A 144,179-nucleotide genomic window follows, 5' to 3' on the forward strand; every position below is an offset into this window, starting at 1 on the left:
GGTGAGATATTTAGTACTGACAGATTGGTGTTTAAACCTTAACCCCAAAGTGAGGAGTTAAAATGTATTGATTAAACTGCAGTACACTAAAAATGTGACCTTATATCTGTTTTGATTTTAGACTTGAGTGAATTGTGACATTTCTGGAGTCTTGGAAACATTTGTGTTTAAGTAATTTTAGCCAACCACAGTATCAAGCCTTGATAAATCAATTAATGTAATATGGATGAATATAGGAAATACGAAAATTCACAATAAAAGTAATCAAAACAATTTTAAAGCAGCCCGACAGGTACAACAGTCCCCAACCCAGCTCTCCTCACATTCATACATGATAGAATTTATATATAATTGATAAATATCTTTGTGGTTTTGTGCTGTCTCTGCTGACTTGTAATGTAACAAAAATGGAAACTGAAGCGCCATACACTGCTGAGGTCCAGATACAACTATATTCCAATAAAGGTCAGGGGGCAGTCCAAAAAGGATCCAACGCATTTCAGCAGTCCAAGAGAGCCCCTTTCATCAGGGCTTTATTGACAACAATGTTAATGGACTAGAAGTGAACTGGACCTTTGTATTTTTTCCCAGTGTGATTGCTTGTCAGTAACTGTTTTGGTAGCATGGTTGTTGCCAAAGCAGCTGCTGACATGAACTGTGCTTGTATTCACACTGGAAAAAATAACATTAAAGATTCAGTTCACTTATAGTTTATTCACATTGTTGTCAATCATGCCCTGATGAAGGGGACACTCTTGGATCCTCAGAATGCATTGGATACTTTTTGGATCATCCCTCCTTTTATTGGAATAAAGTTGTATCTGGACCTCTTAGCAGTGGTGTGGTGCTTCAATTTCCATATTTGTTACATTACACTACAAGCCAAGGAGACCAAGCAGATCCTCTAGGGCAGGGGTGGGCAAACTTTTTGACTTGAGGGCCGCAATGGGTTCATATATTGGACCCGGGGGCCGGACCAAGAGTAGATGAATGATGTGTATGTGTCATCCATAGTAAGTATAGTAATATTCCCCCATAGTAAGCATAGTAATTAATCCCCCATATAGTAATTCATCCCCCATATAGTAATTCATCCCCCATATAGTAATTCATCCTCAATATAGTAATTCATCCCCCATAGTAATTCATCCCCCATATAGTAATTCATCCCCCATAGTAATTCATCCCCCATATAGTAATTCATCCCCCATAGTAATTCATCCCCCATATAGTAATTCGTCCCCCATAGTAATTCATCCCCCATATAGTAATTCATCCCCCATAGTAATTCATCCCTCATAGTAATTCATCCCCCATATAATAATTCATCCCCCATATAGTAATTCATCCCCCATAGTAATTCATCCCCCATAGTAATTCATCCCCCATATAGTAATTCATCCCCCCTATAGTAATTCATCCCCCATATTAATTCATCCCCCATATTAAGTCCCCAAGTCCCCCCTGTCAATTCACTTACCTTTGCTCCGCGCGTTCCTCTCGCCGTGTTCCCGCGCCGTTCCGGTGTAGCATGAAAATCTGTCTCCTATGAGGATCTGTCCCCCTCGACGTATCTGCGCATGTGCCAGTTTCAGGCATTAGCAGCCGATCGGCGATCTCCGGCACATGCGCAGATACGTCGAGGGGGACAGATCCTCATAGGAGACAGATTTTCATGCTACACCGGTCTTCAGGGCGGACTGTGAGAGGAGCCTAGCGGGAGCCTAGCTCCGCGGGCCGGATTAAAAGGTCCGCCGGGCCGTATACGGCCCGCGGGCCGTAGTTTGCCCATTGCTGCTCTAGGGTGTAAAAGTTGCCTGTCCGAAAACCAGATCAATTACATCAGTATTAACACTTTAAGATAGATGTACCAGTGAGATAATTTTAAGGGTCCAGCGTTATTTTTTTACTCTCCTTGGCAGGTCATGAGTCTCAGACGGGCGGTCTTATTGTCACAGAGTATATATTTTGGAGACATGCACTGTGACTTCCTGTTTCTGAAGACGGCACGCTTGGCTGACAAAACATGTCAAGCAGGACTTCAGGTGCATCACTTCCGGTCTAGCGTGCTGAGCGATCTGCGGCTCTTGTGTGATCAGAAGGCTGGTTATGTATGTGCCTATAAATAAATAAAAGTTAGGCAATCCTATACAGTGGGGAAAATAATAATTTGATCCCTTGCAGATTTTGTACGTTTGCCCACTTACAAAGAAATGAAAGGTCTATAATTTTTATCATAAGTGTATGATAAAACACAGAAAAAACACATGATACAAATTTTATAAATTGAGTTGCAGTTCAGTGAGTAAAATAAATATTTGATCCCCTACGAACTGACAATAATTCTGGCTCATGTGCTCATGTTGTACGTAGATTAGTCCTGTCAATTTAAGAAGGTGCTCATAACAACAACTCTTTATGAGTATAAAAGATACCTGTCTGCAGAATCTTTTTCTTCCATTCAAACCTTACCATCATGGGCAAAGAGCTGCCAAAGGACATCAGGAACAAGACTGTAGACCTGCACAAGGCTGGAATGGGCTACAAGACTATCAGCAAGAACTTTGGTGAGAAAGATACAACTGTTGGATTGATTATTCACAAATGGAAGAAATACAAAGTAACCATCAATTGCCCTCAGTCTAGAGCTCCATGCAAGATTTTGCCTCATGGGGTAAGGATGATCCCGAGAAAAGTGAGGATTCAGCCCAGAACTACACAGTAGGAGCTTGTGAATGATCTCAAGGCAGTTGGGACCACAGTCACCAAACCATTGGTCACACCTCCTCAAGAAGGCAGATGTATAAGCCCATCTGAATGAACATCTAAATGATTCATAGAAAGATTGGGAGAAAGTGCTGTGGTCAGATGAGACCAAAACTGAGCTCTTGGGCATTAACTCGACTCACCGTGTTTGGAGGAAGAAAAATGCTGACTATAACACTAAGAACACCATCCTTACAGTCAAGCACGGAGGTGGAAACAGATGACCGTAGATCACCAGGTAGGAACCAGGAACTGCAACACAGTGACACTTGCTTGGCAGACAGGAGTGTAGCCAAGACACAACCCAAAAGGTCATCAACCAGAATCAGTACACAGCTGGGCAACGAGATACAGGAATGCAAAACAGGAGCAGAGTCAGAATACAAGCCAAAGTCACAGAAGGCAGGCAGAAATCAAGGGACAGGTCAAGGGCAAGTCATGCACAGGTAAGCAAGTATAGCAGGTCAAGGCTCAGGTAAAGCAGGAACTAGCTGAAGACCACTCAGCAATCCACCCATGTCAGAGTGCAGCTTAAATAGATTGTTTGGCACCAGTGCTCATACGTGTGTGCGTGCACGTGCACATGTGCAATTGTTTTCTGCACACGCTAATACTTTTGCATGAGTGTGACAATGCCTGTTTTGTATTGAGATTTTGTTCAAAATTATGAGCATGCACATACTGTAAGTATGCGCATGTGCCAGTCTTCTCCTTCCAACATGTACTGAGGTCTTCTTAGACCTAGCCAGCCTCCAGACTTTAATGCTATAGAAAATGAATGGAGGGAGCTGAAACTTCAAGTTGCCAAGCAACAGCCACGAAAGCTTAAGGATTTAGAGAAGATCCGTTAAGAAAAGTGGACCAAAATCCCTCCTGAGGTGTGTGCAAACTTGGTACCCAACTACAAGAAACGTCTTACCGCTGTGCTTCCCAACAAGTGTTTCTCCACCAAATACTACAGTAAGTCAAGTTTTGCTTGGGGATCAAATACCTATTTTACTCACTGAACTACAACTCAATTTATCAAATTAAAATTTGTATCATGAGTTTTCTTCTGGGTTTTTGGTTGATATTCTGTCTCTGTCATTTAAAATACACCTATGATAAAAATTACAGACCCTTAATTTCTTTGCAAATTGGCAAACTTACAAAATCTGCAAGTGATCAAATAATAATTTAACCCACTGTATAGGATTGCCTAACGTTTATTTATGGATACAAACATTTTACGTAAAACCACTATACGGTTTTACACTATGAGAGGATCTCTCTTCTTTTTTTGAATCACACGCCATTTAAATGCCAATGGAATACTGTCTGACCATTTGATGAGAAGGTGACTACAGAGAGAGGTGTCGAGCAAGCAGCTCCTGGGGTGACCACAAAGCACTATATGACTTTTCTTGTACAACAAGGAGGTAAGTGGCATCTGGTGAGTGAGAAGTGTTTCTGATCATTGATGATGGATCACTCAGCAGTGGGAACAGTGGATAAGAGCACTTTATTCACTTTATAAGGACTTCTTGTTTACCTACATTGTGTTGGAGTTTATGGAACAGCAATGATTTGCGACTCTGCACTCATATATTATATGTGGATTTGTATTATAACTATTTGTACTTATTTATTTGAGGCATAATGTTTTTATGAGCACATTTGGGTATAGAGCTCATTTAAATATTACTGATGGTAGGACGCCAGTGCCATCAGTAGCACATATTCATTCACATCCTTTGGGATAAGAGGTGGCAGCTGCAAACAAGAAGTATTTGTTATTTATTTATTGGCACCGGTGGTTATTGCATTTTATTTACATCAGGCAGAAGCATGCCTGATGTAGGGGTCCTACGTGGCTCCGAAACATTGCCTCTATAATTTTAGTGTGATCGCAGAATAAAGATTTGGACCCGTTCTGAAAATCCTTGGCGTGCTGGTGACATACTTCTCGCTTTGAGTATCTTCAGTTACCAGCTAGTGGTCACTATAGCGCCCACGTAGACCTACAGACATTTTTCAGGAACATGTGCCTTGGGAATAAGTGTATTTGAACTCAGGAAGTAGCATTTAATGTGTGGTTTGTGCAAAAGGAGAGGATCCATATTTATTCATAGCTTTAAACTTGCTATCCCTGCCATAAGGACAACCCCCACCCCTATTCAGTGGAGACCACATGGACAGTGCCCAGTTATTTATCACATGACCAGCAGATGTAGGCCATAACTACAATTTCTTCTGCTATTTCAACAATGAGACCTTGCCTACCTCATGCCTTCATGAATTCTAGGGAAACAGGATAAGCCCTTCCAGGATAACCATCATGTTCATCTATAAAGAGGTCCTCCCTGCTCTATATATGCCAGTAAGCACTGGTCATTGGCCCAAAAAAAAAAATTGAACGCCATCAAAAACAGCTTTTTGGTTACAGTGCAAAAGCAGATAGGACCTTAATTGTATTTTTACCCTTATTGGGACGATTTGACTTCCGGTCCTGATGACCGCACAGAAAGCGTGGAGATCTCCCCAATGGGACAAAGACGGCAGTAAAAACATAATGGACATTCTCACTATTCTTCACTCTGCTTCATAAAATGTGTTTTATCACTGACTGTACCTTTTTTTTAAAGAAATTTTGTTCACTTCCTGTCTTGGTGACCAAACAGGAAGGGAAAGAATATCTTCCCAATTGCTACGGAAGCTGCTATAAATCAACTGGAAGGTTTAGCCATTTCCCATATGCGGGTACATGAACCTGCCAGTTGGTTTTGAGTTAAAAGTATAAGTTTGTATTTAGACTTTTTCTTGCATTAAAATGTGGCAGATGCTAGCTGTGTATGTCCCTTGCATAGTGTGTGCTGTTTAACTAGTTCAAATGACTAATTTACTGCTGAGCCACCTGACATTTCACAGCTAAGTGGTTTTCAAACCCCAGATCGTTACAGATTGCTTGGTATGCTAGTTCTTGGTCAATTAACGCTGTTTCAGTCATTTTTGTCACAGAGAATATGTGCTGGGACAGAATCAGCTGTCTAGGAACGGTTTAAATAAGCCCATATTTTCTACGTTGTTGAAGTGATTACTAATCTTACATCTAGTGCAGCAAATTGGACAGGGGCCACTGGAGACCTAAGGCTATGATGTAGCCATTGCTTCACATCTCTGCTTTGCTTGTATACATTGTTAAATGTTATCTGTGTGTGTTATTGATACAGCTTACGCTTTTTTTTTTTTTTTAGAAAGTGGCCTAATTCATTTCTACTCATTGGTATAGCTCTACTATATTCTTAAATGCTTGATCATTAGTATACCAGTCACTGTGCCTGTAGACCTTACAGTCCCACGTTCCCAGCATGAAACCCCCACAGTCACTTTGCTCTACATTTTTGGGCCCCACAGCCAAATAACCACTTGCCCCTTTTAGCTCTACATCCTAATTCACAAGGCTTGCATCATTGGGTATCTGTAACTGTTACTGCCATATGGTGGTCATTAAAACTAGAAGAGGACTGGGTTGGGGGACATTTGACCCCTAGCATAGTACCAAAAAGATATGCTGGGATAGTGGGAATCAGTGGAGATACATCACCATTCTTATTGCTTTAAAAAAAAGTCCTGGATTCTTTCTTAGACACACAGAATATAACTGGATACTAACATTTATAGGTAACGTTGATCCAGGGAATATCCGATTGCCTTTCTGGGGATCAGGAAGGAATTTTTTCCCTGCAGGAGCACATTGGATCATGCTTTGCAGGGGTTTTTTTTGCCTTCCTCTGGATCAACTGTGGGTATAGAATTATACGGTTTTTTTTTAATGGTTGAACTGGATAGACTTTTGTCTTTTTTCAGCCAGACTAACTATGTAATACTATGTAATACCATTCAGACATCAATTGGAGAAGGATTTCTATTCAGTGACACATGCTGGGCATTATATAGCTACCTGCCCCCTGTTTAGACCAGTGATAGCTGCACCTGACAGAAGCAAGTCTTCCAGCACATAATTTCCTTCTGTCGTTGAGATATCATGTGACCAAATAATGAGAGCTACAAAGGAAGTTGATACTGGAACATGTGTCCCAGTAAATTGGCTGGTGGGCATGATAATGAGGCAATATGGCACAATACACTCTTTAGCCCCTGTAATCTGGCCATACCATGAAAGGGTTGGCTGTTCTGCCCACCCGCCGTGGCATAACAACAGCTGTACTCTATGGAATAAAGAAAAAAAGTGTTACTAAACCCAGGACCCTGCATCCACTGGTCTCCCACAGTACACAGAACATGGAAATGCAATCATTTTAGTAAATATAAACTGCTAAATACCTTTTCTCACCAACAGTTAGAGCAGACTTCTATAAGTGTCCAGCAGAGCACAGGTTAAAGCTTGTAGGAGGAGTTTTCATTCTCCTCTGACTATCCTATGAGGCTTCATGACCCCTGACCCTCTGTTTAGACAGTGCTGATTGGCCCTGTCACGATCACATGCACTCTCCCAAAAAAAAAAAAACACTTTAGCAATACACAATAAACTGAGCATGCACAGAGTGTCTCCTAGAGCTCTGTGGTATGAGCAGATGGACTGTGGAAGAAGGGAAGGCTCAGATAAGACAGGATCAAACAGCCTTTTTACACAATGTGGAGGATTAAACCCTTCCACAGTGAGTATACCGAGCATGATTTACTGCATATACAGACTGATTTTACTGATGTGGGTTTAGTAACACTTTAAAGGAAACCTTAGGACAGCTGTTATCTGGTCCAGACAAGAGTCCCATAAAGAAATGAAGTCAGCTATTGCCAGATTCATGGAAGTAGTGTTGGGACAGACAAGTCGCTTTGCGTAATGCTGGACTTATCTACAACAGTTTGTAGCCTTCCTGACAAGTTTCCTTTAATCTAACAAATGAAGATTCAATTTTTGCTAAGAATAAACCTACATAACTGCCAAACAAGATGATGCTGCTTCATACACATGGGCAAAAAAAAATTCCCAGCTCACTTACCTGCAACAAAACCGAACTGACCATGTTTGAACTGCAGTACACTGTGGTGTAAAATATATAGACACAGCGCCAATAAATTATATATAAAGCTGCAAACCTAACCAAAGAAAAAGTAAGTGACAAAAAATATATGAAGGAATGCGCTAAATACCAAATCACATGAAAATGCAGATAAATACATAAATAAAATAAAAAATTTATTTATAAATGTCTGTAATTCATATATAAGTCCAAACACCAATATAAGTGATTAAAAAATCTCTTAAACAAGAAAAAACACTGTGTAGCAAAATCCACCACCGAATGAAATGGGTAAACTCACCAGAGCTATTTGCTGATCAAATTATAAATCAGCAAAAATAGCAATTGCTCTGGAAGCGATGATCTGTTGGAGTATCCAGGAGCAATAGACTGCAATCAGCCAAATCAGCACACATAGAACAGCCTTAACTGCAAGTGGTCATCATGCCTTCATAACTTTGGAAATGCTCAGGGAATCAAAGAAGAGTATCATGGTGCAGTATATTAAAACAAAGATCATTTTTATTGTAGCCTTAAATATGCACTCACAAGAAAGGTGTCCAACCGACACCTGCAATATCAGTCTCAAAAAGCTAAAGCAGGGATGAGCCTCGCTCACCGCGATCACAGCCGACACTCTCAAGGAGCGTCCTGACGTCCCATCCACTAAGCCCGGCCCTACGCGTTTCGTCATCCGACGTCTTTAATGGGCCGGCAATCACTTATATTGGTGTTTGGACTTATATACGAATTATGAACATTTATAAATATATTTTTTATTTTATTTATGTATTTATCTGCATTTTCATGTGATTTAGTACACTGTGGTGCCTTGATGCAGCCATTGCAGCTTACACATATATTTGCAAATGTATGCAGACTAACCCCCCTTTTTTTTAACGTGAATTGTTAGACAGGGTCAATTCTATTTTGTTGCAGGCTGGCTGGTAAGTGATCTGGGGATTTTTGTTTTTTATGTGTGTTACCCTTCCATGTGCTCCTTGCTGCAAAGGCTAGTTATGGGTTGGGGAGGTTGCCATCTGTTTGTATTGTTCATAGGTGCCTTTGCCCTTGCAGTGTAAATAGACTGACTTTTTCTGGTGCCCAGGGTGTCTTTGAGCTGCTTACAGCCACCAATAGATATAAATGGGTGAAGGTGTGTGAATGCAGCTATGTGCTGCTTTTAGCAAAAAGTAGCTCATATGAACACTACCTGTCTTTAACTCACACTCCATGTGTTCTGGACATTGGGGTTGATTTATTAAAGGCCAATAGACTGTGCACGTTTCACAGTGCAGCTGCACTCTGCAACTACAGTTGTTCTAGAGCTTAGTAAATGAGGTAAAACTTCACTTTCCAAAGAATACCCAATCACATGCAAGTAAAATTTAAAAAAAGTGCATTTGTGCTGGCACATGATTGGATGATGGAAGTCAGTAGAGCTTTTGCTAATTTGCTAAGCTCTGGAGCGACTGCTCTTGCAGACTGCAACTGCACTTTGCAAAGTACACAGTCTATTTGCCTTTACTAAATCAACCCTATTACGTCTGTGCACATGCACTACTTTACACTATGAGCTACTCACAGCTGCATAAAACTGCCTTCAGCCATTTATATCTATGAGCGGCTGTTTGCAGCAAAAGACATCTGGGGCACCAAAAATACGCAAAGTGCACAGGCAAATGTTCCCATATGCATGTAAACTCAAACTTCCTTTCTCGTTGGTGTGACTGACTCATCCCCTTTCTTCAATATTTGCACAGAACCTGAAGTCAGATTACTAGTCAGAGTTTAATATTTGGTAAGATGCTTTCTTAGACTCTCCGTTGTCAATGGATGCCAAGATCTCTTCTCATATTACAACCCTGATCATCAGGTGGTGATGATAATAATTGCAGATCCCATCACTGTCAGTAGGAAACAGGGGTGGACTGACCATTTGGAAACTCGGGCACTGCCCGAGGGTCCAGGGTCAGTAGGGGGCCCCATGAGATGCCCCTGGTACCTTTTTCATATGCTTTTTGAGTTTGGGCAAGGACTCAAGGGCCCCATGATCCCCTATTGCCCGGGGGCCCCATGAGTTGTCAGTCTGCCCCTGGTAGGAAAATAACATGGTAAGGCTTGTTTTTTAAAAAAAATTTTCAAAATGGATCAGGATGCAATGTATATAGTTTACCTGGAGGAGAATGTTTTATTCCCTCAACTAGACTGAAGTTACACAGTAAAGGTCATACCACCCAAAAATAATATTTTTTTAGTGTTTGGTTGATGCAGGAAGAGTTATATCTTTCATGTACTTTGTTGATGAGATCTCAGCATTTCAGTCCCCTACTATGGCGAGCATGATGGAGGTCTCGCTCTCTTTCTGTTGGGTAATTTATTTATCCAATTTATGGAGAATGTAACAATCGAAACTGCAACACACAAAGGTGGTCAAGAACACCCAAGATTCCCAGGCGGACAGGAACAGAACTAAGAACTATGACAGGGAGCTCTTCCTTTTGAAGTATCCAAGACATAAAAGAAGAGCTTAGTCCACCAAGCTCCATTCATAAATAAAATACAACTTTTGGATAGTTCTCTGGCCAAATGAAATTTTTGGTATGTGGTATGGTAATGCCTATCACTGATCACGGTGCTCACTGATCAGGGTGCCATCCCTGATATATCACTGTAGCATGAAGAAAGAAAAATGGTTGACCACCAATAGGAGTGCACCATATTCCTACATTTCACATGAACACATAGGGAACACACATATGATGCATTTTACTTTATCTAAATAGCGAACTGCTACATGTTCAATCACTCCTTTCTTGGGGACAGTTTGCCTCCCAAGCTTTCAGAAAATGTGCCTGTTTAGGTGTCCGGCAGAGGCGGTTATTGGTTTGCTGCCTCTTCACCACCTGCCTTTATGAAAGAAAAAGGCATTTGGATTCCAAGAGGCGTTGCAGCATGTACCAAGTATCATACCTCTCCCCCTCCCTTCTGTTGGATTGGTATAGACCTAGCACTGTGCAGTTGCTTCTGTCTCTATGCAAGCATCTCCTTCTCTGTGCTGCATGCTAGAGGAGCTGAGCTTTGTCTGGGTCTTTGATGAGAGAAGAAGCCCCTTCTTTTCCCCTCCATGCAGCAAACAGAAGAGGTGACCCTCTCCATCCCTGTGTATCTGCAGAATACAGAACCCAGGAGCCTGGCAGGATCTCCGCAGAGCCCTGAGATCTGATTTTTTGGGGGGGGATCTTGTTCCTTGAATGCTGGGATCCTTATGAGCAGCTCCACAGAACATACACAAAGGATGCTCTGAGCAGTCGTGAATTGCCCTCTGTTCCCAGAGCAGGAAGGATTAAAGAATGAATGAAAGACACAGCTCAGTGCAGAGAATGAGGCAGACCCTATTTCGACAATGAGGTATGGTGATCCATTCACTCCATCCTCCTGTTTCTGTATATTATGCATTGTCTCTTATTCCTGGTCACTTGTGCTTCCTTACCCGTGTACACCTGCAGCACACACATAATTGTATTGCTGTATGCAGTCATTGGGGGGAGCCTTACCAACCCTCCCCCCATAACTTTATATAGTTTTCTATCACTTGACTATTTTCCTGGAACAGTAGGAAGGCGCCCCGGGCTTCTAGCAACTGCAATCATCTGTCACCCTTGTTTTAAATGCTTTCTGCAGCAATCTGGCATCCTTAACTCTTTCTTTACTCCTCACAGGATGAATAACCTTCTTGTTTTCTTTCCACATTGTGCCTAAAACTGTCTGGGGGTCAGCGAAGGGGTCTTCATCAGCTAGGCATGAGATAGCCTGCTTATTTTATATGGCAACTAACAATGTGCTAAGTGCAGCAGCCCTTGGCAACCAATCAGGTAACTGTCTTTGATTCTCTTGATCTCAGTCAACAGACAAAAGGTGGAATCTGGTTGGCCGCCATGGGTTGCTAAGCTTTTGCACATTATTGCTGCCTAATTAAAAGGCTGAATCTGTCTCGGTGAATGAGGGGGTTGTAAGGTCAGGTCTGGGGGCAGCTTAGCATCATTAGATGAAATTGGTACCTCCACAAGGTGTAGGCATTGGAAGAAGCCTAATATGATGTTAATAGCCAATTGTTTTTTTTGCTATTTCACAATATTGTTATGTGGCTGCCTGTCTATTTATCTATCTATCTATCTACAGTATCTACTATCTATAATATCTTTCTATCTATCTATCTACAGTATCTATCTATCTATTATATATATCATATATATCACATCTATCTATCTATCTGCAGTCTATCTATCCATCTATCTATCTATCTATCTATGAATCTATCACTGACTATCAATGACATGGCTTTCTCATATGTTCTCAGTCTTCTTTTTACTTTCATTTTTCTCTTTATTTGAATTAACTCTAGAATTTAACGCAACAAGTATTATATATAACCTCAACAAAAGATAAACAGAAAGCAGCATACATCATGCACAGCTAATATTGAAACCCAGTGTGCCTATCCTGAGAAAATCTGGATGCCTGTGGTGCATTTATCATGGGATATTGTTCCACTAAGCATATAGGCCAGTTCTTTTTACCAAGGTGGATCTAAAACTCTTTAGAAAAGGAAAAGCAGAGTTTTGAATCTAGAATCACTTTCCTCGCAGAAACAAGATTCTGGTGACTGTTGATCAACTTTCTTCAGCACCAAACTGTCCTTAAAGACCTGAGACCACTAGTCCTTGCATGCCGCAGCCCCAGAGGGGGCAAAGATCACCCATGGAAGTTACTGGTCCCCAGCCTTGTATAATATACCTATGGCTTATCTTACAAAAGGAAGACCCATAATCAAGCACTGCCAATCAATTTCTTTTAAGCGAGGTGGGCTGGGTGCAGGATTCATATTGAAGGAGTTTTTTGGTTAGGTATCTTTCAGAAGTTACTTTTTTCCACCGGTACACCACTGATGTTTTAAAAAAATGAAATATTTCAGACATCAGTTGCATAATAATGAGTCTAATGGTTTATGGTCTTCTACAGAAATCTCAATTTATTTTCAACAAAGACATTTAATTATCATCAGTATAGCTTCTGGTCATATGTAAAAGTAAAGCATTTCTACATCACTTGATACCCTTTGCACAAGCTAATTAAACGACTCAAAACAAAGAAAAAAGTTAAATGTGAAAGATCTATTGTGACATTCACAACTTTATATTCAGAAGCTCCCACACCTGAATACAAAGAACAAATTGTGGCATTGGTGTCACTTCTCTATGCAACCTTTATCAAAATCACTTAGCTGCTGATGTTGGAGGAAGAGCTGTTTTTTTTTTCTTCTATTAGACTTCTAAATGTGAAATCAGCTGTGTATTGGAAAAGATTAGTTCCCACTCTGCCGCTTTCATTTTAAAGATGAAGTGTACTGAAACGTCAATGTAATTATGCACAAATGCTATTATATATTTTTCTAAAAGCAGTTAAATGTATGCCTTGTGGCATTGTGCATTGAGTTGCAGGTATGACATGTATTCTGAAAGAAAAAGAATCTGCGAGTCTGAACTCTAACTGGGCCCCACGATGTGCCTCTAGGGGTAACCTTGTCACTGGTGTAATAGATTCCACACTCGGGGTTCCAGAACAATGGCCCATTGATTTTTGAGTCCCAGAAGAATGACACACTCACACTTGCAGTCAATGATCGAAGACACATTGACCCTTGGGCTTCCAGAAAAATGATATTGTGACACCCAAGATTCTAGAGCAATGCCCGTTTATCTCTAATTCCCAGAACACTGACACATTGACACTTTAGGTCCTAGAACTATGGTAAACTGACACTTGTGGTTCTAGAACAATGTGTACCCACTATTATTACCTGAAATAGCATATTCACTCTTAAGGTTCTGAAACATGGTCAATTGGGGCCCTAAAACTCTAGCACTTGAAGTACCAGAGTAGCATTTGAAGTACCAGAATAATGTGAGAGCAATAACTGTAGTTTCAGAGTAATGGCACGTTTGCATTTGATGTTTTAAAAGAAGAGTATGTTCCCTCCCACGGCCTTGAAACCAAAGCCTCGTGACCTGAGCAGTTTCAGAACAATGACATTATGACAATCTGGGTTCCAAAAAATGGTCCATCAATCTCTGGGTCCCAGAAGAATGGCACTTGCAGTCAACAAACAATAGTACATTGACCCTTGGGCTTTGAAAAAATTATATTTTGACACCTAGGGTTCTAGAATAATGTCCCATTTATCTCCTGGTCCCAAAACAATGAAACATTGACACTTTAGGTCCCAGAACTATGCAACACTGACACTTGGGCTTCTAGAACAATGGCATTTGGACACATTCATTCCTAGAACAATGACACATTGACACTTGATGATCAACAAAGTATAGTGCAATAACCCTTTTAGTTCTAGAACAATGAGATTCAGAGACCTGATTGTGAAGCAATTAAATATTGACACTTGGGGATCACAGATGTATGGCGCAATAACCCCTTAAGTTCTAGATCAATGACATTCAGACACTGATTTTGAAACAATGGCATATTGACACTTGGGGATCACAGAACTATGAAGCAACAACCCTTTGAGTTCTAGAATAATGAGATTCAGGTACATGTGATCTTTGAACAATGACACATAGACACGTGGGGGTCCTGGAACAAATACATTGTAACAGTTAGGATCCTTGGAAAATGGCACAATATATATTTTTCAAGAATAATAGTATATTGACTCTTGGGGTTCCAGGACAATGAAACACCGACACTTTGGGTCTTACAACATTGAAATTATAACATTTGGGTGTTAGGGAACTTTGACAGACTAATACTGATGCTATCAGAGAAATGCCACAATGACCTTTGGCAAGGTATGATAATGGAACATACATTCTCAGTGCCTAGTTTTTTTGTAAAATACCATAATATAAGGTATACTATATCTATGACTTTGAGACCCAGACCAATAAGATTTTAAATTTAGTATTCAACTTCACAAAAAAAGTTTTTCTCAACCACATTCTCTAGAATAGGGTGCACCTACAAAATTTTATAGCAGCCTTTTTACCCCAAGGGAACCCTTGACATTATTTTTGGGTCTAATAGAACCAGTCCATTTAGGATCAGTGGTAAAAATATCCCTTAAATTGGTGGTCAATGGGAAGAATACCTCCTTTACAGTGGTGGTGAGAATGCCACAAAAAAAGATCATTGGTGTCATGCCACTGACTTCTTCAAGTGCCATTGGCCCCAGAACTATGCAGACACAATCAATTAGAAGGTCAATCAGTACACAGCTCAAGGAACCCCTAGCAACCTCCAGAGGAATCCTAGGGTTCCACAGAATCCTGATTGAGAATGGCTGCTTTATAGTATCCCCCATAATACTACGTTGTAATGCTTCAGCTTTCTGACCTCTGCCAACTCTGCAGTACAATATACAGAACATCGTTATGTTCTTCAAATTTAGAGGGGAAAGCAATATATTTGTGGACAATACATTTTGCAAGTTTCTATGTAATTTAGCTGAAACTTCCTTTGCTTCAGCAGGAGTAGGATATAAAAATATGTAATATGCACATTGATTTATTGCAGATTATATTACTACAATTTCATGTGTAATGTAATATTCACCTTGTTTCAGATACAATGTCCAGGCACAATTATTCTTCTAGCTGTGTTTAGAGGGACTCTGTAATCTGGCATGTGAGTGATTTTTTTTTTACCATTTCCTTGGATGTGTATGGACAGTGGGGTGCAATGCAGGCCGTGTCGCCGTGTTGCTTCGGCTTATAGAGTGCGTTTTTCTTCATCCACCTTATCATATCTCTTTCCAGCCAGCTATCGCCCGGTAATGTGTTAAACGCGCACCTTTTATCCTGGGTGTTAAACTGGGGCCGGTGTGAGACGGACTGCTGCTGTTTGCGGTAATGATTTGGAGATGAGGAAGGAGAGAGAGTGCAGTGTCGACTTATATAACACACACAGGAGGTACATGGTACTGTAATCACATCTATAGTGTCGGGTGAACAGACTATAAGATGTAATACACCCATAACCCTCTGCAAGATGGCTCTACAATACAAGCCTGGAATGCAAATCGTGGCACAAGCATAGAGAATCTTACACACATGGCTGGTGAACAATGACAATATGCTGTAGATCTTTTGAACAATGCAAGTATATGTCGGGCATGTCTATATCATCTTGCATATAGCATCCACAAAACATATGTGAAATGGAAACTTAAAGTGATTCTAAAGGTTTATTTTTTTTTTATGAAAAAATAACAAACATGTCTATACTTACCTGCTGTGTGTAGTGGTTTTGCACAGAGCAGCCTGGATCCTCCTCTTCTCATGTCCCCCATGCTCTCCTGGCTCCTCCCTCCTTTTGGGTGCCCCCACAGCAAGCAGCTTGCTATGGGGGCACCCACTGCTCCGTGTGTCCATCCATTGTGACCACACACAAAGCCATGGCTCCGCCCCACCCCACCACCTCTCTTCTCATTGGCTCACTGGCTCTGATTGACAGCAGTGGGAGCCAATGGCTCTCACTTCTGTCTCAGCCAATAAAGAGAAGGAGTCCTGGGATAGCCGAGACTCCAGTGCACATCGCTGGATTGAGAGGAGGCTTAGGTGAGTATTGTGGGGGGGATGCTGCACAGAGAAGGTTTTTTACCTTCCTGCATAGAATGCAGGAAGGTAAAAAAAAACCTTGTGACTTTACAAACACTTTAACACAAAAAAGTAAAGTATTTCCATACATTGAGTAGTATGTGCTTATAGAGCAACTGCAATAGGGCCCCTGAAGTCAGTGGGCCCATATGTGATTACTGATCACCATTGTTTACTGGCCCTGTGCTCACATTATATATAAACTTAAAGGTGAACTCCAGCTTTCCATACAGTCTTGCACAGTTGTACCGGCTCCTCTCCTGTCCTGAAATTGCGTACTCTGGTTTCACTGCATACTGTGAGCTTCTCCAGCTGTAGCAAGTCAGAGAGAGCCCACCTCATTTCCTGGCTGGAGGAGGACCAACATCATCTCACCCTTTCCTCTCCAGTCTGACTGTTCCTGGTACGCCCCTTTCATTCACTGAATTTAATTTCTTTCAACCATGTATACTCACCATTACCAAGGGTGGTCTACATGCAGATACATTTGGCCTAGGTACACCCACTCCTCCAGACTGGCATCCACTCATCAAGGCATTTTAATATTTGCATAACTCTTCCAAAGACCCAGCCTGCTGCTGGCATTAGGGCTAAGGGCTCTTGAGGGGCACTAAGGCAGGGTGTTTTCATGTTTTCAGGAGGCTATGTACACCACCCTGCCGGCCCTCCCACCAGCATTGCAGAGAGAAACACATAGACCCAGTGATTATGTCACTGGGACTAAAATAAGGTGCGTAATCAGGGCCGTGGATAAGGGGGTACCACCAGTCCTCCTGTACGGGGCCCAGGTCAGCAGGGGGACTCAGGCAGCTGGGTGATTTGGATGTGGGCAGGGAGGGTGATCAGCACAGTGGGGAGGGGGGCAATTACTGGAACCGATCCCCTATATGGCTCTCTGCTGAAAGCCGGTTTCCTCTCCTCTCCCTCCCGATGCTGCAAAGAGAGCCATACAGGGAATGAATTCCAGTAATTGCCCCCCCACTGCACCCATCATCCTCCCTGTGCACCATACATTTCCCCCTGCTGCCCAAACCCCCAAGTGTGCCCCCACCCCTACAATGCTGCTGGCTTCCTTCCCCTCTTTCCCACAGGCAGCTGCCAGCACACAATAGGATCTTCAGAATGGAGAGTGGGGGAAGGGTCCAGTAAATATATCACATTTACCAGCCCCTTCTTTTCCTGAATGAACAGAATGAGTGATCGGTACTGATCACTCAAAGTGTTCATTCACAAGTCAAGCATAGTACACTGTGGGGGGTTTTTTTTTGGGGGGGGCTGTCAGGTTGTCTGTATGGGGCATCGTGGTTTCTAACAGCAGCCCTGTGTGTAATGAAAATAAAGAATGTAATGAAAACGGATGTGTTTTAAATATAGGGGAAAGGATATACCATAGAGGGCAAATTATAAGCAGAATACACTTCAGCTTTAAGCAGTACCGTTTCCTAACCATGCCAGTTTCCCGTCAGATATCTTTTTCCAAGTCTCCAGTAGTATAATAGTAGTAGATTCAGAAGATCACATAGAAATAGCAAAAGAAACATGCTGGAAGAACTAGAGCATGTATAAACTTTCATGTGCTCTTCTGAGGGTGCAGAATTTCTGAACTCTTTTGAAATGCCTTTTTAAATTCTGACTAGACAGGGACAGATATTTCCTATGGCCTATTTGAAAAACTGTTGTAATACATTTTTTAATTTTGAGCGAGATTAATCAACCTTAAAAATAGAAATAATTTGCATCTAAATGCATGTCGGGGATGTGGTACATACACGACTTTCATTTATTTAATTTTCATTCATCTTGACATTGCTCGAGTATATCAGGTTAGCCCTTCATATGGTAGCTGGTAATCCAGTGTTATAGGAACACTAATTACCAAGCCTGCATGCTGGGCATTCCCAGCTCCACCCATACAGTTAGAGATGAGACTGAGGCGACCCAAATATGTACACATATGATTAAGCTAAATGCATTTGTTGTCCTCAAACTGCAGTAAGGCTGATCATACACTATACAATCTGATTGGACCATTTCCTTTAAATCTTCCATCAATTATGTAGTACAAGAGCCTATCTTAACCACTTGCCTACCGGCACTTTCTCCCCCTTCCTGCCCAGGCCAATTGTCAGCTTTCAGCTCTCTCACACTTTGACTGACAATTGTGCGGTCATGCAACACTGTACCCAAATTAAATTTGTATCATTTTTTTCACACAAATAGAGTTTTCTTTTGGTGGTATTTAATCACCACTGGGTGTTTTTTTTTTTGTTAAACAAACAAAACAGGGCAAAAATTTTGAAAAAAATATTGTTTCTTAGTTTGTTAAAACGTTTTGTAAATAAGTGATTTTTCACCTTCACTGATATGCGCTGATGAGGCTGCACTGATGGACACTGATAGGCTGCACTGATAGTGATAGGCGCACTGATGAGCATTGATAGGCAGTACTGATGGGTACTGATAGGTGGCACTGATGGGCACTGATAGGTGACACTGATGGGCACTGATAGGCTGCACTCATGGGCACTGATGAGGAGGCACTGATGAGGCTGCACTAATGGGCACTGATAGACAGCACTGATGGGCATTGATAGGTAGCACTGATGGGCATTGATAGGTGGCACTGATGGGCACTGACAGGCATCACTTATGGGCACTGACAGGCATCACTGAGGAGGCACTGATAGCCAGCTCTGAATGCCAGCACAGAAGGGCACTGATAGCCAGCACAGATGAGCACTGATGGGCACTAAAAACCAGCACAGATGGGCACTAAAAGCCAGCACAGATGGGCACTGTTTGCAGCACTGATGGGGCTACACTGATTATCAGTGCCCTGATGATCAGTGTAGATGTCCCCCTTACTGGCTATCCTTTCCTCATGCGCTGTCAGCGTGAGGAGAGGACTGCCAATAACTGGCATTTCCTGTTTACATTTGTTCAGCTGGACACAGAAATCTCAGATCGCACACAACAGTTGGTGTGCTACTTGGAGGACGTCCATGGACGCCCTCCCAGAACTAGCCGACTGCACTGTAGCTGTCTTTTGGCTATAGCACGGTTGGGAAGAAGTTAATATTAATAGAATTAATTATATAGGTTTGTCCGCATATTACATAATTTTGGTAAATATATACAAGATTGTACATACATTGTACAATGAGATTGTATAATGTATGGCCAGCTGAATTTCCCAATGCTGTTTGAAAGTAATGTTCAATGGAAAGCAGTGGGGAAAGTAAATATAACTTGCCTTCCGGTGAACCTACTTCCACCAACCAAAATCTAACAGTGACATACCGAAGAGTAGGCTCCTCTGGATGCCTATATTCCACCAATGTTGTCCTGTAGAATGCATGGGAACCCCAGAGACCCATAATACCGCTAAAGAAGCAACAACCAGCTTCTTACTCACTGGAGCCCTGCCTCTCCAATTTCTTGTGCAATGGTATTGGTGGATCACTGGACCCTAAACTAGATATAATCTGGTGTAATTTCAAGTCTTATGAGGCAGATTTCTAACATCTATGGGTCCCTGGAGCAACCCAAAGAAAATGTAAATGATGAGACTACCACAAGTCCATGATAAGTCTAGTAAAAATGTATTAATCTTGATAAAAGATCAGTAAGTAAATCCAATGCATTTTGGGGTGTCGCTACTTCCTCTTCATCAGAGATGTTAGACTGGCACTCACAATGATATACTATTCTTTGATCCTTTGCTCACATTGTCAAGGTATATTCTTTCTATCAGTGCCAACATTCATCCCTGATGAAGTGGGCCACCTATTACAGTGTAGAAGTGGATCAGAATTCTGGTTCCTGACCTCCATAACAGAGGAACCCTTTTTTATGGTTTCCCAAGCACTCTTATCCTCCATCGTCTTAGGAATTTCTATTGGTTAAAGAGGCCACCTAACAAAGTGAAGAAGTGGACAAGAATTCTGATCAATGACCTCCATAACAGAAAAACCCAGTTTTTTTATGATTTCCTGGGCACTCCCATCTTCCATCTTCTTGGGAATTTCTATTGGTTAAAGAGTCCTTCTATCACAGTGAAGAAGTGGATCAGAATTCTGATCACTGACATCCATAACAGACGAACCCAGTCTTTTATGGTTTCCCAGATGTTCCCATCCTCCATCTTCTTGGGAATTTATGTTGGTTATAGAGGCCACCTATCACAGTGAAGAAGTGGACTAGAAAACTGGTATGGTGTCTCCAAAACAGAGGAACCCATTTTTTTATAGTTTTCTAGGAACTCTCATCCTCCATTTTCCTGAGAATTTCTATTGGTTTAGGAGGCCGCCTATCACAGTGAAGAAGTGGACCAGAAATCTGGTATGGTGTCTCCATATCAGAGAAACCCAATTTTTCTTATGGTTTCTTGGGCAGTCCTCAGGACAGCAAACACTGAAGCCCATTATCTGAACATCCCTGGTCTTTGATGTGATAGCCAGTTCTAGATTTTGGGTTCCTTGAATCTATATTTGTTTTTTTACTTAGTTGCCAAGTTTCCTATGTGGAATTACCATTTTACTTTAAAGCATGCTGTATGTTTTTTTTGTTTTGTTTTTGTTAAATGAATTGCCCTAGCCTGTTTCTTACTTTTGGAAACCAAACCATCAGTTTGCATGAATTATACAACATACCCAATTTTTTATTAAAACAAATGCTGTTTATGGGTGACACTTAAAAGTTATTGTATGAAATATGAAGGACTCATGTTAAGATGTGGCAGAATCCCATGTTTTCTTTTTTTGTTGTTGTTATAATCTCTGCTTTACAATGACCTTCCCCATGGTGATAGACTGACAGCCATCATAACACTTTATATCATCAATCAGTTGGCTCAACTATCATTGAAGAGATGTCACCAGTCACATCCATTCTCTTGATAGTGTCTTTTGATGCTTCATCTTGTGTAATAAGCTTGTTAATCAACTTTTATTACCTTCTCTGAAGCCTGCTAGGGAGTTAAAGAAAACATTTGGCAGAGCGTTGGGGAAATGATGGATTGGCAAGTGGCAGATGACATGTTTTGTCCTTGTACAAAGCCCGCTGGGTAGCAGACATTTAACCAGGGTAAATATATCTTCAAGCCATTACAAGTCCTCGCACATCCACCGTACGTTTGCATATAGGCTTGTTGATGTTTGCCCAGTGCTTGCTGTCTTGGCTTGTAAAGATTGTGAGGCAGAGCTGTCAGTAACCGCCTCTTTACTAAAGCATAGTGCCCACAGTCTGAAAACCATTTATTTCAGGCATTTATATAGAGCCAACAATTTACATTTTTACATTCATTTCAGTCCCTACTCTCACAGAGCTTACAATCTAAGGTTCCTAGCTCATATGCACATACTAGAGCCAATTTGGACAGGAGCGTATTAACCTACCAGCATGACTTTGGAGTATGGGAGGTAATCAAAGAACCCGGAAGAAACCCATGCACATACAGGAAGAACCTTCAAACTCCATACAGATAATGTCCTGACTGGGATTTGAGCTGGGTATCCCCAGTGCTGCAGGGAAGAAGTGCTAACAACTAAGCCACCTAACTGTTTAGACATGGTAATGCACCAGGAATACAAATAGGAGTAAATCATAAAGGCTGAACTCAAAGTGGAACTTTACTGTGTTGTTCCTTAAGGCAGGTTTCACACCTTTGTGTTGTAGCAACATGTACAGCATATATAAATGTGATCAGCATAAGGCAAATAATCTTATTAGGTCATTTAAAAATTTCTCTACATTCACACCTATGCATGCACGTGTTGACACACTTCTTTATGTGTTGAATTGTGCTGTGTTAAGGCAATCCATTCACTTTGGCAGGCTTACCAAGCTTCAATTCCAAAAACATCAACCTATTTTTGACCAAGACATTGCATATCAAGGCACAGTGCACTCACATCTATGCGTTTCATTGTGGAGTGCTAAGAGCAGGGGCGTTCTTTACACATATGTGCATTAGAGTGTTCACTCAGAATGATAGACCCTCTGTTGGTGGGTCTCATTGACAAATGGGAGGCCTCCCCAAAATGCTTTGCCTAAACTACTGCCCAAACTTTGACCTGGAAGTGGAAGGAACACCACTTTCTCCTACAGTTAGCTGCTGGATACAGCATCCTGTGTTGGCAGATTCCATTGAACCAGGCCCCTGGAACCCCTTACAGCTCCAACACATGCCACTGGCCATAGCTGGATGGTTTTCCTGAACTGGTCACAGGATATATTCTGGGCCACAGATAAGTGTTTTCATATCACACTACAATGCACAGTCTATTCATATCTATGTGTTTCATTGTGGAGTGCTAAGGAGAGGTGATTATCTGTACACTGCATATATGCATTAGACAAAGGGGTTGTCCCCTTGAAACACCTTGCCAGGCTACTGCCTAAGCTTTGATCTGAAAGTGAAAGAAACTGCTAGATGCTGCATATAGCATCCTGTGTTGGTAGGTTTCATTGAGCCAATCAAGGATTCCCAAGTCTTACAGCTTCAACCCACACTGCTGGCCACAGCTGGAAGTTTTTCTTGGGAAGTGTTCCTGGGCCACAGATAAGCACTTTATATTTTACTGTTTACTCTCTCATTATCACTAGAATATTGATGCGCTCTCTGCCTGATCTGTTTGCCTTTAGGTAACTGGTGGGATATTCCAGATGTTTTTGCAAGATGGTTATAGTGCCTTGGATGGATTCATTATTGGAGCCATATCCTACCCTTGTTTGACTATTTATTCAAACATTTGAATGTACTATCGTTCACTGCATATCTTTAGTGGATTTATGTGCTGAAACTACACTACAGCATACTATATTACTGCCCAGGAACCCTTGGGCTACATTCACACGTGTGCCCAGCAGCGATCACTGCAGGTAATCTTTATGTGTGCAGACGAATACCTGCGGCTACCAGCAACCTATTATTAGTTTGAACTGGGCCAGTGGCCGCATGTAGCCGCTTATATCAACAGCAGGAATGATAAGATTCCTGCCTCTGCAGTTCACACTGGCCAAAGTTGCCGGTATGAATCTAGCCTTAAAGTGGTTGTAAAAATTGAAGGTTTTTTACCGGGCACTTTTACCCTCTTCCTGCCGAGGCCAGTTGGCACTTGGAATGACAATTGCGCTGTCATTCAACACCTTACCCATATGAAATTTATCTTTTTTTTTTACACAAATAGAGATTTCTTTCTGTGGTATTTATCCACCACTGGGTTTTTTATTTTTTGTACTATAAAGGAACAATGATCAAATATTTTGAAAAACAAATTTGTTTTTTTCATTTCTGTTATAACATTTTTCAAATAAATAATCTTTCTGCACAAATTTATTTAAGTGTATTCTGCTACATATATATCTAAAAAATTGATAAATCCTAATGTACTGATGGCCGATCTAATTTCTTGAGGCCCAAAAATGCCAGGACAGTACAAATTCCCTCCAAATGACCGCTTTTCAGAAGTAGACAGTCTGAGGTATTTAGTAAGAGGCACGGCTAGTTTTTTATAATAATTTTATGGAAAATGAAGAAATGAAAATAATGTTCACAATTTTTATTTTACATACAGTCACCAATGCAGTACAGCGTCATCATATAACTGGTGCGGCGATGATCAGGGACACTAACTGGCAACAGTGTGTACAAAAAAAAGAATAATTATAATTTTAAATTTTTTTTATTATTATTGCTTTTTTCATTTTTCTATGATTTTTCTCTCTACTGCTGTAACCAGAACAATACAATGTTACCATAGCAAGTGATCAGAATTTTTTCTTTGTACACATTATGTTCACTTATACCAATTAATTTCATTGCTATAAGCAAGCATTTTTACTGAATGAAACTGATTCTTTTAGTAGTTTTTGTTGTGCACAGCTGTGATTGGCCATAGCTGATCACATGCTACAGATGGGCTGTAATTGGCCCAGTCTCTACATGTGATCTCTGTGCCCAATCACAGCTCGCAACACAGTTGTAAACAATGAATGGCATGAAAGGAAGCCATTCATTGTTTACACCTGTCATGTGATCTGCTGTGATTGGTCACAGGGATCACATGACACTGGCAGCAGACGGTGTACTGATCAGTCATCTACTGGACACGGTCGGTGACAGATCGCGCAGGAGCGCGGCCATTGTCAAATGACATCCTCCCAGGGTAATGGGGTTCCTACTCGGCCATCATATTATTATATTATTATTATTATACAGGATTTATATAGCGCCGACGGTTTGCTCAGCACTTTACATTAAGGTGGGAGACAATACACGAGACAGTACAGTAACAATACGATTTGATACACGAGGGGTTCGAAGGGCCCTGCTCCTTGGAGCTTACAATCTAGGAGGGAAGGGATAGTGGTACAGGAGGAAATAGCTGTGGGGGATGGAGTGGTAGGAAGAGTGGAGGAGTTCAGTAATTAGCTGAGGGCAGGATAGGCTTCCCTGAAGAGATGGGTTTTCAGAGTGCGCCTAAAGGTGAGCAGAGTAGGTGATAGTCTGATGGATTGGGGTAGGGAGTTCCAGAGGATGGGGGAAGCCCTGGAGAAGTCCTGGAGGCGGGCATGGGAGGAGGAGACCAGGGAGCTTAAGAGTAGGAGGTCTTGTGAGGAGCGGAGAGTATGTTTTGGGTGGTATTTGGAGACAAGATCGGTGATGTAGTTTGGGGCAGTATTACAATAGGTCAGGAAGGAAGGAGTTAAAGTGTCACTAAACCCAGACCCTTGTACTAAAATGAGCATGTGCAGCTTGCCCCAAGGCTCTGTTCTGTCAGCAGATGGATTGGGGACTGTGGAAGAAGGGGAGGATCAGAGAAGACAGGATCAAACAGCCTTTTTACACAATGCAGAGGATTAACCCCTTAGGTTCCACTGTGAGTATAACAAGCATACTTTACTGCATATACGGACCGATTTTACTGTTGTGGGTTTAGTAACACTTTACGCATGCAGCCAATGAAAGTAATATCACTTTACTTTGACCCTGATGATAGCACTCAATGTCAACCCATGCTCAAGGCAGATACAATTTTCCATGACCTATCCTTCAGACATAATTGCCCCTTGAGTAGTTCGTTACCTGTCGGATTATAAACCATTGTGTTGACCTTCAGACTTTATCATCTGAGCTGCCGAGTTCATCTTCAGGTAACGGCTGATGGCTGCTGTTATCTGTTATTGTGTGCTGAAATGTCTCCATTGATAGAAGGCCTTGTTGCGATGATTGACACTTACATGCTATGCACCAATGCCAGAAATAGAAGTACTGTCAGATCTCTGGCACTTTGCATGGTGCAGAGGGATAGTCATGGTTTTATGTTTTTCAATGATCAGGGAATAACAGAAAGAACATTTATAAGAGTGCTGAGCACGTCTCTTTCAGTAAACCTGGTATTAGATTTGATGATGGCTCACCGGCGAGGGATGCATCGAGAATAGGCAGAAGGAGAAGCGTGGAAAAATAAGGTGAGGACAATTCATGGTTACGGAAGAGTGGAGCTACCGGCCTAGAGTGGAGCTACCGGCCTAGAGTGGAGCTACCGGCCTAGAGTGGAGCTACCGGCCTAGAGTGGAGCTACTGGCCTAGAGTGGAGCTACTGGCCTAGAGACCAAAACACAAAGAGCCCTGCGCCAAATCACTAGTTCTGAGATTGTAGACAGAGGTGGATGTTTTGGAGTGCCAGCAGTTATGCCTTTCATTATTCATGGCCGGGCATGGCCATCGCACTTTGGAGCCAGGCTGCACTCTAACGGCAATAACATTTTGTATAGTGACATCTACTGCCGAAAACCAAGGTGCTTTCCAAATATTCAGGGTAGCTGCAGCAGATACCTCCCCCAAACCCCCAACCCAAAGCAGCAGAGGACAGTTTTTGCTCTCTATTAACCGCTTCCCCGCCACCCTATAGTAGAACTACTGCTACAGGGCGGCGCAAAATCACGTATACAGCCCTACCCGCGCTGCCCTACCCTGATGCCGTTGACGGCTACAGATGTCAATCACCAGTTCCAGGCTGGAGATTTCCCGCCGACACCCGGCAATCACCGAGTGACAATGAAAGGGTAGAGACCTGTGTGTAAACAACACAGTTCTCTCTGCTGCCAGCAATAACATGTTGCTGTGTATTTCTCTGCACAGCAGAGAAATACACAGCAGCATGTTTCCCCAAGTAAATGACACACAGCACATGTTGTAAAACACACAAAGCACACAGTTAACCCTTTGATTGCCCAGATGTTAACCCCTTCCTGCCCAGTGTCATTAATACAGTGTCAGTGCTTTTTATTAGCACTGACCACTGTACTAGTGTCATTGGGATGTCAGTGGCAGTTAGTCAGTTCCCCCCAGTGTCAGAATGCACGCCGCAGTCCAGCTATAAGTCACTGATCGCCGCCGTTACTAGTATAAAAAATTTGTAGACACTATAACTTTCACATAAACCAATTAATTTACACGTATTGGGATTTTTTTAAGCAAAGACATGTATCAGAATACATTTTGGCATACATTTATGACGAAATTTGATTTTTACAATTTTTTTACTGGACATGTTTAATAGCAAAAGTAAAAAATATTGGGTTTTTTTTTCAAAATTGTCGGTCTTTTTTGTTTATAGCGCAAAAAATTAAAAACGAACAGGTGATCAAATACCGCTGAAAGAAAGCTTTATTTGTGGGAAACAAAAGGACGTACATTTCATTTGGGTGCAGGGTTGCATGATCGCGCAATTGTCGGTTAAATTAACGCAGTGCCTTACTGCAAAAAAATGGCCTGGTCAGGAAGGAGGGTAAATCCTCTGGAGGTCAAGTGGTTAAATGAGCAGTCTACCCAAAACTGATATACCAGACTTTAGTAGATGCTGAAGAGATAAACCATCTAACTTCTTCTGTCTCTTGTGTACTCTATACTGTAGGTGAGAGCTGAGAGTTCCTGGGTCTACATGCTTGCTGTAGATATTATAAGAGGCTCCCACCATCACTTTTGAATTTTCCATACAGTTTAGTGTGTAGTATGTAATAGGAGGAGCTGCAATGAACACAAGTGGGAGGGAATACCCAAAACAGGAAGGATTTCAATCAGATGGGTGGCACTGTCTACCACCCTCTGAAAAGTGATCTGCAGAGGAGCATGAGCATGAAGCTGCTTCCAGAATGACTGTTTGTTTTTGAATTCCAAGGGCAATATTGTATTAATACACTGCAAACATATGCCAAGCGTTTTACTGGTGGTTGACTTTGATGTGGGCACTTGACAGGTGGTGCGGCCTATCAAACTCTGTAAGTAAAGTTCAAATTGCCAATAAGGAAAGTGTAACAACCGCATAATATGTACAGGCCCTACCTGGCTGCAATGGTAGCATTTATATGGGTGGTCAGGAAGTCTAACCCCCCCCCCCCCCGGCTGCTCATCTGTAAGATGCTCAACAGAGCTGGGAATTAGTTTAAGATGCCAAGATATATACGATGCCACGTGCTGCCAAAACCCATTAGGTGCCATCTGTAACTAAAATATCACTTTTCAGCAGACTGGTCCTTTTAAGGTGGACGGAACTCCTAGAAACATGACTTGCGAATATCTACCTGTTTGTTGGGGTGGTAAAAGTTTAAAGCAAAACTTGCAACACATTCAAAATATTTTCCTATACTTTAAAAAATTCAGTAATACACCTCACCCTGTTTTGCATTTACTCCATTGCTCCCTATTTATTGACACTGTACTAAAAATGTAGAGGCCAGCTGACAGCCTAAAGATTTACTGCTGCTCAGAGGCTCTGGGCTTCAGCAAAATGGCAACCTTCAGTAAAATGGAAGCCTCTGGCAAGAAGAAACAGGAACAATGTCACAGGCAATTTAAAGCACACACTGATTTTGGTAGCATAGTTATTAATGTGGAATGTATGTTCCTTGCTAAACGGGAGAGATAAACTCTTCTCTCCAGCTCAGCTTGTCAGGAGCTGACAGGGAACTGACAGAAAGCAGAGCTACTGCAGCCCTGCTCTCTGTCAGTGATTGCCGCTAATTGGCACGACACAGCCGGTAACGACCGGCTGTGACCCAGCGACTGACATCCGTGGCCGTGATCGGCGGGACAGGTAGGGTGGTGGCACGCCTCGCCTGCGTGCTTTGTGTGTTTTACCTGTTTTTCAAACACAGAAACGTGGTTTTGCCCAGCTGTGCCGCCCTGCCAACGTATTTCTACAGTGGCTGGGCGGCATGTGGTTAACTTAGAACTATAGTCTTCCAGTAATAAAATATATAACTTACAACACTTAATTATAAGTGATCTGCTTTAACACTCTTCTCTTATTCCCCCCTCCCCCCCCGCAAAGTCCCAAAACTACCTGTTGATCCTGCAAGTGAAGTCCACCTAATGCTGCTTCCTGTGGTGAGGTGGCAAAGATGCTGCACTGCTCCAGAAGTCAGAGCAGAGTTGTCACTCTCATGTAGGATGTGCCTGTTCGCATTACACAGGGATGAAAAAATGTTGCATGGGGTGTGGCTATTGGCATTACCACCATTGATTCACAGGCCTGAAACTTAATTCATTTGGCTCTTGGCAACATCTAGTTCTGCCCACTGCTTTCTGCATTGACTGCGCTGCCTCTGTTGCTGAAGGTTACCCTTTAGTGTTACTATACAATGTTTTACCTTTTTTGTGGTTTGCACATAGTTTAGTGTCATGCATCTTTCCATTATCAATTAAATGAATAAAAACCTTTATTAATATGTCTTTTAAGGATGCATGCATATTGTGTTTACATTATAATTCATGCTATGATGTTATTGAATAAGTCCTCCTAAGTTATTCATTCTTTCTTTGCTGGAACCTGCAGCTTCCTCATGAACTGCCACAGCTCCAACACTTTAGCAGGTTACTACTGGTATTATCTGTATTGTCCTAAACAGCCAGTCTCATGATTTACACACTTCTGTCGCACTGTACAGCCAGAAACATTACACTGTTACAGCTTTTCTGTGTTCTTGAAGGGTAACTCCACTTTCGTGGAGGAAAAAAATTAGTAAATAAAAAAAATAATAATATAGCGCTCACAATTGCATTTCAAGTCATATTGTACTTGAATGTTATTTAAAAATTACCTTTGCTTTTCAATCTGCAGTGCCGTCATTTTCTGTAAAATACAATGCAATATGGCTACCTGGAGGTGTTCTGTACATAGAGTGTGTACAGAATACTCCCACAAAATGTAATTTCCTGCTTGTGTGATTGGCTCACTGATTTTCCCAGACATCTGCACTAAGATACAAGAATCATTTTTGACATCCCCTGCAACTAAAATGTCATTTTTAGTAAACTACTCCCTATGGGAAAATCGGGATGTAGACCTTGCAATTTTCCTCATTAGTGCCCTGCAGGTGGAGCAGCTGATTGATAATTAATCAGTCACTCCCATACAGATTCACTGTGCACATGGACACAGACAAACTTCCACATTCCAAATCATAGCCTGTCCAAGCATTATGCAACACACCATAATACAAATCTGGGTGGCACTTTGTTCCTTGATATTGATAGGTTTATACCAAATTAGAGGGGTTACCATGTGAGACGAGAGATTTCTAGACTAGAAACTTTATGGATTTATTCCCTTAAGACCTATGTGCCTTTTGGCCTTAATATTGAGTGGGAAATGCTTTTATAAATAATATTATTTGATTGATTTATTTGTGTTTGTTTATTTACTGTTTTATTATTGTTTTGAATTCATATGTGTTGTAATTTATGTTTGTACCGCAAGAAAATGGTGCTGTCCTCGCTTTATTGTTGATCTTTTATTTTTTTAATTTTTAAGATGCCACATGATTTTTTTTTTTTCATATTTTGATAACATTGTTGGATCTTTTTGATTAAAGCCTTTTCAGAGTTTATAATGTACTAAATATTTTATTTGGCCCTTAAAAACTTGGGTTAATTTTACTCCCAATTGGAGGTAGTGTTTCCTGTTCATGGAGCGCATTCCAGTGAGGGGGATTGTCTTTCTGAGGTTTATCTATTTCCACTTCCTGCTGGAGCTAGCGTTTTCTATCAATGGAGTGCATCCCAATGAGGGGGAGTGTCCTTTTTGAGCTCTATTTAAATCGAGCAATGCATCAAGCTGGCCACGCCCCTGATGTCTTTTGATGACAAAACACATAGGGTGGAGTTATGCCGTGTGACGTCATCATGCTTCGGAGGGACAGTGGCCATCTTGTTAGTTTGAAACAAATCATTCTGGTATGCTATTTTTTTATGATACTTATGTAAGTGCAGTTTGAATAAATCACCTGGTTGAATTTATTTACTGCACTATGAGCTGGCATTTTTTTCTCTATGTTGTGTTTTGTTACCCGATGGGAAGTTGGCTACTGAGAATTTTCTGTAACTTGGAGAAGTAACTTTGATTGCACCAGAAGTGATCTTTACTGAAGACCTATTGCTGTATCAGTTGGATATATTATACTGCTCATGCTTGCCAACCCTTCTGTTAAGAGGCCAATTCATTTGGGTGGAAGGTGATGGTCTTATCTCTGGATTGGAATTCTCTCTTTATGCCCCAACTTTTATCTATACTTGTGAAGCCTATATGGACTTTGTTACCACCTGCGTATATTTTCCATTTACCTTTTTGCTTTTTCAATTACTGTAGATGCATAACTGTATAACTAGCACTGCAATTGTTTTGTTTTTATTATTCTTGGCCTATTTTAAAGTACAAGCTGCTTTATTTTGTCATCTAAATTCCAAGTGCAAGTTGCACTTATTTAACAGACAAACACCTACTTCTTCAGAATAACAAAAGGTAGGAATCTACAACAAAGTTTATTAAAATCCTTGCAATGTACATACATCACCCAGAGGGGAATTTTTTTTTTTCTCAACAAATGTGGAATTACTCTTTTAATTAACTTCCTTAGAAGTCATTGTGACAATCCAAAAAGTAGCCAATACATTTCAGAAGTCCAAGAGCCCCCCTTCATCATGGCTTGATTGATAACAATGTAGATAGACTAGAAACCAACTGGACTTTTTAATATTTTTTAAAATGTGTCTTGTAAGCAGAAGCCTTGTCAGCAGCTGGTTCACTTCTAGTTTCTGCACATTGTTAGCAGTCAAGCCCTGATGAATAGGGCCTCTTGGACCCCCTGAAACATGTTGGCTAATTTTTGGATTGTCCCCTTGACTTTTATTGGAATAAAGTTGTCCCTGGACGTCTTAGGATTAGCGTGGTGCTTCATTTTCCATTTTTGTTACATTACCTTGAAACAGAAAGCCTGGGGCTGAGGTCATGTCACCAACTTAAAAAGAAACATAGATAAGAATTTAAAGACAAAGAAGCTACATACTTCGTAACTGGTTAAATCAGCTGCTGAAAGTGCTTAAAAACTGAGCATTTAAAGGATAACTTCACCTTTCACAACATTTTACATGTTACACCCATGTAACATGTTATGAAATGACCGGTCCCTGCACCCCCTGATCTCCTTCCCCCACTAGCTGTCAAAATTTTTTCTGTGAATGGAAAACTACAAGTACAACTACAGCCTTATTGGCCACTGTCAGCGCCGTGGTACATCATTGAATCTTCCAGTCCAGGGGCGGACTGACCATTTGGAAACGCGGGCACTGCCCGAGGGCCCGGGGTCAATAGGGGGCCCCATGAGATGCCCCTGGTACCTTTTTCATAAGCTTTTTTGAGTTTGGGCAAGGATACAGGGGCCCCATGATCCCCTATTACCCAGGGGCCTCATGAGTTGTCAGTCCGCCCCTGTTCCAGTCATTAAGTATCAGCTTGCCCATACAAGGTACAAGCAAACAGAACCACCGACAGGTCTGCAGGAGTCCTGCATGGCATCAGAGATCTGCTAATTGCTTGTGCAATGCCTTCCAAGCTCCTACAACAAAAAATAATCAATGCACATTTTTTTACCTGCAAAAAAATGCACATTTATTATTTTTTATTGAAAGGTGAACTTATTTTATAATATCACTTTAATTGCAGCAGAGAAAAATCAGGTCTCTTGCCCTACTGGGCGTGGCTGTGCTGTGTGAATATCAGAGCTGGCTGGACAGAAATGCAAATTATTTGGCAGGTAAAACAGCTTCCATAAATATGTTTCATCGGTGTGTTTAGCTTCCTGGAGTTTAGCTCTTAGAAGATGCATTGCTGAATCAGGAAATACATGTGTAGCCTGCTTGTCTATGCAGTGAATGAGTCAGGGCTGTATAAATAACAAAACTGGCCATGAAGAACCACAAATTCTTCAACAGGTAAAACAGAAAACATACACTATATTGCCAAAAGTATTGGGCCAGCCTCCAAATCATTGGATTCAGGTGTTCCAATCACCTCCATGGCCACAGGTGTATAAAATCAAGCACCTAGGGATGCAGACTGCTTCTACAAACATTGGTGAAAGAATGGGTCGCTCTCAGGAGCTCAGTGACTCCAAGCGTGGTCCCGTGATAGGTGGCCACCTGTGCAATAAGTCCATCCGTGACATTTCCTGGCTGCTAAATATTCAACTGTTAGTGGTATTATAACAAAGTGGAAGCCACTGGGAAAAACAGCAACTCAGCCACCAAGTGATAGGCCACGTAAAATGACAGAGCGGGGTCAGCGCATGCTGAAGAGCACAGCGCACAGATGTCACCAACTGTCTGCAGAGTCAATAGCTAAAGACCTCCAAATTTCAGATTAGCACAACAATAGTGCGTAGAGAGTTTCATGGAATGGGTTTCCATGGCCTTGCAGCTGCATCCAAGTCTTACATCACCGAGTGCAATGCAAAGAGTCAGATGCCGTGGTGTAAAGCACACCGCCACTGGACTCTAGAGCAGTGGAGACGTGTTCTCTGGAGTGACCAATCACGCTTCTCTGTCTAGAAAATCCAATGGTCGTTTCTGGGTTTGAGGGTTGCCAGGAGAAGGGTACTTGCCTGACTGCATTGTGCCAAGTGTAAAGTTTGGTGGAGGGGGATTATGGTGTGGGGCTGTTTTTCAGGGGTTGGTCTTGGCCCCCTAGTTCCAGTGAAGGGAACTCTTAAGGTGTCAGCATACCAAGACATTTTAGACAATTTCATGCTCCCAACTTTGTGGAAAGAGTTTGGGGATGGCTCCTTCTTGTTCCAACATGACTGAGCACCAGTGTACAAAGCAAGGTCCATAAAGACATGGATGAGTGAGCTTGGGGTGGAGGAACTTGACTGGCCTGCACAGAGTCCTGACCTCAACCCGATAGAACACCTTTGGAATGAATTAGAGCGGAGACTGCGAGCCAGGCCTTCTCATCCGAAATCAGTGCCTTACCTCACAAATGCGTTTCTGGAAGAATGGTCCAACCTTCCCATAGACATCCTCCTAAACCTTGTGGACGGCCTTCCCAGAAGAGTTGAAGCTGTTATAGCTGCAAAGGGCGGGGCCAACTCAATATTGAACCCTACGGACTAAGACTGGGAGGCCATTAAAGTTCATGTGCGTGTAAAGGTAGACGGCCCAATACGTTTGGCAATATAGTGTATATGTATTTGGGGCTTGTTTACACAACAATCCATGTTCAGTATGCAGTTCTGCACATTGACATGAATTTGCAATGCATTAGTAGCATGTTTGCTCTGCATTTTCATTGCATTTTAAGCGTTATTTATACTTTTTTGTTTTGTTAGTTGAATTTACATGCATTAGCGCTGTGTTCATCTGCATTCACATGCATTCTGGTACATTAACATGTGAAAAAATGCAGCATGATTTTTAAACACACATGAAAGCACTGCAGTGATGTAAACTAGACTCATTGACATGCATTCATATTTCTGGCCTATGCGTTCATACTGCGTTTAAAAACACCTTTGACTGCATCTGGTGTAAAGGAGCCCAATAGTGTATGTAGCGGTGTGCCAGCTTTAAAGCAGGAATGTGTTCCTCATAAACAATCCCCTTCATTAGGAATGGTGACAGTTATCACTGAACACGCATCTGGGAAGAAGGGATATAGTGTAGATTATTACAAGTGATATCCATGATGGCAAAATGATTTTCTTTCCTCCTCCCAGAGCTGCTTAACATGATTTATGGGTTAGAAATGATTAACGCTGATTGACTTTCTGTAATTCCATTACCATCTGACTCATTTGACCCGCAGGAGTACCGCGCTTCATCCTCCGGTGGAATTGTTCTGGAATTAAACAGGTCTTATCTCTAATTCTAGACAAAGGAATAATGTGGTGCTGTTCATAGCAGCCAATCAGATGTTTGTTTTATTTCCTAACCTGCAAAACTGACAGTTCAAAGCAGGGGCGGACTGACAACTCATGGGGCCCCCGGGCAATAGGGGATCATGGGGCCCCTGTGTCCTTGCCCAAACTCAAAAAAGCCTATGAAAAAGGTACCAGGGGCATCTCATGGGGCCCCCTACTGACCCCGGGGCCTCGGGCAGTGCCCGAGTTTCCAAATGGTCAGTCCGCCCCTGGTTCAAAGTATCAATAAACAATTAGCTACCACTGAGAAAAATAGTGGGGTGCAGTGGAGAATACGTCCCGGACGGGTATAAATTAATGCGACACTAATAAATTATATACTGAATATTCAAGTATGTTTTCTTAACTCAAAAAGTGCCTTCTACTGCTCTCAGCAATGTGGAAATTCCTTTTATTTTATTTTTTGTGACCTGACTTCCTTTTATAGGGTGGCTACATTCGTTCTCTATTGTGCCACTATATGTAGGAACATAGCCACCCTCTCTTGCTCATTCTTGGGATGGACTAGACTATGACATTTTTAGTGTGCACAGAGTGAGCCTATAGAAACCAGTGATCCTTCCTCGACCTATGCTGTTCACCCTGTACCTAGCCTCCTACTTCTGCAGGTGGTGTAATAACCTATTGGTCTGCTGATCCAGCTGTGTTCTTCAATGAATGAAAGACAAAGAGGAAGCCTTCCTAGACCTATCCATTTCAACTTGTACCTAGCCTCCTACTCCTGCAGGTGGCATAATAACCCATTGGTCTATTGATCCAGCTGTGTCCTTCAATGAACGAAGAAGAGAGCCTTTCTAGACCTATCCACCCTGTACCAGGCGTCCTACTCCTACAATCTGTAAATAGATTGTAGATCTATGGTCAAATATGCATTTACATTCTGCTGATGTAAAGTATCTTAACGGACTGATATCAGGGGACTGCCCAGGCTGGTCATCTCTGTCCCAGCTCAGCTCCCTAAGATCCTCCAGCAAAGACCATGTGACCAGTGCCTTGAGGTTGATCGTATGGCTTAACACACAACTTTGGAATCCCTTTTTTTCTCAAACAAAGTGACACTTTTAGCTCATTCTTTTTCATTTTCTAGTGTGGGGGATGAATATTTATTTGAGATAGAACAATGGTTTCCTATTAGTAAAATATGTACTGCAGCGCTAAATTACAGGTGCATCTGCATCTTAGCCCCCCTGCAGAGTCCCTGAAATACCGCTTGATCCTGCCAGTGAAGTCCACCTCATTCAGCTTCCTGTGATGGGGTGGAAACAATGCTGCACTTCTCCTGAATTCAAAGCAGAGTTGCCACTCTCTAGACTGTGCCTGCTTGCGCTACAGTGGGAGGAGAAGATATTGCAGGGGGTGAAGCTATCAACATTGTCACTGCTGACTCACAAGCCTGTGGCTTGTCAGTCATCACCTGGCCACACCTAGTCCCGCCCACTGGTTTCTGGGTTAGCAGCAAGACCTCTGCTGCTGAAACCCTCCCATTGTGAGCTGCAGTGTCTGGGAGGGGGTGTGTGGGAGACACGAAGGAGGATTTGGAAAAGTAAAGGAAGTTTTTTGTTTTCTTTATGAGGCTTGTGCGTCACATAGTAACTGCATTTGGTACTTGTTTAGACTGTCATACAGGAACAATTAGTTGTACTTTAAATGCAAGTGTTTTTTTTCCATTATGAATCCATTTAAACAGCAACAGCTCTGTACAGAAGACAAAGATCCATTAACATCAGTTCCTGCTGCCAAAGGAGCTTACAGTCTAAAGACCCAACCACACTCATGTACACCAGTGCCAGTTTCATCAGATACCAATTAAGCCATCAGAATGTTCCTAAGGTTATATTTGTGGATTTGTGTACTCTTTATTCCAGCGGCAGAGCATATAAAACATATCAACATAAATCTGCACAGCAGACAAATGCAAAGGCAGAAAAACACCAATGTTTTCTTATTGCTTCCAATCAGTTTCAGGAGTGTTGTGCTCCATTGCATAGTGTGTACAGGTTACAGCATCATTTTTCTGCTTTGCTAAAATAGTACTGAGCAAAGTTGCGGTGCCAGTAAATATGTTTAGAAATGGCCAATGCCACAGATGCCAGTTTACCAGTGTAGGCCTGATGAAGATGTGAGGAAATACCACACATATGGCCAGATGTATTAAAGTATCTAAAAGAACACAAATCAAATACATGCACTAGTATCATGAAAGGAGGAACTAGTTGGCATGGGCAGCAGACCCTATATAATCAGGTAGTGATAAATGACAGTGGAACTGTTAGACCTAAGCACCTACCACAGGTCTACATAGAGGTGCAAAACATTTCAAGATAGTGAAACCCCTTCAATGAAAGGTTGTTCAGAAATCAAGAAGAAAATATTATTCTTAAGAATGACTAAGGGTGGTCCAAGACTTGCAGAATGCTACCAATGATCCTGTATATAGCCTAGACATAATACAAATTCACCACTTACAGCCAGCGGGTGTTGAGATAGAAGTAAAAGCAGGAGCTTTCTGGAGAATATGTTGGTTATGCTGTACAAAAAAAACCCTAAATATGATCAGGGAGATCAGATTATACAGAATGCATGGTGAGTCACAGAAGAATGACACACCCGCTATCTTTCTCCTAGCTGAGACACGAATGTGTGGCTCAAGCTGGCTGAACAAGAGAAATCTTTTGATTCCTCCATCTATGTTGAACAGCATGAATGGAGGAATTTTCTTGCTGGTAATTGTCTTCTGACAACCGACCCAAGCATCATTCAGCTGATAATTTCCCTCCCAGCTCCTTCGATTTTTCAATCAGAGGATGTCAGGTGGAGTAGTGCCAACAGGGCCACCCACTGATTGAACATTCAGCTGGTTCATTAGGAACCAAACAAAATTGGCTCAGTGTATGGTCAGCTTCAGATATACACAGGGCGCATCCAAGCCTACAGGCAGTGACTGGCTATGTTATTAGAAAGCTCAGTACATTTTGCAAACTGAGTTCCTTGGATATTCCACATAATAAATGTGTGCCAAATATATATATGTAGCACTACCCCCAAAAGAGTCGCTTGTATGTTTTTTACAGGCTCCCCTTGCTTTGCCTCGCAGCCAGACACAGTATATTTCTGCTGCCAAATTCACTCACACACTCGACCGCACGTTGTCTTCAATGACCAGTCTAGGGAATGTTTTGTTTTGGAGTTTATTGTAGAACTGGGGATAGGGATGAGGAATTGTAGTAGGATACTCCAAAATTACAACTATTCACACTGAGGACATCTAGCTGATCTCTTAGTTGAGGTCTTATCTGAAGCAGATAGCAGACTTCCTTTTTACTTTGTAGCAACAAGTAGTTTAGGAGTGAGCAAAGTCCCTTTTTGAAGTAGTAGTAGCTACAGAGCTCCTCAGGTGTAAGCCAGTTATGACAGACTGCAACAGCCCAAAGGTAATGTAGCTTAGCAAAGTCCCTTTGCAATAGCAACACTTGGACAAGCTCTTCAGAACACTAGCCAGTGTTACCTTTCTCAGACTCACACTGATTATCAAGCACCAGAGGGGTAGCAAGCATACAGAGTCCCCAAGATCTCTGAAAGTCTGTACGCACAAGTCTAAGGACAGAATGGTTGCCTCCTTCCAATCTTCCAAGTGACGCTCTCCAGTGATACCAGACAGATCTTTGGCAGAAAGCTCCCCTCAGTCAGCTTACTAAAGAACCAGGGTCACTCTCTCTAACTTCAGGCCCTCAGGTCGACCCCCCTGAGGCTACATGGCAGCAAGTGCCAGATGAGGCAGCCTGCCTCCAGCCTGGCTGGTGCAATCCACTCCCAGGAAAGACACTGAACCCATGTGCTCTCAGAATATAAATACCACTCCCAGAATGCAGTTGGACTGCCTTCCCCTGCAATTGGCCAGGGCTGTATCCATATTCATGCTGTGCATTTTCCTAGCCCCTACCCCTGTTCTGGAAGGCTTGCATAGCTTCCTGAAGGCAAGCAGAACTCAGACAATCTCCAACAGCACCAGAGCAGCATGGGCACAGCACTCCGTTAAGCAGAATATCACACTGAATTTACCTGACAGCCTCTATGGTAAGCAGAGAAACACAGCTATGCTTAACCTAACTATACACATCCTAGCACCTAACTAAGAGGGCACTGTAACGGAACCGGTACCCGACCGCACTTGGGTATATTCTGTTATACCACAGCTTCCCCTGTCCGAACACCATCCACGGACCACACCCTTGAAATCCCTCAGGAAACAGACAGCACCCAGCTCTTCTTAAGACAGAAAGCCAACTCTTCTTTATTTTAACACAAAACACAGGATATATACAGAGGGCGGGGAAACACAACCAGGAACAGGAAATACATCATCAGCCCACCCTATCAGTGGAAAGGGCTACAGTATAGGCAGGAAACACCTCATCACCCCTCCCCATCCCACCAAGACACAGAACAATGGGATGCAGCCATGCGCAAAGGGCATTGACCAACCCCCACACCAATACACAAACAGTACATCCCATAATAGTTGGCTGGACAGGAAGGCACAGCACCATGGGGGGGAGCACATGGCAAACAAACAATGGACAGCCATGTGGCCTAGACAAAGGAACACACACTATACACAAGACTCAGACATTCCCATACACACCCTGTACCCCTTAAACAGGCACAGGGTGGGTTAAACATAATGATTTGGGGAGATGATACAGAGGTCCCCCCACCCCCAAAAGTCACTCCTGTCACAGGCACTACATATAAATAAAAATTACATTTAAAGACCAAAACCATTATTCTTCTATAGGGCAAAAATATCCCTTCCAGACTCCTATGAACAGTTGGGATTTAGATCATTCTGTCTCAACCCTTTTATCTTTAAGAAACCGTTTAAATAATTTTCAGGTCTTGGGAAACCACTGCTAAAATGACTGTATCCTTAGTTCATGGTACATTTGCATGATCAGTAAGTTGTAGAATGTTTTATATAAAAGAATAAAGAATGCAATGTTTCTACAGTGTTTGACTCATAAGACAAATCATTTTTTTAACACCACCAGCAGTATACCACACATTATTTTCAATAATAATTTGGAAATGAAATGAAAATGGTACGATGAAAAGAAATGCAGACAGAAAAATTGTGGTGGCGTAGTCAGCATAAGAATAATCTCTTACAATGGTGTTCAGTAGAAAATGTCCTCCTTGTATTGCTCGTCATTTTCAGTAGTAGATCATTTCACCACTGTCCTCTGCTTAAGGAACCTCAGGAGGAACCCTAGGGTTTCACCACACTCTGGTTGAGAATGGCTGTCCTAGATCATCATTCTCCCATTTTTTAAAGATCTAAGTAACCTTTCATAAATTTGTTCTAGGAAATCATCCTAATCCTTTTCAAGCCTTCCTCTGTATGAAATAGAACCAAACCTGTTCTTTTTCCTTCAGAAACAACCAAACATGAAGCTCGCAGGCACCTATGTTCCATAATCAGTATAAATGTCTGATGTGTGCATGTGATAGAGATGGACTAATAGAGGAAGGGCTTGGATCTGGTGAATACATGATGGAGTGAGTGCTTCATATCAGCTTATACGCAAAGAAGGTACAGTGTGGAATGACCTTGTTCTGGTCCCTGGTTGCTGTCTCTCTGGTGGCAACAAAAAGAACACTCAGCAGATGACAAACTCTGGGTGGATGTTGAGATGCACCCAGTATAAAAGTTCATATCACTTGAAGGTCTATTTGAACTGTTTGGTAGTTAGCATCAAGTAAAGGCAACGTGTTGGCCTTTCCCCCAAAAATGCATTGGCTGTACTTGATGTTCTTAACTAATTAACATTTTAAATGGGCTTAGTGTTATGAATTTTTGTATTGGGTGTGTAGGGTGGTTCAGCGTGGCTTGGCGGCATTGAATACAGAGTCCATTCGAGAAAACAGAACTTGTATTAGAGTCAAAGTTTAACTTACAAACAGCCTGGCATGAAGGCACACTCACAGAATGTAATGGCAGTGGAGAATGGAGCAGATCTCGTGCGTGCTGACTGCTGCTGTCTCAGAGGGTGGAATGTGGCCTGGTCGGTCTGCACCCAAATAGGAGGATTCCAGGAAGGATGGCATGTCCCTATCCTGCCCCCACTCATCTGGAACCTTTCCCTACTGCTATTCACTTTTCCTGAGATGGGTGACCAGTTCCTGCACTACCCACTTGCAAAATACGTCACATGGGGTGGCAGCATCCAACCAAATAGCTTCCCCAGTGACCCAGGAAACCATAAAGGAACATTTTTCCTCTTGACTTCTTCTCCCTCTGCAATGCTGCTGCAGTTGATCGCCACCTTCAGTGGAGAAAGTAGACTTCACCTGCGTACAGGTGCTCCTCAACATCCACCTCAAAAACAGTATAAAAGAAAACTACTGGTTTGAAAGCCACTCCTATAGTATCTTCATAACCTGCTTTAAAAAAAAAAAGTCAGTAAGTTCTCTCTAATATAAATTGATTTCATATTAACTTTGACTCATAATAGAGGACCTTCCAGTTGCTTTTGTAACATCTACTGTATGCTGTAAGATTCATCATTTTTTTTAGCATATGCATTTTTGTATCCAGGTACACCATACGTCTTTATTATAAGCATTGCTTTGTTCAGCAGTGTGCAGATAAAAGCAGACATCTATATTAATCACACCCTAAGCAGCCCTCCACGGTTCTCCCGGCCTGACTAGCTGGCTGATGGACAAGGATAAAATTAGCTTTTTTTTCCTCTTCCTTTGTTTAGTTTGCTAACGCTGGGGAAATCTTGTGGTGTTTTGAAGGATTCTCCACACTAACATGGCAGATTTTAGTCATTATCGATTTGCATTTGTTCAGAGCTCTAAAGTGTGCTGTCTGAAGCTGTTCATTCATCTCAGAGCCATGAGGCAATCTTCCTTATTTGCTCTTTTTTTTCATTGTGTTCCTTTAGAATGTTGCAGAGAATATCATGGAATAGACTGCGGGCCTAAATCACCGCTTATTGATGCTGACGATGTCAGAGGAAAGTAATATAGACAACTTGGAATAAATTATTGGTGTAGTGAACTGAATACTGCCCCCTGGGTTTATCTGGTCATCCCTAAACATGGTATCATATTGAAGCAAATACACTTGAAGCCTAACTCCAGCCAAGGCTTAGCCATTGCTAAAAGGTCCAGATACGACTTTATTCCCATAAAATTCAGGGGGAACCATCTAAAGAGTAGCCAACACATTTTGGGGGTCCAAAAAATGACCCCTTTATCAGGGTTTGATTGAAAACAATGAGAATAGATGAGAAGTGAGCTGCACCTTTTAATAGTATTTGGTCCAGTGTTATTACAAACCGTCAGTAGTTGGCAGATACTAGTCTATTTACATTGTTTTCAATCAAGTCCTGATGAAGGTGGCATTTTTTTGGACCCCCCAAATGTGTTTGATACTCTTTGGATTGTCTCTCTGACTTTAACTGGAATAAAGTTGTATAAGGATTTTTTTAGCAGTGGTGTGGCGCTTCAAATAACATTTTTGTTACATTACACTACAAACCAAGGAGAAGATTCTATTGGGGAGTAGAAGTAGCCTGCCTGGGAAGGCAGTAAAACCAATATTTTGTATGATTCCCATTGGCACCCAATTACATTGGCAGGAGTATGCCACAGACAGTACGCCCTCTCAAAATGACCACTTCATTGTCATAGACAAGACTTCATTAGGACTCAGGCTTATAATTCCCCCCCCCCTTCCCCACTACCAATGCCTCTTCATTTTGTCATGGACATGACATCAGTAGGACTATGGGTTGATCAATATTCCACTTCTGCCTCCCCAATTCTGGACAGCAAGCAATCGTCAATTTCTCTCTAAGCCTCATGGGCGGGAGGGGGGGAGGCTTGCAATTACAATGAAAGAAAATCACCAGATCTGGATGACTGTATCTTTAAGTTCTCTTTGCCTTGCTGCTTCTTCCCAAACCTTGAATGATGGCATTCTATATTTCTTTTTAGCTTTTGTGATCCTCTTTCCTCTTTTTTTTCCACATTACCTTCAGACTGGTCATTGTTATCGTGCTAAAGGAGTAACTAGAGTCTGTACAATTGTTGTTAATTAAACAATATACACTCTCTTTACTGGAACATACCTTCTTGATGGCACAAACATTTAGTATTTCACCTTCAATTTCAAGATTTAGAAATCAGTAGCTAGATTGCAGGGTCCTGACAATTTCACAATTTTGAAGCAGTAGCTATATTGAAGACTCCATCAGTACTGTGGCGGCATCACAACAAGGGGCAGCAATAAGACCCGCTGGCAGAGGGCCCTGATTGTGGATCGCCTGTTTTAACTCCTATAAGTAGTTTGTTGTAGGATGCATGATGGTGGCTCCAGAATGAGTAGGTAACCTTGTTAAAACATTCAGAAGAGGTGGAAGAGGTGTAGGAAGTATGGAGGTGGTGGGACAAATTTTATAGACACTCCCACTCCACAATACTGTAGGTGCAGATAGGCCAATAGATGTTCTTCTCCAGTGTCTACTTGTGGTGTGGCAAAATGGCTCCTAGTCAAACATTGGAGGCATCAGTCTGATCAATAAACTCTTTTTTCATGAAATAGGTGTCTATGAGTATGAGTGTCCACACAAAGCTAGGTTCAACTCTGAAAATACCTTCTTGACACAAGGGACCCTACTTCACCACTTTGGAGTTCTTCTTAAGTCTGCTAAGGAATACATCTCCAATAGTATCCTGCTATGCCCAGAAATGTCACCTGTTTTTTTGGGGATTGGTTGCAGCCAGTTCCCCATTGCTTCTACCTGGTAAATTTGGGGTTTTATTAAACCTCAACTTGTAATGCACCTACGGTGATGAACTTAATACAGTCCTGTGATTCATTTATTATTTTGTTGTTTAAGTGTAAAGCCAAAACTAAGTTTTCTAAGTTATGTATAAAATAGAGAATACCTAAAACCCCTGCTAGGTTTTCTTGCTGTCTGTGACTCATTGGGAAGATTTTCTTTAACTTCAAGTTTTAAAAGGAGGGAGTAAGGCTACTTTCACACTGAGGAGTTTTTGAAGCGTTTTTGCATTAAAAAAATCTCAAGAAAAATGCTTCCCTATTTATGTGAATGTAAATCTATGTATGTTTTCATACTGAGGCGTTGCGCTTGCGGTGCGGGGTAAAAACACCTGCTTGCAGCATCTGTGGGGCATGTTTGGTGAGTTAATAAAAAACACCCCAGAACCGCCTCTTCCCATTGAAATAAATTGAAAACGCCTGAGAAGTGTTTTATGGAGCAGTTTTTAAGTCACGCATCCTTTAAAAACGCTCGGAAAGCGCAGAAAAAGTGCAGTAAAAATGCTTATGCGTTTTTGCTGTGTATTTGCAGTGGATCCGTGTGAAAGTAGCCTCAGAGGAAGTTTCTACAAAGCAGGGGAAGTCTTCACCAGAACAAGTTTCCCTATTGGAAGATATCATGTTACACATGCAGTGTTGTTTGCCTTTCAATAATGCATGTCTCCTTCTCACTTATTAGCTAGGAAGTGTTCTATGTAGTTAGTCTCTTCCTTCTTCTTTGGGATTTAGCCTCCATTCACCACATGTACTGCATTCTGCTGGAGCTAGACCCACTATGATTTTTTACCTGTCTGATGTTCATCTGTTACGAGCTGCACAAGTTTTTGGGTTAAAGCTTTCTATGATCTGCAGGCAGGGGCGGACTGACCGTTTGGAAACTCGGGCACTGTCCGAGGGCCCAGGGTCAGTAGGGGGCCCCATGAGATGCCCCTGGTACCTTTTTCATAGGTTTTTTTGAGTTTGGGCAAGGACACAGGGGCCCCATGATCCCCTATTGCCCGGGGGCCCCATGAGTTGTCAGTCTGCCCCTGTCTGCAGGATGCCATTTGGATCGAGTCACTGTCTGCCAAGCTACTAAGACTGTAAATTAAGCTATCTCACCAGAACTGGATCAGTTATAGAGATGACACTTTTTAGTGCTTAGATTGTGGAAGCAGAACAGAAGATCACTTCTCTATTTTTGTTTGGAGTAGCCCCTGATGAAGCAGTTCCCCACAATGCGTGTTGACCATCCATGTGTCAATACTGCACATATTTCACTTACTCTTATTACTTCATAACCAATATATATAGCACTCTTATATATCATTTGTGAAAGGTTATGCTCATACATTTTATTTCACAATATCATTACATATTTATTATATTTGTGTACACAGTTTTGGGGTGTCCATGTTTGGTTTTTTTTGTTGTTTATGTAATGCACTTCACTGCAGTTTTTCGAGGTAAAATCCCCCTTCTTAGTTGCACTATACTTTGCATACCAGTGCACTTTGCATACAATTTTTTGATTAATTGTTCTATTTGTATATTGAGGAAGGTAATACATGGCAGTAGGGCTTTTTTCAGCAGGAACATGGTGGAACACAAATCTGGCATATCCAGCACTGAATGTATGAATAATTGCAGATGGGGGGGTCTATTGTTGTTACGGGGTGAATTGTTGCTGGTAGGGATCTATTGTTGCTGGCTGTCAGAGAGTTTATTGATGTATATTGATGTTTATTGATTGCTGCTGGGAGATCTATTGATCTATGCGGGGTCTATTATTGACGGAGTGGATCTATTGTTGCTGTGAGGTATTCTGCTGTGGGGGGTGTAGTATTACTGACTGCAGGAAATCTATTTTATTGCCTTTTTGTTATCATTAACAAATTCCATACAAATTTACTTAGCACCACAATTTGATACTTACAGTTGTGGCCAAAATTATTCAACCCCCACTGAAATTGAGTGTTTTGGCCAGTTTGACATTGCTTTTGATCATTCAGTCATCTTGCTTACATTTACATTAAAGAGGCACTTGTAGGTCAGACAAATATAACATAACAGTTATAATGAAATAACCACAAATGTCTTTTCTGTGCTCACAGCATTATCAGTTTTATTCAACCCCCAAGTGACATTCAATCTTAGTACTTAGTACAGCATCCTTTTACAGTTATAACAGCTTTTAAACGTGAAGCATAGCTTGACACAAGTGTCTTGCAGCGATCTACGGGTATCTTCGCCCATTCTTCATGGGCAAAGGCCTCCAGTTCAGTCACATTCTTAGGCTTGCGCACTGCAACTGCTTTCTTTAAGTCCCACCAGAGGTTCTCAATCGGATTTAAGTCTGGTGACTGCGATGGCCACTCCAAAATGTTCCAGCCTTTCCTCTGCAACCATGCTCTAGTGGACTTGGAGGTATGCTTGGGATCATTGTCCTGTTGAAAGGTCCAACGTCTCCCAAGCCTCAGGTGTGTGACGGACTGCATCACGTTTCCATCCAATATCTCCTGGTACTGAAGAGAATTCATGGTACCTTGCACACGCTGAAGCTTCCCTGTACCTGCAGAAGCAAAACAGCCCCAAAGCATGATTGACCCTCCACCATGCTTCACAGTAGGCAAGGTGTTCTTTTCATCATAGGCCTTGTTCTTCCTCCTCCAAACATAGCGTTGATCCATGGGCCCAAACAGTTCTAATTTTGTTTCATCAGTCCACAGAACACTATCCCACAACTTTTGTGGTTTGTCCACATGGCTTTTGGCATACTGCAGTCGACTCTTCTTATTCTTTGGAGACAGCAAGGGGGTACGCCTGGGAGTTCTGGCACGGAGGCCTTCATTACGCAGTGTGCGTCTTATTGTCTGGGCTGAAACTTCTGTACCCACATCTGACAAATCTTTTCTCAGTTCCTCAGCAGTCACACGGGGACTTCTCTCCACTCTACGCTTCAGGTAGCGCACAGCAGTCGAAGTCAGCATCTTCTTTCTGCCACGACCAGGTAGCGTTTCAACAGTGCCCTTTGCCTTGAATTTGCGAATGATGCTTCCTAAGGTGTCTCTTGGTATGTTTAACATCTTTGCAATCTTCTTATAGCCATTGCCCTTCCTGTGAAGAGAAATCACCTCTTCTCTTGTCTTCCTGGACCATTCTCTTGGCTTCACCATGTTTGTAACCACACCAGTAAATGTCTAGAAGGAGCTGAGTATCACAGTCATTTTAAAGCTGCCTAATTGGTGCTTATTATGCTTGATTGCTGCTCGGTGACATCCACAGGTGTTTTCAATACCTGATGGAAAGCACCTGTATGAACCTCTGTTCTTCAGAGTGGTAGTCTTTAAGGGGTTGAATAATTGTGGCAATGAAGAAACCACATAAGAACCATTTACTACTGTATTACATAAACAATTGATGTCATTTTAGTTGCATTTGGGTAGTTACAACGTCCTTGTAGGATTTGATTCTGAATACAATTCCAAATGTACACTATAGTCCCTAAACCCCTTTACAGCATTGGGGGTTGAATAATTTTGGCCACAACTGTAGTTGTGTATTTTCTAAAAGGAGCGATACTGGGAGGTGGGTAGGGGCAAAGACAAGGGAAAAGGGGAGTACCTGCGCCTATTCTTTGAGAAAAAAAAGCTCTGCATTTCAGTGATGGCTTGTTATGATCATTAGGGTTTTTGTTCTTTTATACTGTTGAAAGTTTTTTATATCACCTTATACAGAGGCATGGACAATTTATGGGGGTGGTTAATTTTGGTGTTGGCTATTTTTGTTCCAGTGTTTGGATCTTCCTAGCACTTTCAGCCCCAGTGACATTGGTCACCAGGGCAAATAGAGGGAATTAATCTCCTCAATGAGTACAAACAGCAATACATTTTTTTAGATCTTTTAATCCCTCACCACACCATCCAAAAGGAAATAATTATAATTTTTGGTTTTAGGTAAACTTTAACCCTGCCTTAAAGCAGCAGTAAACTGCAAAAAAAAAATAAAAAAAAACCTTCTCCCTGAAAGTTAAGAGCATAATGCGCTAGTATGCATCACATTATGAAAGACTTACCTGAAACCAAAGCCCTTCAGCAGAGTGTTGTCACGGCTCCCTGAGGATTCCACCTTCTGGGTTCATGAGCTGCAGCCATCTGATTGGCCGAGCTGCGATGTCACTTCCGCACATGTGCGTGGGAGTTTAGTCCATGGCACAGCTCTCTCACTGTCCATTTATAGCACAGTGTGCATGCGTCGGTGGCATCACCAGTGCTTCTACAGTAAATATCTCCTAAACAGTGCACATTTAGGAGATATTGACAGTACCTACAGGCAGGACTGCTGTTAGAAACCACGGGGCCCCATGCAGCCAACTTGACAGGGTCCCCCAAACCAGGGGGCCCCATATAGCCAACCTGACAAGCCCCACCCCCTCATTCCCACAAAAAAAAACAACACAGTTTACTATGCTTCAATTATGAATGAACACAGTGATTGATTGGTACCAATCACTCATGTTCATTCAGGAAAGGAAGGGGCTGGTAAATGTGACATATTTACCAAACCCTTTCATCACTCTCCATCCTGAAGGATCCTATTGTATGCAGCCGATAGAAATGAGAGGAAGGAAGCCGGAAACATTACAGAGGTGGAGGCAATAGGGGGAAATGTATGGAGTACAGGGAGGGTGATGGGTGCACCAGGGTGGGGCAATTACTATAACTGTTTCCCTGTATGGCCCTCTCTGCAGCATCTGAAAGCTGGCTTCTTCCCTCTCCCTCCGTCTGGTTTTCAGCTGCTGCAGAGAGAGCCATACAGGGGATCGGTTCCAATAATTGCCCCGCCGTGCTGATCACTCTCCCTGCCCACGTCCCATTCACACTGCTGCCTGGGCCCCATACAGGAGGACTGGTGGTACCCCCATATCCACGGCCCTGCCTACAGGTAAGCCTTATTAAAAGCTTACCTGTAGGTAAAGGATACAGAATTAGGTTTACTTCCACTTTAAGAATGGCGTCTACACCGTGACATGACTTTCCCTATTGCTGCTAGAGACTGCTGCAGTGTTAGTGCTTGTTATCTTTTTTCTATCATAATGTTTATTTTCCTGTGTATGGCATAGAATGGCGCTTTGCGGTAATGGCTGTTGCGTGACTGTGTCCCATTTTATAATGCCACACACCTGACAATAGGTACAAATTATCCACTTTATTTGGTGGCGGCGCTAACAATGGGCAGGTCACATTTCATACCTGTCTGTTTCACAGCAATTTGCCTTGAGAACCAGACTACTTGAGAACAGTCTGTATTATGCAAATGCCATCCCCGAACCAATCTGATACGAAAACAATTTTTTGTTTTCCTGTCAATGAAAAAAAAAGATTGTATCTACTCTACTAATACAGAACTGGGCGAATCTCATCAGCCAGGGTGCATAACAAATCACAGCTGGCATCCAGCTTTGTAAAGACCATTTTTAGTATGGTCCAGGGGCGGACTGACCATTTGGGAACTCGGGCACTGCCCGAGGGCCCGGGGTCACTAGGGGGCCCCATGAGATGCCCCTGGTACCTTTTTCATAGGCTTTTTTGAGTTTGGGCAAGGACACAGGGGCCCCATGATCCCCTATTGCCCGGGGGCCCCATGAGTTGTCAGTCCACCCCTGGTATGGTCCGTGGGAGCGTTTGATCCCATTTCCATTTCATTATTAGATTTAGATTTATGTGTCAGCAAGATCAGTTTAGGTTCACACATATGCAGTTTGCGTTTGACCCATTTCTGCATTGCATTTTGCGTTTTTGCATCTGCATTTTTTGTCGCGTTTTTGCCACATTTTTTATGCATTTTTTTTTTTTCTTGTTGCTAGGTATATTTAAAATGCAAAACACAGCAAAAACACACTACATGCTTTTCTGCAGCGTTTCCATCGAAGTCTATAGAACCAAAAATGCAACTTTTTGCATTCAAAAAAGTCCCTGACCCTTTCCAAAAAGGGTGAAAACATGGAGATGTGAACGTATCATTTAGGAAATCATGTTAAATGGACTGTACTGCATTTCTGCAAAACGCTGCGGAAAATTATTAGGTGTGAACCTGGGGTTAGACATACAAGACATACTGTATATGACTGCACCTCTGTAATCATTAACCAGTTAAGAGCCACCCCATAGCAGATATACTGCTACAGGGCAGCTCCGCTGCGCAAAATCACATACAGTTGTGTTCAAAATAATAGCAGTCAGACATCACTAACCGGATCAATCACTGTTTTTGGTAGAAATGATATTTCTACATGGCAAATAATTTACTAGCAGGTGTAGTAGAGTAATAGAAATACAACAGATCCAACAGTCGAGACATGAATGCTGCTGATTCTGTGTCATTGAATCACTCATTGAAAGGGGCATGTTCAAAATAATAGCAGTGTGGAGTTCTATTAGTGAGGTCATTCATTCTTTGAAAAACAGGTGGCAATTATTGCCCTTATTTAAGGAAGGAAGGCAGCAAATGTTGTACATGCTGGTTACAGTGCATTTCTCTCTGAAATTCTGAGGAAAATGGGTCGTTCCAGACATTGTTCAGAAGAACAGCATACCTTGATTAAAAAGTTGATTGGAGAGGGGAAAACATATAAAGAAGTACAGAAAATGATCGGCTGCTAAGCTAAAATAATCGCAAATGCTTTAAAATGGCAACCAAAACCTGAAAGACGTGGAAGAAAGCAAAAAACTACCATTCGAATGGATAGAAGAATAGCCAAAATGGCGCGGACTCAGCCAACAATCCGCTCCAGGAAGATCAAAGGTGTAAAGTTCCCTGTGAGTATTGTTACAATTAGAAGACGCCTATATGAAGCCAAGCTATCTGCAAGAAGCCCCCGCAAAGTCCCACTGTTGAAAAAAAAACGTGCTGAAGAGGTTACAATTTTCCAAAGAGCACAATGACTGGCCTAAAGAGACATTTTGTGGACTGATGAAAGTAAGATTGTTCTTTTTGGGTCTAGTGGCCGGAGACAGTTTGTCAGACGACCCCCAAACACTGAATTCCAGCCACAGTACACTGTGAAGACAGTGAAGCATGGTGGTGCAAGCATCATGATATGGGGATGTTTCTCATACTACGGTGTTGGGCCTATTTATCGCATACCAGGGATCATGGATCAGTTTGAATACATCAAAATACTTGAAGAGGTCATGCTGCCTTATGCTGAAAAGGAAATGCCCTTGAAATGGATGTTCCAACAAGACAACGACCCCAAACACACCAGTAAACGTGCAACATCTTGGTTCCAGACCAACAAGATGGACGTTATGGAGTGGCCAGCCCAATCCCCGGATCTTAATCCAATAGAAAACTTGTGGGGTGACATCAAAAATGCAGTTTCTGAGGCAAAACCAAGAAATAGAGAAGAACTGTGGAATGTGGTCCAATCATCCTGGGCTGGAATACCTGATCACAGGGGCCAGAAGTTGGGTGACTCCATGCAACACAGATGTACAGCTGTTCTCAGAAACAGTGCGACTACAACCAAATATTCATGAAGTCATTCAAAGGAAAGCAAAATCTTCAAACATTTTTCAGTTTATATAGTGAATGTTTGAGCTTGTAAAGAAGAATACAAACACTGCGATTTTTTTGAACCGTCTAATATTCACTTTTCTTCAATTTTTTTAGAGGAACAACACAAGTGTGATCTATTTTTCTTCATGTTTTGATTTGGAATAGAATGTGTCGTGTTCCCAATGCATTTGTGTGTATGGACATAAAAAGCTATTAGAAGGATTTTGAGCTTTATTCACTTTTTTCAACACACTGCTATTACTTTGAACACAACTGTATATATACGTGATTTTGCATTTCCAGGTAGGAGACGCATGCCACCCTACCTGCGCCGCTATTGGCTGCTGGATATGTCAAGCATAGGGTCTGGCCGGGACTCAGTGATCATCGGCAGTGCTGAGTGGGGAGAGACCTCTGTATATACAACACAAATCTCTCTCTCCTGTCAGCATGAACATGCTGCTTTGTATCGCTGCACAGCAGAGATACAAAGCAGCATGTCTACCAAGTAAAATACAACACAGTACACTGTTAACCTTTTGATCACCCCAGATATTATCCCCTTCCTGCCCAGTGCCATTAGTACACGGTCAGTGCTTTTTATTAGCACTGATCACTGTATTTGTGTCACTAGAGATGTCAGTGGCAGTTAGCCAGTTCCCACCCAGTGTCAGAATGCCCGCCGCAGTCCCGCTATAAGTCGCTGATCGCCGCCATTACTAGTATAAAAAAGAATAAATAAAAATCCTAGAATATATACAGCCATTTGTAGACGCTATAACTTTCACGTAAACCAATTAATATACACGTATTGGGATTTGTTGTTTTTTTAGCAAGACATGTAGCAGAACACATTTTGGCCTAAATTTATGCCGAAATTAAATTTTTTACATTTTTTTATTGGATATGTTTTATAGCAAAAAGTTAAAAATATTGTTTTTTTTAAAATTGTCAACCTTTTTTTGTTTATAGCGCAAAAAATAAAAAACGCACTGTACTGTAGTCAATCCATCCTATCCAGTATAACCTGCCTGTTGGATTTTTTTGCATGTGATTACTGCCAGTATCTATAGCCATCAGAAGTGATCATAGTGTTCTGCCAGCAGGGAGGGCTCTTTGCCGGCAGAACACAATAGCACTGTGAGAGTGATTCAGTGTTGATGGGGGAATCAAGCGATTTTCTTTCCTGCAATGCCTGGTTGCAGGAAAGAAAATCACATCATCTATGGCTTGCCTAAGTCAAGCAGCTGATCTCCATAATTGATCAGTAGGTTCTTGTGCTTACATAGGCAGTCTGGAGACTCAGCAGAGAGCACAGAATTTATTGTATCAGAATTTAGCCAGACACCTTGGCACTAGCAAATTGAGCTCAGGTCTCTGCTAAACTCCAGGGACAATATAACAGACCTGTGCTCAGTGAAAAAAGTCAAAGATTCTGCATTGACTCCATTGATAGACACATAGGAACTCATGGCTGCAGGATGTCACTAAAAGGAGACACATCTAAACCTGTGCATTGGTGTTGTTGGGACCATTTATAGTGCTTCTGCTTCCTCCACTCTCTTTGGTACCTTTTCTGCCTGTGTAGATCTGAAGCTGTGGCCCACCTCTAGAACTTCACCATGTTGACCTTGACCCAGGAGCTCCCTCTTGGTGCCCCTCTGTCCTCCTCATCCTTTTGCCCTTGCTGTGTGCTGCCTGCTAAGTAGTGTACCTGACACAGCAGCCATGTCATCCTGGACCTCCACCTCTTCCAGGACAGGACCCAGGTCCCCATCTGAAAGTATTCTGTAAGCCCCTCACCCCCCACCCTACCTGGATCTCCCTCTGCCAATCCAAGCCAGCCAGTTCCTGAGAATTGTCAGGTGCCTACAGTGTGAGATCCTTGTGTGGTGTTGCTGTCTCGTGATCCTGCTGTTTGTCTCTAAGCATGTCCTGGAGTGTTGCCACTGGACTTACCCCTTGTTGCTGCACCCTATTACCATCCCCTGCATCTGTGGAGGCTTAACCGACCATGGTGACCTAACCATACTGTTATCTTGCCCCACTCCGGTGTACCAAAAGACCCCAATTACCACCCTGCACACTGGGTCCTGTGTGATTCGCCTCTGTGAGCCTTCTCTGTCTGCACTCCTAGTTTGGCCCGGGGCTATAAATTTTAATCTTGTCAATTTTGTCTGGAGTTCTGCTTTCAACCAGAACTAGGTCAGAACTATAGACTGGGGAAGGGCTAGAACTTCTGTCAGATTTTATTTGCTTCCTTTCTTTCCATTGGGCAGATTTCTTCTCACTTCCTAACTCTCCCCATTGGTGACATAGACATGACAGAGGGTCCTAAAGCAGACCCCAATAACCCCCCTCTCTTCCCTCCCCAAATCTTAAGAAACTGTAGCACTAATTCAATGTATATAGGGTAATAAGCTTAATTACATTTGGTAACATGCTGCTTTCTTATTTTCAAACTCCACCAGTCCATCCTACTGGTCTTCTAAATCCCACACTGAAATAAAATAAACCCATCATTGGTGGCCAGCTTCTTCTTCCTTGTTCTCGGTGCACGCCTACCAGTTACTTCTAAGCCAAATCTCACTTCTCGAGATCTCCTTTTCTCCAAACCTTTCTCTAGAGAATTCTTCAAATTTTATAAGGTATTGCAGTTTACATCCAAGATCTTCCTGTAAGGCAACGGTGATGTAGCCTTCCCAGGGGGCAGCTGGAAGGCACTGGCTATGTCACCACAGCCTAAGAGGAGCAGGGAGTTAAATATATAAAAAGCTGAGTTCATAAAAAATGCTATTACTTTACATAGGAATGTAGAGTGATTACAAGTCAGCATGCAGAGCTGCGTACACTAGTGAATTTTAGGTGGGTTGGGAGTCCACTTTAATATTTATCCAATCTGTACAAAATCAAAAAATTGGCTGTACTTCTATAACACAGGGATTGTTGATGTGATTGGGAATGTAATTGTAGTAGGTAGACCCTCTCATGTGAGTTGAGGGGTGTTGCAGGAGCACTTGCCATAATGTGCACTTCATATACACTTTAAGGGCTCGCTTATATGTGCGGCAGCCCTTGCCCCTGGTTTTACCACCCTTTAGCAATGCATGTGAATGAACCCTTACTCTCCCGTTCCCTTCACTCGGAGAAAGTTATTGAAATTACTTAGCAGCAGAACATGAGGTCAGCAGAGTCTACAATAACGTTTGCTAAAAGTTTGTGCAGCACTACCCCCTTAGAAGTTGCTGAAGATTTGTGACCCCCTATAGTCACACATAGCCAGCCAACAGGCATTTTTCACAGACTTGCATTCTAGAGACAGTAAACAGTCCTTGAGCTTGTTTTTTTAGTTTTCATAGAGGATTTGAATTTGGATGGGGTACAGGGTGTATGGGATGCCCAAGGGAACTGCAACTGAGGATAACTCCTTAGCAACTATGTACAAGTCTCTCTGCAGCAAAAGGGGATTTCTTCCTGGAGAGCTCTCCAGCCTCTCCTGATGTACGACCCCAGACCCCAGATGAATCCTCTCCTCGCCCAGCTATACTGGCTGAATCCCTGGGGATCCAAAGCTACCACTTTAATAGTAACAGTCCCAAGTGTAGAGTTAGTCAGGTTTCCCACCAGAATCCCCTTGTCTGGCCCGGGGTGCAAGATTACTCACTGAGTCTTTTCCTGTGAGCTAGTTGCGTTGGTGGCTGCCTTCAGGCCTTCTGCTGGGCTGGCTCCACAGGTGGCCCTCGCTCTTGGGATTGGTGGGGCTGAATGATCCTCCTTTCCAGGTCCCCCACCAAGGCTCCTGCATCTCAGCCTCTCACTTCATCTTCCACCTGAACTCCCCTGCTTCTGAGCAGGTTCAGTCACTCTTAAGGGCTGTCCTGCCCCCATGCCAAGCCTCCTGCTGGGGATTGGCCAGTATCCTTAAAGAGTGCAGACCAGCTCCTCCTTCACACCTGCCCACTAAGTTCTAGAGACCTCTCCAAGTCTCTAGATCAGAGGGAGGTATCAGTGAGCTGATCTGCAGAACCTCTAAGCCCTGACCCAAATCTGACCCTGCTGAATATTTTCCCAGGCTACTCAGCCTTTCTAACTAGGAATTAGCCACTAGCTCCCCCTAGCTAACTAGAGCGGCGCTACACTTGCAATACATACTTGACCAAGAGTGAGTTATTTTAATTTTCTCAACCAGTATTATTTTACTTTAACCTCTTGCTGACTACGTAACACATATGTGAGGTGGGTGTGTTTTAAAGGCAAAAGACCTCACATGTGAGTCCATGGTGGTCAAGGCTTCCGTGCTGAGAGCAGGCTCATTTTGCAGGCCTAGCACAGTGGCCGAGCTGGCAGAGACAGCTCCCAGTCTCTGATTATGATGGGAAGATGGCAGGACAGGCTCCCAATCATGTAACTACTGTGACAGCCAATCACTGTGATCACGTGATCACCCTGGTGTACAGATCCAATTAAAGGGCCGTCGGGAAGGGGTTAAACTGTCTTCATACAGCGGCAGTATTTATTGTACATCATATTAACATATATTATACTTAAAAAGGAAAATATATTGTTTTTCGGTATTGTTTCTCGAACATTTCAGGCAGAGGGTGGCCGCGTTCTGAAATGGGATTACTCAGCTGGAATCTTGTGCGTGTAGCAAAATATCAGCCCACTAGAATGGTGAAATGATGCTCGATATTTTCCCTTTTAATTAGTCCTCGATACGAAATGTATTTGTGTACATAGTAATGTGAATGTGAACAATGTACAGCACAGCGGTTGTGTTTTGCTGCTTTTTCCAGTCTTATGGGGGAACGATAACAGTTTGGGTCAATTTTATTTTATTTATTTCTTAAAGCTGAACTCCAGGCAGATAGAAAAAGAGACAGTTATTGCAGCTCTGCGTTCATTATGACATCATTAACGCCACTGTTGCAGTAACACACGTAGGCTAAGCACCTGCGATGTAGCGTGCCGCAATGTGAAGTAGTGCATTGCCTAACAACAGCATCTCGTGTGATTTTAGGCATGCCAAGGTCCATTTTAACAGGCAATACATGTCAACATGTTAATGCACCACAAAAAAAGTATATGGGCCCTTAAAGTGAAACTAAACTCAAACAAACATAGTCATCTTATTCTGTCTCTCCCCACTCTCTTTTTCACAAATGCTAAAATGTTTTTTTCTAATTTTTCTATTTTTTTTTCTCTTTGTGCTGCAAGGTAAAATGTCCGAGTTCCTGGTCTAAGCCAGTCCCTGCTGCTTCCTGGGATTGCTACATCACAGCTATCCCAGGAAGCAGTGTATTGCTAAGCAGTACATCTGCACCCATGCGGTAATAAAAATGTATTTTTAATATATTAACAAACATGTTATACTTACTTATAATAATAGTAATAATACTTGCTCTGTGTTATGGTTTTGCACAGAGCAGCCCAAATCCCCTTCTTTTAGGGTCCCCCCTCTCGGCTCCTCCCCACTGCTGAATGCCCCCCATATCAAGCCACGTGCTATGGGGGCACTCATGCAGGCTCGCTCCAGAGTCCTTTTCTGTGTGTCCATTCAAACATAGAGCGTGGCTTGGCCCCACCCTCTAGCTCTCTCCTCATTGGCTCACTGGCTGTGCTTGATAGCAGCGGGAACCAATTGCTCCCACTGCTGTGTCTAAGCCAATGAGGAGAGAGAGACCTGAGAGCCTATGCTCTCGCACACATCACTGGTTTGAGATGGGGCTCAGGTAAGTAATAGGGGGGCTGGGGTGGAAACTGGTTGCAGAGGGTTTTTTACCCTAATGCACAGAATGCATTAAAGTATTACTAAACTCAGGACCCTGCATTCACTATATCTGGTCTCCCCGGACCCTGCATTCACTATATCCGGTCTCCCCGGACCCTGCATTCACTATATCTGGTCTCCCTGGACCCCGCATTCACTATATCTGGTCTCCCTAGACCCCGCATTCACTATATCTGGTATCCCAGGACCCTGCATTCACTATATCTGGTCTCCCTGGACCCTGTATTCATTATATCTGGTCTCCCTGGACCCTGCATTCACTATATCCGGTCTCCCCGGACCCTGCATTCACTATATCTGCTCTTCCCGGACCCTGCATTCACTATATCCGGTGTCCCCAGACCCTGCATTCACTATATCCGCTCTCTCTGGACCCTGCATTCACTATATCCGGTCTCCCCGGACCCCTCATTCACTATATCCGTTCTCCCCGGACCCTGCATTCACTATATCTGGTCTCCCCGGACTCTGTATTCACTATATCTGGTCTCCCAGGACCCTGCATTCACTATATCCGGTCTCCCACAGTACACAGAACATGGAAATGCAATTATTTTAGTAAATATAAAACTGCTAAATATATTTTCTCATCAGCAGTTAGAGCAGTCTTGTGACTTCAGTAGAGCACTGGTTAAAGCTTGTAGGAGGAGTTTTCTTTCTGCTCCAGGAGGATGTGAAACCCCTGACCCTCTGCCTAGACAGTGCTGATTGGCCCTGTGCTGATCACATGCACTCTCCCAAGAAAAAAAAAAAACCTCTCTGCAATACACACCAAACTGAGCATGTGCAGTTGACTACAGATTCAGTCTGTATCAGGTGGTCATTTCAAGAAGAGGAGGGGCAGACAAGAAAGGATCAGTCTTTTTACACAATGTGGAGGTTTAACCCCTTAGGTTCCACAGTGAGTATAACAAGCATGCTTTACTACATATACAGTGTAACGGAACCGGACCCTGACTGCACTAGGCTATTTCTGTAGACTCCCGCTTCTCTGTCCGAACACAGATCCATGAACACCACCGCTGACTATACAAGAGGAGACAGCACCAGACTTGAAGGAAACCAGAAAAAAGACTGCTTTATTTTAACACAGATACAAGATATATACACAGGGCGGGGCAATACATTTAGTAACAAGAGACACACAGCAGACACCCCCCACCAAGCCAATACACAAACACATACATCCCATAATAGTTTGCTCCCAAGCAAGAAGCACAATAGAACAATGGGACAACCACATGGCATTAAACAAAGAACAACCCCCAACTTCACCTATACATGTCTACACAATAGCAGGACATTTCACCCTGTACCTCTAACAGGCACAGGGTGACTTACACATAAAAGGGATATGGGGAGCTGAGACAGAGGTCTCCCCACCTCTCTAAAGTGAGCTGTGTTCCATGGGCCCCCCACCCAAAGTGACTCCCGTCACATACAGACTGATTTTACTGTTGTGGGTTTAGTAACACTTTAAGATAAAAAAAACCTTGAGAACTTAGAACCATTTTAAGTTGATGCAATGAGTACATTTACCTTAACACCAGAAAAGGGTTCCCAGAGTATTCTAGGTTATCTAAAGTGACAGCACAGCAGAGAAAGCTTTCCTGGAGGCTTGAATGTCTAATTGAAACCTCAGAAACAGCCACCTGATAAAGGATGAGTCACCACAATGACTCATTCAGTTGTGTGTAAGAGGCTCAGGTTGAGTTGTGCAGACCGGCTTTTTTTTTCTTTTTTACAAAAAGGAGCAAAAGAAAGAAAGGAAAACATGAAAAGCAGCCTAAAGCTCCACCTGCTGGATTAAAAGGAAAGTACAAAATGCTAATATACAATGCACTTCATTTTCAATAGGAAATGAACAATAAAAAAATAAAAAAATCAATAAAGCAGAAACAAAACCACAACATCTTCCCCTTATTGCTCTATTATGGAAGAGCCTCATGCCTCTTTCTCACGGAGTAGAATCCACTTTGCTCAACAGGGAATCTGTCCGCTGATCCCCTGCTGAGCAGAGCAGAGCGAGCAGTTGACAAGTCCAAGTCCGTCCTCTCTGCTTTGTGAGTGGGCGATCCGATGTGCCTAGATGGAGGGTAATGGATCCCCCCCTTTTTTTTCTGGGGATCAGATTGGAGATAGGCAGGTGTAGTCGTGTATTTAGGTTTTGTTCTGCCCTAGGCAACACAAAAATCGTGCCCCCCCCAGAGAAAGCCTGACATTGATCCACAACACCCCTGCCCTCCACCAGAGAGAGCCTTCCACTACCACTGCCCCCCAACACCAGCCACAATCCCCCATAGTGAGAGAGTGTATTTCGGTTTTGTTCTGCCCTAGGCAACACAAAAATCGCTGCCCCCCAGGGAAAGCCTGACATTGATCAACAACACCCCTGCCCCCCACCAGAGAGAGCCTTCCACTACCACTGCCCCCCAACACCAGCCACAATCCCCCATAGCGAGAGAGAGGCACTCACCTTCACAGCTCCGGACATCCCCAGGATCGAGAGTTGAGCTGTGCATACACCGATATGAAACATCTCTCAGAACCCAACAGGTCCCCATGCTGTGTGTCCCTTCTTCCATCCCTTCTTCCATCCCTTCTTCCAAGGGGCAGTGCTGCCCCCCCGAAAAATGCCGCCCTGGGCAAATGCCTTGTTTGCCTTGTGGTAAATACACCCTTGGGCAGATGTAAACTGACACAAGTCCGTTAATACCTTCCGGTCCATAGAGATACATGGACCATTCAATCAGGTCCTCCAGAGAAACAGACAGGCGGACCAGATTGGATGCCTTAGACCAGACTGAAAGGGGCTTTAGTAATGAATCGTTTTGGCAGCAGTCCTAGGAATGATGTGTACACTGTCTGACATACAGACACTCATTTAAATCATATCCAAACCTAAAAACAAAAATGCAATATATTTCTTCTTGGCAGTCCTTCAATGTGATCTGTGGATGAGAAAAGTACACGTCTGCGGCAGACGGACTTGTATTTCTCAATAGATTACGAGCTCACTGATCAGCGTGCATGCAGTCCATTCACTCTTCTACCATCTTTCTGACAGCCCATACAGAGGTACAGGATGAAAGCTGAAGGGAGAGTGCTCAGGAGCCTGACATTGCACCCACCATGCAGTGATTTACAGGTGCAATGCTTTGCAGGTTCCTGTAGGAGAATGAATAAATAATAAAAAATAAAACAGAATAAATGCACATTTTTTTTCCTGCAAAAATATGTGCACTGGAGTTATTGTGACACTGAAGACAGCACCTGGTTTTCACATGATTTATTTTTTATAGGATTGCACAATAAATGTGTGCTTATATCTTCTATGGATTAATCATTAGTTTTGCTTGTTAAAGGAACAGCGAAACACATTTTTTAATATATATAGTTTCTGATATTTAAAGTGTTATTAAACCCACAACAGTAAAATCAGTCTGTATATGCAGTAAAGCATGCTTGTTATACTCACTGTGGAACCTAATGGGTTAATTCTCTGCATTGTGTAAAACAGCTGTTTGATCCCGATGTCTCTGACCCCCCCCCCCCTTTCTTTCACAGTCTCCAATCTATCTGCTAATGAAACAGAGGCTTGGTGGCACGCTGCACATGCTCAGATTGGTGTGTATTGCTAGAGAGGTTTTTGTTTTCTTGGGAGAGTGCATGTGATCAGCACAGGGTCAATCAACACTGTCCAGACAGAGGGTCAGGGGTCCTGCTGCCTCATAGGACAGTCAGGGGAGAATGAAAACTCCTCCTACAAGCTTTAACCAGCACTCTGCTGGATACTGATAGAAGTCACAATGACTGCTATATAGTGCTGATGAGAAAAGGTATTTAGCAGTTTATATTTACTAAAATAATTTCCATGTTCTGTGTAATGTGGGAGACCAGATATAGTGAATGCAGGGTCTGGGGAGAGCGGATATAGTGAATGCAGGGTCCGGGGATACCAAATATAGTGAATGCGGGGTCCGGGGAGACCAGATATAGTGAATGCAGGGTCCGGGGAGACCAGATATAGTGAATGCGGGGTCCGGGGAGACCAGATATAGTGAATGCAGGGTCCGGAGAGACCAAATATAGTGAATGCAGGGTCCGGGGAGACCAGATATAGTGAATGCGGGGTCCGGGGAGACCAAATATAGTGAATGCGGGGTCCGGGGAGACCAGATATAGTGAATGCAGGGTCCGGGGTTTAGTAACACTTTTACTATCCTGGTGTCAGTGTGTACTGCTGTTTGCGCACAATTCTTTATTTTTTGTGTAAGCACTTACTTCAGATTTAATTTTGCTATTTTTATAGTTTGAACCTTGCCTGGAGACTACAGAGCCCCTCCATCATGTTATAATGAAGAGGCAAAGGGGAGGTCTCTGTAGTCCTATTCTTTTTGTTGTCCTGACACAGTAGGGTATGTGAGCTTTTCACTCTAGCACAGGAAGTGTGTTACTGGCAGGATCACCAGGCATTTTACAGTGAATGCTAGCTGGAGTCTAGGAGTGGTTCCTGTAGTCCTGTCCTGTTTGTGTTGCTCTGAAGTGGAGTAAGTGAGCAGACAGGTACCAATGCATTCACCACATCTGCGATATATTAAATTTTTTGTTCCTGGGTTTAGATATTCTTTAGGGCTCGTTCACACTTGACTGTTTTTCCAACTCTTGCCAAACACCCCTATAGCGTTTGACAAGCGTTGGTCTGGCGTATGCGGAGCTCTTTTAAAGCTCCGCAAACGGCACATGCGCGGTTCAGCGGCGGTTGCTAGGCGTTTGCTGAGCGTTAAAAATGCCCCACAAACGCCTATAATGAAGTTTGAGTGGTGTTAACGCTCCGCAAATGCCCTGCAACCGCGTCACAACCGCACCGCAAACGCCAGCCGGGCGTTTGCGGAGCGGCACCATAGTCTTGAATAGGAGGCTTCAACTCCTCCTGACTTGACCAGAGGCGTCCGTTTTGACGTGACGCTAACGCTCCCGTTTCAACAGCACTATGTGCTGCAATGTGCAGAATTTTCCCAGGCGTTTGGGAAACGGTAAAAACGCTTCCCAAACGCCTGTCTGCTGCTTGCTAACGAGGCTAGAGTGAACGTAGCCTAAAACCCCTTTATACAAGACATGGAAATATGGAACAGCAGGTATGTAAAAATGTGAATCTGGTATAAAAGCAACTTTCATGGACACATTACAATAATAGCTGAACCCAATGCTCAAGGAAAACGTATGCCAGCCTTACCTTCAGCACAAAGTCACTTTGCCATGATAAGAATCGGTGTGGTGACTACTTGTTGCAGCGCTCTAGAATTTTTTTTTTTTTCGGACAGGGACCTCTCTAGCATTGTGTGTGGTTAATTGATTCATTTGCATCACAATGGAAATCTTAGAAAAGTGAAACATGTTCAATGACATCTGGGAACTCATTAGAACACTAATTGTGAAATGAATTGCAAGTGTAAAATTAAGAACTACATAGGTATCTCATCTGGGCTTTTAATTGACTTAATGGAAGCTTTGATTATTTAATAAGGTGCCTTTGGAATTAATTTTTTCACATAATTTCAAAGTCTGAAAAAAAAAATACACGGCATTATCAGCATTCAGTTCCATTTAAAGGGAATGTATGGCGCTTTTTAAAACATATTTTATTTCTATAATTATTGTCATCAGGGCTGTAGATGTTCATTTTTTCCATTTTTGTTATAGTGCGGTAAATGTGAAATATCACTTATCAATATCATGTAGTCTTTTATCCAGGCAGCAGGTAGAGCTTTAGGTCTATTTTCATTAGAGGATGTATATAGGACGCATCAATGGATGAGTCTGTGGGCAGAGAGATGTCAGCCAAGGATGGAGGAGGTACTGGAACACAGGCACCGGGCAGCACTTCTAGGAGTTGAAGCAGACTCTATCTGGAAGAGGATGAAACAGGAAGGTGCTTCTAAGTGCAGTATATCCAGATGATCTTTAATGGCAACAGTTAGAAACACTTAAAAAGTGGCAGTTAAAACAGGCTCTGTATAATCCGTCAGGATGCGGGGGCTCCAGGGGCGGACTGACCATTTGGAAACTTGGGCACTGCCCGTGGGCCCGGGGTCAGTAGGGGGCCCCATGAGATGCCCCTGGTACCTTTTTTATAGGCTTTTTTGAGTTTGGGCAAGGACACAGGGGCCCCATGATCCCCTATTGCCCAGGGGCCCGATGAGTTGTCAGTCCGCCCCTGGGGGGCTCTATCCACCGTGCGAGAACCCGCTGTGCTGAACCAACAGCTGCAGAGGGAGCTAAAGATGGGATGTCCAAAATGGCCGCTGCAAGTTCTGGGGTCGCTGGAACGCATGCTGGAGCGCACGCTGTCCGGCAGACCACAACTGGAAGTGATGTGGGTGTGGAGCGGTGACGTGTTTCGGAGCATGCGCTGAGCTCCTTGTTCAAGACCGATACCAAAGACTAGGTGGAGCCGAATAAATAGGAAGAAGGGGCGGAGAAGGGGCGGCCTGAGGAGACGGATGTGAACACCCCCTAGAAGACCAAAAACGACTGCAGACGGCGTCCAGCGACCCCGGAACTTGCGGCAGCAACTTTAGGGTTTTACCACCCCCCAAACTACAAATGTAAACAAGCCCTTACTGTCCTGAGCACCTTATAAGGCTGCTTTCACGCTGTAGTGCAGTGCATCTGTAGCTTTCCTGTGGGTTAGCTGCTCTAGATTACTATTATATCTTGCAGGTGAGCTGCACCTTCTGAAAGTGCACCAAACCCAGAGGATAGAATAGAAGTCTATGGCTCAGTGTAGCTAACCCACAGGAAAGTTGAAGGTGCACTGCACTGCAGGAGCACTGTGAAAGCAGCCTAATAACCCTTTTTTTTAAAGTTCTAATATGCAAAATAATGTGAGGTTTACTAAATTGACCCTTTCCTTTTCCATCTTCTGCTGGCATTCCTAGGCTGCAAAAAGGTCCCAGGTGAAGTGCATTTGGTACCACTTCACCTGAGAAAGGAGCCAGAGCTACAGAAGAAGCATTGGCTTTTGCAGCTTCTGCTCCCTCTGTGGTTACTTGCTTCCTCCGCTTCCGGCGCCGGCTCCATGCACTATGATGCTCTGGGATGGTGGGTCGGCAACCTACGATTTGGCCTTGCTGACCCACCATCCCAGAGCATGAGTTCGCGGGCCACATCAGAGGGCCCATGGATTGAGCGCCTCAATATTGCCAGATTTGTTTTTGGCAAGGCATTATTTTCCACAGGCTGGCCTGACACATATCCAACCCCTATCTTCCTGTAAGGGGGGCAGGTGGGTGACACTCCCTCCATGTTCCTCTCTTCGTTGGGAACCAAGTGTGGGTTACATGGAAGGTCTACCACAGGGTGGGTTATTCTGAGCTACGCTAGGCATCCTGTACAGATCACTCGCCTTACACATGTGGTACCTTTACTTTGTGTCGGACACTGTGTACCCTAGAACAATAAACTGAACTCCAGCTGACTCTTTCACCCCCATGTCAATGTACATTATCATTGTCACAGCTACATTTAGGAGGGTCATGCAAAGCAGATGCCCTCTCAACCTCTCCAGCGTATCTCTGCTACCTCACTCCCAGTAACAGAATGGAATCCCACCATGCACCCAGTGCAGATTCCATGCGTGCACTTACTTAACTCTTGCTCTTCCTTCCCTTTGCACAAGCCAAGGATCTCTGCAGTGCAGATCTGCTCCCTTTGCTATGGGAGACGGACTGCTCACGTAGAGAGTGCCGACAACACTTCCTCCTGCAAGCGGCTATCCCACCTATTACAGGCATACACTTAGGACAGGCTGCAGGTAAAACATTGTTACCCTTGGTAACCACTTATTACTCCACACCATGTTAAATCTTGTAGAGCTGCCTTCATACCCCAGTGCATTTTGCTGACCCACGCTGTAGACTATGTATAAAATGTGCCAGTTCCTCGTATTACACCTCTTTAGTAACTGCAGACCAGGCAAGAACAAAGTTTCAAAATCTTTACTTAGATAATTTGGCATGACAGTCAAACAAAGCCAACAGTCTTTCCCTAAACTAATCCCTAACTAGGTTTGTGACTTCCCCAGCATACCTGCACAGGTGAAAGTCTATTTTGGTAGAGTCCAGATGTTGGTGTTTGTCAGGGGTGTACTGCAGGTCCCAGAAATCAATCCACATGGTGGCAGAAGCCAGGCAACCTTCATCATCAACTCCGGACTCGGCATGGCTCAGCAGAGTGGCGAGACGGCAACGGTATCAACAGTGAGAATGATAACAGACGTAGGGCGGCAAAGGACTCTCTTGATCTGGACCCCGTCCCCTTTTATATGCACAGGGCCAGTGGGTTGGATCCAAAAAGCCTGCCAAGGAAAGAACCGGGAAACATAATTACCTCTGTCCTTACTGACTGGGGCAGCACATAACTAGGCTAGAATAAGCAGCCTGCCTACATTCCTTTTCAAGTGGCATGAAAATGGTCCATACCCTTTGTTGCATTGCCTGTGATATATACGCAAGGTCCTGAAAGCACATCATTATGGGCAGGCTTGGACTTTTATTTCCCAGGCCAATTAGTTCCTACATTCCAGAAATTTCACTCTGTCAGCATGGCCGCCTGAGAGAAAATTTCAGCTACAAGGAAAAGTGCAGTTCACTCTATAAGTTCCAGTCGGCCAATTATTAGATGTCAAAGTGTGACACTTAAGGTCAGCCATCTTGTATTTCATCTTCGATTTATTTCACGGCTTCAGAATCAGTAGGTTTCTTTTAAAATTAGGGCTGACAGTCCTCAGGGGTAAGTAGTAGGTCAGGATTTTTTTTAGGTTGCACTGTTCTCTGAGAATATCTGGGTGTGCGGCTCAATAGAAGGGTAGGTTAGTTACAGGTTAATTGGCGGATTCTGGTAGGCTTCCCTATGGGATGCTGTAGGACAGAGCATGGGGGACCTGCCCTATATTCACTTACAGGAGACGCTTCCTACAGCAATGAAATCCAGCGGCGTCGATTATCAGGGGCGTTTTAAGTAATCACAAGGTCTGTCAGGCCTAGATTTGTATCTAGAGAGCTTTTAATAGACATAATAGTGTGCTCAGGATCTGAGCCTCTCCAGCCTGCATTTAGGGGAAGACGCCGTAGACTAGGGCTCTTTGTGTTGTATTATTAGATGGCTGTACACATAATACCAGAAAACTGACATTTCCTTTCTATAGAATTACAATATAATAGATTATATGACCTAAAATCCAGCATAAATATCAGTGTGCAGCAGGGCTAGATAAAAAAATCCATGACAAATGTGGATACTGTATTTGCTAATTGTGCTGATTAAATTATTTACTTTATCAATTTAATACAGCTCCTGTCACACAGATCTGCTCATTTCATTACATGTATGTTACCATTTTGTGCAGTATTCTGTATGCAAAAGTATATATCACTTGAAATAAGTACATTGAAAATGAAACCTTAGAGTGCTCAGTGTAAACCGAATACTAATTAATAATAAACATTGTCACTATACATGTGTCATATTATACACGTAAACACCCATGCAATTTCCACCCCTTCATTTTTTTCAATCTACTTGTATTTCTGGTTTAACTTTGAGCAGATTTCATGTATGGTATGACACATGTATTTTTTTTTAGTGTCATAATATAATTATATAATGTACAGCGCTGAGCAAACTATTGGCGCTTTATAAATACTGTATATTAATAATAATAATAATATACACCCATGCACTGAAAACTGGTATCCATTCAAATGGCTCATTCACATGTGCTTTGCTCTCTGAACAGTGATCCAATTCAGAGAGCAATTGACTGGCGGTGTTGTATCGCCTCCTCACCACCTGTTGTAGCCCCTTAAATCCTGCCTTAGCATGCCGCAACCACATGCATTGCACATGTATGCAGGGCGCCCAAATAAGTTGCATTTGGCAGGTGCTTCCGTTATAATATCGCTTCACCGTCCGAACACCGACCACAGACACCACAGCTGACCAAACAAGACTAGATGACACCAGTCTGTCTGAACATGGAACTCTTTATTTGAAACTTGAACTGGCTTTTTTTACACTAAGCGGGCAATCCCCCCTCCCTGCATAATGACACAGGGCGGGGCAATCTACACTTAGCAACAAGAGACTGGTATTCAAACTTCACACCAGCAGACAGTCCCATCAGGAGGGAGGGCTGCTGGAGACACCTTCCACTAAGCTAATAAACATAAACACATACATCCCATAATAGTTTGCCCCCAAGCAAGACACACAATAGAACAATGGGATGCAGCCACATGGCATTAAACAATCCAAAACCCCCACCCCAATATTAGGACAGATCACCCTGTACCCCTAACAGGCACAGGGTGACTTACACATAATAGGGATATGAGGAGCTGAGACAGGGGTCTCCCCACCTCTCCAAAGTGACCCATCACACATGTGTGCACCCCCCAGCCTCTGCCTCTGCAGCTAAAGGCAGTAAAAGCCTGACTCAATTGCAGGGTTTTACTGCCCCCCAACTGCTAGTGTGAACATGTATAATATAAAAATTCATAATATATAAAATAATCCATAGGATCCTTCCGCTCCCTCCTCTACTTCCCTTCCCTTCTCAGTATCCTCACATCCAACCTAGGGCTATGGTCCTGCATTGGTTTTGATGACATCAGAGGACCTACCTCCACCGAAGCATAGGGGAAGGAGGCTGTGGAAATCTGGCCTATATCATGTTTAGGTATGGCAATTTTTACATAGCTTGGACCAATGTAAGCATGTATGTGCCATACCTGTGAGATCCCCATGGAAGTTGGAAAGCACTGTAGTAGGCATCTATACATCAGTGATCTCCATTAGCTCCCGGTCCCTGATTTGTTAAGGTGGAGAGGTGGAATGGTGAAATCACAATCTTCACCTTTTCCAATCACAGAACATATTGCATTCAGAGAAAATGCAAAGTATTCTATGAATGGTGTCTGTGTATGGCACAGGACCCAGGAGATAGTGGAGATCATTGTAGTAGCAGTGTCTACTACAGTGGATTTCCAGCTTCCACTGAGATCCCAGAGGTGAGGCACATACAAACTTACATTGGTCCAAGCTGGAGCAGAATAACTATGTAATAATTGCCATACCCAAACTTCAGCTTTAAATATGTATATCTTATTGGAAAATATTGATTGCATTCCACTGCAACATTTTACTTTTAATTGCTGGACAATTTGTTGCAAAAGCTATCATGAGATAAAGTAACATATCCATGAAAAATAAAACCTCTCTGAATTGATGATAATGTGAACTTTTTTACAGCAATTAAAGTTTAAAGTCAATAACTTGATTGGTTTTGTCTCTGAAAGATACAGCTTGGGCTTCGAGGAACTGTCTTGTGTGGGGGATGGGGGGGTTTACATAAGATACCAGCAGAATGATTTGCATATGAAAGTCTGTGATCCTCTAATTGTATTTGTAAATAATTTAGTGATGTCAGCATGGGAAGCTACTCAGGCCAAATCTGAATCCTTAGGAGTATATACAGTAAGTGTATTCTAGGGGATATTGATGCAAACAAATAACATCCGTTTCATGTTGCCAATAACAGGGGGTTATTGCAAATAAAATATAGTGTGCAAACATAATGGCTCTGAGGTTCTTGAAATGGTTCTGGGGTTCCTTATGGGTTCTTCTCTACGAAAGAGCTGGATGCATTCCTAAAAGCAATATAACTGGATATTAACATGTATGGGTAATAACACCAGGGATTGTAGATCTAGGGAATATCCAGTTGCCTTCTGGGGAATCAGAAATTTATCTTATCCCCGCTGGAATAAATTGGACCATGCTTTATGGGGTTTTTCCTTCCTCTTGGTCAACTCTGGGTGTAGGATTGTGTATATGGAGGTTTTCTATATTTTTTTCTGTTTGAGCTAGATGGACCTTTTTTTGTGTCCTTTTTTTCAACCTTACTAAGTATGTCTTTGCAGATGACACCAAGCTGTGTAGTGGAATAATGTCCTTACAGGATGCCTCCAATTTACAAGCTGACCTCAATATACTGTGTAATTGGGCAATTATGTGGGAAATTAGGTTTAATGTTGATAAATGTAAGGTTCTGCACTTGAGGGCTAAGAATATGCATGCATCATACATACTAGGGGGGTACAACTGGGGGAATCAATGGTGGAGAAGGATCTGGGAGTTCTGGTAGATCACAAGCTTAATAATGGCATGCAATGCCAAGCTGCGGTTTCTAAAGAGGTATAGGCTCAAGAGAGAGAGATATCCTTTCTCCCGATACAAATCATTAGTAAAGCCTCATATGGAATATGCAGTTCAGAGAAGAAAGTACAGAGAAGGGCAACCAAACTGATAAGAGGCATAGAGGAGCTCAGCTATGAGGAAAGATTAGAGGAACTGAATTTATTCTCTCTTGAGAAGAGGAGATTAATGGGGGTTAATGTATAATACATAAGGGGGGGGATATGATCATCATGTATAATACATAAGGAGGTATATGATCTCCATGTATAATACATAAGGGGGGATATGATCTCCATGTATAATACATAAGGGGGGGGATATGATCTCCATGTATAATACATAAGGGGGGATATGATCTCCATGTATAATACATAAGGTGGGATATGATCTCCATGTGTAATACATAAGGGGGGATATGATCTCCATGTGTAATACATAAGGGGGGATATGATCTCCATGTGTAATATATAAGGAGGGATATGATCTCCATGTAGAATACATAAGGGGGATATGATCACCATGTATAATACATAAGGGGGGATATGATCTCCATGTATAATACATAAGGGGGGATATGATCTCCATGTATAATACATAAGGGGCGATATGATCTCCATGTATAATACATAAGGGGAGATATGATCTCCATGTATAATACATAAGGGGGATATGATCTCCATGTATAATACATAAGGGGGATATGATCACCATGTATAATACATAAGGGGGATATGATCTCCATGTATAATACATAAGGGGGGATATGATCTCCATGTATAATACATAAGGGGGGATATGATCTCCATGTATAATACATAAGGGGGGATATGATGTCCATGTATAATACATCAGTGGTTCATATAGTGAACTCGGTGTAGAGTTATTCACCCTGAGGTCATCACAGAGGACAAGGGGGCACTCTTTACATCTGGAGGAAAAGAAATTTATTCTCCAAACACGGAAAGGTTTCTTCACAGTGAGAGCTGTGAAAATGTGGAATAGACTCCCTCAAGAGTTGGTTCTGGCCAGATCAGTGGATTGCTTTAAAAAAGTCCTGGATTCTTTCTTAGATACACAGAATATAACTGGATACTAACATTTATAGGTAAAGTTGATCCAGGGAATATCCGATTGCCTCTTGGGGGATCAGGAAGGAATTGTTTCTCCTGCAGGAGCAAATTGGATCATGTTTTGCTGGGTTTTTTTTGCCTTCCTCTGGATCAACTGTGGGTATAGGATTATAACTTCTTTTTTTTTTTTAATGGTTGAACTGGATGGACTTTTGTCTTTTTTCAGCCAGACTAACTATGTAATTATGTATGTAACTATGTTTTACCTTTTCTCCTGCTGAATAGCAACAACAATGACAGCGTCCTTCGAATTAAAAACCTTTGCAATATTTGTATGCATGGGTTCAGTGCAAGTAATAAAGTGAATTCATATCCTCAGGAAAAGTTGTCTTGATTTCCACCACCTGTGATAGCAAAAGAAAAAGCCAAGCATAAAATTTCTTTGCCCATTGTTTCTCCTGATATTGAAGTGTAACTAGGATAGAAAATGTAATCTAGAGCACCATTGGTGATATGCCTCCATCCCTAATTACAAATATACACAAATTCCAATAGGTCCTGGGATTTTAAATGAGGCAGTTCACCTATAATTCATAGTAAATGATGTACATGATTGCAAATTCATTATTCCATAAATAACCACAATTAAAAATAATCATGAGCTGATTTATGTATAAGATAAATATAATAACACTGTAAATTCATGTAAAGTTATGATGTCATTTTTTACATAAATATTACAAATATTGTTGCATGCTGGTATGACTATAGCATCCAAGGACTCATTGTATCCAAAAACTCGACGCAACTCGTGAATCTCAGTCCACCCACCCGGAGCAGACAAGCTCCAAGTTAAATCTAACGGTACTAAGGTTGGAGATCCTACAAGACATCTGCCCCGGGAGCAGTGGCAGACCAAAGGGGGGCAGATCGAGTGACTTTAAAATGCATATCTGTGTGCAATGGTGCATTGTGGTACCAAAACCAATACCAAAAGTTTTAGAATAATCTTCATGATGGAATTGATGATCAAAAGTGTAGTCCACAATTGATCATCAATTCCATCATGGAAAATGACTATGAAACTGTCTATTTGTTTTGGTACCACAATGGACCATTACACACAGATATGCATTTTAATGACACTCGATCTGCCCTCCATCTGCCCCCCTTTGGTCTCTGCAGGTCACACTGCCACTGCTCCCGGGGAAGACGTCTTCTAGGATCTCCAACCTTTAGGTATCGTTAGATTTACCTTGGAGCTAATTTATATGTACTGTGAGTCTGCTCCTGGTGGGCTGACTTTAGTCAAAAATACAACAGTAGCATCTAGGTTCTCATTGTTTTAGCAGAGAGCTTGTGTAAACAGTTTTCAATAACGTTTGTTTGAGAATTATCCACTCAAACAATCAAAGAAACTTGATGTCTATTTCTTTTTTTTTATTCCATAATATTTTTATTGAAGTTTTGAGGTAACAACAAACAATTATGTCACAAAACAATACAGGTAAAACTTAATGAAACATTATAAACAGATACAAGGTATTGATTAACCCCTTGCCCTCCTGCGGATTTACCCCCTTCCTGACCAGGACATTTTGTGCGTTATGGCGCTGCGTTACTTTAACTGACAGTTGCACGGTCATGCAACGCTGCACCCAAATAAAATTCACTTCCTTTTTTCTCATAAATTGAGCTTTCTTTTGGTGGTATTTGATCGCCTGTGTGGTTTTTATTTTTATGTGCTATAAAAGAAAAGATTGACAATTTTGAGAAAAACAATATTTTGGACTTTTTTTCTAATAAACAAGTTCAGTAAACAAAAATTTAAAAATCAAATTTCGTCATAAATTTAGGCCAAAATGTATTCTGTTACAAGTCTTTGCTAAAAAAAAAATCCCAATACGTGTAAATTAATTGATTTACGTGAAAGTTGTAGCCTTTACAAATGGCGGTATAGATACTGGGATTTTTTGTTTTCCCACTAGTAATGGCGGCGATCAGTGACTTTTAGCGGGACTGCAGGACTGAAACTGGGGGGGAACTAACTTGGTGTCACTGACATCCCCAGTGACACCAATACAGTGATCAGTGCTAGAAAAAAGCACTGATACTGTACTAATGGCACTGGGCAGAAAGGGGTTAATATGAGGGGTGATCAAAGGGTTAACTATATGTAGGGAGTCCCTTTGATAACATGCTGGTGCACAAAACACATCAGGGAGGAGCCTACCAGAGTGACATAATGCCGCAGACGGCCGCAAGGAAGGCCGGTGGCCATTTTACATATGCTTTGTTACATGTGAGTGCTTTTCATTTCCCTACTCTGCTGGATTCTGAATAAAATACTACACTATCAGTACCTATCTGTCTCTGGCTTGTTATATTCGAGTGCCTAAGGTGGAGATTTCCCCAACTTTTGATGCTTCTGATCTGGTGGTCTGACACTTGCTTGGAACCGTCCCTGGGAGCAGATGGTGTCCTGTGAGGGATCGTTGTTGCCTTGTGTGCCTATGGTGTGCTGGATGACTCTGCAGCCCTTGCCTTGTCCCAGATGACCATTGGTCGATATATTTATACATGCGCATACCTTTTGCGTTTCTGGTGCGTGCATTCATATTACTGGCCCTCGCCATAGAGATCACCAGCACGGAGCACGGATCACCATTATATTTGGACTTCATTTGCATTTTACCATAATATGCACTACAGTCACTTTATATTTATTGACTTTATCTATTAGATACGTCACCAAGTGACGACTCACCATTAAACCACTTTATAGTGTTGTATAAGCGCCCACTTCTCACAATTTACTATTATTGTTGTTCATCATTTTCTAGCGCTGAATTTTATATTATATGTAGGGAGTGTTTTACTAGGGGGCGGGGGGTGTGCTTCACTGTAAGCACACTGATCTGGATGGCTGTACTGTGCACAGCCATCCCGGGCAGTGTGCCCGAGCTGACAGGGAGGAAGACTGTTTGTAAACAAAACAATCTTCCTCCAAGTTGGAGATGCTCAGTAATCACTGGGTGCCGGCGGGCGTGAATGGCGTCGCGGGTAGGGCGTGCCCACCCCTTACCCGTAAATGCAAAATCACATACATATATGTGATTTTGCGCACCGTGCCGCCCCGTAGCAGTATTTCTGCTATAGGGCGGTTGGGAAGCGGTTACAGTAAGGAAAATGAGAGAGAGAAAAAAAATTTGGAACGGTTCACGAATTTGCGAGTCATCATTGCGCAGGGGCCATGCAAATCTTCTCTGTACAGTTCCAATTTTAGTATATGTGCTGCCGAATCAAGCACGATGTCTGTTTCTAAGACAAATGAACAAACAGATCCTTCCATGTAAATCTGAGAAGAAATCATAAGGCTCCAGGCACACTAGCACTTTTTTGTTAAACAAATGCTGGAAAAAACGCTGGATAAATACACTGGTAATATAATTTTTAGCAGCATTTTAGTAGCATTTAGAAGCGTTTAGGAGCGTTAGCATTTTTTTTTAGCATTTTATACAGTACATATAGGAAAAAAAAAAGTTAGAAAAAAAGATGTTTAGCTTTTTAGTAGCGTTTAGGAGCATTGTGCTGTGTAACAATAAAATGTAATGCATAATTATGGCTAATGTTAATATACTGCCATCTTGTGGACATTTCAGTTATTGCACCATCCTTTTTTTATCTTTCACCCTGTCCCCTCCCACTAACTAGTGATGCATTTCCTCTTCCTTCTTCACCATCTTCTGAATATGGCTCCTAGACACTGAACCTCAAAAACCACTTCTAGCCTAAAGTAGTGTGAATGGACACATAGGATAACGCTATTCAGCTTCAAGGAGACAAAAAATTGCTAATAACAGCTTCTAGGAGCTTAAAAAAACAGTGTTTATGAAGCCTATAACAGACATGTACAGTTGCAAGAAAAAGTATGTGAACCGCTTGGGATTAAGTGGAGTTATGCATGAATTGGGCATAAAATGTGCTCTGAACGTCATCTAAGTCACAACAATAGAAGAACACAGTCTGCTGAACATAATACTACACAAACATTAGATATTGCCATGGTTTAATTGCACATAACATGTAAACATTCACAGTGCAGGGAGGAAAAAGTATGTGAACCTTGGACTTAATAACTGGTTGACCCTCCTTTGGCAGCAATAACCTCAACTAAATGTTTCCTGTAGTTGCAGATCAGACCTGCACAACGATCTGGAGTAATTATGGACCACTCCTCTACACAAAACTGTTTCAGTGTAGCAATATTCTTGGGATGTCTGGTGTGAATCGCTCTTTTAAGGTCATGCCCCTGCATTTCAATCGGGTTGAGGTCAGGACTCTGACTGGGCCACTCCAGAAGGCGTATTCTGTGCTGTTGCAGCCATTGTTTTGTTAAATTACTTGTATGCTTTGGGTCATTGTCCTGTTGCATCACCCATCCTCTGCGGAGCTTCAGTTGGCGGACAGATGGTCGTACGTTTTCCTGCACAATGTCTTGATAAACTCTGGAATTCATTTTCCCATCAATGACAACAATCCGTCCAGGCCCTGAGGCAGCAAAGCTGCCCCAAACCATGATGCTCCCTCCACCATGTTTCACAGTGGGGATGAGGTTTTGATGTTGGTGTGCTGTGCCTTTTTTTTCTCCACACATAGTGTTGTGTGTTCTTTCCAAACAACTCAATCTTGGTTTCATCTGTCCACAGTATATTTTGCCAGTAGTGCTGTGGAACATCCAGGTGCTCTTTTGCAAACTTCAAACGTGCTGCAATATTCTTTTTGGACAGCAATGGCTTCCTCCGTGGTGTCCTCCCATGTACTCCATTCTTGTTTAATGTTTTCCTTATTGTAGATGTGTCAACAAAAATGTTAGCATGTGCCAGAGATTTCTGTAGGTCTTTAGCTGACACTCTGGGATTCTTCTTTACCTCATGCAGCATTCTGCGCTGTGCTCTTGCAGTCATTTTTACAGGACGACCACGCCTAGGGAGAGTAGCAACAGTGCTAAACTTTCTCCATTTGTAGACAGTCTGTCTTACCGTGGACACATGAACATCAAGGCTTTTGGAGATACTTTTGTAACCCTTTCCAGCTTCATGCAAATCAACAATTCTTGATCGTAGGTCTTCTGAGAGCTCTTTTCTGCAAGGCATGGTTCACATTGGGCCCCCCAGATATCTTGACACACTGCATGGCCATTGCTGGACGGCCGTGGGTATTTTAACTCTGTAAGTGCATTTCATTTTATGTTTTACTATACCAATAAACCTACTACACTATCAAAGCTTCTGGCCTGGGGCTCCTTTTTTGTACTGAGGGAGCCCGGGCTTTTTTGAAGGTGGTCATCTAAATCCTGTCCATCTGCTGGCTGATGACCTGGTTAATACCTCTATTGGCTGATGCTGTTGTCTGTGGATTCCTGCCTTTGTCTGACCTGGGAGATATGACATCTAGTGGCAAGATCTGAGATGACAACTACCTATCCAGTGGCCTTTATCCAGAGTTCTAGGAGTAGGTCTTAATTACTCCATGCTTCATCTGCTTATGCATCTGGTTAGTGCAACCTACACTCAGTATAATTACCACAAGAGTCACGAGCATTCCAGTCTATCATATGCCGATACATCACAGAAGTCACGTTTACTCTGTTTGATCTACATGCTATGATAACCTACAAGTTTCTCATCATATCATATCTGAACTTTAATCATTGTATTTACTTATTTATGTTTAATCCTGTCTCTGAACGCTGCATATCTTTTATTGTTTATGTACTATTTGAAGTTCCAGAGGTTTACTTCCTATGTCAGCTGCTAGCCATTTTTTCCTTTATAGACACCTAGCGCTTGGTTTATCTGTCTTCTTATCTCAGTACAGTACAATACACGAGGGGTTCGAGGGCTCTGCTCCTTGGAGCTTACAATCTAGGAGGGAGGGGATAGTGGAACAGGAGGAAATAGCTGTGGGGGATGGAGTGGTAGGAAGAGTGGAGGAGATTTGCAATAAGGTGAGGGCGGGGTAGGCTTCCCTGAAGAGATGGGTTTTCAGGGTGCGCCTAAAGGTGAGGAGGGTAGGTGACAGTCTGATGGATTGGGGTAGGGAGTTCCAGAGGATGGGGGAAGCCCTGGAGAAGTCCTGGAGATGGGCATAGGAGGAGGAGACAAGGGAACTAGAGAGTAGGAGGTCTTGTGAGGAGCGGAGAGTACATTTTGGGTGGTATATGGATATCAGGTCGGTGACGTAGTTTGGGACAGTGATCAGTGCCTTATTGTTCATCATGTAACTGACACTGAAGATGTATGTCTTGTAGTTCTTCTAATTCCAAAATTTCGTTTTCATTGAGTGATGACTGTAGTAAAGTTTTAGGTTATTTTCATTTTACTCCACTTTTTAAAAAGTCAAATCCAGCCATAATCCAGCATCAGTTTTTTGGAAAACACAGTGGCTTAGTTTGGTGCTCCAGTTTCCTTCCACCACTTAAAACATACCAGGAGATTAGCTGGATTCTGCCTAAACCTTCCCTAGGGTCACTTTAGATTAGGTTGTAGCTAGAAACTAATAGGTTACTCCCATGTATGACATAACATATCCTTTTCTGGGCAGAATGAGTTACTACTTTTGTATTGCAGTGCTGAGGTCCTGGGAACCAGTCCTAGCAGGGACAATCTAATCCTTGAGTATGTATGTTCTCTTTTTGCTTTTGTGTGTTTCCAACAACAACCAGGTTGGATGGCATCTTACTTAAAATTTGGACAAGGGATGTGTTTGAGTATGGCAGAGGCATTTAAGCAACCATTCTCAACCAGGGTTCCTCAAGATGTTGCTGGATTGATTACTTGATTTGTGACTTATTCACCTCTGACCTGGTGTTGCCTGCATAGTTCTTGAGCCAATGCCAGCTGTAAGGGTGGCAGTCTCACCAGCAATGTAAGGGACATTCATGCCATTGACCACCAATGGAAAAAGCATTCTTCCCACTGACCACCAATGTAAGGGACATTCTTCCCACTGACTACCAATGTAAGGAGCATTCTTCCCACTGACTACCAATGTAAAGAGCATTCTTCCCATAGATCACCAATGTAAGGGACATTCTTCCAATTGACCACCAATGAAAGAAGCATTCTTCCCACTGCCCACCAATGTAAAGGACATTCTTCCCACTGACCACCAATGTAAGAAGCATTCTTCCCACTGACCACCAATGTAAGGGACATTCTTCCCACTGACTACCAATGTAAGGAGCATTCTTCCCATAGACCACCAATGTAAGGGACATTCTTCCCACTGACCACCAATGTAAGGGACATTCTTCCCACTGACCAATGTAAGGGGCATTCTTTCCAATTAATTGGTTTTAGCAGGAGTTTCCCAAGACCTGAAAATTATTTCAAGGGTTCCTCTGGGGTAAAAAGTTTGAGAATGGCTGCATTAGAGTGTAAGCTCTATTGGTGAACCAGCATAGTTGGAAATAGTTCTATATACTGCGCAACGGAATGCGTAATATGTCGGCGCTACATAGTGATTCTTATTTTTAGAAATCTCTGATAGAAAAATGAGAGCTGCAGTGTAGTTGTTAACAGCCGTACATTTCCTTTGCACTGGATCTCACATAATCAAGCTGCAGGCGGCGCGTTGTGTGCAGTATGGCGAGCAGAATGTCTCTATATATAGTATGTCTGTCTCCTGAGTTACTGTATATACAGTACGGGCTCATCAATGATTCATGCAGGAGGAGAACGGCTTCTCATATTGGCACTCATTTCATTCTACTGATGTTATAGAGCAATTGCAATTTTAAGAACACTGACGCAGTTAAGAGTCCAGATTCTTGTGTTCCGACTTTCAGTGCCTGACTGTTCCAATACAGACCGCATCATCCTGTCCTGATACATCCTAAGCAGGAGGTTTCTTTTATATATACTGGTAACCAGATACATGCCGTTGTCACGTATGTGAACAGCTGTGTCAGTTTGTTGTATGAAGAAACGTCAGATTCTGTACATCTGGCTGCAATTGTCCTATATGATTCTCAAACAATAATGAGGCTATAAACCAAAGAAAGAGGTAAAACCAGAACTTTTTTCAGCGGGAACGCGGGGGAACGCAGTTCCGGCACCTCCAGAACTAAATGTATGAAATGGGAAGGGGAGCGTTGGAGGGTCTATTGATGATGGGGGATCTATTGTTGCTGGGTAGGGAGGGGGATCTCTTGATGAGGGAGGCATCTATTGGTGCTGAAAGGTCAATTGTTGCTGGGAGGGATCTACTGTTGAAGGAGGGATCTGTTGTTGCTGGCTGCTGGGGATCTATTGTTGCTGAGTAGGGAGGGGGATCTCTTGATGAGGGAGGGGTCTATTGGTGCTGAAAGGTCAATTGTTGCTGGGAGGGATCTACTGTTGAGGGAGGGATCTGTTGTTCCTGGCTGCGGGGGAATCTTGTTGCTGAGTAGGGAGGGGGATCTATTGATGAGGGACGCATCTATTGGTGCTAAAAGGTCAATTGTTGCTGGGAGGGATCTACTATTGAGGGAGGGATCTGTTGTTGCTGGCTGCTGGGGGATCTATTGTTGCTGAGTAGAGAGGGGGATCTCTTGATGAGGGAGGTGTCCATTGGTGCTGAAAGGTCAATTGTTGCTGGGAAGGATCTACTGTTGAGGGAGGGATCTATTGTTGCTGGCTGCTGGGGGATATATTGTTGCTGGGTAGGGAGGGGGTGCTCTTGATGAGGGAGGCGTCTATTAGTGCTGAAAGGTCAATTGTTGCTGGGAGGGATATACTGTTGAAGGAGGGATCTGTTGTTGCTGGCTACTGGGAGATCTATTGTTGCTAGTGAAGGTCTATTGTTGCTGCAGGTGCTTTTGTTACTGGTAGCACGGGATCTATTTTACTGCTTTTTAAGTTATCATTAGAAAATTCCTCATAAATTACCTAACACCACAAAATGATAATTGGTTCTGTGTTTAGTTTACTATAAAAGGGTGGTACTGGTAGATGGGTAAGAGGTGGAACCAAAGGATGGTGCTCGTAGGTGGGTAGGGGGCGGAGACAAGGGATGGAAGGGAGGAGTTCCTGCACCTATTCTTTGAGAAAAAAAAAGCCCTGGGTAAAACCTTAAAGTGTATTTCCACTTTTGCTGTCAAATTTTTGAGGACCCGTCTATATGATTGATAAGGTACTCTGGATAATCTGTAATGAGAGGAAAACCAGTCTGTCCCCACTTACAAAGAGGGACCTGCTTCATTTCCCCTCATGAACATATAATGCAGAAGGCCAGCTTCTAGGTCTTTTTCCCTTGTTACAACTTGACAGTGTTCGAATATAGATAATGATTCAAAAAAGAGAGAGGAAAAATGTAAGCAGCAAGTTTAAAATGTTTTTTAACTACTTGCCGACCAGCTGGGCGGCAGCTACAGGTACAGCAACTTACTGGTACAACCCCCACCCACCTACTACCTTGTGATTTGACACAGCAAGGGTTCATTAACAGATCCCGGCCAATGATTCATGGCCAAGACCTGCTGATCAACTGAGTCAAATCACAGCTTAGTGCTTTGTGTTGGTAAACAACACAGAGCTGTATACAGAGGGAGCGATCAATTTGTTTATATTCCCTTCTGATCAGGGAAAAAAAAATTAATCAATCTGTAGTACAAAGTAGCACACAGTAAACACATTAACACTTGCTAGGCACACAGTTAACCCCTTGATTGCCCCTAGATGTTAACCCCATCCCAGCCAGTGTCATTAGTACAGTGACAGTGTTTATTTTTAGCACTGATCACTGTATTAGTGTCACTGGTGATGTCAGTGACAGTTAGCCAGTGCCCACAAAATGTCAGATTGGCCGCCGCACTATCACAGTTCTGCTAAGGCTAGGTTTACACCTATGCAGTTTGCGTTTGATCCGTTTCTGCAGTGCGTTTTTGCACATGCATTTTTGCTGTGTTTTTTATTTTTTTTTAACTTCTTGCTGGGCAAATTAATACGCAAAACTCATCAAAAACGGACTGCATGCTTTTCTGCGGAATCTCCATTGAACTCTACAGAAGCAAAAATGCAACATTTTGCATTTAAAAAAGTCAGTGACCCTTTCCAAAAAACGCACCGGGTGAAAACACGGACATGTGAGCCCGACCCATAGGAAATCATGTTAAATGGACTGTAGTGCGCATAGGTGTGAACCTAGGGCTAGTTCACACTAGATGCAGTTCACTGCACTTTTTGTCTGCATCAAAAATGCATGCACAGTGTTTTCCATGTATTCCGATGGTCCTGGTTCACACTAGTGCAGTCAGTTCCAGACAGTTTCCAGTGCAGAAAAAAATGTAGAACATGCTGCATTTTTTCTGCACAGAACCATACTGGGACATAGTAAACTGCGTCAAAACTGCACCAGAACTGCGTATGATGTGAACTGTAAGCAAAAACGTATCCGGAGTGCATCTGGAGTGCATTTTTGTAGTGTGAACTGGCCCTTATAAAAGTGATGATCGCCGCCATTACTAGCATAAAACAAACAAATAAATAAAAATTCCAGTATACATCACATAGTTTGTAGACGCTATAAATTTCATGCAAACCAATCAATATACATTTATGGAGATTTTCTTTTACCAAAGACATGTAGCGGAATACAATTTAGCCTAAATTTATGAAAAAAATTGATTTTTTTTGTATTGAGTGTGTTTATAGCAGAAAGATAAAAATAATGGGGTTTTTTTAGGTCTTTTTTCATTTAGAAAAAATAAAAAACAGAGTGGTAATCAAATACCACCAAAAGAAAGCTCTGTTTATGGGGGAAATAATGATATCAATTTCCTTTGGGTACAGCATTGCATGACATAGCAATTGCCTGTTAAAGTAACACAAAAATCGCAAAAACTGGCCTGGTCATAAAGGGGGTAAAAGTTTCCGGAGTTTAAGTGGTTAAGCTATGCTGTGTGAATGGAGACATGTAATATATAGTAGGTGGTATCCCAATTCAGCTGCAAAAGTGGGAATAGACTTTAAAGTCAACCTAAAACAAATGTTTTAATGCTTTTAAAGTATCCATCTGAACCCACTAGGATCCTGAGCCAGGGCTATGCATGGAGGACTGACTTCTGACCAAGTCAAGGTTATGTCCTGCCTATCTTAATGCTAAGTTCTGCCCTTTCATTCAACACTTATTGCTCTCCACTAACATTCTGGCCATTGACAGTAGGCTGACTGGTAGTTTAGGGCTGGGAGGGAGCAGAGCTTACACAAGTTGAGTCTGACATCCAATGTGCCCCATAGGGATCAATTCCAAGAATAACACACGTGTCTGGTGATGGCACTTCTGTTATCTTACAAATCCCTTAGGCTCCATTCACACTTGTGCGAATCAAGAGTTGTGCGATTTCCATTGCAACTTTGATGCAACTTTGGATGGGTGTGACTTGGATGTGACTTTCGCTGTTATATTTGGCTCTGCCTGGATTCTTTCTTATATACACAAAATATAACTGGTTACTAACATTTATAGGTAAAGTTGATCCAGGGAATATCCAGTTGCCTCTCGGGGGATCAGGAAGGAATTTTTTTCCCTGCAGGAGCAAATCCAGGCCTTTTTTAAAGAAATCCACTGAACTGGCCAAAACCAACTCTTGAGGGAGTCTATTCCACATTTTCACAGCTCTTACTGTGAAGAAACCTTTCAGTGTTTGGAGCTTTAATTTATTTTCCTCCAGGCGTAAAGAGTGCCCCCTTGTCCTCCGTGATGACCTCAGGATGAATAACTCTACACCGAGTTCACTATATGAACCACTGATGTATTTATACATGGAGATCACACCCTCCCCCCTTATGTATTATACATGGAGATCATATCCCCCCTTATGTATTATACATGGAGATCATATCCCCCCTTATGTATTATACATGGAGATCATATCCCCCCTTATGTATTATACATGGAGATCATATCCCCCTTATGTATTATACATGGAGATCATATCCCCCCTTATGTATTATACATGGAGATCATATCCCCCCTTATGTATTATACATGGTGATCATATCCCCCTTATGTATTATACATGGAGATCATATCCCCCCTTATGTATTATACATGGAGATCATATCCCCCTTATGTATTATACATGGAGATCATATCTCTCCTTATGTACTATACATGGAGATCATATCCCCCCTTATGTATTATACATTGAGATCATATCCCCCTTATGTATTATACATGGAGATCATATCCCCCTTATGTATTATACATGGAGATCATACCCCCCTTATGTATTATACATTGAGATCATATCCCCCTTATGTATTATACATGGAGATCATATCCCCCCTTATGTATTATACATGGTGATCATATCCCCCCTTATGTATTTTACATGGAGATCATACCCCCCTTATGTATTATACATTGAGATCATATCCCCCTTATGTATTATACATGGAGATCATATCCTCCCCTTATGTATTATACATGGTGATCATATCCCCCCCCTTATGTATTATACATGGTGATCATATCCCCCCTTATGTATTATACATGGTGATCATATCCCCCCTTATGTATTATACATGGAGATCATATCCCCCTTATGTATTATAGATGGAGATCATATCCCCCCTTATGTATTATACATGGAGATCATATCCCCCCTTATGTATTATACATGAAGATCATATCCCCCTTGTGTATTATACATGGAGATCATATCCCCCCTTATGTATTATACATGGTGATCATATCCCCCTTATGTATTATACATGGAGATCATATCCCCCCTTATGTATTATACATGGTGATCATATCCCCCTTATGTATTATACATGGATCATATCCCCCTTTATGTATTATACATGGAGATCATATCCCCCCTTATGTATTATACATGGAGATCATATCCCCCTTATGTATTATACATGGATCATATTCCCCCTTATGTATTATACATGGAGATCATATCCCCCCTTATGTATTATACATGGTGATCATATCCCCCCTTATGTATTATACATGGTGATCATATCCCCCCTTATGTATTATACATGGTGATCATATCCCCCCTTATGTATTATACATGGTGATCATATCCCCCCCCCCCTTTATGTATTATACATGGAGATCATATCCCCCTTATGTAATATACATGGAGATCATATCCCCCCTTATGTATTATACATGGTGATCACATCCCCCTTTAATCACCTCTTCTCAAGAGAGAATAAATTCAGTTCCTCTAATCTTTCCTCATAGCTGATCTCCTCCATGCATCTTATCAGTTTGGTTGCCCTTCTCTGTACTTTCTCCAGTTCCCCAATGTTCTTTTTGTGAATTGGTGACCAAAACTGAACTGCATATTCCAGATGAGGTCTTACTAGTGATTTGTACCGGGGGAAATGATATCTCTCTCTCTGGAGTCTATACCTCTTTTAATACAAGAGAGGATTTTGCTCGCTTTAGAACCCGCAGCTTGGCATTGCATGCCATTATTAAGCTTGTGATCTACCAGAACTCCCAGATCCTTCTCCAACATTGACCCCCCCCTTGTATGTATGATGCATGCATATTCTTAGCCCTCAAATGCATAACCTTGTGGTACAGTTGTAAGTGCTAGCAGATGGTTGGACTTTCCCGCCCAGCCTGTCTGTACTTGTTGAACTACTTTAACAATACATGGTTTTTGGCAAATCGGGACTCTGCTTACTGCCTGCCACACCACGCTGCACCTACTCATCATGGGGATTCAGTTGACTGATATCAAAGCCCTCTCATTAAGTTACAATGGTTTTATATATATATATAATGATCTTTTTGCTTTTATTTGTATTAACTTGTGCAGCATAGTGTCTCCACATTAAAGGCCAACTCCAGTAAGTCTGAAAATTCCTCCTCGCATTGGGGATGCAAGAGTAAAAGCATTTAGCTTACCTCAATCCATCGCTTCCCCGACAGACAATGCTCCCCCATGCTCCAACAGTGGACTGTCCCTCTGTGTCATCACATCCAATGCATAGCAATAGACCCAGCATAGTTCTTGATGACACCAGGATCTTAGATCGCTGGAGCTTGAGGCTGCAGGGACATATCTAGCAGCATGGAGGATAAGGTAACTAAATCTTCTTTTCAATGTCCTATAAACCTAAAGTCAGCATTAGCAGTGTAGGGGTAGCCTCACTGCAAGGAGGAATGTTCAAGGCAGCACAGTGGCTAAATGGTTAGCACTCCCGCCTGGCAGTACAAGGGTTGTTGGTTCAAATCCCAAACCCAACACCACCTGCCTGAAGTTTGCAGGGAGTGCCTTCGTGGGTTTCCTTAGGGTACTCTTGTTTCCTCCCACGTGCCAAAGACATGCTGGTAGGTTAATTAGCTCCTGTCTAACTTGGCCCTAGTATGTGTATGAATGTGAGTTAGGGACCTTAGATTGTACGCCCCTTGAGGGTTAGGGACCGATGTGAATATATAATATATATGTAAAGCGCTGCGCAAATTGACAGCGCTATATAAGTACCTGTAATTAATTAAGTTTCCCAGAGTTAGGCAAACCACTAAATAAAACAGTTGGAAAATAATGCGATTCACATTCCTGCCACATTGAATAGCAAGATCGAAAAAAAATTGGCAGTTAGAAGAGTTTTTATAAAATCACTGTTCTCCTTTAAAAATATGTAATATTCATGCAGTTTGTGTGTCGGTGGCAGGCGGTGTGATGGCCACATTTGACCGTTAGCGATCTCTGCCGTATTACTCTGAATCAGCACCGCGTAAATGCTAACAAATCCATGAATAAATCCAGATTCATTTTGGTACACGAGTAATTGCAAAAGATAAAAAAAATTGTGTTTATGGTTAAGTTTACTCTTTAATGTGCAGATGCCATGTGGGGTTTTATTTTGTCATTTTATTATTTTGCTAGTGAGGATTTAACGGTGATTCGGGTTGTTGCATTGCAGTGGGAAGACGCATATTGATTCCTTAGCTAACAGTGCTCTCTGGTGTTCACGTCTTCTCTCTCTCGTCCTTTCTCTACAGGTTTCCTTCTGTGCGGTGCATCTCCTGGTCCTGGCCGGTGAGGGGCCTTGACCCCGAGTCTCTGTGACCTGCCTCCCCCTATCTAGGCAGAGCCTGGAATCCCCAGCCTGCTGCAATGGGTGGGTTCTGAATGCTGGTAAGAGGTGACTGTGTTGAGCTGTGCTGTGTTTTTCTTGCTTCTCTCTGTTTGTTTACTGATCTCTCTTCCTGTCTGCTTTTGCTGTTCTCTGTGCTGTCGGGGTGTCCTCATCAGGTAATGAGGAGCACTGGGGTCAGCCTACCCTGGAGATGCTGAAGAGAAGGGACATTCTGGCTATTGTACTGATCGTTCTGCCCTGGACTTTGCTCATCACAGTATGGCACCACAGTACTCTGTCCCCGTTGCTCACTGCACACAAGGGTGAGGAGACTCTGTGACCCCCTCAACTTAGAATTGTCCTGTTGTGTCACTGACCACCACTGACTTCATACTCATCAACCCCTGACCAGTCTATGGTGCATGCCCTCATCCTCTGCCAACATATCCTGATGTCATCCAACGGGACATTTCTGAAAACTGTTCACAGTTTGATCCCATTTCATTTTCCCGTTCCATAATTGGTAGGGCTAAAGAGCATATTTAGAGAGTAATTAAACTGGAGCTGAACTCAATAAGCTAAGATTTGCTACATTATAGGGAAAATTTAGGAATGTTATGTAGCACCCTGAAATCCTACCTTTTGTCTGGAATTCTTCCTGAAAAATAGCTGTGCACTTCCCAATATGTAAGTGTGCCTAGGCACTCCTGTCACTACAGCTTCATAGCTTTATATCTGCAGTGTGAGATCTAAGGCAGTGATGTCTCTACTGTGCTGCTCACTGTTCTCCTTGCTGGAGGCTCTGACGTGTGGAAGCAAAGCCCTGCCTATACCGAGGTGGCTGCCTCCACACAAAGACACAGTGCAGAATAAGACATTGTAGGTCAGTCATAGGAAAGATCAGCTGCAGAGAGACCACAGGCAATACTGGTGACTAGTCCTTTGCTTTATGTCTGCCGTTTATATGCATAGCATCCAGTTTCAAGGCAGAAAGTAGTGGAGGAGAAATTAGGTCTTCCTTTAAAAGGTTTGAGATATTTTTTAAGTTTCACGTTCATTTACTACACTATATTGCCAAAAGCATTGGGCCACCTGCCTTTACCCGCACATGAACTGTAATGGCATCCCAGTCTTAGTCTGTAGGGTTCAATATTGAATTGGCCCCGCCCATTGCAGCTATAACAGCTTCAACTCTTCTGGGAAGGCCGTCCACAAGGTTTAGGAGGGTGTCTATGGGAAGGTTGGACCATTCTTCCAGAAGCACATTTGTGAGGTCAGGCACTGATGTCGGGGGAGGAGGCCTGGCTCACAGTCTCCGCTCTAATTCATCCCAAAGGTGTTCTATCGAGTTGAGGTCAGGACTCTGCGCAGGCCAGTCAGGTTCCTCCACCCCAAACTTGCTCATCCATGTCTTTATGGACCTTGCTTTGTGCACTGGTGTGCAGTCATGTTGGAACAGGAAGGGGCCATCCCCTAACTGTTCCCACAAAGTTGAGAGCATGAAATTGTCCAAAATGTCATGGTATGCTGACGCCTTAAGAGTTCCCTTCACTGGAACTAGGGGGCCAAGTCCAACCCCTGAAAATAAAAAAACACTGTAATCCCCCCTCCACCAAACTTTACACTTGGCACAATGCAGTCAGGCAAGTACCATTCTCCTGGCAACCGCCAAACCCAGACACGTCCATCGGATTGCCAGACAGAGTAGCGTGATTCGTCACTCCAGAAAACATGTCACCACTGCTCTAGAGTCCAGTGGCGGCGTGCTTTACACCACTGCATCTGACACTTTGCATTGCACTTGGTGATGTAAGACTTGAATGCAGCTGCTCGGCCATGGAAACCTATTCCATGAAGCTCTCTACACACTGCTGTTGTGCTAATCTGAAGGCCACATGAAGTTTGGAGGTCTTTAGCTATTGACTCTGCAGACAGTTGGCGACTTGGTGGCTGAGTTGCTGTTGTTCCCAGTTGCTTCCTCTTTGCTATATCACCACTAACAGTTGAGCGTGGAATATTTAGTAGTAGGAAGTAAATGTCACAGATAGACTTATTGCACAGGTGGCAACCTATCACGGGACCACGCTTGAATTCACTGAGCTCCTGAGAGTGATCCATTCTTTCACAAATGTTTGTAAAAGCAGTCTACATGCCTAGGTGCTTGATTTTGTACATCTGTGGCCATTGTGGTGATTGGTACACCTGAATCCAATGATTTTGGAGGGGTGTCCCAATACTTTTGGCAATATAGAGTATTTGTCATTTGTTCCATTTTGCCACATATTGATTCCTTTGCCGACAGTGTTCTCTGGGGTTCACACATCTTCTCTCTGGCTATTGACATTCTAGCAGAATATTAGTATCAGGCATGAAAATTCTTAGGAAAAGTCTAAAGCCAGCCATACATGGATCAAAATTTGGCCGGTTCAGCAAAGACCTGCTGAATTTTCGATCCATGTATAGACACCCTGGTTATACACAAGTCGATCCCCGCCAGCAGAACACAATAGCAGTGCAAGACGGACTCCCCCATCAAGATTGACTGCATTTATGGGTGGAATTTGAGCAATATACCTTCTTTCCACCCATGGTGGAAAGAAAGTAAATTGCGTAATCTATGACCTGCCTTAGAAAAATGTGTACAAAAATGTTCACAACTTTCTCAAAACCTTCTCAGAACATTCAAATTTTGTTCGAAAGAATTTATTTGATTTTAACATGATTTTGGAATGAATGGACTTCACCAAACACAAATCACATACACTGTTAGAAATTAGTTTGTTCTAGAAAAAAAACTTCCATCCAGCTCCTTCAAATTTTCATGTCACTGGGGTCAAAAACGAACATTGATTTGCCCCACCTATATGTAGTGAAAGCAAATGCACTTTCTTAGAACATTCTTTTCCTAAGAATTTGCTGGTGAAATTCTACCCATCTATGGCCAGCTCAACTATGTGCTGTTAGTATTATTTGGTAGGGCCGGGAGTTTAGGTTGTGGGATAGTTGGAAGTAAACTGCCAAACTAAATTCAAAACGTTGGGCTCCAAGGAGGTTTTTTTTCCATAATGTGTAAAGCAAGCCATAGGTGATGCGATTTTTATTTCCTGCAACCACGGGTGGAAGGAAAGAAAATTGCTTGATTTCCCCATCAATGCCAACTGTACTCCGTCCCGCAGCGCTATTGTGTCCTGCCAGTGGGAGCCTTCACTGCAAAAGAACACGACTACTGCACACGGCTAATCACATGAAAAGAATCCAACAGGCTGGTTGTACTGAAGTCAATCCATGGATCGACTTCAATACAACCAGCCTACCCATAGATGGATCGAATATCGGCCATTTCAGCAAGGACCGGCCGAGATTCGATCCACCTATGGCCAGCTTAATTATGCACAGCATAGGAGCAGATTATGACACACTTACCTGGCAATCTTTGCAAAAGTCGTCGATCCCTTCTGCCACTGCCACTTCCATCTTCTTCAGGGTTCACAGTCTTTGGCATCTTGATTGACTTTGGCCCAGATGAGGTAACATTTACACATATGAACTGGAGTTACCTGGGTCCCGGCACAGAATCGTACACTGAGATGCGTAGGCAATGTAAAAAAAAAATGTTTTGCCTTTAGTTCTACTTAAAGTGTAATAATCTCAACTGCCATTTATCTTCTCAAACAACAAACTCACCCACAGCCTAATTTCTCCCAGCGACCATAGTAACATGTACATATGCAGAATTACTAGGTAACTGGTTCAGGTGGCAAGAACTGAAATGAAACTGAATTTTTGTAAAATAGTTTAGGATATAATAATAGGATATAATAATATCCCCACAATCTATAATTAGAATTTCCATTTTAAACTCAAGCCAGCTATGGTTTTCAAAAACTGCTATTACAAAATTTCCCTTTTTCGTGATCATGGCAACAGTACTTTTTCCTGCAGAGCCTCCTAGAATTCCCATCTCCCTGCTTATGTGCTTTTCCTAGACGGTTGCAAAGATTGTGAAGACAAATTGCTGGAGCTTCTCCTTTCATGCAAAGCTTTCTAGGACACTTGCATACTTGATGTGATGCAGGGGCTGCACCTGTTCTTATTACAGCACTGAGACTAGTCAGGGGAGGGCATTCCCTCCACGTTTTAGCCTTTGCTCTCAAGGCTTTTATCAATATCTAAAGAACAGATCCAGGAAAGGACCGGCAATTTATACAATTATGGGATCCATTCAGTTCTTTGCTTCTGTACACCTGCTAGGTGCTGCAGATTAGATATCGGAGGACCCCCGCCTAGTCTGATAGTTGCAGCATAAGTGAGAGCCGTGTACAAATCTTACGTTTCTCATAGGAAACAATAGAAAAATGGGCATTGGGTTACCATGGGCAATCTCTCTTCATCAGTTTTCAGAAATGTTCTCTCATATTTTTGTTAATGTATATTTTTGTTGTGGGAATAAAATGTTACACTTAAGGTGAAGCTATAAGGTAAATAGCTGGGCCAGAAGCCACTGATAGAAGCTGCAATCCTCAGACTCAGAGAGGGTATGAAGATGAGTGTATTAACCTTTCACTGCAACTGATGCCCAAAACTGATATGAGGACCCAGAGACTGAGAATAGCTAGTCCCATCAGAATCTTCCAAGCCAGCGCTCACCTTTCTGATTTACATCCTTCATCAGTGGATCACATTACATTAAGATGTATGCTTTTTATGTTATGTCTGTTCACATGACCGAAAGTGCTGACCATATAGATTGACCCAGGGCTGTAATGGCATTAGGTCACACTGTTCTATTGGAAGACCTTTGTTAACCCCAAATGCAGCCTATCCATTCACAAGAGAACAGTCTCTTTACTGAGAATGCAATCTATCCTTTAACTATAGGTCAGAGACATCATTGAGAATCCAGCCTATCCATTCACCATAGATCAGAGACATCATTGAGAATCCAGCCTATCCATTCACCATAGATCAGAGACATCATTGAGAATCCAGCCTATTCATTCACCATAGATCAGAGACATCATTGAGAATCCAGCCTAATCATTCACCATAGATCAGAGACATCACTGAGAATGCAGCCTATCCATTCACCATAGATCAGAGACATCACTGAGAATGCAGCCTATATATTCACCATAGATCAGAGACATCACTGAGAATGCAGCCTATCCATTCACCATAGATCAGAGACATCACTGAGAATCCAGCCTATCCATTCACCATAGATCAGAGACATCACTGAGAATGCAGCCTATATATTCACCATAGATCAGAGACATCACTGAGAATGCAGCCTATCCATTCACCATAAATCAGAGACATCACTGAGAATGCAGCCTATCCATTCACCATAGATCAGAGACATCACTGAGAATGCAGCCTATACATTCACCATAGATCAGAGACATCATTGAGAATCCAGCCTATTCATTCACCATAGATCAGAGACATCACTGAGAATCCAGCCTATCCATTCACCATAGATCAGAGACATCACTGAGAATCCAGCCTATCCATTCACCATAGATCAGAGACATCATTGAGAATGCAGCCTATACATTCACCATAGATCAGAGATATCACTAAGAATGCAGTCTATCCTTTCTCTAAAGAACAATGATGTTAGTGAGAATGCAGTCTATCCATTCACAAGGGAGCAGTCACATTGCTGAGAATGCAACCTGTTTGCCATAGATCAGAGTTATTCTCACTAGAGACATTGAAAGTACTGAGAATGTGGCCTACCCATTCACTAAAAAGTGCTTTAATCACTGTGAATGCACCCCATCTATTACTAAAGGCACATGACCTCACTAAGAATGCAACTTATCCATTTGATACAGATCAGTGGCACTGAAATGCAGTCAGTTCATTCACTAGTGATTGGTGACATCATTGAGAATGTAGCCAGTCCATTCTATAATGGACAGTGGGATCACTACAAACACAGCCTATTCATTCAGTAAAGACTGGTGATCTCACTGAGAATGCAGCCTATCCATGTATTAAACAGTAGTGACATCACTAGGAATGCAGCCTGTCCATTCACTAGAGACCAGTAATATAACCGAGAATGCAACCTATCCATTTTTAAAGACCAGTAACATCACTAGGAAAGCAGCCTATCCATTTATTAAACAGTAGTGACATCACTAGGAAAGCAACCTGTCCATTTACTGGAGACCAATAATATCATTGAGAATGCAACCTATCCCCTTTTAAAGACCAGTGACATCACTGCTAACAACCTATTAATTCACTAGAGGGCAGTGACCTCACTAAGAGCACAACCTACCCAGTCTTTAGAGATGAGTGGCATCACTGCAAAAGTGGCCTGCCCAGTAATTAGGGACCAGTGGCAATGCAGCCTATCTATTTACCATACACTGCCATTAAACTTTGCTCACATAAACGTTACTTGCACTCATTTGACAACTAGAATAATCTATAATCCTTAATCAGACTTACCAGCCATGCTTCAGCCATGTTCCAGTTCCATACCTATTTACCAATCTGCCACTCTCCTTCTTTTTCACCATCTTTACCTCCATTGTATACTTCATCTACCACTTCACTGATGAACGTGTTCTTTGTCAATCTGCTTTTGGTTTGGATTCTGCAATTTGCTCTTGGCTTGCTTTCCTCAACTAGAAATAGACCTGAATAGACTCAAGATGGACGATTAATAAAAAAAGGGAAAGGGAATGCTTATTGCGGGGTGTGGGGAGGGTTAAATAGGTAAGAAATTCCCCTAACCTAATGTTTCTTGAAGAATAGCTACTTTGGTTCTTCTACCATAACCTTTCCCAAGTCCAAGTGCTGGCCTGTGATCGCACTGCAGTGTAGGTCATTGCAGGCTATATATGATGCCTACTGTACACTGCACTCTGAATAGAACAGAAAAATACATGTATCTAGAGATAGAGAATAATATCCAGGCAGTTCTTCTGAACTGAAGCTTGTTGGGTTGTTTAGAATGGGTCTTCCTATTATTCAGTTGCTGGTACATTTTATTATTTATAAATCAAGATCCTTCTGTATGTGGTCAAGACCCATTTCTAATTTCCCTTGCACCACCACTTGCAGCTCAAATCTGCTAAAGAAATATTAACTACAAAGTTCAGGTGTAGTCAACTAAACACATCTAGAACAGTGGGGGAGTTAGAGGTTTTGTGAAAGGTTAGGGAATTCTGTTCTCCACTTTAACACAGTATGATTGTATTTCTCTGGTTCCCTTGGGATAATTGTTCTTCTGTCTGTTCCAGAGGACGGGACTGATGGCCGGAGGGATGCCAATCCAGGCTCAGATTCCAGGGAATACTGTTCCTCAGAGAGAGATATAGTAGAAGTTGTCAGGACTGAGTATGTATATACACGGCCCCCACCTTGGATGGGTAACCTCCCAACCATCCACGTCATCACCCCCACCTACAGCAGACCGGTGCAGAAGGCCGAACTGACCCGCCTGGCCAACACCTTACTGCATGTCCCCAACCTGCACTGGATCCTGGTGGAGGACTCTCAGCGGCGCACCCCTCTGGTCACCCGGATGCTGCAGGACTCTGGTCTTAATTACACCCACCTTAACGTGGAGACCCCACGTAATTATAAACTAAGAGGGGACACCAGGGACCCCAGAATACCCCGCGGGACTATGCAGAGAAACCTGGCCTTACGGTGGCTTAGAGAGACATTTAACAAAAACAACAGCTTGCCCGGAGTTGTGTATTTTGCAGATGATGACAACACTTACAGTCTGGACCTGTTCGAAGAGGTGAGCGGAATTCCACAACTCAAATCTTTCGCTGAGAACTTTGATACACAAGACACTGCATTAGCAGCCATTGCAGCTAATATTAAGAGGAATGCGGAGGCATCCATTGCTCACCTCTAAGAATACAAGTTGACTGGCTCTGGCTTCAAAACTTTTTGAGTTACTGACTCAGAACAATTAGGCAGAAAGTGCGAGCTCCGGATCTGCATACTTGTTCCAGGTCAGTGCTCAAAAAAATAATAAAGCCATTTAAATTAGCATGAAAGCCAGCCACTACGAAAAGTAATTAGAGTCTCTATATTCTGTCCATACTGCACAGCCAGGAAGATTGCTCTACTACTTCCTAAAGGGTTAAATGTGAGTGCTTGAGGAGGCTGGGTTGTTTTTGGGGTTAGGTTAAAGTGTATGTCAAGCCAAACAATGAACTCTTATTTTCTTCTTTTTGATCAAATAAGCTGGAGTCGCATTCAGGCATTGCATAAACACATGCTTTTTTTTGCACCTTTCTTTGGTATACAGCCTTGCGCATTTGTCACATGTTTTGAAATGCACAAAAAAGGCGCTTTTGCTGGCCGTGCTTGGGGTGCTATGAACAATGAATTTTTTTTTTTTTAACTTTTTATTTCATACTTATACAAGCAACATTAAAAAAACGACCCACCTGAAAAATGCTGCTGCCCCCTTGAAAAATGCCGCCCTAGACAAATGCCTTGTTTGCCTTGTGGTAAATACACCCCGGACCCAGGCTGGAGAACACCGCCGGGGAATAACTCACAGTTCAATGTAGTCAGATGTAGAGGAGAGGTGCCGATGGCGTCTGTTTCAGAGGGTGAAGCGCGGCCTGGCCGGTCAGGTTTCAAGAGGGAAGCTCCTTTCCATGATATTGAGTCCCTAATCTTTCCCTCCTCATCAGGAACCTTTCCCTACCACTAGTTACTTTCCCTAACATGCGGGGTCTCTCTCCCTACATTATCTACATGTCAGAAGCATGCCAAAACCTAGGGCAGGGACATAAATAGACCCTGCTGTCCCAAGTTGGCCACCGAGGGCCACATGGACCCAGAGTAGCCAACTGGAAAGCTGCTCCACTGACCCAGGAAACCATAGAAAAACTATGGACTTCCTCTCCAGGCTGAGGTGCCTCTCGGTTTAAGCGCCTCCTGCAGTGGAGAAAACAAACCACACCTGCCTACGTATGCACTGTCCATTCAGCGCATACTTTTGCTTTGCTCCTCTGGCACTTCAATCTGAGCTAGGTGCAATGATAGGTCTGAGTACTGAGGAGCATGTGACAGCACTGGTGCTCTCACAAGGTAGCACGGAGAGTACTCAGCCCTGTGTAAGATCCCACTAGAGCAACTTGGAGTTAACACAGGGCTGCCTGTACATTTGGCCTTAACAAAGCATCAAGGAAGTATAAGAGAGGTGAGTATGTATGGCTTGGAGAAGGAGGGGGGGCATTAAAGCCCAACTTTGAGCTCCATAAACTTACCAAGGTTATAGCTGTGATATATTCCTTTACATCAAAAGCAACCCCCCCGTCATGCAGGCATTCTTCTACATCTATAAAATCTGCTTGTTCCAGGCTGCGCGGATGCAAGCACTGCAGGTCTTATAGACTCCAGTTCTAAGGTTGTGTCTCGTCTTCCCTCTCCTCCAGGCTATTTGCAAAACGCACAGCCCCAGGCTTCATTTCGTGAATGTCCATGAGAAGAGCGAGGCAGAGAAACTACTGCAGTGCTGGGGTCTATGAGACCTGCAGAGCTTACATCCAGGCAGCCTGGAAGTGCATCAGGAGCTCTATTAATCTGGCATGTAACCTAGCAGATTTGATGGATTTAGAAGAAAGCCTGCATGGACGGGGCTTGCTTTTGATGCAAAGGAATATATAACGGCTGTAATCCTAGTACGTTTATTGAGCCTGGAGCTGGGCTCTATAGTGAACCTGTTCCTTGGCCCTGCATGGGCATACAGTCAATCCATAGATATCCCCTGTGATCTGTTGATCTAAAATAACATTTCAATTATTCATGCACTTTAGCTTATTAAAAGAAACCTGTAATGTTGAAGTAAAGATGATGAGATTGCTGACCACCTCCTGAAAATGCAAGTTCTCAGCTTGTCATGGCGCTTCAATGACTTCTGTACGTTCAAATTCACAGATTTGGAACAAATATTCAGATCAGCAGGTCTGACCTCATTCTGACTCTACAGATATACTGTACATACTTGTTACTGGTCAAAGATCGAGAAGGTATTGAAGCCACAAACAGCCAGGCAACTAGCAGTTGTTAGGAGGGGGTCATCAATGGCAACCACCATAGAGTGCAGGTTTTCTTTAAAACCTACCTACAACAAATACACATGCAGTGGCCCCCTGCACTGCAAAGCTTAAATGCTTGTTATGTCTAGGGGTAGAGGAATAGGGTGCAATACTTTCCTTATTCATTGCTCTGGCAAGCTTCCTCCATCTGTACAACCAGTCATAGGAAGACTCTTCTCTAAGGAGCACCAGCTATTGGATGAACGCTGACATCATCACACACAATGCAGGAGCTATAGCCTTGCATTGTAAGTGATGACAGCAAGGACGCGCTACAACCCCAAATGTCAGAGAGAAGAAGTGAGTGCCTGAACCCAGCCGGAGCCAGGGATAAGGGAAGTGTTACAGCCTATTCCTCTACCACTAGACTTAAAAGTTAAAGCCATCTTCTGACCAAGCTATATGTAGGAAATGTGACATGGTCAGAGTCCACAGCCCACCATCCTCCAACCGCCCCCCTTACTTACAGAATCTTGGGGGTTCTTCTCCCTGCCAGCTCCTGTCAGATTTGAAATTGACACAGGTGTGCATGGCTCTCCCCTTACAGTCAGGTCATTCATTTACTCTGAATGAAGAAATTACAGGTCCCATCTAACACCACAGGAGAGGGACTCGTAGTTCTCAATGTTAAGTGATGTCCCTGTACTTATTGTCTATTGGTATTTCTTTCAACTCCATAACTGATACCTTGGTATGGACCTGAGCCTGAGGAAGAGTCTGCAGGAGCCAGAGCAGTGCTCCTCTCCCTTCATTGCGGTTGCATCTCTTTGTAGGCTCAAATGCAAAAAAAAGTGTCCAATTTTGCAAAATGGGTGCATTTATTTTTTTTTTGCAAAAGCTGGAATTCTTCTTTAATGACCATTTACCAATAGTGTGAGGGGCCCCATTGCAAGGGTATTTTTTTCTAATTCCCCAGATTGCACACTCTTACATACAGTATACTCAGTGAAGTGACCGGATACACAGAGATGAAACAAATCCTTCTACATAAGTTGTACCTGTCTATCTGTAGTCTTCTCTTTTCCACATCATTTTAGAGTCCAGAATTTATAAAGCTTGTCTGAATTTCCAGAAAGCAGGGGGGGCAGGGAGCTGAAATTACACACTGCAGAGCTCAGTGAGGACAGCTCTGAGAGCTGATTGGAGGGAAGGAACACACACCCCCTTTCACACAGGAACAGAGCTGAGGCTCCTCTGTCACCTTTTTCTCCTGGCGTCATGAAAACTTTTCAGAAGTGATTCAAGCTGATAGCAGAGGAACAAAACAGCAGACAGTAATGGCACTTAGTGCTCTGGATTGAAACAAGTACACACTATAGAGGGATATGCGTTGTTCATATTTCATATCTGAGGTTTACAACCACTTCAACATAGGCAAATCAAATAATTGCACAGATTCAACTGCTTCTTTCTCATTTCACCTACTAAGTATAATTTTCCATCTGATCAAGCCATTTCCTTTCCTTCAGTCCCATCACTGTTACCTTCACAACATCAAAGAAGGCATCCCTTTAGGTGAGCCCAGGGGCGGACTGACAACTCATGGGGCCCCCCGGGCAATAGGGGATCATGGGTCCCCTGTGTCCTTGCCCAGACTCAAAAAAGCCTATGAAAAAGGTACCAGGGGCATCTCATGGGGCCCCCTACTGACCCCCGTCCCTCGGGCAGTGCCCGAGTTTCCAAATGGTCAGTCCGCCCCTGGGTGAGCCTACTCCCAGCCTGTCATCTCCAGCGGGGATAGGAGTGAGCAAAGCACATGGTTCCTGGGATGCCGTCCTTCACTCGAGAGAGCTGCATGCCATCTACCTCTCCTCCGCCTTTCCCTAAGATTTCCTCTTGATTAACTGTACAGCTGCCCATCAATTCTTTTTTTTTTCTGGGGAAAAACTCCATTATTTGATTATTTTAGGACTGGAAGCCGCTGGGAATAGTTCAAAGCTAGCCAGTTATAAAAAGAAACATAGTTCACTTTTACTTTTTTCTAACAAAGTCTTAAAACAGCCCACATGAAGGTGCGGGAGAGGAAAGGGTCTTATTCAGGAACAGTGGGGGCCCCAAACACATTGGGCTGTTATTGTTTTCTCATCTGGCGAATCACGTGGGAGAAGACAGCCGAACAGTAGTGTTGTTTTTAGGAATATAATAGCTGTCACCAATACAGTGTGTGATTGACAGGCCTCAAACCTAATTACTGTAATTACTGTCATGTAGTTTTGTAGTTCTTGTGCAGTTTTCCTTACACAATGCGCGGCTTGTTAAAGGTGCAACAAATTAGAACGCAGAATTGCTAAGCTCTCTGTTGATGTACCGCTGTGCATGGGGGAGGTTGCGTTCACACTGCACGGTGTACAATAAATAACCATTCCGGCACCCGAGGCCCGGGCTGCTATAATCAGCCACATTGTGTTTGTTTAGAATTGAATTACTGTTCCCCATTTTGAACTAAACAAGAACAATCACATACCCCCCAACTTTCTGAGATGGGAGAAAGGATCATCTTTCAGAATAACTTTAGTAGGTCAAGGGTGCCCCTCCACTATGCTCCAATATTACGAGAAATATATTGGTTCAAACCACAAGTGGTTTTTCTTATCCAACTTTTCTTTTTTATACTGATTATTTAAAATAAGAAATGCAATCATTTAGAGGCTGGATGAAAGTTTGCCTAGTTTTGGTAGAGTAAACCTAACTTTCCAAAAACAAGAGCTGCAGTACATTCCCTTAACCACTCGCCCTCCTGAGGATTTACCCCCCTTCCTGACCAGGCCATTTTTTGCATTACGGCGCTGCGTTACTTTGCTGACAATTGCGCGGTCTTGCAACGCTGCACCCAAATTAAATTTGCGTCCTTTTCTTTCCCCACAAATTGAGCTTCCTTTCGGTGGTATATGATCGCCTGTGCGTTTTTTATGTTTTGCGCTATAAGTAAAAAAAGACCGACAATTTTGACAAAAACGTTTTGCTATTAAACATGTCCAGTACAAAAATTTAAAAAATCAAATTTTGCCATAAATTTAGGCCAAATCATATTCTGCACCATGTGTTTGCTAAAAAATATCCCAATATGTTTAAATTCATTTGTTTACATGAAAGTTATAGCGTTTACAAATGGCGGTATAGATAATGGGATTTTTTTTTCTTCTACTAGTAATGGTGGCGATCAGCGACTTATAGCAGGACTGCGGGGGACATTCTGTCACTGAGGGGGAACTAACTTGGTGATACCCCAGTGACACCAATACAGTGATCAGTGCTAAAAAAAAAAGCACTGACAGTGTACTAATGGCACTGGGCAGGAAGGGGTTAACATAAGGGGTGATCAAAGGGTTAACTGTGTGCTGTGTGTGTTTTACTAGGGGGGAGAGGGTATTCTTCACTGTACTGTGCACAGCCATCCCGAGCAGTGTGCTCGAGCTGACGGAGGAAGATTATTTGTAAACAAAACAATCTCCCCCTCCGTCAGAGTTACCCGGGACCCGGTGAATGACATAAGCAGCTGCGAACGGCAGAGCAGGTAGGGCCTGTGCGCGGCTCGCGCCCTCCTCCTACCCGGAAATGCAGAATGACATATATATAAATGTGATCCTGCTCACAGGTGCCGCCCTGTAGCAGTATATCTGCTATAGGGCAGTCCTTAAGCGGTTAACCTACAATTTTCTGTTAGCCCCCCTGCCCAGCAAAGTCCAAAAACTACCTGTTTGATCCTGCCAGTGAAGTCAACCTAATACAGCTTCCTATGATGGCGTGGTAACAATGCGGCTCTGCTCCTAAATTGATAGCAGAGTTGCCACTCCCATGTAGGATGTCTCTGCTAGCACTACAGTGGGAACAGAGGATGTTGCAAGGGGCAAAGCTATCAGCAATGTCACTGTTGGTTTATAAACCCTTAGTTTATACACAGGTCTGCTGTTAGAGACCACGGGCCCCATACAGTCAACCTGACAGGGCCCCCTCGAAAAGAAAAAGTTTACTATGCTTCAGTTATAAATGAACACAGTGAATGATTGGTATCAATCACTCCCTGTGTTCATTCAGGAAAGGAAGGGGCTGATAAATGTGACATATTTACTGGACCCTTCCAGTCTCTATTCTGAAGGATCCTATTGTGTGCTTGCAGCTGCCAGTGGGAAGGAGGGAAGCCAGCAGCATTGCAGGGGGGCTTGAGCAGCAGGGGGAAACATATGGTGCACAGGGAGGGTGATGGGTGCGGTGGGGGTGGGGGCAATTATTGGAACCAATCCTCTGTATGGCTCCCTCTTCAAGCCTGAAAGCCAGCGGGAGGGAAATAAGAAGCCAGCTTTCAGCTGCTGCAGAGTCACACGGGGTTGGTTCTAGTAATTGCCCTCATCGTGCTGATCACCGTCTCTACCCACATTCAATTAACCCAGCTGCCTGGGCCCCCCTGCTGGCCTGGTCCCTGTACAGGAGGACAGGTGGTACCCTCTTATCCACAGCGCTGTTTATACGTAGTCCTGCTCACTGTTTCTGGATTGGCAGCACTGCCTCTGTTGTTGAAACCCTTGCACTGTGAGCTGCAGTGTATGGGTGGGGGAGCATGTGAGACACAGAAGGAGGATTTGGTTCATTCAGCAGCGAGCTTAACCTAGTCCTTCTCAGTTTTCTGGATTGGAAGCAGTGCCTCTATTGTTGAAACCCTCACATTGTGAGCTGCAGTATCTGGGCGGAGGAGCATGGGAGACACAAATTAAGGATTTGACTAAGTCAAGAAAGGTAAAGGAGATTTCTTGTTCACTTTTGTGAGGCTTGTGCATCACATAGAATTTGGATTTGGTACTTGTTTAGAGTGTAATACAGGAGTCTTTAGTTGCTTCGACTAGAACATTTTTAACAGCGGTTCATAAAGAGAGAGAACTGAGGATGGGGAACAGCTATTGTATTCAGTCGCTGACCCAATTCTGATGGACAGATGCTTTAAATAAGTAACAGTTGGAAGCTATGCAAATGGCCGAAGAGGTGTAAAGTAAAGGCTGTCTATAGCAGCCATTCAGAGTTTCTGTTCATCCTTCTATATTCTATTACAAACAGGAATATAGGAGGCCAACAAGGTTTTTTTCTTCAGACACCTTTTGATCACAAGGTCTAGATCAGTGGTTCTCAACCTTCCTAATGCCGCGACCCTTTAATACAGTTCCTCATGTTGTGGTGACCCCCAACCATAAAATTATTTACCCAGTAATTATAATTCATGAGTGTCGTTTTACCTCCAATACTGCTGCTTTCAACACAGTAGCTGCTTTCAACACAGTAGCTGCTTTCTACACAGTAGCTGCTCTTTACACATTGGAAATATGTGTTTTCCGATGGTCTTAGGCGACCCCTGTGAAAGGGTCGTTCGACCCCCAAAGGGGTCGCGACCCACAGGTTGAGAACCACTGGTCTAGATTAATGTGATTTTATCTATCAAGCCTAGAAACACGACCACTTATTTGTTGGTAATCTGTGTCTGTTAAAGAGGGTTTTCTATGAAGTTTACAGCTTTGCTACACTGGCTTCATTTTTAGCATTTTTGCCTTACCAAAAACATAATAATATAATATTTGGCTCCACAGGGGTGGGGACTTCTAAATGTTTTTTTCTCTGTAAGGCACTGTGGAATATCTTAGCGCTGGAGGAATAAGTAAAATATATATTATTCTAATACATTATCTTTGAGCACTTTATTGGGAATTATGTATGAACTGATTCTGGAAGCCCATTAAACCACTACATGGAAATAACCCCGATCACCGCACTCCTGCAAGACTAGATAGTCACTTAGGTGAAAGCAGCTTCAGTTCTGTCCAGGCCTCAACCCCAACATGTTTTGCTTCGCCTCTGGGGCTTAGTCATGAAGGTCCATCACTAAGCCATGGGGTTGGGGCGAAATGCGTTGGAAAGCATGGCCTGGATGGAGACAGCTGAAGCAGCTTTCACCTGCGTGACTATTGGCTATTGCAGGTGTGTGGCAATTGGGTTTTTCTTCCTTGATTGAATGCATTGAGCCAGGACAAGCTCTTCCCAAGGCTGTGTGAGTCACTGGACCTGAAGACAAGAACCCTGAGAACCTGAGCGATACCCTAAGCTTTTCTGGTGCAGGTTCACATTTAACCACTGAGATTTGCTGGCTGAGGGCAGTACAGATACTTTAGGAGAGTTTGATAGACAAAGACCAAAACAACTCCAGAGACAATTGACCTTATAAGGACTTACAGTATATTTAAACCTATGGAAACACACTCAAAATAACTGAAATTTTCAGTATGTATAAAGTATTTGAGTTTTAGTTGTGTTGTGATATTGTCAACCTGATGTGAAAGCTCTGTATCCTATCTTTGTAGATGAGAAATACCAGGAAAGTGTCGGTGTGGCCTGTGGCTTTTGTTGGAGGATTGCGGTATGAATCTCCCAAAGTGAACGCTGCGGGGAAAGTCTACGGGTGGAAGACCGTCTTTGACCCGCACAGACCATTTGCAATAGACATGGCTGGGTTTGCTATCAATTTGCGGCTGATACTTCAGCGACCGCAGGCATATTTCAAGTTAAGAGGGGTGAAAGGAGGTTACCAGGAAAGCAGTCTGCTGCGGGAGCTGGTGACCCTCAATGACCTGGAACCAAAAGCTGACAATTGCACTAAGGTAAGGAGCTCAATGTTTCTGTCTGGCACCAGATTTCTGGTCATATTTAGATACTGGGCAGCATTTGAATGCTAACCACCACCCAAAAACAAATATATTTTATCTATCTGTGGTTTTTTGACAGGCAGGCTATAAAGAAGAAGCATGGCGAAAGCTCTTTTGGTCATACTTCTCTTGTGAGTCACAGGAGTGCACTTACTTGTGACCCGGAAACAGCTGACAGCAGGCCAAAGCCTGCCATTGGCTGATGTCACAGGGCTGCTCCAGACTCTGGAGGGATCCTGACAATAATATCGGGATCCACCCAGATGCCTTACAGCAGCCTTTCTCAATCAGGGTGCCCAGACACCCTGGGTTGCCTTGAGGTTCCTTCAGGGGTGCCTTGGCAAAATGTCTAAAAATTGCCCAAAATTTGTATACAAGCCAGTGGGTGGATCAAGCCAGCCTTTTAAGTTACACTAAGCCACAGGTTTTCATTGTGCACCAGTACGACCTTCTAGCCGCCGGCATCCTGACAACCAATGACATCATCAGTTGATAAGGAGGATACCAGTTGCCTGCACAACATCCTGGTTTGACCCTCCCCTGTCTCTCTCTATCAGTGTTGGGCTCACATTAGCTCAGTGAGGGAGAAGAGAAACACTGGAATACTAGTCGGTACCAGGGTGCAAAAATGTATTTGCTTTGGAAGAATAAATCACCTCTAATGTTGGGTGTCCTATGTGTGGATGTGGCTGCGTTATAAAAAACTATTAGAATAGTTTTTCACATTTTAGAATGGGCTGCCCTTTTAAAATTATGGACAGTCTTAAGGCACCCCATTTTAGAATGGGGTGCCTCAAGACTGTCCATAATTTTAAAGAGTGCCTCGGGACTGTCCATAATTTTAAAGGCTGCCTTGACTGAAAAAAGGTTGAGAAACACTGACTTACAGGTAGCTGGCTCAGCCTCTCAGCACTGTAATATAAGGATTAAAAATAGTTAATGTTGATTGAGTTTAGTTCTACTCTAAAATTACATAGATGGATAAAACTTCAGTTTTGTAGATTTCATAAAGAGCAAGTAAAAAGGTATGCAGCAATTTCTAAATATGCTGTGTGAATGGGAACATGTACCAAATATAAAGTAGGTGTTATCCCAATTTGGAAACAAAGGTAGAAATCCACAGCAGGTAGCACTAGGTTCAGATTCTGCATACATCAAGGTTGTGTACTGCCGAGCTAAATGTAATGCCGGATCTAATGGGCTTGTTTAATAACAGAGATATGGAAATTATTCTGCTACTCACTACTTTCTGTCAGATACATTTTGTTGACTCGGAGCTTCTTCTCTAGTGAAGCGGACATAGAATGACTGACAGCTCTGCCTTCTTCATCTGTTTTTGTAGGACACTTGCAGAACACAGCATTTCATATCACGGACTGCAGTCTTATGTGTGTTACCTGCTCCAGGTTCCATATACATATCTTTTATTAACAGATCATCAGTTGTCTGTAATAACATCTTACTTTGTAAAGTAATGTGAAAGATTTAAAAAAAAAAAAAAATACTCGTTTGTTATAGATTTGGAATAATGTACTAGACTCCACCCACTCTACACTGTCATCTCAATTCCTCAAATGCTGAACTGATAAGACGGTCTAGTTCCATAGGATTCTACAGGTCATGTGATCTGCAGTCTCTCATCTTTAGCCCAGGAACACAGATCTCTGTCTTTCTGAAATACCACTAGACCCCAAAGGAATGGAGGGCTCAAAAAAGACAAGAAAGCTCCCTGTCGATATAATTCGATAGCACCATTACTGCATTAAGAGGTTTAGTAAATCAAAGTCATTGTGCTGAACTACTAAGCCAAAAGCACAGGGTACCTATGTCTGCCTCATGTACATAGAAAATTATAGAGAACATTATGATGCTGTGATAAGATTTACATCAGGCCAACACAATTTAGGAGACTCAAAACTCTCAAAAAGAAAAAAAAAATACAAATTATTCTGTACATATGTTCAGTACGAAACTACGACTTGTATTATTAAAGAGGTAGATATCAAATATTATTAATATTCCATATTTACTGCAACTGTTGTACTTAAAGCTGAATACCAGGCACAAAAACTTTTATTTAAATACACTATATTGCCAAAAGTATTGGGCCGCCTGCCTTTCCACGCACATGAACTTTAATGGCATCCCAGTCTTAGTCCGTAGGGTTCAATATTGCGTTTTCCCCGCCCTTTGCAGCTATAACAGCTTCAACTCTTCTGGGAAGGCCGTCCACATGGTTTAGGAGGGTGTCTATGGGAAGGTTGGACCATTCTTCCAGAAGTACATTTGTCAGGTCAGGCACTGATGTCGGGGGAGGAGGCCTGGCTCACAGTCTCTGCTCTAATTCATCCCAAAGGTGTTCTATGGGGTTGTGGTCAGGACTCTGTGCAGGCCAGTCAAATTCCTCCACCCCAAACTCGCTCATCCATGTCTTTATGGACCTTACTTTGTGCACTGGTGGGCAGTCATGTTGGAACAGGAAGGGGCCATCCCCAAACTCTTCCCACAAAGTTGGGAGCATGAAATTGTCCAAAATGTCTTGGTAAGCTGACGCCTTAAGAGTTCCCTTCACTGGAACTAGGGGGCCAAGCCCGGCCCTGAAAAACAACCCCACACCATAATCCCCCCAACACCAAACTTTACACTTGGCACAATGCAGTCAGGAAAGTACCGTTCTCCTGGCAACCGCCAAACCCAGACACGTCCATAAGATTGCCGGACAGAGAACCGTGATTGGTCACTCCAGAAAATACGTCTCCACTGCTCTACAGTCCAGTGGCAGCGTGCTTTACACCAATGCATTTGACGCTTTGCATTGCACTTGGTGATGTAAGGCTTGGATGCAGCTGCTCGGCCATGGAAACCCATTCCATGAAGTTCTCTACACACTGTTGTTGGGCTCATCTGAAGGCCACACCAAGTTTGGAGGTCTTTAGCTATTGACTCTGCAGACAGTTGGCGACTTCTGCGCACTGTGCGCTTCAGCATGCGCTGACCCCGCTCTGTCATGTGATGTGGCCTACCACTTGGTGGCTGAGTGGCTGTTGTTCCCAGTTGCTTCCACTTTGTTATATTACCACTAACAGTTGAGCGTGGAATATTTAGTAGCCAGGAAATGTCACGGATGGACTTATTGTACAGCTGACAACCTATCACGGGACCACGCTTGGAGTCACTGAGCTCCTGAGAGTGACCCATTCTTTCACAAATATTTGTAGAAGCAGTCTGCATGCCTAGGTACTTGATTTTATACCCCTGCGACCATGGAGGTGATTGGAACACCTGAATCACATGATTTGGAGGGCTGGCCCAATACTTTAGACTGTGGGAGGGGCCCAGTAGGCTCCACTGCAGGCTGCCTACAAAAACGACAGGAGAAGGGCGGAGACAAGACCAGTCTCCGTGCCCAAGGAGAGAGAGCAGCAGTGACTGGTCTTTATTACAGGAAGCTCCTACACAGAGGGAAAGTCTCACAGATATGGAAGAAAGATACAAAGCATACCGAGATTCAATGAATTACATACATGACTCTTGTATTTAGACAATATGTGCGTATCCTGGAGTCCAGTTGAACAGAGACCTGAATGATTCAGAGGAGGGACATCCACCCCCCACCCCCCACCCCACCTCCCTTTCTCTTGCCTCTGTGAGCAGAGATAGCAATGTGTTAAATTGGTTATACACAAGTAGAATTTCTTTCATTGTAAGAGTGTATGTTCATTATTACAATCATTAGTGGGGTCAAATTGACGATTGTTTTCGACCTCAGTGACAAGAAAATTAGAAGAACCTAAATTTTTATTTTTCCTTGAATGTATAACTGTGGTTTTCATTTGTCCGTTCATTTCAAAATTGAATCTTAAAAGCAAATTAAATCTTAAACTATTTTCAAACAACATTCGAAGGTACTGATAATTTTCCTAAGAATTTTCCTAAGAATTTTCTTAAAATTCTACTAATGTATACTCAGCTTTTGAAGCCAGGACTAAGAGAGTTTGATGGGGAGATTTACTAAAACGGGAGCACACAGAATCTTTTGCAGGTGTGCATGGTAGCCAATCAGCTTCCAGGTTTATTGTCAAAGCTTAGGGTCCTTTCACACAGGCATTCCGTATGTCCGTTTTTCATCTGTCCGTTTACGGATGAAAAACAGACACCCATGTATTTCTATGGAGTAGCGGATGTAAACAGATGATCGTCCGCATTAATATCCGCATCTGTTAACATCCGTTATTTTGAACGGAAGAAAACCCTATTTTTCTTTTGTTAAAAAAACTGGAACGGATGAAAAACGGATGTAAATGGACATACGGTCCGTTTTTGCATCACTTTTTGCATTGGTAAAGGATGTAAAAAACTGATGTAAAAACTATCAAGAAACAGATAAAAAACTGATGTAAACTGGTCCGTGACTGAACTGAAAAAAAAAAACGGAATGCCCGTGTGAAAGGACCCCTAGGCCGCTTTCACATGGACATTCCAACCTCCATTCTCCTCTACAGAGCGGCGGGTGAAACGGACATGTGTCTTTTTACACTCACCGACATCCAATCCGATCCGACCCCGCAAAAAAGGGATGAATGGCGCTCTGCAGCAGCGGAGTGGACACAGACCTGTCATCTGCTTGCTCAGCGAGGATCAGTGGAGAGATCCCCCGCTGAGCAAACAGATCCACTAAACGGGTCCACCCCATGTGAAAGGACCGTTAATTGAACAAGCTGAAGTTAGAAGCTGATTGGTTACTATGCACAGCTGCACCAGATTCTGAGTGCTCCAGTTTTACTATATCTCCCCCTCTGATTGACTTGTAAGCTATATTTGTATTAAATATAATTCAAAATATTTATTTTTTAAATATATTAGTCAAAATTCATATATTAAATATAATACATTATATATTAACTATAATTCTTAAATATAAATAAAATTGATCAAAAACAATTATATTTTGCTGTACAATCAGACCCCAGAGATCCTTCTTATCAAAATGAGTTATTAAACTGTCCTATTTTATTATACCGTTCAACAGTATATTAATGTCAGTTTAATCTTTTTATATTTCAGATTTTAGTATGGCACACGCGGACAGAGAAACCAGTGTTGGTGAATGAGGGGAAGAAAGGCTTCACAGACCCCAATGTGGAAATCTGACTTACATCAGTGAGTTGAAAAAACCTTTCTTAAAACGTTCGTTCTCACAGGTATCAGGCCATCACTATGTTGAATGTGGGAGAACCTGCTTTCAAAGTAGACATGCTCCCCCTGATGACAACTCTGCCTCTTTCAATTTACATCTTCCTGTCGTCTGTCCTGCCCCCTACTGTCCAAAAGGGTGGCACACAAACTGTGTTAAGCCCCACTTATACGCTGCGTGTTTTAGCGCGACATGCATAGGGCAGCCCATTTCATTGCAACAAACATAGCTCATGAAGATTTTTGCCACATTTCGGTTTGCACATTTTTTTACCACGTATTTTCTTTGAAAATGCATGTCTGCAATTTAGGGTGCCAGTAACAATTAATGTGCATAGAAATACTGTCTCGGGCGCGTGTCCCCAGAATGCACAGATGTGATCAAAGCCTTAAAGGAGAAGTAGGGCCAAACCTTTTTTTGGCTTCACTTCTCCTGTGGGTCACAGGAGTGCTCTTAGTTCTGCACGTCTGTGACTCAAATTCAGCCGACAGCATGCTAAAGTCCACTGTTAGGTGATGTTACTCAGCTGATTCAGGCACTGGAAAATTCCTGACTTTGAAGTCGGGATCCATCCAGATTGCCTTGATTGGCAGTTGCACCATTGAGAGCCTGAGGCAGCCGCTCCTGCCTCCCTCCACAGCCTGGTGCTCCAGTGAGCACTGGAGGGGAAGAGCAGAGAGCCGGTGACTACAGTCACAACTCTCTGCTCAGACTGGAGGGCAGAACTGAGCAATCAGTGGTAGTTGATTGCCCATTTCTCTGTCCTAGAGGCGGCGGGGGACAGATGCATCATCAGACTGATGCTGCATCCACCGAGTATAAACGTTCATTTTTTTTAAAATCCTGAACTTCTGTTTTAATGTTCATCTGATATTCATCACTGAATCCCCTGGCCAACCAAAGACTTCTTTCTGCTGCTGTCAAAGGCCTCAAACAGTGATCCCAGCACACCGCGCACATGTGGGGCATAGTGATGTCACCAGTTTTGGGAATTCAGAGGCATGAGGCTGAAGAGTGGGTCTCGGACTGGACCAGATACTAGTTCACAACTGCTATCTGCATGTTGATAAAGGGGTAGGGTGAATCAAGGCAGGCAAAATATAAGCAGGTTACACATTGGCTTTAAGCGCTTTGCCTGGAGCAGAGCTTTAACATTTGTCTCATTCAAATTTTACTGTTAGAAACAGGGGCGGACTGACAACTCATGGGGCCCCCGGGCAATAAGGGATCATGGGGCCCCTGTGTCCTTGCCCACACTCAAAGCACACCCAAAAAAGCCTATAAAAAAGTACCAGGGGCATTTCATGGGGCAGCTACTGACCCCGGGCCCTCGGGCAGTGCCTGAGTGCTCGAGTGCTCAGTCCGCCCCTTGTTAGAGATTATTATGGGATCTTGTTTAGGTTGTCTCCTCTGCTCACAGTTGTCATTTTTGTCCCCCAGCAGACAAGGTAAGAGAGAGAAGTTGGGAGTGTGTTCTCGAGTGCCGATTTTCCCCTCCCCGCAGCTCGCAAAGGGGCTCCATGTGTAAATTTTCCAAGAAGCACAGCACATGTGATAGAGGGAAGGTTGGAGATGCAGAGAGCGAAGGACGTTTACTCCTCTTCCAGAGCATCACCTTCCAAAACTGCGAATGCTGGAAATTTTGGCTGGATGCTGACTGATAATCATGGCGGTGAGGTGCCATCAACCAATGACCACACAGCTTCACCTTCTGAACAGAGCCGCAAGCACAGACCTATTCCTCTGCTGCCTCCTGCTGGTCATTCTGTTGGCTATCGGGATAAATTCATCACTGCTCTCAACACATAAGCATGCTATCCCAAAAAAACCAGTACGGTACATCAGTACAATGGTTATGTCATGCAACGAAAGATTACAATGGTGTACTTCCCAATAAGAATGTTTTCACATTACTGTATAACACAAAGGACGCATACATTGGCATATATGCAGAGATTACCCATCACTAGACTTATGGAAGCTGAATATTTAGCCTTAAATTATTTTATTTTGTAAACCATTGAAAGATTTTAAGTTTCCCTCTTATTTATCCATACTTTGTGCCTTGGAATAGAGAACCAGAGGTCATTTGGCAGTTTTTGCCTATCCACTACCTGACCCCCATACTGATACCTGTGTGGTGACCTCTGACCCGTGACCCCTACAGCCAAGTGTCAGGCTCATTATAAAGTATGTCCAGGTAAATAAGAGGACACTTGTGTATCTTTAACATTGGCCTGCACAGGTATAATATAAAGCTCTATATTCTAATTATCTAATTAGACTGATTTTTATTAAAACAAACGAAGAAACAAAAATATCCAGTGTAATCAGACATTTCTCCATGGCATAACTATATCAGAAGTTACAAGTAGTGCCATATAGTGTGATAAACAGAACCTTCGGTGTTATGACTTTAACTGGACATATCCTTAGGCCGGCAATAGACAGTTCGAATCTCGGATGGTACAGCAGAGATTTGAACCATGTATAGACAGGCTGAATCAACTTGGGTACAACCAGCCTGCCGGATTTTTCATGCAATTATTGCTAGCAGTTGTTATAGCTGTTAGCATGATGTTTTCATGGCGGGGACAGCTCCCCCCATCGGGAGAACACAATGGCTCCACAAGAGAACCTGTCAACAATGTCTGTGTTTTGATAGAGGAATTGAGCGAATTTCTTCCCTGCAAAATGTGTTCCGTCTACGGCCTGCCTTACAGACTTACTATTGACGAATGAGAAATAATAAAAAAGCTGAAATGTTTACCTTTCCTTGAGAAAATGCTGCCCCAGAGCTCCTTCATGTGCTGCTTACAAACCAAAAGCCTAAGTTCTTCTGACAAGTGATCTCTGCTGGAAGGAAGGATTTGCCAATGTAAGCTCTGATCTTTCCCTACACTAAGGGACCATGTCATACTATTGGGATGGAATTTGGAGGTAAACGAGGTGGAGACTTACCGGTTTTCATCTGTCACTTCTTACCGGTTGACTGATTTAGGGATTGCTCCATTACTGGTGACTTGCATTCATCAGCAGAGAAGGAACATCTCACTCATACGGCCAGCAAAGGAGCAATACATGGAAGCAGGGAAGGATTTTCTCTGCAGTTTTTAGTGATCCTGTTGTGGTGTGACATGCACCTTAACAGGGGCGGACTGACCATTCGAGCACTTGGATACTGCCTGAGGGCCTGGGGTCTGTAGGGGGCCCCATGAAATGCCCCTGGTACTTTTTTATAGGCTTTTTTGGGTGTGTTTTGAGTGTGGGCAAGGACACAAGGGCCCCATGATCCCCTGTTGCCCGGGGGCCCCATGAGTTGTCAGTCCGCTCCTGGTCCTTAATGATATATCCCACCTTTTGCAAATAAGTAGTAAATGCAGCAACACTGATCCTCTGATCAATGTGCATTTGCTACTTTGTGCAGTGAATCCTGCAGAGCATTGCACCGGCTACCAGTGTGTCGTGGGTGCAGTACATAGGCAAGTTCTTGCCGTGGTTACCATCAACCCTTCTGTTATGGGGCTAGAAGGACTACAATTGTGGTGGCGTCACCACTTTGCTGCTGAGTTCCTCTGGGACAAAGACAGATGAAATTTGTTGTAACTGTCATTGATGAATCCAGGGCCTTGATTAGGCTAAAATTAAATAACAACAGGATAGAACTGCAATTAGAAGATGCTCCGTTAGCATTTTAGGTAAGGAGGGTAGTGTTAGCGAGGATGCTGTCTGTGGCCATACTTCATGTCAAACCCTAAATGTGGGTGTAACTTAAGATATGGTCTAAAAAGCAAAGTGAACCCATAAAGCACATAGGCCCGTGGGCCGAAACAAGCCTGCCAGGCTATTTCATGTGGCCCTTGCACCTCTCCTAAACCTGTGGCACCCACTTCATCACCGCCCCCACCTTATCTCAGCAGTCAGAAGCAGTGAGGAAGATAGAACTCCTACAGATCCTGCACTTCTCTGTGCAGCCATGGAGAACTTGCCTCTGCGCCTTCCCCAGAAGCAGCACCCCCCTCGTCTCTGCCTTCCCTGTTCTCAGCATTCAGCAGATTCCGGCAACTGACTCCAGCCCTGCTCTGGTCCTCCTCCAGATCCTGCACTTTGTTTCCCAGCTTCACCCCCAGCTTCTTCCTGGTAGCAGCACAAGGTAAGGGGTGTACACTGCGTTGTAAGGGAGGATGGGGTACTCTGGACATCTAGTCTTACAGGTACAACAGGCCCTCTGAGGACAACCATAATGTTGATGCTGCCCACGATAAAATTGAGTTTGACACCCCTGGTTTAATGTCTAGGCTTTTTATCACATGACCAGTACAAGAGGGAACCTGGAGCAGCATTTTCCCCCCAAAAAAAGTATTTCAGTCCTTTAACCCTATTCAAATAAGACTGTTAACAAACCTTTACCTCTAAAATAACTTCAATACAGTTATGCCAACGCATCCAGGTATGTCTCAATAAACTTGCAGATATTGCCCCCTTCTGGCTACAGTGATGAATTATCCTCCGCTTAGAGCAGAATGACTTGGACGATGCACAGCAGCAAACACTGTAATATTCCAATGGTTATAGCCAAGGAGAATGACCGGCTAATATGCAGTCTCATTGCAACAGAACCGTCTTTTGGCATTGGATAGAGGTCTGCCGATGTTTTTGCCCATTGATCACATGCCCTGAAAATGCACTTAATGAAGAAAATATGGAGGAGAGGGAGCACTGACGGGACAGACAGAGATGACCTCTAACCCCTCATCACCCTCCACGTGCCGCCTCTCCTGCAGAATTACCAGGCTGCTGTTTTTAAAAACAGGTTTTCTTTTCTGGAACGACATTTGGTTTTTGTTTTGATTTTTTTTTTGTTTTGCATATTTAAAATGAAAAAAAAAATGAATGTTTGTGAAAAAAAAGTCTTCCAAATGCTTCTTGTTGTTTTTTTTTTCTCCCAGTCTTATGTTGGTCGTATCACTTTGGATGGGTTTGTTTACAGCAGCCTTTCTCAACCTGTTCATTACAGAGGAACCCTTGAAATAACTTCCCGGTCTCTGAGATCGCCTGCTAAAAATGACTATATCTGCAACTCATGACACATCAGTGTGAGGGTCAGTGGAAAGAATATTCCTTGCACTTGTGGTCATTGGGAAGAGTTGCCCCCTTACAGGTAGCTAAAAAGATCAATGGTGTCAGTGGGAACTTATCTGAGAGGCAGAAATTGCTCAACGCTCAAGGAACCCCCAGCAATCTCTGGAGGAACATTAGTGTTCCATGGAACCCTGGTTGAGAAACCCCGGCTATCGCTCGGTTCACACTAGTCCGCACACTGCTGCTGGCTGTGGGTGCAGGAATCTCACCTGTTCCCAAATCGCGCTGCTCTTGCGAGATGCACAGGGCTGCCACTCATTCAAAATGGCACCCCCACGCCTCAGCTCACAGCGCGATTGCTGGTGCAGGAACTGCAGGGAAATCACATGATGAAGAAGACCATGAGGTCCCTGTGGCCATGTTTTCAGGAAGGTGCATGCACACTTTTCCTGTGGGAATTGCGGCACAGCAGCCCATTCAAATGAATGGGCTGCCATGCCCGAGCAAACGCAGACCACACAGCCTGCAATAGTGTGAAACAGGGGCAGACTGACAACTCATGGGGCCCCCGGGCAATAGGGGATCATGGGGCCCCAGTGTCCTTGCCCACACTCAAAGCACACCCAAAAGAGCCTATAAAAAGGTACCAGGGGCATTTCATGGGGCCCCCTACTGACCCTGGGCCCTTGGGCAGTGCCCGAGTGCTCGAATGCTCAGTCTGCCCCTGGTGTGAAATGGGTGAGATCTTAGATTCGTCTAGTTGTGGATTCAGACCATTAAGGCAGAAAATGGTATTTTCAGAAACAAAACAATATGCATGTCCCCTATAATATTGGCAAACATACAATGGTGGCGGCGCATCTGCCACGCACAGTTAATTCACTGCTCAAGGCCAATAGCAGACGGAATACCAGATCTAGATGGAGCCCGCGCCTCGTCTTCCATTTCATGTGCGTGATATTACACCAGAATGGGCTTTGTGTACATAAAAAGGTAGGATGAAAGTGTTCTGTTACCACAGCAACCAATTTTCAGCTGTCATCTCGTGTCAAAAAAATTTAAAGCAGACATCTGCTAGGCTAGTAAAGAATTTAACTACAATTTTTTTTTAAACCATCTGTATCCAAATGTGATATTCTAATTAGTGGGGCCGCTGACAGGTTGGATTGCATTCTGAGTCTTTAGATCTGGAGGACTTCAGTGCAGGGGCAGACTGACAACTCATGGGGCCCCCGGGCAATAGGGGAACATGGGGCCCCGTGTCCTTGCCCAAACTCAAAAAGGCCTATGAAAAAAGGTACCAGGGGCATCTCATGGGGCCCCTACTGACCCCGGGCCCTCGGGCAGTGCCCGAGTTTCCAAATGGTCAGTCTGCCCCTATCTGGTGCCAAGGTACCCTTACCGGAACTTCATGTGGTCATTACAATAGGGCCTTGGGCAGACACGCTTCAGCTGGGATGAGAACTGTGCGTATAACGAGCTTTTAGAAGCTTTGGCCCAGCTTGGTTGGCATCTTTAACCACTTGCCTACCGGGCACTTCTACCCCCTTCCTGCCCAAGCCAATTTTCAGCTTTGAGCTATTTCACACAAATAGAGCTTTCTTTTGGTGGTATTTACTCTCCGCTGGGTGTTTTATTTTTTGTGCTATAAACAAAAAAAGAGCAAAAATTTTGAAAAAAAAAAAAAGTTTTTCTTTGTTTCTATTATAAAATTTTGCAAACAGGTATTTTTTCTCCTTCACTGATGTGCATTGATGAGTCTGCACTGATAGGCAGTACTGATGAGCACTGATAGGTGGCACTGATGAGGTGGTACGGATAGGCAGCACTGATTTATTATCATTACAGGTACTTATATATCGCCGTCAATTTACGCCACACTTTACATATATATTGTACATTTACATCAGTCCCTAACCCTCAAGGGGCGTACAATCTAAGGGCCCTAACTCACATTCATACATACACATACTAGGGACAATTTAGACAGGAGCCAATTCACCTACCAGCATGTCTTTGGAGTGTGGGAGGAAACTGGAGTACCCGGAGGAAACCCACGCAGTGATGAGGCAGCACTGATAGGCGACACTGATGGGCACTGATGGGTGGCATTGACTGACGGCACTGCTGGGCACTGACTGGCGGCACTGCTGGGTGGCATTACTAGGCACTGATGGGCACTGTTGGGTGGCACTGCTGGGCACAGTTGAGCGGCACTGCTGGGCACTTGTGGGCAGCACTGTTGGGCATAGGTGGACGGCACTGGTGGGTGGCACTGATCATCAGTGCCCTGATGATCGGTGCCGATCCATCCTCTGACAATTGCCAGTTATCGGCAGTACTTTCCTGACGCTGTCACAGCGTGAGGAAAGTGCAGCCGGTAACCGGCAACTGCATTTACCGGTGAACTGCTGTGTCATTGGACACGGCTGATCACGTGGTAAGACTGCTGGGATTGGCCTTTTACCACATCACATGATCAGCTGTGTCCGTAGGACACAGCTTTCACGGAGATTGCCGGGGGCGCGTCTTGGAAAGACGTCATATGACGCCCTCCCAGAACTGGCCAGCCGCAGTGAAGCTGTCATTTGGCTATCTGTGGTCGGCAAGTGGTTAAAGTAACCTTCGGCTTCAATTTGGGGAGGTTTTACACAAATCTTAATAGGAGTGCTGTCACTTTAAGGCCTCATTTACACACGAAATCGCCTAGTCGTTTAAACTCTCCTGGCAGCAGAAAAATGCTAAACACGTCAAAAACATGTGTAAATGCTGTACCGCATTTAGCACTTGGACATTAATTCATTTGATTGGCCAAAGTATTTTCCATTGACATGGATAAACGCTCAAGCGCTAAACACGGCTAGCATTTAGCTGCAAATAAAGATATTGGTCCCCCTGCGCTCCCCTGGTACCGATAACAATAATAGTAGTAAGTGCGAGCTGCTATCACCTGATACCTTATACCTAAGGACATACAATAAGTTCAAGTGTTGGTGCAGCGCTACACATACACAACTGACAAGAAGAATATGTACAATCCTATATACTAACGTATCAATCTCAAACAATAATCAAACCATGCATGTACATGGGAAGTACAGAAAGGTGCTTGTATATCATGCTTGACAATATAAGATATCCGGTATTGAAGTGAAATCAAACAAGTGACTAATAGTGCAATAAAACGGGGGGGGGGGGGAGAGTTACTCAGCAGAGTAAAGACGGATAAAGGATAAATCTCACACTCTATTGCTAAAGTGACTGGTGCTCAATTTGCAAACACAGTGGGTGTATGCATCTATATAAAAAATGATAATGTCCACAATTAGGTGCAAACATAGTGCATTGTTGTGCAATTTAAGGCAATAGTAGTGCTTCAATACTCCACTTCAAACGTGATGTGTACTTGTGTGACACTCTGGTGTATCACTATCCCAAAATGGCTAGAGTGCCTCCTCACCTCCTTACGGCGACCCCAAGGGGCCACAACACTTTGAGTAATAAATGGCTCCACAGCCCTGGGGATCAGTGGTAATCGACTCCCATGTTCAGGATAAAGCCACGTGGTATCGTGGAGTAACACGTAGAGCGCAGTGGCGTATTTCCGGTAGACCCCATCTTTGGACACCCAGGAACCTGCAGTACACCCACAGCATATGGGAAACCGCTGAATGTATCTGCTTACTGTGAGTGTTCCTTTGTTTTTGACACACTTACCTGCTATGCAAATAAAGCCTAAAGCTTACTACACTATGGAGGCTCTCTTTGTCTACCTCTTTATGGCCTGACTACATTCCTGAGGCTGTGATTACCATCTGAAGGGAATTGGAGTGATCAGAGAAGCTGAGTGAGAACATAGGAGTCGATTAAAACTGATCCCCAGGGCTGTGGAGCCATTCATTACTCAATCGACTCCTATGTTCTCACTCAGCTTCTCTGATCACTCCAATTCCCTTCAGATGGTAATCACAGCCTCAGGAATGTAGTCAGGCCATAAAGAGGTAGACAAAGAGAGCCTCCATAGTGTAGTAAGCTTTAGGCTTTATTTGCATAGCAGGTAAGTGTGTCAAAAACAAAGGAACACTCACAGTAAGCAGATACATTCAGCGGTTTCCCATATGCTGTGGGTGTACTGCAGGTTCCTGGGTGTCCAAAGATGGCGTCTACCGGAAATACGCCACTGCGCTCTACGTGTTACTCCACGATACCACGTGGCTTCATCCTGAACATGGGAGTCGATTACCACTGATCCCCAGGGCTGTGGAGCCATTTATTACTCAAAGTGTTGTGGCCCCTTGGGGTCGCCGTAAGGAGGTGAGGAGCACTCTAGCCATTTTGGGATAGTGATACACCAGAGTGTCACACAAGTACACATCACGTTTGAAGTGGAGTATTGAAGCACTACTATTGCCTTAAATTGCACAACAATGCACTATGTTTGCACCTAATTGTGGACTTTATCATTTTTTATATAGATGCATACACCCACTGTGTTTGCAAATTGAGCACCAGTCACTTTAGCAATAGAGTGTGAGATTTATCCTTTATCTGTCTTTACTCTGCTGAGTAACTCCCCCCCCCTGTTTTTTTGCACTATTAGTCACTTGTTTGATTTCACTTCAATACCGGATATCTTATATTGTCAAGCATGATATACAAGCACCTTTCTGTACTTCCCATGTACATGCATGGTTTGATTATTGTTTGAGACTGATACATTAGTATATAGGATTGTAAATATTCTTCCTGTCAGTTGTGTATGTGTAGCGCTTCACCAACACTTGAACTTAGCATTTAGCTGCGTTTCCACGCGGTTTTGCCGTGTTTAGTTTTTTTGACCAAAATGTTCCTCACCTGAATGCGATTATTCTGCGTTCAGAAGAGGAACATTTAACTGCCCCTGCACCTAACCTCTGGTAAAACCCTAACTGTACATGGACACAAAAAAAACGTCAAAAGCTCCTAAACTCACGTGTGGGGGCAGCAGTGTATGTGAGGCCTAAACAAGCTGAAAGCAAACTTTAACAAGCTTTAGCTCTTCCTGAAGCTGGTTAAAGTCTTAATCAAAAAAAGTTTAAATTATTTAAACAGTAAATGGTGATTTAAGGTGTTACTAAACTCACAACAGTACAATCAGTCTGTATATGCAGTAAAGCATGCTTGTTATACTCACTGTGGAACATAAGGGGTTAATCCTTCACATTGTGAAAAAAGGCTGTTTGATCCTGTATTCTCTGATCCTCCTCTTGTTCAAATGTCCACACTGATAAGACAGACTTAACCCGTAGCCCTTCTGCACATGCTCAGTTTACTGTGTATTGCTAGAGAGGTTTTTTTTCTTGAGAGAGTGCATGTGATCAGCACAGGGCCAAACAGCACTGTCCAGACAGAGGTCAGGGGTTTCACATCCTCCGAGAGCAGAAAGAAAACTCCTCCTACAAGCTTTAACCAGTGCTCAGCTGAAGTCACAAGACTGCTCTAACTGCTGATGAGAAAAGGTATTTAGTAGTTTATATTTACTAAAATAATTGTACTTCCATGTTCTGTGTACTCTGGGAGACTGGATATAGTGAATGCAGGGTCCAGGGAGACTGGATATAGTGAATGCGGGGTCCGGGGAGACCAGATATAGTGAATGCGGGGTCCGGGGAGACCGGATATAGTGAATGCAGGGTCCGGGGAGACAGGATATAGTGAATGAAGGGTTATGGGTTTAGTAACACTTTAACCCCTTCCTGCTGGTGGGAGCCGGGCCTTTAAGAGATCACAATGTTGGGCTTGTGACGATTACGATTGGGAGCCCATTCTACCAACTCCAAATTGTTGCTAGTTGACCAGAAGCTGTCAAGAGCAGCGCAGTCAAGAAGGAGCTGGGGGCGCCACTTAAGCACAATCCTTGCACAATACAGCAACACTGGCCAAATGCATATATATCAGCACAGCATAAGGATCATCGCTGTTCTGCCGCATGTATACACAACATCCATTTTAAAGAGGAACATCACTCTGAATTTCAGAAGGATTAAAGATCAGCAGCCACAAATACTGTAAGCTGTATGCTGCTGACTTTAAGAGACAGACACAAACCAGCCCATGATGTCCAGCGCTGTCACTTCTTCATTGGACATCTGGATGATCTCCAGTATCACCATCTTGGATTTGGGATCTGGCTGCGACTTTCTGATGTCCCACATCCAGCTCACCATGGTGTATGCGCACAACACAGCAGCACTCAGGACTGGTCCTGCAGCCTCCTGGGATGGATAGTGGGTGGGGTAAAGGTTTGAGGAAAGGTTTGAAGGCAGTGAGAATCGAGAGAGTAAATATAACACTGAAAATGTATTAGAGGCAGGGGAGGATGAGCAGAACTTTCACTTTTTAGTGAAGGTCTGCTTTAAAGAGTTAAAGACTTCAATAGAGCTGCTTGAAGCTTCAAAACTATTTCAGGTACTTATATAGTGCTGTCAATTTACGCAGCGCTTTACATATATATTGTACATTCACATCAGTTCCTAACCCTCAAGGAGCGTACAATCTAAGGTCCCTAACTCACATTCATACATACACATACTAGGGCCAATTTAGACAGGAGCCAATTCATCTAACAGCATGTCTTTGGAGTGTGGGAGGAAACTGGAGTACCTGGAGGAAACCCGCACAGACAAAGGGAGAACATGCAAACTCCAGGCAGGTGGTGCCGTGGTTGGGATTCAAACCAACAACCCTAGTACTGCCAGGCAGAAGTGCTAACCATTTAGCCACTGTGCTCTACACACTACTCTTTCACATTCTAGAACCTCCACATGTACAAAGCCTAAAAGGTGTTTTTGTCCCCCTACAAAGTCAATTTTGGTATTGTCTAATGGGGTAGAGACACAACCTTTTGCTGGAAAATCTCACCAATGAGGTCTCTGGGAGATGCCAACACCATATTTAATTTATCAGCTCCTAACCAAACCTAAACTGTCAGTTCAAGGTGCAGGAAGCTTAGCCAGAGATCTTGTTCCTGAAGTTTTCTAATAAATTCGCTATTGCAGAGCAATGTTAAAATAAAAAGGAAAAAGAAAAGAACTGTTTTTTTTTTTTAAATAGAATTAGCAAAAAGGAAGACTACAATTACAGTTTAAAAATACATTAAAACAATATTATTATACACATAAATAGTCCATGAACACCTGAGTTTAAATTCTACATTCATTAACCAGTGTTTGGAGCTTCATGAAGAAGAGAAGCCTCTGGAAGGATCGAGCTGAGCTACATTAGGAAGGATTGTTTGGTTCAGAAGTTCAGATGAGAATCCTATTTTCAAGTACCTTGTTATTAACTTCTGTTAGAGATTGAAGAGTTGGTGTGCAATAAAAGTAAGTAGGTATATGGACACCTCACACCCCGCCTGGTTGCTTCCATCAGAGAACTGCTTCCTCGCCGTTGGGACACAGGACCAAGGTATTATACAGCGCCTTAGAAAAGTCTTCATACCCCTTGAAATTTTCACATTTTTTCATGTTACAAACAAAAATGTAAATGTATTTTATTGGGATTTGATGTGATAGACCAACACAAAGTGGCACATAATTGTGAAGTGGAAGGAAAATTATAAATGGTTTTCAAAATGTTTTACAAATAAATCTGTGAAAAGTGTGGCGGCATTTGTATTCAGCCCCCCGGAGTCAATACTTTGTAGGACCCCCTTTGGCTGCAATTCCAGCTGCAAGTCTTTTTGGGGATGTCTCTACCAGCTTTGCACATCTAGAGAGGAACATTTCTGCCCATTCTTCTTTGCAAAATTGCTCAAGCTCTGTCAGATTGGATGGAGAGCGTCTGGGAACAGCAATTTTCAAGTCTTGCCACAGATTCATAGTTGGATTTAGGTCTGGACTGTGACTGGGCAATTCTAACACATGAATATGCTTTGATCTAAACCATTCCATTATAGCTCTGGCTGGAGTATTTTGGCAGACTCTAACAGGTTTTCTTCTAAGATTGCTCTGTATTTGGCTCCATCCATCTTCCCATCAACTTTGACCAGCTTCCCTGCCCCTGCTGAAGAAAAGCATCCCCACAACATGATGCTGCCACCACCATGTTTCATGGTGGGCATGGTGTGTTCAGGGTGATGTCCCATGTTAGTTTACTGCCACACATAGCATTTTGCTTTTAGGCCACAAAGTTCAATTTTGGTCTCATCTAACCAGAGCACCTTCCTACACGTTTGCTGTGTCCCCCACATGGCTTCTCGCAAACTGCAAACAGGACTTCTTATGGCTTTCTTTCAATAATGGCTTTTTTCTTGCCACTCTTCCATAAAGGCCAGATTTTGCATGACTAATAGTTGTCCTGTGGACAGATTCTCCCACCTGAGCTGTGGATCTCTGCAGCTCCTCCAGAGTTACCATGGGTCTCTTGGCTGCTTCTCTGATTAATGCTCTCCTTGCCCCGCCTGTCAGTTTAGGTGGACGGCCAAGTCTTGGTAAGTTTGCAGTTGTGCCAGACTCTTTCCATTTTTGGATAATGGATTGAACAGTGCTCCGTGAGATGTTCAAAGCTTGGCATATTCTACAACCTAACCCTGCTTTAAACGTCTCCACAACTTTATCCCTGATCTGTCTGGTGTGTTCCTTGGCCTTCATGATGCTGTTTGTTCACTAATGTTCTCTAACAAACCTCTGAGGGCTTCACAGAACAGCTGTATTTATACTGAGATTACATGACACACAGGTGGACTCTATATACTAATTAGGTGACTTCTGAAGGCAATTGGTTCCACTAGATTTTAATTAGGGGTATCAGAGTACTGGGGGCTGAATACAAATGCACGCCACACTTTTCAGATATTTAATTGTAAAAAATTTTGAAAACCATTTACCATTTTCCCTTCCATTTCACAATTATGTGCCATTTTGTGTTGGTCTACCACATCAAATCACAATAAAATACATTTACATGGGGGGCGTGTCCAAGATGGCGACCGGAGCGGCCGCATAATCCGGAGCTCCGTCGCCGACCTACACAATCCACCGCCATCCGTGCTGCTGCGGATCACGGCGGAGCGGCTGGATCCTTAGGTGCTTCCCCTGTGCCTGGGAGAGAGGCCCCGGGGGATATCTCCGCCATCTGTGGCGGTGGATGCGCGCGGCCTAGCGCGGCCGCATGGTCTGTGACTCCGGAGGTTTCTGTCTGCATCCGCTACCATCCGGGCGGCGGCGGATCCTCCTGAGACATCGGTGACATCCTCTGCATCCCCTGGACCTGGGGAAGAGACGGCGCAGCATATCGCCGTTCCCTGTGGCTGCGGCCTACTGCATCCGGACCGGACCTCCTCCCCCTCACATCCGAGCCACGGTGAGTGCAGGAGGCTGGTAGATACTGACCATCCTATCCCCCTTTGACGACTCGGGAGACGGGGCTCCCGCCCACCACTCCAGGGACCCCTTTCCTCTGTGATTGAGGCCTTTGCTGGGCCCAGAAACCCACTGAGGCCTATATACTGCCCTGGAGGGGTGCATGGGCTGACTATATTTGCCCTGGAGGATTCTTAGGCCATCATGAGGGATCCTCTGTCCTATACTTGCCCCCCCGTTCCTCCCAGATCCTGGAGCTATTAATGGGGTGCACCACGGCCTATGTCCACTCTACATCCTCACAGCTTGCTAACTGTATTTACAATATAAAGTTTTTTCGGATAAGCTTGACAGCGTTTATGTAAATACAACCCTAAACCTGATTCGGGCGTTATAGGTCCCCTGGGGTCATTATCTCCTTTTATCATCCAATTTCCAGTTGATCACCCCCGGGAGACTCTGTATGCTGTCCACCAAAAAAAAGAAGGGACAAGCTCAAAAGTCCCTCACTACATATCTACTTAAGACACACGAGATTTGCAACATGTCTCTAGGTGACGCAGAACGAGCATCCCCATCCGAACCCATGCGGGATATCACAGCTCCTTCATTAACTTTGGTCAGTGAAGATGCACAGCAACTTACAAAGGGTGACCTGGAATCTTGCTTGGAAACCATGTACACCAAATTGGCCGCCAAATTCCAATCAGAATTACACAAAAGCACTAATGTTCTCTCTCAAGAAATAGCCACATTGGGCTCTAGAACCGATCGCTTGGAAACTAAACATGATGAACTTAGCCTAGCCTATGGGGACCTTTCCAGAGAACATGATCATCTACAAACGGCCTTTTTACAATTGCAGGCACAGGTTGAAGACCTTGATAATCGCAACCGCAGAAATAATCTGCGAGTCAGGGGAATTCCGGAATCTGTTTCTGATCTCTCACAAACCGTTACCAAGCTATTCAAATCTCTCCTTCCGGAGATCGCATCCATAGAGCCCTGCGCCCTAAACCCCCTAGTGATAAACCGCCTAGGGACATTGTTCTGTGTCTAAAGGATTTCCTGACCAAAGAAGACATACTCAGAGCTGCTCGCAACACTCCAACGATCTCCTTTGAAGGCTCGGTTTTACAAATTTTTCCAGATGTTTCTCCGGCTACATTGGAGAAGCGCAGGAAAATGAAGGAGGTTACAACGGCTCTTTTTTCAGCTCGTATCCGTTATAAATGGGGCTTCCCTTTTAAGTTGATAGTTCCACATAATGGGAGCACATATATTGCTACATCCCTTCCTGAGGGCAGAGAGATCCTGACCAAGTTGGGCCTGGCGGATGCCCCATCGCCTCGGCGTCCCCCCCCTACACCTCGTGTCTCTCCTATCTGGCACACTCCATCTCCACGGAGGGAAAGGAGGAGGGCCCGACAAGAACTGGGCTGATGGGACCATGCCTTCCTGCCTATTATTACTTGCATCGATGATCCTGGTCTGCGGTTTCCCTTGATTGGGATAGGAGGCAACCCACGGGGTGTCTATTTTTCAGCACCCCCTACACCTTGGGGATATATATATGTGTTTTTGTGGACGCTGTTGAGCTGTTTCTGTGTTTATATAGACTATATATGCTCTCTCGTTGATAACTGGATGTGTTTAGGTCTAACAAGGGTCTTCGGGCCCTCTGAATATCGCCCACTGATTCATGGCCTCACAACTCTTGGACACGTTACCCCACCCTGCCTCCTGACATGACTGGAGGAATCACCGCCCGATTGTGGGGTGACGGCTCCGTTTTTCATGTGTTATGGAGACAGGGTTTGGGCCCGATTGGCCCTTTGATGTTGAAATTTTTTGTTTTTTCAGGTACAGCTAATTGCATACCTGATCCATGTCTCTCAGTTACTCTTTTCATTGTCGCAGCTATCATTGCTTCACTTTTACTGTTTTTTGTCTCTTTTTTCCTTAAAAATTTCGTACATGATGTTGGCTTGATGCCGGTGTGTGGACGTCACGACCCCCATTTTGGGGTCTGGATGTCCCCCAGACTGGTAATGCTACCCGTAAATCTATTTGTTATGGACTTGAAGGTCCTTACATCTAGCCAAATAATTCGAGTATATGTCTTGTCAATGTGTATTTTTTTGCTGATGGTAATAATTTTTGCATATTATGGTAATTCAATGTATCTCGCATAATGTCCAGGGTTTCAATTCGCCAAACAAACACAAAACAGCCTTTCTCCAGTATAGGCGATTAGGGGCTAAAATTATTTTATTGCAGGAAACACATTTTGCAGCCGCAAAACACCCGACATATTTTCACAAATCCTATAGACAAGGGTATTATACTTTACACTCCTCCAAGAGTAGAGGGGTGGCCATTTTTCTGCATAATTCAATCCCCTTTGAGGTTCAACATGTGTACCGTGATCCAGACAGTAGGTTTATTATTCTTAAGGGCACCCTTTCAGGCCGAGAACTTACAATAGCAAATGTTTACGCACCGAATTCGGCACAAGCTACCTTTTTCTCAAAATTTTTTGATGTTCTTGATAGATTTTTGTCACCCCATCTATTGGTGGGTGGTGATTTCAACCTGGTAGCAAATCCTCTTTTGGACCGTAGCTCACTCTTGCACTCTTCCCACGCCTTCCCAAAATCACTTACTAAAAGACTAGAGGCCTTCCAGTTAGTAGATGCCTGGAGGGCGCATAATGTAGGAGCTAGAGAATATTCATTTTATTCTCACCCACATGACTCTTATGCTAGATTAGACTATATTTATTGCACCCCTATTTTATTAGCAAACTCTAGGATAGCGAACATCCACTTGAGTCCTTGGTCGGATCACAATATTATAGCCTTGTCTATCACATGTATGGGACTTGCACCCACTCCCTTCTGATGGAGACTCAATGATTCTATGCTTACGGATGTTGACTCCCGCCATGAAGTAGCTGCATCTATTTTGGAATATTTTCAATCTAATTCGACTCCTGATATTTCTCCAGCCACATTATGGGTAGCCCATAAGGCGGTCCTACGAGGCCGCCTTATTTCTATGGCTTCATCCAGAAATAGAAAACGATGGCAGCAAATTCTGCTTCTTACCCGAGAGTTGGAAGCACATTACCGAAGTCATATTGCTAACCCATCTCTTCTTAATAAACAGTTGCTATCTCAAAAGCGCTTAGAATTGAATACTCTGCTATCCCAAAAAACTGAAAAAGCTCTCCGCTGGTCAAAAGCCTCGTTTTTGTTACATAGCAACTCGGCTTCCACTATGTTTGCAAGGAAACTGAATCACTCCATGCGTCCCACACATATTTATAAATTGCGTACTAACTCGGGTGCTATTTCATCTCTGCCTCAGGAGGTTTTGGGCATTTTTGAAAACTTTTATTCTAACCTATTAGCCCCTCCACGGTCGGACTCTGTTTCACCAGCAGCCTCGTGGCTGGATTCTATACCCCTCCCTGCTCTCACACCTTCTCAAGTTGCTTCTCTTAATGCCCCCTGCACTCTGGAGGAGATAACTCGTGTAATTAGCGCCCTGAAAAGCTCTACTGCGCCAGGTCCAGACGGGTTCACTGCTAGTTATTACAAACATTTTGCCTCTACTTTGGCTCCCTATCTGATAACTTTATTTAATGATGTTTTGCAGGGGGGTAGGTTCCCGGAGGAGATGCTGTTGGCTAACATGTCTTTAATACCCAAACCACAGAAAGATCACAGCTTACCACAAAATTATAGACCAATCTCAGTAATGAATAATGATCTGAAAATATTTAGACGCATCTTGGCGGACAGGTTGGCCCCTATTATCTCCTCTTTGGTCTCTCCGGACCAATCTGGATTTATCCCAGACAGATTTATCACTGATAATATTCGCCTCACGCTCAACGTTATTCAAGATGCTAATTTACATTCTAAAGAGGTCTTGCTGATGAGTCTGGATATAAACAAGGCCTTTGACAGTGTTCTTTGGCCCTATATGTTTTCCTTGCTACGGAAAATGGGCTTTAATAACGAATTTTTAGCCGGTATACACGCCTTATATGACTCTCCGAAGACAAGAATACGGCTCCCTGGCTGCAATTCAGACTTTTTCACATTGGGTAGAGGTACCCGTCAGGGCTGTCCCCTTTCACCCCTTTTATTTGCACTGGTGTTGGAACCCTTGGCAGTAGCGATCAGATCACACCCGGATATTTCAGGCTACCCATTGTTAGTCTCACAATTTAAAATGAGCATGTATGCTGATGATGTTATGCTTTTTCTTACTAACCCGTTGACTTCATTGCCTAATTTATGTGTCATACTGAATGATTTTGCTATAACGTCAGGTCTTACTGTTAATTTTACCAAATCGGTAGTTATGCCGGTTAATATTCCTGATTCCCTAAGTGCATCTCTCCGCAGTTCCTTTCCATTCCGCTGGTCTACAGACCGGATATCCTATTTAGGTATTAATCTCACTCCCAGTTATTCAGATATATTTGCTGCTAATTATCCACCGTGTATATCACGTCTATCTACTCTACTGAGGATTTGGCATGGTTATCCTATTTCCTTCTTGGGTAGAGTCACGGCTGTTAAAATGAATATTTTGCCTAAACTTCTTTATCTTTTTAGAGCACTTCCAGTTCCAGTCTCAAAAACGTTTCTGAGCCAATTTCAGCGGACCATTAATAATTTTATCTGGGGTAATAAGCGTGCACGTTTTGCCTCAGCGATTTTATACCGCTCACAACGGACTGGAGGCCTCGGTCTTCCCAATTTTTGGATATATTATCTTTCGGCTCGTTTTGCGCAGCTATCACAGTGGGCAACTATTAACTCTCAGATCCCATGGGTCAAATTTGAATCTCAGTCCATACGCCCATTCTACTTACCGAGCATCTTGTGGTCCAGGGTCTCTCCACGTTCACTTACCTTTTATAACTCCATAGTGACCCATTCAATGACACTTTGGTCCACATACAAATTTAAATTAAATTTGGTCTCTCCTATTCCCCCCGGTATTTCATTTTTTGGTGATCCAACTTTTACACCAGCTTTTTCTTCTCCTCAACTGTTTCGTTGGTGGTATGATCAATCTCTTATCAGATTATCTGATTTTCAAAGAGGAGGATCTTACATTACCTTTGATATGCTACGCGCGCTTTTTGATATTCCCCTTCGCGAGTACCATCGTTACCGACAGATTAGACACTTTTTTGAATCACATTCTGGCCTTACACCGTCTTCTCTGGTTTCCTTTTTTGAACGTACAAGCCGTGACTCTCCCAGGGGTAAGGGTCTTATTTCCAATTTTTATCACCAATCTTTACTTTGTCTTTTTCATACGCCTCCGTTGTACCGACAGAGGTGGGAGGATAGTGGTACCACTTTTTCGGATGAGGATTGGGATTCCATGGTGGACAATATCTGTAAAAGCTCTCGATCTCTTTCGGTTCGTGAAACGGCCCTTAAGGTTTTAACTAGATGGTATTATACCCCATCAAGACTACATAGATTGTACCCACAAACGTCCCCTCTATGTTTTCGAGGCTGTGGTTTTACAGGCACTTTGGTGCATATATTTTGGGATTGCCCGTCCTTATCTTTGATTTGGCGCAGGATATCCGAGGTGGCCACCTCACTGGCGGGTACCCCAGTATGCTTATCTATTCAGACTTGCCTATTGGGGGCTCATATCCCAGGGGTCCCTGATGCCATTATGAGATTGATACATACTATTTGTATTGCCACTTTATGGTCTATTGCCTTACACTGGAGATCCAATGCTGTACCTTTGGCCTCCATCCTGCACAGAATTGATGCTGTAATGCTCATGGAACGCATTCATTATACTTTGCTGGATAAGATGCACTTATTTGATAAAAAATGGGAGTCATGGAGGGATTATAGACATTTATTGCATGATTGATAACGTTTTCAGTGAACAATGACTGACAGATGCTGTTGACAGACGTATTATTCAATTTCTCTTATCATTAACGTATTTCATGTACTTGCAATCTACTTTTCTTCTCTTCATTATTATGATATCTTTTTCTGAATTGTACTTTTCCAAAGTGCCTTGTTTTTGCTGTTAATATTTGAAAATGTGCTGTTATTTTATTGTCTACTTATACTCAATAAAATCGTTTGTAAACAAAAAAATACATTTACATTTTTGGTTGTAACAAAATGTGGAAAATTTCAAGGGGTATTAATACTTTTTCAAGGCACTGTAGTTGGGCATTGCACTGAAGAACTAAACTACACTAACTTAGGTGCAACTGGAACTCTATATTGAACAGAAATACAGGTTTTTATACAGTTCAGAAATAGGGGCAGTCCCCACATGAACAATAAAAAACAAATATTACACATTGGGATAAACATCCCACACTGACTACGTAATGAGGTGACGTTGACACAAAACTAATCCCATCATGTAGGAACCTCCAGGAGGACTAGCCAATAGACAGGAACAATACTTGACTCAAATCAATTAACACTGGGACAAATACACAACAGTAAACCATAATAAACAGATTACAGCAAAAGACCTCAGTATCAGGTTGTTTTGAGCTTATTATATTCCCATTTGCTCTGTGTCTAGGAGGGGGGGTTGAAGCAGTCAATATTGGTTTGGGCACCCAAATCTGTATCCTGGTCCTCCAGTTCTCAGTGTCTGTGTGTTTTGGAAAAACATGGACTCCAAAGTAAAACTACTATAAAGGTCCCCAAGCCAAACAGCTCCCAAATGATAAGAGTCCCCTCAGATGCCAGGGCCCATGGTCAGTAGGCAAGAGGCTAGTCTGCAGTCCTCTCCAAAAGCCCCTTTCCCGGTTGGGTCTGTCAAAGACACATTGGAAGAATCCTTGAAAATGGTCAAACCCATAAGATTGCAACTTCCATACTTCTAACCTGAGAGCCATAACGATGATGTTTTGGGTTGTGCTTGGCAGTTCCACAGGTTCTGCTCCCATCTTTTCACATCTGACTAGTCCACATAGTGAGTCCTCCCAAGGTGGGGAACGTCAACAGAGTACAGCGAGCTTCCAGCCTCTTCTTTTTCTTCAAAGATAGCGATCTTCAGAGACAAGGAGATTACTGGAGATTCAGATTTTGTAATGGACAGCAAGAGGCAACAATGGGATCACCTCATTTACTCCAGGCCAGAGCCAGGTTCCAGGTAAATCAAGGGTCTGTTGAAGTACAATATCCCAGTACGGACCCAGGTTCTTCACATTCACAAACACCACACCCTTCTTCTAGCCCTGAGACCAGCACAGAACAGGAAGGAACACAATTACACAGTCAGTACAGAACTCTAAATGGTAATTTTTTTTAAACCACAGAAAAGTGGGTTTATATCAGGGGCACTGAATCAAAGTTCACAGAGGTCCGGTTAGTAAATTTTTTTCCAACAGAGGTCCGAATCACTTGTTGTGCTATGACTCAGATCCTTCGCATGACAACCTCTCTCTCCTCTTAGGCATTCCCATCTCTGCAGCTGGGGAACGCAAGCGAAATTGCCCAACCTGCAGAGGAACACGGCACACTTTAGCACATGCGTGTGCCAAACCGCATGGCCCTGCAGCTCCATGCAGGTTGGTGCTGCACAATTTACAAAAAAAAAAAAAGGGTCTGGAACTTCTTTCCCTGCATTTCTCATGAGTAGTGCTGCTCCTTAAAATGAACAGGCTGACCTACCTGCAATGTGAGCACACAAATGCGCATCACATATCTAAACCTAGTCCCATATCACAATCCCATCCTTACATCAGTGTCTGCAGTCCCCACTGCACAGCACAGTTCCCTCCCCTTCACATCAAGATTCCTCCCTCTACGCCTTTTACAGAACTGTTCTCATACTCTGACATCAACCTCCTTCAACAGTACTGTCCTCAGCGCCACCCCACATTACTGTTCTAAGTCCCCCTATTACAGTTCTCAGCCCCCTGCATTACTTTTTTCAGCCCCCACATCACTGTTTTCAGCCCCCTTTCCAGTACAGTATTCAAGTCCCCCACATTACTGTCCTCAGCCCCCCCCCCCACATTACGGTCTTCATCCCCCATTACAGCCCTCCGTCCCCCACATTACTGTCCTCAGCCGCCCTCATTACAGTCCTCAGTTCCCCCACATTACTTTCCTCAGCCCCCCCCATTACTGTCCTCAGCCCCCCTCATTGCAGTCCTCAGTTCCCCCACATTACTTTTCTCAGACCCCCCTCATTACAGTCCTCAGCCCCCCTCATTATAGTCCTCTGTTTCCCCATTACAGTACTCATCCCCCCACATTACAGTCATCACCCATTAGTCCTAAGTTCCCCCCCATTACAGTCCTCAGCCGCCACTACATTATTGTCATCTCTCTCCCCCCCATTACAGTCCTCAGCTGCCACCACATTATTGTCGTCTTTCCCCCCCATTACAGTCCTCAACCACCACATTATTGTTGTCTGTCCCTCTCATTAGAGTCCTCAGCCGCCGCATTATTGTCATCTGTCCCCCCCCTTAGAGTCCTCAGCCCCATTACAGTCCTCAACTGCCACCACATTATTGTTGTCTTTCCCCCCCATTACAGTCCTCAGCCACCACATTATTGTTGTCTTTCCCCCCCATTACAGTCCTCAGCCACCACATTATTGTTGTCTGTCCCTCTCATTAGAGTCCTCAGCCGCCAGCACATTATTGTCATCTGTCCCCCCCATTAGAGTCCTCAGCCCCCCCATCACAGTCCTCAGCCGCCGCATTATTGTCATCTGTCCCCCCCATTAGAGTCCTCAGCCCCCCATTACAGTCCTCAGCTGCCACATTATTGTCGTCTGTCCCCCCAGTAGAGTCCTCAGCCCCTCATTACAGTCCTCAGTCCCCACCACATTACTGTCGTCTGCTCTCCCACATTACCATTCTCAACCTCCCTGCATTGCTGTCCTCAGCCTTCCCCCCCCCCTCCATTACTGTTCTCAGCTACAAATTAATGATTGGTTGCTAGGACCGCTCTCTATCCTAGCAATCAATCAACTGCTTGTTTACCTTGGCCAGCTCATGCCCTCCCTCCAGAACTGTCCTTCCTCCCGCCATTGGCTTTGTGAGGATGACAGTGGTGACAGCTGGGAGAAGAGAAGGCTCCTAAATGGCGGGACCCTTGTGGTCCGGATGCAACAGTAATTGGGTCCAGATCCGGACAGCGGTCCACCATTTATTGATGCCTCACCTGAGATGACAGGGGGGCTGTGATGTGTAGGACCTGAGTCTTAGCACAAAGATTTGACTCGGACATCTGCAGGAAGAACATTTTACTAACTGGACCTCCGTGAATTTTAATGCAATATCTCTGTCCCAGGGGTGGACTGACCATTTGGAAACTCGGGCACTGCCCGAGGGTCCGGGGTCAGTAGGGGGCCCCATGAGATGCCCCTGGTACCTTTTTCATAGGCTTTTTTGAGTTTAAGCAAGGAAACAGGGGCCCCATGATCCCCTATTGCCCGGGGGCCCCATGAGTTGTCAGTCCGCCCCTGTCTTGTCCTATAGTGATGCTACATAGTTGGCTTTAGAGGATAGGTTGACAGGAAACTGGGTGGGAGGGGCTAAGTCACACAGTGCCTTCTTAGTGTCTTATTTTTCTTGTTGACTTCTGCAACGATATTGCACAGAGCCAGTCCCTTACCTCTTCTTTGGCGGTCCCCCGCCTGCGCTCTCCACACCTTTCTCATGTTCCCTCAATAGCAAGCCATGTGCTATGAGGGCATCCATGTGGGCTCATTCCTGAGCCAGGTTGTGTGCATTCATGCTTAGCACGGCTCAGCCACACTTGGTCCAAAAAAACTATTTAAAGCTCACTAAAACATGGAGTTAGTCTTTACGTATTTATTTCTCGAGCATCTACCAAAACCTGAAATGTCAGTTTAGGATGGACTGAACTTACATCTTGCATACTGTTCAACTCCATTCTATCTGAGTGCATCAAGTAAAACCAAAGAGTTACTTACAAAGAAAACATTAAAGATTTTCTCTGCTATAAAAAAAAGGGAGCGTGGGAATCCTAATTACTTACCAGATTGCTCTGAAGTCCTTGACAGGCGCCCAGAATGGAGGCGACTACATTAACACAGGGGTGTTTAAATATCTATAGATAACAGCAACATTTTTTCTTGCATTTTCCTGCTCACTTTCCAGCTATAGAAATAGGATTAATTGCCAAGCAACACTGTTGGCTGGTTTTCTGTATATTCCAACCTCCTCTTCCTAATGGCCCCACCCAGGGCGGATACGTCCATGAGTTCCCACTGGGGAACTATGCTGTGCTATGATCAGGTCCGATGCTTCCACTAGGCAAACTAGGAGGCCACCTAGGGCGCATTGCCACCTAGGGGCACCTGGGTGCAGCACAGGCAGGCAGGCATTCTCTCTATGTGGAACGCAGCCACATCATGAATGATCATCCAGCTGAGGTGTCTGGGGCCAGTCTAGCAGCTGAGCTGCCGTTCCTTCCAGTGTTCCTCTCAGACTCAGTCCTTTACTGAAAGCCAGCTGGTAAGTGCTGATCACTGTGTAGTTGCAGCCCTTCTCTTCCCATTCATCAGCGGAGGTGGAGCTGTGCCTGCAAAGGAAGGTAATGTCTGACTCTGATGTCTTGTGTCTGTGCGAGTGTGACCCAGCCATCCATCACATGTGCAATGTGTCAGTGAGTGATGACATCATCACGATCCCAAAGCCTGCAGTTCTAGTGCCTGCTGATCTGTGTCAGTGTTGGTGTGTTGTGATGGATCTGTCACTGTGTGGGATACTCAGTTCAGGTGTTCTGTATGTGTGGGCTGGGCTGCCTGCTATCACAGCTTTTATCTCCCCCCCACTGCCTGGGGAATTGCAGCCTGGGATCTGTCAGAGTGTGGATCCATCATCCTCCACCCACTGCAACTGTCACCCTGCCACTGCCAGCCACAGATAGAGGCCATCCGTGACACTCATTTTGTCTTTAATATTGGTGCTAGTGGCATCTTATGGCACTTAATTTTTGCAAACTAAAACAAATTTAGCAGTTTCATGTTTTTTTTTTATTTATTTTCTACTGTTTTTAATATCTTCTTGGGTGGGAGGGGGGCGCACATAGCTGGTCTTGCCTAGGGTGCAAAATAGTCTAGCACCGGCCCTGGATATGATTTTCATGGACCTTTCACATGTCACCACTTTCAAAATACCTATATCGCCTCTAGTTCTCCAGAAGAATCAAAATTTTTTATTGTACTGTTTTGGTATGTTAAGCGACTATGAGACAATACTAATGTACTAAAGAATACTTTCATGATGTTAAAACTATTACTGAGTCACCCATATTTAGTGTTTTTTCACCTGCAGATGAAAGATTGCGGGGTATTTTATATATTCATTTGTGTGGCATGTGTCCTTGACACCTACAAAATCCTGTCCTGTTTAAGGATGGGACTTAGAATAGTTCTCTGAACTCCTACAATAGATCAGCGTTTTATTGACAGACATGTGCCTATTGTATTGTTATGGCTGTAATTGTGTTCTTCAATATGGAAACGGTAACAGCAACTCAAAGATCATCAGGCTGATCAGAATGGAGAGTACTTGAGTAGAGAGCACCAGTCTAATTGTGTTAAGCAGATCAGAAGGAACTATAAAGCCCTTAAGACCCCCCCCCCCCCCATACTATAATCTGATAGTTCTGCCCATCTTGTTACCATCAAGCAGTGCAACATTGGCATCTTGTGGTCAAGAGTGGGTATTACAGCTTTAAAATGTTATGAATATCAATTTAATAACACTTAAAAAAGGTAAATTGAACTCTTGGATTACTGTACAATCAGGGGCGGACTGGCCATTTGGAAACTCGGGCACCGCCTGAGGGCCTGGGGTCAGTAGGGGGCCCCGTGAGATGCCCCTAGTACCTTTTTTATAGGCTTTTTTAGTTTGGGCAAGGACACAGGGGCCCCATGATCCCCTATTGCCCAGGGGCCCCATAAGTTGTCAATCCGCCCGTGTACAATGAGCTAGTTCGGAGTGCATAGTACTTGCATAATGCATGTCCAACACCAGTCACTTTCAATAATATAAATAAAATCACCGCTGTGGATAAAAACTTATCTCTTCAGAGAGGCCTATCCTGCCCCCACTTAAAAATTGTACATGTATTTCGTCCATCAGCCCATCCCCCACAGTTATTATCTTTTGTGTCTCTTGACCCTCCCTCTTAGATTGTAAGTTCTGATAAGCAGTTCTATCAAGTATTCATTTGCATTGTAATTGTATTGCCCTCCCTTATGTTGTAAAGTGCTGCCTAAACTGTTGGCGCTATATAAATCCTGTATAATAACCACTTTCCCACCACCCTATAGCAGATATACTGCTACGGGGCGCGCGCGTGCGTGCATGCGTGTGTGTGTCGGGTAGGGGGGTGAGCGGAGCCCTAACCGTGCCGCTATTCATGGCTTCAGCTGGCAATGACCGGGTCCCGGACCGTGATCGAGGAGCATTACCGACAGAGGGAGAGAACTGTAAGTAAACAATACAGTTCTCCCTGTCAGGTCCTGCACACTGCTTTGCATGGCCTTGTATAGCAGAGCCATGCATAGCAGTGTGCTTACAGTGAAACACGCACAGTTAACCCTTTGATCACCCCACATGTTAACCCCTTCCTGCCCAGTGTCATTAGTACAGTGTCAGTGTTTTTTAGCACTGATCACTGTATTTGTGTCACTGGGGATGTCAGTGGCAGTTAGTCAGTTCCCCCCAGTGTCAGAATGCCTGCTGCAGTCCCGCTATAAGTCACTGATCGCTGCCATTACCAAAAAAAAATCCCAGTATATATAACAATCATTTGTGAACTTTCATGTAAACCGATTAATTTACACATTTTTTTTTTCAGAATTGTCAGCCTTTTTTTTATATAGCGCAAAAAATTAAAAATGCACATGTGATCAAATTCCACTGAAAGAAAGATCAATTTGTGGGAAAAAAAGGATGTAAATTTCATTTAGGTGTAGCATTGCATGACCGCGCAATTGTCAGTTAAAGTAACGCAGCGCCGAATCGCAAAAAATGGCCTGGACAGGAAGGGGGGATCCTCTGGAGGGCAAGTGGTTTATAGTAATGATAATAATAAAAGAAATGTGCTGTAACTTTCACACAAAGGTGGTATATTAAAGCTAAATCAACATAACTAAAACAAAAAATGTGCAGCACCACGGTGTATAATTATAAACTGAATACATAATAACAGCTCAAACAGTCCATGTGCAAAAAAAAAAAAAAAACAGTTCATGAAAGTAATAAAATGTGCCAGTGAAAGTGTTCACAATATCAAGAAAATATAACAGCATCTGCCACCTTCCAAAAGTGCTCAAAGACCAGCCACCATCTCCCTGTGAAATAAACACTCACTGGAACAGATGGATGCCCTTAGAACAGAATATAAGCCTGTGATGGGCGATATGATCTCCATGTATAATACATAAGGGGGGATATGATCTCCATGTATAATACATAAGGGGGGATATGATCACCATGTAAAATACATAAGGGGGGGGGATATGATCTCCATGTATAATACATAAGGGGGGATATGATCTCCATGTATAATACATAAGGGGGGATATGATCTCCATGTATAATACATAAGGGGGATATGATCTCCAGGTATAATACATAAGGGGGGATATGATCACCATGTATAATACATAAGGGGGGATAGGATCTCCATGTATAATACATAAGGGGGGATAGGATCTCCATGTATAATACATAAGGGGGGATAGGATCTCCATGTATAATACATAAGGGGGATTGTGATCTCCATGTATAATACATAAGGGGGGTTGTGATCTCCATGTATAATACATAAGGGGGGATGTGATCAACATGTATAATACATAAGGGGGGATGTGATCAACATGTATAATACATAAGGGGGGATGTGATCAACATGTATAATACATAAGGGGGGATGTGATCTCCATGTATAATACATAAGGGGGGATGTGATCTCCATGTATAATACATAAGGGGGGGATGTGATCTCCATGTATAATACATAAGGGGGGATGTGATCTCCATGCATAATACATAAGGGGGGATGTGATCTCCATGCATAATACATAAGGGGGATGTGATCTCCATGTATAATACATAAGGGGGATGTGATCTCCATGTATAATACATAAGGGGGGATATGATCACCATGTATAATACATAAGGGGGGATATGATCTCCATGTATAATACATAAGGGGGATATGATCTCCATGTATAATACATAAGGGGGGATATGATCTCCATGTATAATACATAAGGGGGGATATGATCTCCATGTACAGTGGGGCAAAAAAGTATTTAGTCAGCCACCAATTGTGCAAGTTCTCCCACTTAAAAAGATGAGAGAGGCCTGTAATTGGCATCATAGGTAGACCTCAACTATGAGAGACAAAATGAGAAAACAAATCCAGACAATCACATTGGCTGATTTGGAAAGAATTTATTTGCAAATTATGGTGGAAAATAAGTATTTGGTCACCTACAAACAAGCAAGATTTCTGGCTCTCAGTCCTGTACCTTCTTCTTTAAGAGGCTCCTCTGTCCTGCACTCATTACCTGTATCAATGGCACCTGTTTGAACTTCTTATCAGTATAAAAGGACACCTTTCCACAACCTCAAACAGACACACTCCAAACTCCACTATGGTGAAGACCAAAGAGCTGTTGAAGGACACCAGAAACAAAATTGTAGACCTGAACCAGGCTGGGAAGACTGAATCTGCAATAGGCAAGCAGCTTGGTGTGAACAAATCGACTGTGGGAGCAATAATTAGAAAATGGAAGACATACAAGACCACTGATAATCTCCCTCGATCTGGGGCTCCACGCAAGATCTCACCCCGTGGGGTCAAAATGATCCCAAGAACGGGGAGCAAAAATCCCAGGACTACACGGGGGGACCTAGTGAATGACCTGCAGAGAGCTGGGACCAACGTAACAAAGGCTACCATCAGTAACACACTACGCCGCCAGGGACTCAGATCCTGCAGTGCCAGATGTGTCCCTCTGCTTAAGCCAGTACATGTCCGGGCCCATCTGAAGTTTGCTAGAGAGCATTTGGATGATCCAGAAGAGGATTGGGAGAATGTCATATGGTCAGATGAAACCAAAACAGAACTGTTTGGTAGAAACACAACTCGTGTTTGGAGGAGAGAGAATGCTGAGTTGCATCCAAAGAACACCATACCTACTGTGAAGCATGGGGGTGGCAACTTCATGCTTTGGGGCTGTTTCTCCGCAAAGGGACCAGGACGACTGATCCATGTACAGGACAGAATGAATGGGGCCATGTATCGTGAGATTTTGAGTGCAAACCTCCATCAGCAAGGGCATTGAAGATGAAACGTGGCTGGGTCTTCCAACATGACAATGATCCCAAACATACCGCCCGGGCAACGAAGGAGTGGCTTCGTAAGAAGCATTTCAAGGTCCTGGAGTGGCCTAGCCAGTCTCCAGGTCTCAACCCCATAGAAAACCTTTGGAGGGAGTTGAAAGTCCGTGTTGCCCAGCGACAGCCCCAAAACATCACTGCTCTAGAGGAGATCTGCATGGAGGAATGGGCCAACATACCAGCAACAGTGTGTGCCAACCTTGTGAAGGCTTACAGGAAACGTCTGACCTCTGTCATTGCCAACAAAGGATATATAACAAAGTATTGAGATGAACTTTTCATATTGACCAAATACTTATTTTCCACCATAATTTGCAAATAAATTCTTTCCAAATCAGCCAATGTGATTGTCTGGATTTGTTTTCTCATTTTGTCTCTCATAGTTGAGGTCTACCTATGATGCCAATTACAGGGCTCGCTCATCTTTGTAAGTGGGAGAACTAGCACAATTGGTGGCTGACTAAATACTTTTTTGCCCCACTGTATAATACATAAGGGGGATATGATCTCCATGTATAATACATAAGGGGGATATGATCTCCATGGATAATACATAAGGGGTGGGATGTGATCTCCATGTATAATACATAAGGGGGGGATGTGATCTACATGGATAATACATAAGGGGGGATATGATCACCATGTATAATACATAAGGGGGGATATGATCACCATGTATAATACATAAGGGGGGATATGATCTCCATGTATAATACATAAGGGGGGATATGATCTCCATGTATAATACATAAGGGGGATATGATCTCCATGTATAATACATAAGGGGGGATATGATCTCCATGTATAATACATAAGGGGGATATGATCTCCATGTATAATACATAAGGGGGGATGTGATCTCCATGTATAATACATAAGGGGGGATGTGATCACCATGTATAATACATAAGGGGGATATGATCTCCATGTATAATACATAAGGGGGATATGATCTCCATGTATAATACATAAGGGGGGATATGATCAACATGTATAATACATAAGGGGGGATATGATCTCCATGGATAATACATAAGGGGGGGATGTGATCTCCATGTATAATACATAAGGGGGGATGTGATCACCATGTATAATACATAAGGGGGATATGATCTCCATGTATAATACATAAGGGGGGGATGTGATCTCCATGTATAATACATAAGGGGGGATATGATCACCATGTATAATACATAAGGGGGATATAATCTCCATGTATAATACATAAGGGGGGATATGATCTCCATGTATAATACATAAGGGGGGATATGATCTCCATATATAATACATAAATGGGGGATATGATCTCCATGTATAATACATAAGGGGGGATATGATCTCCATGTATAATACATAAGGGGGGATATGATCTCCATGTATAAATACATCAGTGGTTCATATAGTGAACTTGGTGTAGAGTTATTCACCCTGAGGTCATCACAGAGGACAAGGGGGCGCTCTTTATGTTTGGAGGAAAAGAAATGTAATCTCTAAACATGGAAAGGTTTCTTCACAGTAAGAGCTGTGAAAATGTGGAAGACTCCCTCAAGAGTTGGTTGTGGCCAGCTCAGTGGATAGCTGTAGGAAAGTCCTGGATTCTTTCTTGGATACACAGAATATAACTGGATATAAGATTTATAGGTAAAGTTGATCCAGGGAATATCCGATTGCTTCTCGGGGGATCAGGAAGGTATTTTTTCCCCCTGCAGGAGAAAATTGGATCGTGCGTTGCTGGGATTTTATTTGCCTTCCTCTGGATCAACCGTGAGTATAGGATTATAACTTATTTTTAATGGTTGAACTGGATGGACTTTTGTTTTTTTCAGCCAGACTATGTAACTATGTCTACTGTCAGAAATCAGCGTGTATACCAACTTCCCAGTACTCTGCGTCCAATGGCCCCTCAGGATGCGATCAGGTCGAAGTGGACAAATCTCACCAGCAGCCAGATATAATCACCAATAATGTAGTGTTTATAATAATAGTATATAAAACCACTTCCAGTCCGGACACTTTTACCCCCTTCCAGTCCAGGCCCATTTTCAGCTTTCAGCGCTATCACACTTTGAATGACAATTGCGCAGTCATGCAACACTGTACCCATAGGAATTTTTTAGCATTTTTTTGAGACAGATAAAACTTTATTTTGGTGGTATTTATTCACCACTGGGATTTTTATTTTTTTTTGCTATATAAATGAAAATTTCTAAAAATTTTGGGAAAAAAGTGTTTTTCTTATAAAAGTTTGCAAATAAATAATCTTTCTTCAAAAATCTTGACCAAAATGTATTCAGTTATCCTTTTAGTAAAAAAAAAAAAAAAATAACCCAAATTAGTTTATAACCAAAAATTATAATTTTTTAGAAATTTTATTTTACATTTTTATATTATTTATTTAATATACTGTCACCCTAGCAGTACAGTGTCACCATCGTGACACTGTACTACTTGCGGGGGGTGATGAAGTAATGATTTTTTTTTTTTTTTTTTTTTTTTACACTGGATTGCTTTTACACCCATAAAGGCTGTAAAAGCAATCGTTTCTCCTTCTCTCTGGCTGCATTCTTGCAGCCATTGAGAAATACTGTGCGAGTTGTGATTGGTCACAGCTTATCACATGGTGCAAGGCTGCTGTGAATAGCCTTCTACCATGTGATCATTCACAGATTTTGCACGCAGTAAGCAATGATGTCAGAAGTGACATCTTGCTTACACCTATTCATGTGATCACGGATTGGCCAATCAGTGATCACATGAGCGGGACCTCACACAGAGGTCCTGTACAGCAATCGGTGTTCCGCTGTCCGGAGGACACAGCAGGCACTGGATCGCGGTGCCGCACGCTCCCAGGGAGCGTGCACAATCCAAAATGGCAGGCGCCGTTTATGAACGGCAACCCACCCAACCCACAGCGGCCAGATGGGAAGTATTTAAAAGCAATATCCAGCAATCAGAATTACTCACAAAGTCACGGCAGACCCGTGCAGCAGAGTAACGTCAGCACTAGAACAGATCTGTTAACCACTTGCCACCCCCCAATAGTACATGTACTGCTGTCTGTTGGGAGCTCCAGGCTCAGTGACGTTCCTGTTTGATGTGACTTACTTCCTGGTTTTTCGGCACCCATACGCATATCCCCTACTGATCTATGCTGTGATTGGACACAGCACGAGTTTGTCAGCAGGTTACAGCCAATGCTTTTGGCTGTATACCTGCTGATCAGCTGTGGACAATCACAGCACAGAGTCTTATGTTTACAAACACACAGAACACCGAACACTGATCTGGCTGCTTCTTCTCCCTGAAATCAAATATGAGTTCAGGGAGAAAAAGACAGCCAGACCCTCTGAGTAAAATCAACACACACACGTTAGACACACAGTTAACCCCTTTATTGCCCTTCTGATCACCGCTCTCACCCAACAGTACAGTATTATATCTGATCACTGTATCAGTGTCAGTTAGTGTCCTTCCCAGCCAGTGTTTGCTACAGCCAGATTCCCCGCCACACTATCACAGTTCCACTATAAGTCGCTGATCACCGCTATTACTAGTATAGCATCTATAGCTGTATACATTCCAGTATATATACACCATAGCTTGTAGATGCTTAACTTTCACACAAACCAATGAATATACACTTTTTGGGAGTTTTTTTTTATTTTTTTTTACCAAAGACATGTAGCAGAACACATTTTGGCCTAAATTTGTGTAGACATTTGATTTTATTCATATGCTTTATAAACAGAAGATAGGAAATATTTTTCTTTCAAAAAATTCTGTCTTTTTTCATTTATATAAAAAAAAGATTTAAAAAAACCCAGCAGTGATCCAATATCACTAAAATAAAGCTCTATTTGTGTGAAAAAAATTATATAAAATTTCATTTGGGTACAGCATTGCGTGACTAATAAATTTCCAGTTAAATCAGCGCAAAAAAAATGCCCTGGTCAAGAAGGGGTTAAAGCTGTAGTGGAGAACAAAAAACATAGCGCACCAACCTTGTGCATTGCCTCAGTAAACAATTAGTAGATTTATTGATTTGGGAGATATACTCACAAAACTAGTAGTAAAACAGGTATATATAATCCAAAAGTGAATCCTACTAGAAGGAGACACATGGATCCGGAGGATCCGCTCGGACGCAAGGAGTCTAACCAACTAGACCCCCTTTACCTCATCCCAGGACTCTTCAACAATGTAGACTTGGGGGGGGGGGAGGGGAGGGGGGTGGGGTGTGTCACCACCTCCCGACACCTTCCCCATATCCTATCCCCCAACCCCTTTTCTTTCCTCTCTCACGCTATACTCCACCAATTACTCTTCTTCAATTGATCCCTTACAATACGCCCCCTTAGTGTCCCTAGTTGTTAGGGACTGATATGACTGATTGACCTAGAGTCATAACAAGAGCTAACATACCTCAGGCCACTTGATCCCCGCACATTCTCCAAAATACCCCATCTATGAATCCCCCCCAATTCACTACATATAAAACGTATGACCTTGACAATACTTCTCCGTATCCCCATTCATATGAGCCCTTTCCTCTTCCTTTCCAGGCTCACATCTTCCTCTTATTCTTCCCAGTCTTCGTTCGGGGTCCGCCCCACTAGTTTGCACCAAATGTTGTGAGTTACTTTTGAGACATATTGTATTTGCTAGATCCTCCTAGAAATATATTCATCAGATGTAACCCATGCTTAGGTCTATGATCCTCTTTTTTTCTATTTACAACATGTTTCCCCCCCCCCACCCCCACAAAAGATTTATTAAAGTTCTGCACAAACTGTTGGCGCTATATAAATCTTGTATAATAATAAAGCGCTGTGTAAATTGATAGCACTATAACCACCTCCAGAGAATTTACCCCCCTTAATGACCAGGCCTCTTTTTGCTACTCAGTGCTGCACTATTTCAACTGATAATTGCGCGGTCATGCAATGCTGCACCCAAACAATATTTATGTCCTTTTTTCACACAAATAGAGCTTTCTTTTGGTGGGATTTAATCACCTGTGCGCTTTTTATTTTTCACGCTATAAATAAAAAAAGGCCAAAAATGTTGAAGAAAAACAATATTTTTTACTTTCAGCTATAAAAAATATATAGTAAACGCAAAGTTGGTTATAAATTCAGACCAAAATGTATTCTGCTCCATGTTTTTGGTAAAAAAAAAATCTCAATAAGTGTATATTGATTGCTTTGTGTGAACGTTATAGCGTCTGCAAACTATGGTATAGATACTGCAATTTACGCCATTTTTTTCATATACAGCGCTGCGCTAGTTTAACGGACAATTGCGCAGTCATGCAATACGGTACATAAATGAAATTTACATTATTTTTTTCCCCACAAATTGAGCTTTCTTTCGGTGGTATTTGATAGCCTGTGCGGTTTTTATTTTTTGCGCTATAAAAAAAAAGGCTGACAATTTTGAGGAAAAACATTTTGGACTTTTTGCTATAAAACATGTCCAGAAAAAAAAAAAATGTAAAAATCAAATTTAGTCATAAATTTCTGCCAAAATGTATTCTGCGACATCTTTGCTAAAAAAAAACCCAATACGTGTAAATTAATTGGTTTACGTGAACGTTATAGCGTTTACAAATGGCGAGAAAGATACTGGGATTTTTAGGTTTTTTATTATACTAATAATGGCGGCGATCAGCGACTTATGGTGGCGATCGACTTATGGCAGGACTTCGGCGGACATTCTGACATTGAAGGGGGGGGGGGGTACTGACTTGGGGTTACTGACATCCCCAGTGACACCAATACACTGATCAGTGCAAAAAAAAAAAAACAAACACATTGACACTACTAATGGCATTGGGGAGGAAGGGGTTAAGTATTTTTCAGGGAAAGGGTTAACTGTGTGAGCGGAGTGTTTTTACTAGGGGGCGGGGGTGTGTACTGCAGGGAACACTGCTGATCGGGAGAGAGAAACTCTTCTGTCCCAATCAGTGTGTCCTGGAGCTGTCAGGGAACTGACAGAAAGCACGGCTACTGCAGCTGTGCTCCGTCAGCGATTGCCGCCGATCGCCGGAACATAGCCGGTAACGACCAGCTATAACCCGGCGACTAACATCCGCGGCTGTGATCGGGGGGACAGGTAGGGCAGCGGCGCACCCCCTACCTGTTTACAAAACACACGTTTTAAAACGTGCTTTTGCCCAGCCGTGCCGCCGTGCCGCCCTGCCGCCGTATTTATACAGTGGCTGGGCGACATGTGGTTAAGTAACTAATAATAATATTATCACAAACTTTGATAAGTGAAGTTCTTTTTTTTTTTCCATTAGGCATCCCATAAATGATTTCAATGAAACCAGTTGTTACAGTAATTAGAACCCCAGCCTGTGAACCATAGAGCAGAATCTAAACAAACACATGTAGCTTCAGACTACAGCAAGCTAGAGCTACATTTGTTGAACCCAGAACTGCAGCCAAACTCAGAGTGAGACACAGCTAAATTTTCCTAAGGGTTTTCTTCCGTTCAAAAAAAACGGATGCGAATATTAACAGATGTAAAGAGATGATCATCCGTTTACATCCGCTAGTCCATAGAAATACGTAGTTGTCTGTTTTTCATCCATAAACGGGTGAAAAACAGAAATATGGAACGCCTGTTTGAAAAGAGAGCGAACACACAGCCCCACTGATCAAACAAAATCTACTTGCTCCTAGCACCTAAGAGGGTGCTACATCTGTATCACTGGCCTGGAACCCGCAGGCAAATCAGTAACAATCAGAGTGATGCCAGAATGCCTAAACTTCATACTTATTCCAGGTACTGTAGCCATTGGATTAGAACAGAGGTCCCCAAACTGACCTTCAAGCGAGCCGGACTGTGGCCAGTGGGAGTAGAAAATGCCCTGGCACCAGTGCCCATTCACTGGTTTTAACCTCCCTGGCGGTCCAATTATGTCAATATTTTTTAATGTCAAAGCGGTACATTGTTTTGCATGGAAATTTCAGTGTCTGATGACGAATTCC

General features: G+C 43.1%; 1 protein-coding gene and 1 non-coding gene across 6 annotated transcripts; one reads left to right on the forward strand and one right to left on the reverse strand.

Annotated features, from left to right (window-relative positions):
* The first annotated feature begins 10,792 nt into the window (after window positions 1-10,792).
* On the forward strand, window positions 10,793-112,142 carry B3GAT1 (beta-1,3-glucuronyltransferase 1). 5 transcript variants are annotated; one of them, XM_089681647.1, is made up of 8 exons: window positions 10,794-11,201; window positions 15,433-15,494; window positions 85,269-85,404; window positions 85,522-85,668; window positions 92,608-93,116; window positions 101,778-102,074; window positions 107,184-107,279; window positions 108,754-112,142. In XM_089681647.1, exons 4-7 carry the CDS (start codon window positions 85,557-85,559, stop codon window positions 107,268-107,270), a joined length of 1,005 nt encoding a protein of 334 aa, XP_089537773.1. In that variant the 5' UTR covers window positions 10,794-11,201; window positions 15,433-15,494; window positions 85,269-85,404; window positions 85,522-85,556; the 3' UTR covers window positions 107,271-107,279; window positions 108,754-112,142. The 5 variants fall into 5 exon arrangements, with proteins under 5 accessions (XP_089537771.1, XP_089537773.1, XP_089537770.1 ...); XM_089681644.1 differs by having other exon boundaries at window positions 85,269-85,387; XM_089681645.1 differs by lacking the exon at window positions 15,433-15,494 and having other exon boundaries at window positions 10,793-11,201; window positions 85,269-85,387; window positions 108,757-112,142.
* On the reverse strand, window positions 73,445-73,551 carry LOC149459116 (U6 spliceosomal RNA). Its single transcript, XR_016313352.1, has one exon. It is a non-coding gene; the product is annotated as a U6 spliceosomal RNA (small nuclear RNA).
* Window positions 112,143-144,179: the final 32,037 nt, after the last annotated feature.

Source organism: Staurois parvus, unplaced genomic scaffold (assembly GCF_062004578.1).
Source record: "Staurois parvus isolate SC_StPar_1 unplaced genomic scaffold, SC_StPar_1.0 ptg000274l, whole genome shotgun sequence".
In the NCBI taxonomy this organism is placed as follows: Eukaryota; Metazoa; Chordata; class Amphibia; order Anura; family Ranidae; genus Staurois; species Staurois parvus.

Bases quoted from the DNA above. Each gene is read 5' to 3' on its own strand.
- B3GAT1 (XM_089681645.1), top strand. The intron at 85,669-92,607 runs GTGAGGAGACTC...TGTCTGTTCCAG, and splicing joins GTTGCTCACTGCACACAAGG to AGGACGGGACTGATGGCCGG. The intron at 93,117-101,777 runs GTGAGCGGAATT...CTATCTTTGTAG, and splicing joins GTCTGGACCTGTTCGAAGAG to ATGAGAAATACCAGGAAAGT.